The 144,179-nt window shown below is 38.7% G+C and overlaps 4 protein-coding genes across 9 annotated transcripts; 3 read left to right on the top strand and 1 right to left on the bottom strand.

Moving 5' to 3' along the window:
• Window positions 1-9,671: 9,671 nt before the first annotated feature.
• On the top strand, window positions 9,672-15,564 carry mmaa (metabolism of cobalamin associated A). Its single transcript, XM_084392995.1, has 7 exons — window positions 9,672-9,806; window positions 10,621-11,043; window positions 11,145-11,267; window positions 12,358-12,528; window positions 12,633-12,718; window positions 13,016-13,165; window positions 14,972-15,564. The coding sequence occupies exons 2-7, from the start codon at window positions 10,650-10,652 to the stop codon at window positions 15,257-15,259; spliced, it is 1,212 nt and encodes a 403-aa protein (XP_084249121.1). The 5' UTR covers window positions 9,672-9,806; window positions 10,621-10,649; the 3' UTR covers window positions 15,260-15,564.
• Window positions 15,565-19,977: 4,413 nt separating this feature from the next.
• On the top strand, window positions 19,978-35,483 carry LOC311282666 (uncharacterized protein). 2 transcript variants are annotated; one of them, XM_084396592.1, is made up of 16 exons: window positions 19,978-20,358; window positions 26,354-28,137; window positions 28,635-28,724; window positions 28,851-29,061; window positions 29,157-29,374; window positions 29,594-29,734; window positions 29,837-29,951; window positions 30,063-30,134; window positions 30,946-31,086; window positions 31,219-31,332; window positions 31,424-31,497; window positions 31,723-31,827; window positions 31,931-32,046; window positions 32,132-32,270; window positions 32,433-32,553; window positions 32,875-33,281. In XM_084396592.1, exons 1-16 carry the CDS (start codon window positions 20,232-20,234, stop codon window positions 32,964-32,966), a joined length of 3,660 nt encoding a protein of 1,219 aa, XP_084252718.1. In that variant the 5' UTR covers window positions 19,978-20,231; the 3' UTR covers window positions 32,967-33,281. The 2 variants fall into 2 exon arrangements, with proteins under 2 accessions (XP_084252718.1, XP_084252717.1); XM_084396591.1 differs by lacking the exon at window positions 32,875-33,281 and adding an exon at window positions 35,408-35,483 and having other exon boundaries at window positions 19,981-20,358.
• A 10,218-nt stretch (window positions 35,484-45,701) lies between these two features.
• znf827 (zinc finger protein 827) lies at window positions 45,702-115,903 on the bottom strand. Of its 5 annotated transcripts, none has more exons than XM_084393648.1 (14): window positions 115,478-115,903; window positions 94,534-95,745; window positions 91,923-92,095; window positions 90,820-91,309; window positions 80,032-80,259; window positions 68,121-68,360; window positions 66,574-66,628; window positions 66,387-66,487; window positions 59,145-59,282; window positions 57,325-57,663; window positions 54,178-54,375; window positions 52,408-52,585; window positions 47,931-47,981; window positions 47,444-47,583 (listed from the first exon to the last, which is right to left on the bottom strand). In XM_084393648.1, the coding sequence occupies exons 1-13, from the start codon at window positions 115,518-115,520 to the stop codon at window positions 47,933-47,935; spliced, it is 3,444 nt and encodes a 1,147-aa protein (XP_084249774.1). In that variant the 5' UTR covers window positions 115,521-115,903; the 3' UTR covers window positions 47,444-47,583; window positions 47,931-47,932. The 5 variants fall into 5 exon arrangements, with proteins under 5 accessions (XP_084249771.1, XP_084249770.1, XP_084249772.1 ...); XM_084393647.1 differs by having other exon boundaries at window positions 47,474-47,613; XM_084393645.1 differs by lacking the exon at window positions 47,931-47,981 and having other exon boundaries at window positions 45,702-47,583.
• Window positions 115,904-135,026: 19,123 nt separating this feature from the next.
• On the top strand, window positions 135,027-137,149 carry lsm6 (LSM6 homolog, U6 small nuclear RNA and mRNA degradation associated). Its single transcript, XM_084392815.1, has 4 exons — window positions 135,027-135,120; window positions 135,539-135,637; window positions 136,621-136,734; window positions 136,934-137,149. The coding sequence occupies exons 2-4, from the start codon at window positions 135,544-135,546 to the stop codon at window positions 136,966-136,968; spliced, it is 243 nt and encodes an 80-aa protein (XP_084248941.1). The 5' UTR covers window positions 135,027-135,120; window positions 135,539-135,543; the 3' UTR covers window positions 136,969-137,149.
• The last annotated feature ends 7,030 nt before the right edge of the window (window positions 137,150-144,179 follow it).

Raw genomic sequence — 144,179 nt, forward strand, 5'->3', positions numbered from 1 at the left:
AACATAACATTTTTAGTCTGACTTCTCAGAAACCTCACCACTGACTTTCAACATTGTCTTCGCAACTGATCTGACTCATCTGCCCTTTTTTTAAACCTCATTGGTTCTGTAAAAAAAAATTAAATAAAAATAAAACACTGGCCAGCACACATCTATCTGTCTTTTCCACTGTCTAGACATTCTGTAAGATTACTAAAAAGAAACTGTGGATGGTTTTAAATCTTGTGTTCCAACATGTGCTACAATCAGCCAATGTGTATCTAGCAATATTAGCATAATGGTTTGAAATTAGCAGGTTAAAAATGCATATTTTGCCTGAGAAAATGCAATTTAATGTAACATAAGTTATATGATTTTATCTGCAAAAATTAAAGTACTAAATAAAATTTAGTTTTTAGTAATACATATATATATATTCTTACCTAAAAAAAATATGTTTTCTTCATAAAATCTGCATGTACCTATTTACAGCCTAGACAACCACTCATATGGGATCTGGGAGGAAAAATGAAATTAGCTTATCCCCGATTAGTGGTGTTACAGCTCTCCCCTTGCTACAACCATACCCGGTCTTCCCTATATTTAAAGCAGTAAAGATGCATAGCTATTGCATGTCTACCGTATGTGCATCTTTTCCTGGCCTTTTACAACTCTCAACCTGGTTTTATCATAAAATGTCTTTTAAAACTATTGTCTTGTCGATAATTCAAAAAGAACCTACTGTATATTTATTAACTGTAAACCATATGTATCGCTTTATAATAACTTAGCCTATATTAACATTCAACACATTTACAACATCACTTACAAGAAGTTCTAAACCTATAGCCTACTAGACTGTGTGAACAGCTCCCTCTAGTGTCAATGGATTATCAGTTCATACATTTTAAAGGGATACTCCACTTTTTTCGGAAATATGCTCATTTTACATCTCCCCCAGAGTTAAACAGTTGAGTTTTACCGTTTTAGAATCCATTCAGCCGAACTCCGGGTCTGACGGTACCACTTTTAGCATAGCTTAGCACAGATCATTGATTCTGATTAGTCCAGTAGCATTTCTTTCAAAATGACCAAAGAGTTTCAATATTTTTCCTATTTAAAACTTGACTCTTCTGTAGTTAAACCGTGTACTAAGATCGACGGAAAATGAAAAGTTGCGATTTTCTAAGCCTATATGACTAGGAACTACTCTCATTCCAGCGTAATAATCAAGGAACTGTGCGGCTGTACCATGAGTGCAGCAGGCGTAATGATATGACGCAGCGCCTGAAAATAGGTCTAATAGGTTAGACAAACTTAGTCCCGGTCACGTTGGAAGAAGTTACCGAGCTGGGGACTATTTTCAGGCGCTGCGTCATATCATTACGCCTGCTGCACCCATGGTACAGCCGCACAGTTCCTTGATTATTACGCTGGAATGAGAGTAGTTCCTAGCCATATAGGCTTAGAAAATCGCAACTTTTCATTTTTCGTCGATCTTAGTACACGGTTTAACTACAGAAGAGTCAAGTTTTAAATAGGAAAAATATTGAAACTCTTTGGTCATTTTGAAAGAAATGCTACTGGACTAATCAGAATCAATGATCTGTGCTAAGCTATGCTAAAAGTGGTACCGTCAGACCCGGAGTTCGGCTGAATGGATTCTAAAACGGTAAAACTCAACTGTTTAACTCTGGGGGAGATGTAAAATGAGCTTATTTCCGAAAAAAGTGGAGTATCCCTTTAAATATATTTTTCAAAATTATAAACAAGTCAAATCTACAATTAGTATTGAAAAGTTTGTAATTTACTCATTTCTTGCAGCAATAACTGCTTAATGCTCTACACATTGATGCACCATGTGTGTAATGTACTGTATTACAGTGTAATTAAATAGGGAGTTCTACTTTAAACAACCTCCTGTTGGATGCAACCAGGTTCTCTACATGCTGGAATTGTGGGAGTGTCAAAAAATGATTCCAGATGGTCTGTAGGAAAACTGAAGCATTATGTTATTTATCTACAATTTATGAGCAGGAATAACAAATCGTATTACAATAGGCATATGTTTCAGTATAACTTTGTTTAATGTATTAATTGTGTCACATTCTACATTTTTATTGTTGTTTGGATGTTTGTTTCTTTGTTTTTGCACCTGCAGTAAGAAGATCCATTCAAACCCCTAAAATGGTCTAAATTCGCACTGCCTTTGATAGCACAGATAAGATGAGATAGTATAGTTAAGACAGCACAGCTCTTGTAAGTGTGGAAGTTTCATTAACTTGAGATAATGGTTACTGATCTAGTTATACAAATACAGATTTCTGTAACCAGTTTTTCTCTTAAGCACTTGCTCTAATTGTAGTAAATAAATAAATACACCTTGGGATTCTTTTTTAATTTAGTGTTTTTGCTCCTATTTATAATGTTTATTATTATTAATCTTTATTTTGAATGGTTATATATTTTTTTGTGGTCATATATAGTGAGATATGGCAGATGACAGTAGATGTTTGGTCAGAGTTCATGACAGGGAGCTCTGGGGTCACGGCAGCGATGTCAGAGAAATGTACTATGAAACTCTACAAGGGAACAGTGAAATATAAATATGCATTTATTATACATTTTCTTACAAATTCTCTTACAAAATGTCTTACATATTTTCTTACAATATGTCTTGTACATTTTCCTTCAAATGTTCTTATAAATTGTCTTGTAAAATAATATTTATTGTACAAATATTCTTATGAATTTTCTTTAAAAAAAAATCTTTTATACATTTTCTTACAAAATGTCTTTTATACATTTTCTTACACAATGTCTTAATTTATTTTACATTTCGTCCCCTTGGAATTATAAGGTTCTATCTGACATTTTTGTCAAAATTTTGTTATTCACATATTCTTATTCTGTGACCACTTTTGTGATGTTGTTTTTTAAGTTGTGTACATTTTGGAACCTTTTTTTTAGAAAATAAAAAGGTTCTTTCTACACAGTCGAATGGAATGCAAAAACTTTAAAGCTCAATATCTCAAAACTGCTCAGAACGCAGATAGAACCTTATAATTCCAAGGGGACGATTTTGTGTGAAAATGTGTAAGATAATTTGAAATAGTTGCATCTGGTGGTATTGCAAATTTGACTTGCAATACCACCAGACGCAAATACTGCTGCCTCAAGTCAAGGCGCCAGACGCTATACCAGGACAAGACTGATGCCTAAGTGGAGGGATGGAAAGGTCACTCATGTCAGCAGTCAGAGGCAAAGCTGACTAAGAACAACAGGGTGGCCATGACAGGAGTTGTTTGCTGATGTTCTCAGTTTTACTCCATGACCTGAAACAGAAACATAAATCAGTGTTATTTGTCTAAATGCATTACATTTACATGCGCAATGTCGCAACATTCTGTGCAAAAAGACGAGACAGACGTCTGATTATTAACTTCACACTCTCTTTGAAGCGATTGGTCTTTTTCGTATGATTTAGAATTCAAATTGTCCATCTTTGTTGTTTGATGAAGATCTCATCTCTTGTGACAGGCCAGGACTGGTCCAGATGTTCGCACAGATGGTGAACAGGTCGTGGGCTGTGGGATAATCCCCGTACACCATCTCGAGCAGGAGGATCCCTAGTGACCACACTAGGTAGGCTTTGGTAGGTAGGTCAGCTTTGTGTGGTACTTGCCGTCAAATTTGATCTCTGGAGGACTGTACGCTTTTGTGCCTTGAGAAAAGAGTTGTCTGATGATTAATATATTTCCACAGCATGTTGACTATATATAGAATGCGTTTCTGTGATCTAATTAAAGCGGTTCATAACACATACCACTGAAGACTTTGAAGGCAGATTTCTTCATGAGCACACTGCACCCCAAGTCAATCAATTTGACCTACATGGTGTCCTGGTTCACCAGCAGGTTTTCTGGTTTGATGTCCCGGTGGAAGACACCGCGCTCACTCACAGCAAATGTTAGCAGCATGAAGGTCCTGCCGCATAACATGTCGCCCAGTCTTCTCGTCGAGGGTTCCTCCATGGAAGTCCATGAAACTCAACGTGTCCATGCAAGACGAGGGACCCGCAGGTCTGATGGATTCCCAGTAAGACATGTTCTTCCCTCCTTCATTCAAACAGCCTTTAGAAATGTTCTCAGAATTGATATTAGTAAATGTCATATGTCACAATTAGTCAGGTGTGATTTACTGTGGTTTCTAGGTTGCCATCAAGTATGTATCTAAAGGCAGGACACACAAGAGGCTGAAAGTTGTAAGTAGCGGCGTGAATCAGTTCTGTTCCACATCTTATTGGCTTGCACACATGCACACATCGACATTCAGCTGGATGTATTGCAGCATTTGTCATTGCAGGAAGGCCAGGGTCTGCTGACGCTGGAGTTCGCATTGATGACCCGGGTTAATATAGCTCCTGCCTGCCCTAATGTCCCACAGCTCGTGGAGACTGACAGAGAAGAGAAAAAATAGTTGAATAAAGTCGTTATTTTGTTTTGATTTTTGGGCACAAAAAGTATTCTCGTCACTTCATAACACTAAGGTTGAACCACTGTAGTCACATGAGCTATTTTAATGATGATTTTACTACCTTTCTTGGCCTTGAAAGTGGTGATTACATTGCAGTCTATGGGGGGTCAGAATGCTCTTGGATTTCATCAAAAATATCTCCGTTTATATTCCGAAGATGAATGAAAGTCTTACGGGTTTGGAACGACATGGGGGTGAGTAATTAATGACAGACTTTTCATTTTTGGGGGAACTAACCCTTTAATGTGTCCCAAATTGAATGTTAAAATGAGTATTCCAAAGATACACTCTAACTGCTATATCGCGTTGGACGAGGATTAAGTTAGAACTAACACGAATAAAATGTGTTAAAAACTGCTAACATGATGGATGTGCGAGTCCAATGGTTAAGTAGAGAGGTTTAGATCAAGGGGTTTGAGTGATTAATAATCAGTATATAACCTGACGAGAAGATATTTATTCAATGTTATCCACATAATATTTAATCTGTAACAGCATTGTAAACTTTTGTAAAGATATGTTTGGTCATTAACTTTTATGCAAATTACAAACACACGAGGGTTCTGATGAAAGACATGGGTTCTGATTCCCATGAAAGACCCACGAATGGCAGATCAACGTGCTACTACATTTCTCTCCGATACAGTATGAAATTAAATTAAATTGAATGTGGAGGATTTTAACTGTGACAAGATGATTGACAGGGCAGTTTAAATGGTGACAGGATGCACGTAACTAAGCGACAGAGCTTCCATTAAAGACACAGTTATGACAAAGTCGAACCTGCCTAACTCTTCTGCTACACACTCAAAAGTATATACCTTTTCTTCACAAAAAGTGTATACTTTTAGGTCGTAGTAAGTAGGCGAATTGGGACACAGTGCTGGTCTTGCAGTCTCTGCTAATGAGCTGATGAGTTGAATCAGGTGTGTTAGATGAGGGAGACATTCAAAATGTGCAGTGCTGGGGATGCTCCAGGACAGGTTTGAAAAACCGTGTTTGTCGTGGGGATGTTGGAGCTTATATCAGCGTTTCGGGCCAAAGGAGGGGGAAACACCCTGATGGCATGGCAATGATGTTATTATGTCATAAAACATTTATCGTTTCATTATGCTTTATATTAACAGTTTAATACTTTTAAAAAATGTAATTTTTACCTAAATAATTTATCATTATTAAAAGAGTCTTCATTATTGGAGATCTGTCAAAGGTACAAATCTTTTATTTTCAGTAAAACTGCTTCCTTCTGGAGTTTTTCCAGTTATTCTGGGGCCATAACAGTAATCTCTGAGGCCTCCATGACAAGCAGCTCTGTGACCCAGTCTGCTGAAACAGCATCCACTGAATCGACAGGGACCCCCGCGACTGAGGCTGCATAGAGTACCGGCTCTGACTGATACCATAACAGGCACTTCTGGGGCGACCAAGACATGGAGCTCTAGGAACTAATCAGCCTTGATGGGTAGCTTGGGATCCAGGTTGTCCAAGACAGGAACTTTTGTAGAAGGAACATCTAGGGCAACAAGCTCTGCGACCACAACAGGAATATAAGTAGTAGATGACAGAAATTTCTGGAACGGCCAAAGGAGCTCTGGAATCAGGGCGGCCTTGAAAAAGACAGGAACCACTGGGCCCGGAACCACTGGAAAGAAACCACTGTGGTGCCTGTGAAACTGTCGTAGGCCAGTAAAAACTGTGTGTGTAAATCTCACTCCCCTGATCTCAAGAGGCGCTCTAGAGGCTACGGTTTTTAGCCTCCTTGTTAGCACCCGCCTCCCACGCTGGAGACCACGGTTCGAATCCCGCTCGGAGCGGGTCAGGTAGAACCGGTTACACCTGTGCAGCAGTACTCCCTTGTGCCTGGTGGAAAAAGATTTGTAAGTTTGAATTGCTAGAGCGTGTTTTCTCTGTATCCATTAGCAACACGACACTAGTCTTAAAGTCCCAAACTACAGCTTTAAAATGCTTACCACTAAAGATGTTGCACTGTGTTTCATACAGCTGGTCCCCACAGCCAAAATCAACTCTTCATCAAGAGATGCTCCCACAGCTCGCTGAAAAGATGAAGAGATTCTTGCAGATTCTTCCTCAGACTGTTGTCAGGCAGCTTGTCTATTGAAAAAGAATTAGCTGTCTATGATCAACATTAATATAAAATTGAAAACAGAGACTGAGAGGAGACATACTGTAGAAAGCAGTCTACAATATGTTGTCTGTGTTTCCTTGGCAAATTTCAGCGCCACCTAATCGACAAAATAAAACATTTGAATTAATGTCATATCATTCAAGTTATTCATTCTCAACAGACAAGTACATTTTTGTGAATGTATGTAGTTGGTCCCCCCTTTGCATCTAAAACAGGTTTCCAGAAGATTTTTGAACTTCTGTGAGAATTGTTGCCCATTCATCCAGTAAAGCATTTGTTAGGTAAGGCACTGATGTTGGATGAGATGGCCTGGAGAATCTCCGTTCCAGTTCATTCCAAATGTGTTTGATGGGGTTGAGGTCAGGGCTCTGTGTGGGCCAGTCATGTTCTTCCACACCAAACTCATCCAACCATGTCTTTATGGACCTTGCTTTGTACACTGGGGGAACAGTCATGCTGGAATAGAAAAGGGCCTTCCCCAAACTGTTTCCACAAATTTGGAAGCATATCATAATATTAAGTGGAAGTTTGGATCTCTTCAGCTATGGAATCAATTAATCTACTATTGCTGAGGTGTATAAAAGTCACCAATGCTCTGTTGGTGACTTACACACCTCAGCAATAGATTAATTTATGTGGCCTTCCGCTTTGTGGCAACCACTTACAGTTGACCGTGGATATCTAGGGATGAAATTTCACAAACTGACTTGTTGAAAAGGTGGCATCCAATCACCACACTCTGAATTCACTGAGCTCAGACTGCATGCTTAGCTAGGGTTTTGATTTTATACACTTGTAACAATGGGTCTGATTGAAACACCTGAATTCAACAATTAAGATGTGTGTCCAAATACTTTTGTCCATTTAATGTATACTGGAACAAACTCCTGCATATATGGCACCAAATCTTCCTTCTCCCAGTTTATCTGTGATTTTGTAGGGACCAAGGCAGTGAGTAGGAAAAAAACACTAATCCCTGGTTTCACATACAAGGTTTAAGTCTAGTCCCAGACTAAAATGCATTGAGCTGTTTTAACTGACAGCAGCTTGAACTGATATATCTTAAAATATGTCAGTGCCATTGTTTTGTCTCAAGATGCACACCAGTAATGTTTTTTTCTTTTCTTTTTTTTCCCCCCTAATGCACGTTTATAAAAGCTACTTAAAGGGATAGTTCGCCCAAAAATGATATTTAAGCCATGATTTACTCACCCTCAAGCCGTTCGAGATGCATATGTCAATCTTTTTTCAGACGAACACATTTTCAGTTATTTTAGAAAATGTCTTAGATCTTTCAGTGGTTAGAATGTGAAGCAATGGGAGCCGGATGGATTACTTTTGTGAAGGATGCATGCTCATTTGCGGACTTTAACGAGCTGGACCACATTGCTTCACATTCTAACCACTGAAAGATATAAGACATTTTCTAAAATAACTGAAAATGTGTTCGTCTGAAAAAAGATTGACATATGCATCTCGAACGGCTTGAGGGTGAGTAAATCATGGGCTAAATATCATTTTTGGGCGAACTATCCCTTTAAATGTCGTAATTGAACTAAGGTCTTGGCTTAATCTAAACCCTGTCTGTGAAACCAGGCCTTAATGTCTAAATGTCATTGCATAATAAATTACATAAATGGTTATTCTAAAAATAAGGTGTTTCCCAAAAATGTGTGTTAGTAACTCGGTGGTTCAACTGACCTTCAATTTTAGCTCTCTGTTATAGGCTATAAAATATTAATTAAACACAAGAAACCTACATTTCCCTGAATTCCTGAAAAGAGTGTTAAATAGTCTTACATATTCTACAACAGCACTTTGGTGTTTCAAACAAAAACACTGCTTATGAAAACAAAAATTAAAGCAATTTTGTCTATTTAATTAACTATATTTAATTATAGGTGTCAGTTTGAGTCCATGACAATCTGTAATTATAGTATCCTAATCTCTAATAATAATTTATCTTGTACGATGGGTTTCTCAAATGTTAATGCATTTTATTTTTCTAACAGTCCTCAAAAGTACATGATAATGTTACATTATCAGATTATTATTGGTTGCGTTTTTCCTCTCACGGCCACATGAGGGCGGAAGACATCTTATGGACAGGATCCCATAGGATTGCCTGACTTCCTAAAATAATAAAAGCAGTTACAAACTAATTAAACTAAAACTTAAACTATAACAAGACAATGTTGTTCTGTGTGTTGGTATGTGACGAATGATCATGCATTATTATTTATTTTAATATTATTTTATATTATGTTCATTCTTATTAAATAGAAATCATAATGACAATTCAATCACTGGATTTGATGTACATATATGTAGGATTTGTTTTTGAGTAAAATGAATGATTTGGTTATGATTTGGGAAATTATTATTAATATTAGACATAATTAAGAGCCATATGTTCTAATACTAAATACATATAGCCTAAAACATCAGCCCTTCCTGCCTTCACTGCAAAGATAAAGATGTTAATTGTCATTCATGGGCTACTGCTTATTTACCACTTAAGTCTTAGCATAGCCAGAGAATGTCTGGCATAGCCTACACAAACTACAGTGATGGTCCTTCCACTGATGATGTAGTAACTTTCTGGAGCATCTGATGTATTAAAAAAATAAATAAATTATATATAATATATATAAAAAAATTAAAAAAACAACGTCAGATTAAAAACATTATTATAACCTTTTCACAACTCGAAAAAAGGCTTTTACAACCTAGTTGTTTTTTTTCGGGTTGATAAGGTTGATAAAACTCTAACACAGATAATAATAATAATAATAATAATAATAATAAAATATTATTATTATAACATTAACATAATCACACCTTTCCATTACAGAAATCACAGCTGACTACAAATCACAGCTGTCACAAATTATTCAAAGACAACATAATCATTCATTATGTTTATTTAAAGAAAAATATTATTAGGCTCTTTTTTTTTCTTCCCCAAAGCGAATAGGTACTTTTATTTTGAAGAGGGAAACTTTTATTTGAAAGAACATTGACGTCCCTCACTTACGACCTCAGTGTCAACTGGTTTTGGGAATCCATGGGATACATAACTAAAGATTACCTTTTGTAAGCGATCTGTCCAAATGACGATAAACAGACGGTTTCATTAAACTTGGTGAGATTTGATCGATGCTGTTTTCCATTCCAGATGGTCAGTTTTGTCTTGTCTGATTTCTATGATCGGTTTGAAATGTATTATGAAATGATGTGATCTAAGTGGATAACAGAGATCACCTGCTCCGATAAAATACCATTATATGATCTTGGTTACTACAGTTTTTCTTATCATTTTCTTATTTTTATCATTATTTCTTATGTGAAATCATCATGAGCTAATACTGCATTTCCCCATTACCATAAGATTTCAGAATATATCATTTTGTTTAATCTGTATCTGTGGTGGCTACCAAATATAGCAAGCTTACTATAGTAACTATTAAAATGTTAATCAGTTAAAATGACCAAACAAACATTTTTTCTTTAGCTTATGCTGTATAAATTGATCCGTAAACATTGGTCCCAAACTAGCCTAATGAGTGACAGCTTAATTTAGGCTAAATTTGCAACTCTGTTGTTTGCCATAATTGCATTTTTTTTTTATTTTTTTTTTTATTGATAGAGAATAATAATGATAATAGAATATAATTCAATTAAGTATTTTAAACTATTTCCTATATTTGGTTACAATGTTAACGTGTAGGCTAGGCTATAAAAGTAGCTCATATAGGCTAGTTACTTAATTTACTTGAGGTTAAACACCGCCTTTCAATGACCATTTATTGGGGAATTGATTATAAATTATATTTTGCATAGACTATGGTAAATTTTAATAAGGCTGTAATGTTCATCAATTGTAAGAAGGTAACGCTAGGCCTAAGGTTTACAATTGAAAGCTATTCACATATATATTCTTTGCTGTTTTTTTACAGAATGAGTTCTACTCAACAGGAAAAGGAAGATGGGTCCGACTAGAGTTTTTCCTATTCTTCATCATGCTGCTGTTCTTTTTCCTATACACAGTACAATGGCTTTAAGACATTCCCTTTGTAAGCGTACTGCAAAACTGTGCTACGCCTCCCTCTGTACCCTCCAACAGACGAGATCTGTTTCAGCTGAGACTGCCATAAGCCATCACATTTCAAACTTGACTGACAGGGAGAAAAGACTACTGACCAAGCTTTATGATGGACTTATCGGGGGTCAAAGGGCAGCTCTCGCGGAATCGATAACCCTTGTGGAAACCCAGCATCCGAGGAAGAAAGAGTTAGCCCAGGTTCTGCTTCAAAGAGTGCTGGCCTTTCGTCAGGAGGAGGAGAGATGCAATGGTGGAAAGCCATCGGCCTTCAGAGTTGGTCAGTAAGGTGATGTGAACTATAGGAGTGAAAATGAACCGTGTTGCTGTTTGCATGAATGCCCTCAATCCTCAATCACCTCTCTGTATGTGTGACTTCAGGACTGTCTGGTCCCCCTGGTGCTGGAAAATCTTCATTCATTGAGGTTGTTGGGAAGATGCTGACAGGAAGAGAACATAAAGTGTCCGTTCTGGCTGTGGATCCTTCCTCATGCACAACTGGAGGTGAACAGGCGCTCAAATGTCTGAAATAACATTTACCTACGGATGATGGTGCCCATTTTAGATTGGTGCTATAGATATTTGCTTGTTTAATCTGCACAAATTCAGTACGTTCATTTCTAAGTCACTTTAGTAAGGATTTTTTGTGAGTAGTACTGACTACTAATTGTTAGTACTATCATTTCTATCATATTTTTCAGAAGTCATTACAGTCTTCAGTGTCACATGATCCTTTGTATGCTAATTTGGTGCTCAAGAAACATTTCTTATTATTGTTAATGTTGAAAACAGTTGTTATTTATTAATTAATTATTGCATTAAAAGAATTAAAGTCAAAGTAAAGTCAAATGATATATTTCTAAACAAAAGTAGAGTATCTAAACTAAACTCCAGTCTTCAGTGTCACATGATCCATCAGAAATCATTCTAATATGCTGATTTATTTTTATATTAAAATTATATTTATTTTATAACCTATGATACTTTTTTCAGGATTCTTTGAGTAAAAAGTTAAAAAAGAACAGCACTTATTTTAAATAGAAATCTTTTCTAACTATACACTACTGTTCAGAAGTTTGGGGTTCTTTTTTTTATTTTATTTTTTAGGAAATTAATACTTTTATTCTGCAAGGATGTGTTAAATTGCTAAAAAGTGATGGTAAAGATTTCTATTGTTAGGAAAGATTTCTATCATGAATAAACGCTGTTTTTTAAAAACTTTTTATTCATCAATAAATTCTAAAACAAGTATCACAGGTACCACAAAAAGCAGCACAACTGTTTCTAACATTGATAATAACTGAGTATCATATCAGTATATTAGAACGATTTCTGAAGGATCATGTAACTGAAGACTGGAGTAATGCTGATTAAAATTCAGCTTTGCATCACAGAAATAAATTATATTTTAAAATCTATTAATATAGAAAACTATTATTTTAAATTGTAATAATATTTCATAATATTACTGTTTTTTTTTTTTTTTTTATCAAATAAATGCAGGCTCGATGAGCATAAGTGACTTTCTTCAAAAACATTAAAAATAGTAATGTTTCCAAACTTGTATTCTAATCCTTGCTAACCTTTAATGCAGGTTCACTGATGGGAGACAAAACACGAATGACAGAACTCTCCAGAGACATGAGTGCTTACATCCGACCGTCTCCCACATCAGGAACCCTCGGTGGTGTGACGAGAACCACCAACGAAGCCATAGTCCTCTGTGAGGGTGCAGGCTATGACATTGTATTAGTGGAGACTGTAGGTAAGCCTTTGTTCCAGGTTTTCATAGTATTTTCAGTTTTGAGAAAAGCTCATCTTAAAAACAATGGTGTATGCAATGTAACTTAAGTTGAAATGTTTACACAGGTGTTGGTCAGTCTGAGTTTGCTGTGGCTGACATGGTGGATATGTTTGTGCTGCTGATCCCACCAGCAGGGGGCGATGAACTACAGGTATACACACTTCCTTTACTTGATCCCTGTTGCCATAATTTAAAATTTTAATATTTTGTATTTATTTATTTGAATTAAATTAAATTTTAATACATTTTAAGTGTTATTTATAGACCTGGGTAAATATTCTAAAATGTTTTTTCTTGTAAATTAATAAAATCTTAATACTCAATTGGCATTTTATAAAAAGTTAGAACCACTGATTGAACATTATCAGAGTTATCTGAACTGATTGTTTTATATTATAGGCGATTCTTATATTTTAAAGAAATTTGATTACATTCTATTTTCAAAAAGGGAATCAAAAGAGGAATTATTGAGATGGCTGACTTGGTGGTGGTTACAAAATCAGATGGTGAATTGGTTGCTCCCGCACGGAAGATACAGGCAGAATACACAAGTGCCCTGAAGTTACTTCGAAAGAAGTCCAAAGTCTGGAAACCAAAGGTGTGTGACTTTATAATCATTCTTTACGTTCCTATCTTGCACATATACTACAAAAAAACAACAACAAAAAAACAATTGTAATTAATTTATTAAGTATACGATGACCATCATATCTGCAAGTCTTGGTTTTGGTGTATACTAGAATAGTTTTTTTTTTTTTTAATGCTTGAAAGTTCAAACAATTTATTATTTATCACATTACATTGTTGCATCACCCCTCTTCCCAGTCTGTCACGCTCCGTTTATTTCCCATCTCTATGAAGCCCCTCCTTCCGAAAAGCGCAATGTGCTCTTATTGGTCGGCTGGACCAGTGTGTTGTGATTGGTCAACCGCTTCAAGCATGTTTCTGAAATGTCACAGCCCTTACCACATCGTGTTTCAACACACTACTAACATAACTCCACCAGGCCTCTCCACTTTTTTTTTTGCGTATACCTTGGGTGGGAATTATTTAAATAAGGAATTTGATGATGTGTACGTTCCCGGAAGAAAACGTAAGACTACAATTAAGGCATTTCAGGGAGTTTAGAAATGTGCTCACTGGTATAGAGAATAACTCCATTTGAAGTGGACTTTGTGCTTTGTAACTTTACAGACCTTTTTCATGCTCAACAGCAATTATTACACACTAAAATAAAGTAAAAAAAAAAAAAGCATTATAGGTCCTCTTTAAAGAAAATGGCCATTAAAGATTTTTTCGAATGCTTGTTTTAGTTCATTTCAGATAAATCAGGCTTCTTTATATTATTTTTCTTGTTAACTATTGAACTAATTGTATTACTTGTTTATTGTCTGAAAGTTTGTCTGTTTTTGTATCTTACGTTTGTAAAAATTAGCACAAAAAAACAATTATCAGGGTTTCCACAAAAATATTAAGCAACTGTATTAAACTGTTGCCAACAATGAGAAATGTTTCTTGAGCACAAAATCATCATATTAGAAATATTTCTGAAGGATCATGTGACACTGAAGACTGGAGTAATGCATCACAAGAATAAATACAACTTTTAAATATATTAAAATGCAATACATTTATTTTAAAATGTTATAATATTTCACAATTTTAGTGTTTTTACTGTATCTAAATCTAATAAATGCAGATCTGGGTGAACATAAGAGGCTTTTTTCAAAAACATAAAAAGTCTTACAGACCCCAAGCTATTAAATAGTAGTGTATATAGCCCTGCCTTTATTTGATCACTTTTCCTTCTTCATCTCCCTCCCATATAAGAATTACTTGCATGTTAAATGCATTTTATTTATATATCTTCATTCTCTGTTCAAAAGAGCCCGTCCTGGCCAGTGGAGTAGTCTGTGTTGTCATTTCCCATCATGCTCTGCTCTGCGTTGTGAAGTCTTTCCTCTTTGTCCCCTCAGCCCCAGTATTACTTCTACCCAGAGGGCACAGAGCCAGCATAGGCAGCCCTTTGAATGGCCAAATGCTGCCTCATGCATTTGACTGATTAGAGGCCACCCACATGGATGAGAACCGCTAAAGCCTTTGTCTCCTCTCAGCAGCATGATTTCTAAACTTCATCTCTGTACTGGAGGATGCGACAGTCATATTGATTTTTTCCGCCCTCCTAAAGGTCATATATATAGGTCTTTCATTGAAACAAGGATGGAGTGACGTGTGTGGGCGAACACCCTTTACATTTCTGCATTGTGGCTGCTCATATGTAAAGCAACTGCCTGCTTCCATTCTCTTTACTTTCTTCCTCTGCTTGTTATTTTTATCTTTCTATTTAGTCTAAAGTTATCCACACCAACACATTTTATACTCTCTCTTTCCCATGTGTGGTCAGGTGGTCCGCATATCTTCTCAGACAGGGCAGGGTGTGCCTGAGCTGTGGGATACCATGCTACAGTTCCGGGACGCGATGCTGAGCAGCGGGGAGCTTCAAGCCCGACGGCAGACTCAGCAGAAGGTGTGGTTGTGGAATCTGATCCAGGAGAACGCTCTACGCCACTTCCAGCAGCATCCAGCGGTGCGTGCCGAGCTCCCGGAGCTGGAACGAAGGGTCACGCGCGGAGATATCTCACCCGGTCTTGCTGCTGACCTCCTTCTGAAAGTCTTCTCCACCACACTGTGATGGAAGGCCCTTCCGTGGGAAAACTACAAGCCGAGGTGTATTGGAAAGGAAATGATTGAGTCTTGCAACCTTCGATTTCGAATTATTGTGTTTCACCTGGTTTTAAAGGATTTTAATAACTGATGACATTTGATAATTATTGTAGGTGAGATAACCATTGTTCTTTGTCCCTGTATTATCTCGCAAAGGTGGGGAAATTGTATTTAAAGAAAAAGAAATGAAATGATTAAGAATTGTTACACCCTATGACCTGAAATCTGTTACTTTTACAGCACTCAACAATAAAAGAGCATTTTCTTCTGGCCCATTTGCGACATTTGGAAGTGAATTTTTACTTGCCTGCAAACATTTACACTGATCAATAAATACAATTATTAGAAAAAGAATTTGCGTAATACAGTAATAATGATATTATAAAAAATATACAATTATTTTAGCTTTTTTTGTAAAATAAATGTAAATAAAGCTATAATATATAAACACTTGTTGGAAAATGACATTTGGTTAAATACATTAGGCTACTGTTTGGTTAATATATTTTTTTTAAATATAATTCTCACCATTAAAAATCTATTATAGCCATATAGGTAATGTTATCCGGGTCACTAATTTAAATGAGAAGACTTTGCAACAGTCGTGTTCAATACATTCCAAGTCACCATGAAATCAAAATAGATGATTATTATTTTTGTAGAACATTGCAGTATGTATTATAAATTATATATATGTGCACATTATTAATGTTTCCTCGTAATTTTTAAACAAAATAAATTCCGCTGTGTTTACTGGCATGGGGGCGGGGCAACCTGTCACTCACGTGACATCCCAACAATAGCAAACCACAACCATCCAATCAATTCCTGAAGGACAAAATAAAGTCCCAACAAACATTTTTTTTTTTTTTTTTTTGAGAAGCCGTTTCACGGAAGAAAAGTGTTTGACCTTTCCTGCACTAGGCCTAAATTGTTTTATATTCATGTACAAAATGTAAATATAAGTCCTATAAGTTGCTATGTAAACTACTAACACTACTTGTTGAGTAATGCTACTCTTACTGATTGTTAAATGTTTCCCTGTGGAAAAAGAAATCATTCAAAATGTGCTGATGTTCACCTTTTATTAATCTTGGGGTGTTTGTTCTGAATCATCCAGAAGCAGGCCAGAGTTATTTTTACAATTACATTTCTCAGCAAGTCAGCTAGAGATATTGCTGATCTTACATCATAGCTCCAGTACATGAATTTAAATGAGCTCATACAGTAGAATGTTTTCCTGTGGTTGATGTTCTCTTGGGCTGACACTAGATGGACCTGTAGACCTGGAGAGATCTTTGTCCATTATGTAAATAAGCTCCTCTGCATGCCACTGCTGTTTGTCTCAACCTACAATAGTGTGTCGTTGGCCTGCCCCTTACAGACTCAGAATATGCTGACTGTGATTCCAGTCTTGTTGATTCCTGTCCTGATGTTGTACCACAACTGAGATTTACAAACTCTTGCAAGAATTTGCCATGTTGAACAACACTGCCATGTTGTAACCCAGCATTGTTCTGTTCAATAAACCCCAAGTTCATGTGACCTCATCTCATCGCTATTGTCCTGCAAGCTGTGAGTGTTTGCGTACAGACACGTTCTGTCTCCTGTGCACATGCTTTCTAGTCATTATGCCTTGTGCTTCTGTCTTATGACTCAGACTGGAATGCTTTGTGAATACTGATGAACTCCAAAGACCTGAGGGCCGCCCTCTCCATCAATCACGAATAAAAGCTCTTGGCCCTTCTCTGTAAGCGGAGATACTTTAGGTCTGAGCGTCTGCACTGTACCCACAGAGTCCAGAACTGTGGTTTGTCTGGAGGAAACCTTCAGTCTATGATATCATGTTGCAGCCTAAACAGTGCTTACATACACATTTAACATTTAGACAGATTGGTTTTGTGTGAGCACATGCAGGACCCAAAGTCTCTTAAATGTGCTTGGAGGCTCTGCTTGGAAAAGTTCTGCCTTCTGCACAGTTGGTTTGTGTTTGCTTTTTATTTTTATTTTTTTATAAGTCTCTCATGCCCACCAAATATATATATATATACCTTGAAAAACACTACCGAAAATATTATATTTAATTTTAAACACTATTTTATAATATTACTGTATTTTTGATCAAATACATGCAGCATTTGGTGGGCATGAGAGACTTATAAAAAATAAAAATAAAAAACAAACACAAAACAACTGTGCAGAAGGCAGAACTTTTCCAAGCAGAGCCTCCAAGCACATTTAAGAGACTTTGGGTCCTGCATGTGCTCACACAAAACCAATCTGTCTAAATGTTAAATGTGTATGTAAGCACTGTTTAGGCTGCAATATATATATATACACATTCTTCTGTGTTTTTTTCTGTTTGTTAATTGGATCACATGACTTAATTGATCACACTTCATGACTTGATCTTGATCATGACTTCATGAAGTTATCAAATAGTACAAAGCAGTGATTCAGTTTTGTTACAATATTATCTTTTTTATCAATATTACAATATTATCTTAGATTTTAATTCTTTGAGGATTGTGTTCTTCATTGTGATATCAGAACAGTTGTATAGCCATTACTTTGGGTTTTAAGCCCCCTAAAAGAATGTCTATATACATTTTAATAATTTACTTTTAAAAATACTTATGATACAAGAGATAAACAAGTCTGACTTGTGGTTTTAATGTATTTTCGAATAAATTAATAGGGAAAAATAAATGTCATAAAGCCACATTTTGTGAAGGCATTCACAGCCAAGCATGCTGAGATAATGTTTGCATTCAAATTAAAAAGATTAACAAACTCAACAATGGCATGCTATTTCAGCCCCATTTAAAAGAAATGTAACCTTAGCCCACCTATAAAGCAACATTTGTTTGTAGTTTCGCCAGTCGCAGTCTCTGTCTGATGCATTATGCTATTAGCCTCCCTAACATCCTCACACATGTGCACAGCTGGCTGCCTCGTCGTCTCTCTAGTGACTGATGAGAGTATAAGGCATTTCCTTCAGGGCTGTAAGCTCGGTTTCTGCAAAACGATCCTATGAGTGACAAACTAATGGGTTAAGACTGGAAGTGTGGAAGGGGGATAATACAAACTCCTGTTGGCACACTAAGACTAGAGCAGTCCTTTCAACTGCAACTGAAGTGATTTCAGCCCTGCTGCGATAAGCCTTTTGTATTTCCTGTGGCCATATCTGCAAATTACAGTATCATTCTGCAGGGTGCTCTGTATTGTTGTAGAATAAGTATTATATTTACAGTTTACCTCAAAGTGATACAGTAGTTTACCCAAAAATGAAAATTCCTAACCGGTCATTCGAAGCCTGACTTTTGAAGGATGTTTAAACTTACAATGAAAGTCAATGGGGTCCAAAACAACATTGGACAAGAAAAAAAAAAGAAGTTCTTAGCTACTACTGAATGATGGTATCGAGTAGAGATGAATTCCTTTGAATAACTTGGTGAAAGGAGAGCTGACGCCAGTGTTCGCTTAATGAATTCCACCTGGTCTCTGTCCCAAAATCAAGGTTTGATCAGGCTACGGTCCCACTGGTTATAATATAACCTACTATTGCCTCCACCTACTATTGCCTCCACAATGTTGACGTCAAAATCAAGCTCTTTACATTCAAATGTATTTTCTGGCAGTGCCGAGTGGCTTTTTTTCTGCCTACCCTCAAGCAGTACCTCAGCACGGCTTGTGTTCTTGATGGTAATGGAGTGTCTCGAGATGGCAGGAAAATTCTCCTCAGGCCTTTTTTAATCCCAGGTCTAATTGCTCGCTTTGCCAGCCAAAGTGAATTCAGCTGCTGGCTGTCTGTGAGACAAACAGTCCCTCTAGAGCACAATGTAGCCTAATAACATCATAGATTTACAGAAATTTTACATTTAAACAAAAGACAGGAAAGTGGCATCTTGCCTGTCAAAGAGGCCAACAGCCTTCGTACTCGCGTTAAGACAAAGGAAAAAAAGACATCAGGAGCCATGTGCCATACGTCTCCCTTGCTGGATTGAACGTTAGGCTATAGGAAAGAGTGGGTATGAAAATGAGAGGAACAAACACAAAAATAAAAACTCCTTACACCTTTCTTAACTGAACAGCTGGCCCATTTTACATGAATCTTGTGCCGTGGCTCTAGAATGTCTGCTGATACTCTCATAATTTTAAACCAATTATACTTTTTCCACACACACACACACACATATATAGTGACTATAGATCACTATAGTCTATATATAGTCTATAGACTATATATATATATATATATATATATATATATATATATATATATATATATATATATATATATATCTCATGCATAGCTTATTTGATGGTATTATAAGTCATTTAATTGTGGCCCATTTTAGCTGACTTTACAGTCTTTAGTTGGCCTGTTGTGCTGTGGAATTGACTGAAATGTAAATAGACTTAAATTTGAAACCAATTAGCATTTTTGAGCAATGGGCTGCCAAGGGAATTTCGTTGTTGAGTGTTTTGTTTTACAATAAATTTAAATGACATACAGTACAGTCCCACAAACGTACATTATGAGCCAATTTCAGTGAGTAAAAGAGATTAATTGAAATGGATAGGCTAAAAAAAACGGTTCCTTCATCGTCACCAAGCAGACCAATCAGCCCAGCCCCCACACCTGGAGATGAGTTCATTAAAACACTCGCACTACTAGCCGGTGACGTAGCCAGAGTCCTTCCCAATTTCACATGAAGCGTTACATAGGCTACTTTTGTTAAGAGCAGATCGCCTCGTTCTCATACTGACTTTTTACCTTTTCATCTTCTCAAAAAAAAAATCAGAAAAAAATGTTGTCAAATCTTGCTGTGTCACAGATGCTTAACCCCACAAGAGATAGAGAATAAATTGCGTTATACTGACAATTTGTTGTGAACAGATTCTGGTGGGCTGTTCTTTTGCGTGCGGACAGCTGTATGTTTCCTTCCACATCTCTCTTCGATGAAATAGATTGTCCCCTTTTTCGATGGGGACCATGCAAGCGGCCTTATTGTGTGTACAATCACGGCAACGACAATTCGTCTGGCGTGATGACTTCGACAGGTATGATTAATTTTTTTTTAAATTAAGGTCTGGAAACTATAGTATGTAGCCTACTACGCACTGTTGACACGTGGGCTGCGTTAAGTAATAGCAATGTCCTTTAAATGGATCTTTGAATCTGTGGGTCTGGTTCACAAACAAGATCTATCTGAATTGGTGCGGTGCTTGTTGACTCGAGAACCGACTCATTGAAATTTAAACTGTTGAAACGCACATCTCCGATTCGTTTGCATTATCGTGTGTTTGATGAGACTAAAGTTGCTTTAAATATAGTTCGTCCTAAAAGCAGAAGAAAAAAATTCATACAGGTTTGGAACAACTTGAGGATGAGTAAAATGACAGAATTTTCATTTTAGGATGAACTATCCCTTTAAAGCAACTTTAGCCTCATCAAACACACGATAACGCAAACGAATCGGAGATGTGCGTTTCAACAGTTTAAATTTCAATGAGTCGGTTCTCGAGTCAACAAGCACCGCACCAGTGCAGATCGTATAGATCTTGTTTGTGAACCAGTGGGTGAAATATCCCTTTATTAGTGTGGTAGTGTTATGTTTCAGTTTCAGTAATTCACAGCAGAACAGACGAGAGTAATCAGGCAGCTAGCATCAACTTAAAGGGATAGTTCACTTTGAAATTAATTTTTGATATGTTTTAGCTTACCTCAAGGGCATCCAAGATGTAGGTGTCTTTGTTTCCGCAGTAGTTTCAATTTTGATATTTTTAGGTCAAACCGTTCTTGTCTGTCAGTCATATAATGCAGGTCTGTGGTCACTGTCTCAAAACACAAGCACAGAGTCCAAATTAAAACAATTCCCCATCGTCCAAATGAAACAATTCCCCATCATAAGTACACACTGATGGCCTAAGACACGAAACGAGCGGTTTGTGTGAGAAAACGAACAGTATTTATATAGTTTTTAGCTCTTGAAAACAGCACACGTCCAAATTGTCAGACGGCGCGGGCGAGTATAGATGTATACATAGATGTCGCCTTGGCTACGGTTTCGTTCCAATGAACTGCAGTAGCGAAGGCGACATCTAGTGTATACATCTATACCCGCATAGATATATACACTAGATGTCGCTTTGCTACGGTTTCGTTCCAATGAACTGCAGTAGCCAAGGCGACATCTATGTATACATCTATACTCGCCCGCGCCGTCAGACCATTTGGACGTGTGCTGTTTTCAAGAGCTAAAAACTATATAAATACTGTTCGTTTTCTCACACAAACCGCTCGTTTCATGTCTTAGGCCATCAATGTGTACTTATGATGGGGAATTGTTTCATTTGGACGATGGGGAATTGTTTTAATTTGGACTCTGTGCTTGTGTTTTGAGACAGTGACCACAGACCTGCATTATATGACTGACAGACAAGAACGGTTTGACCTAAAAATATCAAAATTGAAACTACTGCGGAAACAAAGACACCTACATCTTGGATGCCCTTGAGGTAAGCTAAAACATATCAAAAATTAATTTCAAAGTGAACTATCCCTTTAACTTCTTTTCTTTTTCTTCTTCTTTACCATGCTTACCAACATCCAGTACAATGTATTGTGATCTGCAGCGCCCTCTACTGGTTAAACCGTAACTCAATCCACAACATATTTCCCCTCTTGTTTAGGAAGCTTACCAGGTAAAATAAAAATTAATACGCCGTCTCTTAAATCACTTAGACCTCGGCTATAATATAATGGAAACTTAAATGTTTCCTTATTCATACTTAACATTAGCATCCTTTTCTTTCCAATAACAGTATCAATTTAACATTTATAGCATGCAACATTGTTGAACACACTTCTAACAGAAGCGTTAAACTTAAGTGGAATTAAACAAACAATTTCACAAGCAAAACAGCATTCCAATTATAGTTTTTTTCCAGTCACATTTTCAATGTCCTCCTTTTAAAAATTTTTTTTTTTTTTATTATTATTTTTTTTTTATATACTTTGTCATTCCCTCTTAGTTTTGTTTAGAGATGACACGGTTGCGCAATTGTTTCTCTGTCAGCAGAGTAGATTTGCTTGCTGGACCGATGTTCACCTTTGTGCGCATTTTCCTGTTGAACATGAGTTCATATGGTGACACTCCTGTTGTACTGTGTGGAGTTGCACGGTACGTGAGCAAGAAGTCCTGTATGAATGGTTTCCATGGTTTCCTCTCCTGCTCGGCAGTAAGAAGTGTCTCTTTGAGAACGCGATTCCAGCGTTCAATGGCTCCGTATGCTTGTGGGTAATACAAAGACACTTTCCTGTGTGTAATGTCCCTCACTGCCAGAAATTCTGCGAACTCGCTCGAGGTAAACTATGTCCCATTATCACTGAGTTCTGTGGGGTTGCCGAAGCGGGCAAACACAGTAGACAGGAAGGTGGTGACAGCCGTGGTTGTGATTGAGTGTGTAAAAGCCACCTCCGGCCACTTTGTATGATAGTCAATCAGTGTCACTGCATAGCGGCAGTCCCAGTTCGCTGACTCGAACGGTCCGACGATGTCAATTCCTACTTCCTGCCATGGACCGTCTGGCAGTGAAACTGGCTGAAGTGGAGCAGCGTGCGTCTTAGCACTTTTATCATTCATCTGGCAGGTCACACATGCACTAATGCTGTCCTGCACCCACATGTCCATGAGCATTGAGCACTGCAGGTAGAGACTTTGCTGTTTTAGGCCACCCCTTTTTCATCTGTGCCCTGATGACAGTAAGCTCTGGGCATGCCTCACATGCCACAGCGAATTCCTTCACTGAGAGAGCTGTCAGTTCTGTGTCCAGCAGAGCTACAAGTTCAGGCTCAGTCACTGGCTCTGCATTCTCTTCTGATGGTAGAGGCAAACGGGAGAGACAGTCAGCAGCATAGTTTTGTGCTCCTGCACGATACACCACGTCATACGTGAAGCAAAGAAGTCTGGCTGACCACCGGGCAATACGCATTCCTGTGCGCCCAAGTCCTTTTGTGTGTAGCAGTGTGGTCAGAGCCTGGTGATCAGTACGCAGTGTAAATCTTGTCCCCCATAAGAAAGTCCTCCACTTTTCCGCTGCCCACACACAGGCTAACGCCTCCTTTTCTACAATGGAGTATTTCCGTTCCGCAGGGGTAAGTGAACGTGAGGCAAAAGCAACTGTGCGCTCCATGTTATCAGAGTGCATTTGTGTCAGTATGGCACCCAGACCATAATCCGAAGCATCTGTAGACACAATTGTAGGGAGGCTAGGGTCAAAGACGGATAGCGCTGAACTAGTTACAATGCAAGTCTTGACCGTGTCAAAGCTTGACTGTGCTGCTGCCGTCCACTGAAATGTGTCGTCAACGCAGGCAGTCTCGCATGGGCTCCACCAGAGATGCATAGTTTTGCACAAATTTTGCATACCATGCTGTGAGCCCCAGGAATGAGCGCAGTGTGGTGGCGTCGCTAGGCGCTGGAGCAGCTGTAATAGCCTTGAGGTGATCTTTGTCTGGCAGCAAACCCTGGGCTGAGATGGTGTGTCCAAGGAACCGTAGGCTGGTCTGGTTGAAGTGGCATTTTTCATTGTTGAGCTGGAGGCCAGCTTCCTTTAGCGCAGCAAGCACCATCTGCAGGTTACGATCATGCTCCTCCTTTTCTGTGCCATAGACTATGACGTCATCCAGATAGTTCTGGACCCCCTTGAGGTCTTTCAGCACCAGAGACATCATCTTGGAGAACGCACTTGGGGCTGAACACAGTCCATATGGAACCCGACGAAACCTGAAGAGCCCTTCGTGAGTTATAAATGCAGTCATATCTCTGCTTTCCTCTGCCAGTAAACACCTGATGATAAGCATTTGCCAAATCAATGGTAGAGAACACAGTGTCTCCACACATTTCAGAGAAGAGATCATCCATATGGGGAAGTGGGTGACTGTCCATCACTACAGCCTTGTTTGGTTCACGTAAGTCCACGCACATTCTCACTGAACCATTCTTTCGTCGTGTGACAACGATGGGTGATACCCATGGGGATGCGTCAATCCTCTCTATCACATCCATTTCTAACAGTCTCTCCAATTCAGCAGAGACAGCTTGTTTAACAGAGAGTGGGAGTCTCCGCAGCTTTTGTTGAACAGGCTGGACGTCTTCCCTGACTTTTACACGGTGAATGACACCTTTAGCAAGACCTAGCTTCTCCCCAGTCACTGATCCGGCTTTGATCTCTCTGATCTCTGTCACTGGGCCTGCAGGTGAGAGCACGATGTTGTTGTCAATAGAAAGTCTCAGTGCCTTGAATAAGTCCATTCCCAGCAGAGCTGTGCCTGTCTTCACGACGTACAGTGTAGCTGGTACTGTAATGGTCGCATACTGCACTGTAGCTGGCAGGCAACCCAGCACTGGAACATCAGATTTGGTGTAAGTCACTAACCTTTTTTCTGGCTCAGCAAGCGGCACACCACTGAAGTGCGCTCTGTAGAGGTGCTCAGGTATGATTGACACAGCCGATCCCGTATCCACCACTAGCTCCACAGTACGGGAAGTTGCCTTTGCATTTATGGCTACTGTGCATGTTGTTTTGTCATCTAGTTGTCCATTTTCTATCATTCGCACCGTATTCATTTCCAGAATAACTACTTCTCCTACCTTGGCCGTGGTTTGCTTGGACTTACATACACGGGCAAAGTGTCTGACCTTATTGCCGTTTCGGGAAGTCACTTTCCTTGCAGGGCAGTCCTGAGCATTTGCCAGGTGAGCTGCTGATCCACATCTAAAACAGCTTTGATCCTGTTTCAGTGCTGCTGCAGGCTCTGCGGAGTAACTGCTCTTTGCTCTGGTTCTGAATGGACGTTTCGGTCTCGCCTTCACCACGTGCACTGGAGCATGCGGCTCCGAAGCTAGAGTTTGGGCATGTCCGATGGCTGCTTCCACTTGACACGCCAACTTTACTGCTGTATCCAGAGTGAGATCTGCCTCAGTTTGTACTAACAGTCTCTCATGTATTTTTACACAGCTAGCATGCTCAATAAGTTGGTCCCGTATCATGTCATCTGTGTTCCCAGCAAACCCGCACGTTGTAGCTAACTCGCGTAGCACAGCCCACATACTCGGCTACAGTCTCATGCGGTCTCTGTACTCTTTGTATAAACTTGTGTTGTTCCACCACGACATTTATTGCTGGACTGAAATGTGCACGCAGTGCATCCACTGCTGAATCATAGGTTGTACCTACATTCGTGAGTGTATAAAATACACGTTGGCCTTCGGTGCCCAGGCAGTGTAGGAGAATTGCACGTTTCCTCGTGTCGGGCCAGTTGTCCCTCTCCGCGTGAATAGCAAGCAGGTAATTCCCGAACATTTTCATCCACATATCGAACGGAATGGTAGGTTGTCCACTGCATGGCAGGAACAACGCAGGAAGAGGCACACCGGCAGTTGCCATCCTCGTCGCCAAATTTGTTATGTTTCAGTAATTCACAGCAGAACAGACGAGAGCAACCAGGTAGCATCAACTTAACTTCTTTTCTTTTTTCTTTTTCTTCTTTACCATGCTTACCAACATCCAGTACAATGTATTGTGATCTGCAGCGCCCTCTACTGGTTAAACCGTAACTCAATACACAACAGATAGTTGGACTGTTAGCTAGCCTGCTTGGTGACGGTTTTATTAACATGGGCAGGAATCAAAGTTGTTTTTGTTAGTTGTAAATCATGTAACATATACAATAATATAACTGCATCATCGTGCACAAGAATTGCTGAATCATTTTAACTGGTTCTTAAAAATGTAAGAAATTAATGGGAGTTACAGGTGATTCTCACTTCATTTTATTAAAATGACATTTTGATAAAATGAGCTTTTTTTTTCTCATTTATTTTCCCCTCTCATTAAAATGTATTTCTTACCTAAATTTCCCAACATGTTTGCTCATTGTTCTGCCATTACGGCAGAGACAATTAGCTGATTGGTGAAAACATCTATGTAACAATTGTGCACTTTTTTTTTTTTTTTTTTTAATCCTCTACTTCACATTTATGTCTTGCAGATCCCAAAGTGACTCTTGCCAATGGAGCTTCTCACAACACTGAGGACAATTATGCTTGTCTTGAGGAACTGGAGAGGATCAACAAAGAAATAGAGGCAGTAAGGAGTGAGGTGGAAAAAGAACAAAAAAGACTGTCACTGTATCAGACATCACAGACCCTCACACAGACAGATAATGCAGGTCTTCGCTCTGAGAAATATTTAAGAACCACCAACAATCAGGCTAAAGACCAGAATGGAAACCATTTGAAATACAAAAAGCCTGTTTCCTCAAACAGTGGTTGTAAGTATGTGGTTGATCGTGCCAGACCCAAGACTGATTTGGAATATGACCCTTGTTCCAATTTCTCTGCAGATTTGCTATCCAGCAGCTCGGTAGACTGTAAGTTAAAGTCAACCGATAAAGTGGATGTTGAACATTGCCTGAAGAATGACCGAACAGGAAAAAATGTTCAGCATATGTCCTCTCATTTTGACAACTCTGATGATGAAGGTACCTTGATCATTGACATTCCACCATCAAATAATCAGGGAAAACGTAGGCCCAAACAGAAAGGCAAGTGTACAATGATTAAACCACTGCATTCACTTGAGGAGAATTGTGCAGTTAATAATGGCCAAACAAAACCCAGACAGCACAAAGAAAAGGTTTCTTCTGATGGAATTCCAAGTCATGAAATTAAACATATTGCGAGTGACCAGGAGAAAGAAAGGACCTCAGCGAAAACTGTGATAACTCAGGAACAAGAGTCTTCTGAGGGGGAACTTGTCATCGATGTGTTACCTATTGAAGATGAACACAAGCTTTCAAAGCAGTGTGGAACTATAACCAAGGAACTACTTGACTCACCCAAATTATGTCCTACTAGCGATGTCCCAGCTGAGGATGGTAATGAGGCTAATGAAGGGCCCTTAAATAAACGGGTAACAATTGCAAAGCACTCTGTAAAAGAAACCAAACCTTTTCTGGAGGATCTAAGAGGAGAACCTGTGACTGAACCAATTAACTTTACAAATCTCAAAATGGAAGCTTTTGTTACACAAAAAGAGCAAAACGTCCTGGATGACATTTCCACATGTCTAGACAATCTGAGAAGTGAGAGTGAGCGGATCAAATGTATTCAAGATGTTAAGATTTTTCCTGTTAGTTCAGTTTATGGAGATGAAGATATTTCCTCACTTTCTCCTGCGAGTGTAGGACAAAATGCATCTTTTAGGGCAGAACCACAAGTTGACTGCATCTCAAGTTATACTCAACAGTCAGAAATTGTATCGTCTAAGATCCTCTCCCAAGAGCAAGCACATCAGCAGTACTTCCCCATGGTCTCGTCTCAGTCCTTTCCTTCATCCTTACATAAGGTAGAAGAGCATGGATGTCCACTCTCTCAAAGCCTGGCTGAAACATCTTGGCCAACTATTCAAAAAAGTCCCGTCAATACATTTGCTCAGAACATACCTGCATATGTTTCAGAGATTGACTCCAGAACTCTTTCAGCACCATCAACTAGTCAACTCAACCTGAAAACACCTGTGGCCTTTGAAAGATTTCCTACATCAGATGCATCATTCCTTGTTCCCTGTGACATGCCTCTACTTCCACAGACCTTTGCATCTGCAGCGATGACAGGAGTTAATAATGAAGCCATTGTAGTTGACTCTAGTTCTGATGAGGAGCTCAGATATTCAGACCTAGATCTTTCAGAAACTGACCCAATGGAAGAGTGCTACAGAATCTTCATGGAAGCCAACCAAAATGAAGCTCCTGTTGTTCATTGTGATCCATCTGTAAGTAAATTCATCCAATATGTAATTTTGTATTTAGATATACTGGTGTGTAGATCATAACAAAGTCTCTCATGCTTACCAAAGCTGCATATGTTTGATAAATGATACTGTAAAAAAGTGTATTGTGAAAATACTGTATATTATGAAATATATAAATAACAAATTATTCCTGTAATGGCAAAGCTGAATTTTCAGCAGTCATCATTACTCCAGTCTTTAGTGCTACATGATCCTGAAACATGATAGTGAAACATTTCTTATCAGTGTTGGAAAAAAAAGTTGTGCTGCTTTATATTCAAAGAATCCAGAAAAATATTAAGTTCAAAAGAACAGCATTTATTTCAAATGTAAATCTAATGTAATGTTGTAAATGTCACTTTTGATTAATTGAATGCATCCTTGCTGAATAAAAATATTAATTTCAAAAAAAAAAAAAAAAAAAAATCCTACTGACACCAAACTTTTAAGCAGTAGTGTACGCACCTCATGTTTTTTAGGAAGAAGTATTAGAAAGCCAAGAAACTGAGATAAAGTCCAATCCAACAGCTGTGCTGAAGAAAAGGGTGGCACATGTGGCGAGGTTTGAGGTATGAGATGATTTATCCTCTTATTTGTAATATGAAAGTACATATTGTATTCCTTTTGAAAAACATTTACTTTAATTTAACAAATTAATATTCCATCAGTAATTATTTGCTCTCCAAATTCAACAGCCATCAAGTACAAGTAAAAGCAAACCACAGATTATTGTCCCTCTTCGAGAGGGAGGCTCCCATTTGACCATTCCCTCCAGAACTCAATTATGCCAAAGAAGAGCAGCCATTTTGACTACTGCCATAAAAGGGTGTCAGTCCCAAGTCATAAGTAGTGCTCCCAAAAAAGTTTATATACCCAATGTCATTCATTCAAGCACCGTGCAAAACCGTAAGCACCATGTACACTTTGTTTTATAAGATTGGTTATTCATATTTTAGGGAATTGTCATTTACTTCTGTTTTTTTGTTTTGTTTTTTTTATAGCCTTTAATAGTCTTGGTATATTTCCGGTTGGTTCTGCTGTACAGCTGGGGACAAATCTGCACTTCATCGTACCTGAAGGAAATTGTGCTTTACCTCTGACACTAATTCCAACCACAATGTCCGTCCAACGGACACCTCCGCCTTCCCCATCTGTTCAGTTTTCGCAAACTCCACATACTCCACATCCTCCACAACCAGCCAACTACACACCAGCTAAGGTTTGCTTTGCACTTTACTCTACTAGTCTGTCCGTGTTTTTTTTTTTTTTTACCCTTTTCTATTGGCTATTTTTCTTTTGTAGTCTATTTGTGGGGTTAAAGTTGGCATGCAGTGATATTTCACCCTATCTGTTTTAATCTACAATCAAAAAGATCTGCCACTACTTTAGTTTTATTAACTTTAAGATGAAGTGATAGGAAATTTCATGAATTTTGTAGGCAATGGGCATCAAAAGAAAGGCAAAAGTACATCACGAGGGTGGGGCAAAGGTACCACATGATGTTCGTCAACGTTATGTGAACCTCTTTGTGGAGGAGTTCCTGAGATCATCTGTGACGGTGCAAGATGCATTTGAGAAGGTCTGTGTTTGAGAGATCAAAATTACACTTCTTATTCATTTAATTCTCTGATTATGTTTTTTTTATGTGTTTCTTTCCCAACATATCTATTTAAATGCTCAGGCTCTGGCAGAAGAAAAAATAGTTTATGACCGCAGTATCAATAAGCTCAAGTATCTAAGCATAGCCGTCAATGCACTTAAGAGACTTAAAAACCAAAACGTCTTGCCTGCCAAAGGTAGGTTTGGTATATTTATACATGATGTGCTTTTGTTCAAATTACTGCAGCCACTTTTGTTTACTGCACCGTACACTCCTATCAGGTCACCCTCCTTATATGTACTTACAGCTCCCAGTGAGAGAGATCAGCATGTGTCTAGAGGCAATGTACCACTAAATACCCAAGCACTTCAGGGATCCGGTAAGAGCTGGCTCTCGTTTCAGGGTCAATGTAGAGTCTTCACCTCTGTCGTTATATTTATTTTATTTATGCATTTATTTATTTCATTATAGGTGTAGTTTATTAAAATGCACAGTAGGCAGTACTCTATCTTCATATGGTAACTTTGTATGTAGTAGTAATTAAAACTAAATTTTTACATTTTCTAAATCCATGCAAAACATGGATAGTCATGGTCAAGTCGTTGTTGTTAGTAGTAGTGCTGTTGTTAATATAATATTTATCAACAGTGGGTCTATATATTATTTCATATATACATATATCTATACACTACCGTTCAAAAGTTTTGGGGTAAGATTTAAAAAAAAAAATCGATAGAAGTCCCTTTTGCATACACATGCATTATGTATTTTTCAAACATACCATCAAAAGAGAAATACTGTTAAATATTTTTACAATTTAAAATAACATATTTATTTATTTATTTTTTATCCTGTGGAACTTAGCAGTCATTACTCAAGTCTTCAGTTTCACATGATTTGTTTTTTCTAATATGCTAATTTGGTGCTCAAGCAACATTTTCTTATTATCAATGTTGAAAATTGTTGTGCTGCTGCTTTTTATGCAAAATTCTATTCATCAAAGAATCCTGGAGAAAAAAAAAGTTGTAAAAGTCTTTACTGTCACTTATGATTACATTAGTGCATCCTTGCTATCAATCAAATGTATTTATTGCTATTCATTTCTGTACAATATGTGCCCAACATATAGGTGTTGTCACTGCAGATGTAGTTATTATGATTATATGTAAATATAAGTTTTACTGATGCAGGCGATTTGACACTTTATGAGCAACTGAAGGAGCATGTTCTGTCTGAAGACATGTTGCAAGTAAACAACTTCCCTCGTAAACATCAGGATAAAGCTGACTTTGCCATCCAGTATGGAGATACCAAGAAGGGCATAAGCGACCGTGAGTAGACTTTCCAGTCACCGTAGGACTTTTAGTGTTACAATCATGTTTAATTGCAACCAATATTTAATATATTGATGAAGCTATTAGGATTTGAAGCCTTTTAAATAATTAGGAATACAATGGTAACAGCTTTAAAGAGAATCTGCTGTCGATGTGGAGCGACGTTCTCTGTTGACAAAAGTGGAAAGCACACCCGAAGAGAGGAGTGTAACTACCATTATGGAAAAGTCATAGAGAATCGAGGTAAGAATGGCTTAGAATGTCTCTAAAACTTTATTTATTTATTTATTTCTATCAATACCAATTAATCTACTCTGTATGTCTTCTCTCATAGTGCCGGGAGGTGTTGAGACACGCTACAGTTGTTGTGAGAATGCAGTTGGGTCACCTGGATGCCAAGTGTTCAATGTATTATGATTCAAGAATTATACTCGTACAACTACGGCCACTCATATACTCGTGCTTTGTTGGAGGGGCTGAAAACATTTTTTTCTCCACTCCTTAATACCATGATATTTCCTTGAACTGAATTTTCAATGGCAATATTGTAGTGTTTCACCAAACATACTAATCCATTTTATTTCAGTTACTAAAGTTGAGACTTCCACTATTTTCTAATGTACATGTTTACAGCTTCATGTCCATGATGCAGTAAGTCTTCAGGGCTTTGTTTGCAGTGTCCCTCAATCTTCGGGGGGCAAAACATGTCCAGGAGTCTTTGCTGTTGACACACAAACAGTAAGGGTTATGCATTAATCATAATTCAAATAAAACGAAACAAAAAAGAACTGAGGGGTACATTAATGTGACCGTTTATTCATTTGAACTTGTGTTTTACCAGTGCTACACGACTCAAGGCCTGGAACTAGCAAGAGTGACTGTAGTCAACAGCAGTTTGCAAGTCATCTTTGACTCCTTTGTCAAGCCTGGTAATGATGTCATTGACTATAACACCAGGTGGGATGTTAATTTTAATATGTTAATTTGTTTCAGTGGAGCGAACTGTGATATGTTGTAAGTCATAACTTTTTATCCTGCTCAGATTCTCAGGCATCAGTGAAGATGATGTGAAGGGTACCAGCTCATCTTTGCACGATGTACAAGCAGTGCTTTTGAGCTTTATTAATGCGGACACGATTCTGATTGGCCATGGCTTGGAGAATGACTTAGCTTCTCTCAAAGTGAGTTCTAACGCCATGCTCTCAAGATTTTTGGGCCATTTTTATAACTGGAATTATGTAACCTTTCAACATTATGAACTAGGCATTGGCTTTTATCCTCAAGTTTGTAGTTTTAATTGGAGCCTCTTAAGAATTACATTTTGGTTGTTCTGCCGTCTTCAGATTATTCACAACAATGTGATTGACACGTCAGTGGTGTTTCCCCATCGTCTGGGTCTGCCACACAAAAGAGAACTTAACAGTCTGACTGCAGACTACCTCCGGAGAATTATCCAAGAGAGTGGTATGTTGGCCTGTTAAACAAATTTGTAAACGATGACCATGATCACACCTCGCCGAATCAGAAACCGTAGCTTTTGCTGGACTCCAGCTGTATATTGTTTCATGGCACATTATCCAAACACTCAGAAGTAGGGATAGTGTACACAGGGATCATTCAGAATTGTTGATAACTCTTCCATGAAATTGCTGCAGAAGTAGTAATTGAGTCAGTACTGAAGGGAAATTGAGCACACCTACAAACATGACTTGCATACAACTCAACAGCACATGCTTGCTGCTTAAAAAGAAAACAAACAAAAAATAAATTTCTCATTTGCCACAGTGGCGGGTCATGATACACGAGAGGATGCCACTGCATGCATGGAGCTCATGCTTTGGAGGGTGAAAGAAGACTCCAAAGTGAAGAGATGGTGACTTTCAATAAAGTTTATTCATTTTTCTTTGTTCATTCAGGTCATGCACTAGTGTATTTGGTGCTTTTGCTTGCATATAAACCCGTGTGGAGTGTTGGGTATTCACTGATTATTTTTGTTTAATTATTATATAAATAGGTATATGATACATTTGTATTTGGCCATAAAACTTTTTTTTAGCTTCACACTATTGATTGTATATTTGTAACAATTAATAGGCAATTCTTATTTTTTTTGTGGACTTATGATGCACTGTTGGAGTACTGTGAATCTTTGAAATCTGGTAAGAGGGAATGAAATTAAAGGCATTGACAAGAAATAACTATTGTTTGATTTTACTTTAATCATATATTCTGAAGTGTTAATTGGCATCCAGGTGTTTGTGTAATCATGTGTAATCGGTCATTTCCCCCCATTTGAGCCAATAAGAGTCTGCTGCTTATCAGCACCACATGCATCAAATCTAGTTAATCAGATAATGAGAAGGTAAGTGTCTCAGGAAGTCTTTTATTTTAAAAGCTTTTAAAAGTAAGATGTGTAAGTTTAATTCGCAGATAATTATATAATGTTTTAATATGCAGAGAATATCAGTAAAAAAAAGGGATGAGAAATTCTGTGCCATACATAGGAAACATTGGTGTTTTTGAAACATTGCTGCTGCTTCATTTGCTTCAGCATCTAGACCAGCCCAATGTAACAATGGCTGTGAGTTTGTACAGCCAATAGCAGGCAGGTGGGCGGGGCATAGTGTTTTAGAAACCTGTTGGGATCAATATAGTCAGGATTTTTCAGTTGGTGACGCTAGTGGAACAGAAATTCTTTTCACACTGAGACAACCACCACCAAAATTATATGTACCCAGGCCAATTAGCATGTTTACATACCCCCAAAAACAGTACAAATCTGAATAGCGTTTGCTATATTTCTACAGCAATACCATATTGATATAAATTGGAAAAAAATGCACTCAAAACAAATAGATATAGGCCTAGCTGAACACCTACTCTGGTGTTAGTCTTTACATTTCATTACCATCTATACAAAAGGGCACAACTTAGAAATAATTTTGTACTGTAATGTAACATACTGAAGTGAATTTTAAACAGTAGAGAGGTGTCATACATGTGTGGTAAAGAAATTTCACAATAAATGAATGCTGCCTGTTGTTAGTGTTTTTAAGTCATTGTTTAATAAGCGATTACGTTTTTTTTGGGGGGTGATGACCTTTGCTAGTGTTATGGAAGAATGAGCTGATTTGAGACATACGTATGAAGTGTTTTGGCAGTTTTAGTGCATTTTGAGTGTGAAATTAACTGCTGTGCCAAGATGAAAGCTGGTTAAGAGAACTGTGTGAAGAGTGAGATTGCAGTGAGATCCAGGCAGATGAGCAATGATTGTCAGAGATCAATTTTTCAATAAGGAACAACACATTTTATTAAATAAAATGTAAAATTATAAGGACAACCAATGAATCAAGTAAATATTAAAATTGTAATGACACATAAGTTTCAAGATATAATTATTTTTCTATCTAGATAATAATCAAACCCAAAGTAGTGTACCTAACAGATGAAGTTTGTGAAGATAAAAGAATAGAGAAAGAAAGGTCCAAAAGAAGTAAGATATTTGCAGAATGAAAAGAGAGAGACAAAATAGAAGCCCAGAGTCTTCTGAAACTAAACATTTTATATGATGTACTTATAACAGGAAGGGACTAGGGAAAGTACTTATTAAAATTATTGGTATTTCTCTTTGTACCTCGATTCCAAGAAAGACAATGAATTATGCAAACACATTTGGCATGAGATGGGATACTAGACCTTGTAGAAGTAGCTAAGAAGGATCAACATAGAAGATGGTATGTCTCAGATTTTGGAGATGTGGTACTAAAAAAAAAAAAAAAAAAAAAACATGCCTTGAATAAATCTTCAGGACAAAGGTTAAATGGATGTCTGAATAGGATATATGAACAATTAGTATATGACATCAAAAGATATATTGAACAAAAAGAACACTCATAAAACCAAAATTTGAATAAATTCAAATATGAAAGATATTACACACTACACCAGTTTTGAAAAAAAGTGACCTTAATATTGAGAAATGTCCAAGAATATGAAATATGTAAACACTTTATTTATAAATCAAAACACTATCCACACTAACTTTTGTTTATACCAATTCAGATAATAATTTGCCAGCTCTAATTCGTAATGCCAGCAATAGTAATTTCAAACCTGAAGGGCTGTTAGACCCGGCCTCAGTCTCTGTGTCACGTCCGCTCAGTCTCTGACCCAAAATCAGATTCCCTTTAATTCATTCTGATGGGACTGAACCCTAGAAAAGAACTGAACTGAACAAGGCTACTGCTCTGAATTGACTTTTAAATGGCTCCTGGTGGAGTTTTACCTGCTTGTTTGACTCTTTCCACTCTTTTGACAGGTGTTTGAGGTCCGTGGCTGCAGTGAAAAGCCAGTGTGAGTGCTGGTGAAACAGTGGGCTGACATGCCCGGGAGCAGTGCCAGGGCGCTGTTGATGCTGCCCGTTTGGGCTCATGCTGTACAAGCTGTGTGAGCGTGGCCCAACTGGCTGCTGGGAATGCCTCCGCGACAGCCCTGGACTACTGTAGCAGCATCCACATGAACACACTGCTTTTGGCACAGAGTGAAAGAAACCAGATGCTCGCCCTTACAGCCGGGAATGTAGGAAAATCTGTTTGTGTGGAGATTAATGATTAGTTTACAGAATATTTTGAAAGATGTATAATCAAAGTAATATTTCTATGATTGGATTTATTTTATTACAGCTTCTAACAAAAAACAAAGATATTTATTATGTTAGGATGATAAACTTATTTGAAAGTATTCACTACCTATAAAAGTAGGCTACAGAGTGGTTCACAGGGGCATAGCATATATTTAGATTTGTACATGTATCTTTTTTTCCCCCAATTTGTTTGACAAGGTCTTCCCTCAAAACAGAATTGATGACTTGCTACCCAGTGTCTTAATTGTATGACAAATGACCATGTGGCACTATGCTAATTGATTGAAGACAGGAATTCAGTTGGGTTAATTGAATGGCACAGGAAAAAATCATTCAATCTAAAGTGTGTTGCGTTCCTAGAAAACTCACCGAAGGTTAATTAGTTTTTACCTTTGAATCAATAAAATCAATATGAAAGAAAATCCAACCTTGTAACCTTTTGGTTGTTTCTATTCACATGGTACGCAAAGTGGAAAGATACATTTTAGATGACCTTTTTTTGGGGGGGTGGCACGATTCAGCGTTCAGTAATAGAGAATGTATCAAACAGAATGTGTGCAGAATCCTTGACTTAACTTTCAGCACAAAGCAACAAAAAATAAGGCAAAATGATTTTTTCCCAATGCTCACCCCCAAACCAGACACTGAAACATCAGACAAATTGGTAGCAATTTCAAGCATTTCTTATTTGCTCTGAACCCAGCATCCAGCTGCTAGCATGCAGCCTGTTGAGTGCATAGGAGATAAACCAGTGTCACAAAGTTAATTGCATTACTTAAAACTGGCGTTATCAACTGGATGGGCAACCTTATGATGGATATGGTTTTTGGACATCATTTCAACATGGTTGGCGTGATAGTAATCTAATATTTATTTGATTCTCATTTGTGTAAAAAAGCATGAAATTGTTCTCCCCTGTATACAAAGACATGTCCTCTTGCTATCATAATATGATAGTGTAGTAAAAAAAAAAAAAAAAAAAATCAAATGTGCATTTTAGAAAAAAGCTCCAAAATAATTACATTTCTTGCAACAAACAAAAGTGCAATATTAATTGTCATTGTAAATGCTTTTCTACTTCTAAGTTTTTTAAGATCTTGAATTTATATTATTGTCAGGGAGGAGATTTTGACATTTTGAGTGTGAGTTGTCATAAGTGATATATATATATATATATATATATATATATATATATATATATATATATATATATATATATATATATATTATAATATTAACATATAATATTGAATATATTTTAAGAAAGAAGATAACCTATGTGGCTTAGATTTTTTTTATTTTTTTTTTATTAAGAAATCAATTGAAACATCAGGTTGAAACAGATTCTGGATAAGACAAGTCAAGATTACTAGTAAAATAATTATCTTCCTTTTTTCCTGAAGTAAACTCAAGGTCCATAATATTTTAGGATGTATAGTAGGGGCATTACATTGTAAACAATTTCTCCATAAAAAGTAAACCAGAAGTTTAATTTGTTTGTTAGTCATTTGTGTTAAGGACCATCAGTGACTCCGTTTCTAGTAAAACTAGGTTACAATATTATTAATAACCCAATCACATTTTAGCCAATGAGGTCATCAAATTGTTTTTGGAAAAGTCAATACCAAAAAGATTAATTAGTAGCCTACCGTAAATGGAATACCTGTTGCAAAATTGTCTGACTTCTCTAATAAAACAGATTTTTTTTTTTATTGTAAACTACAAATATAAATCACTCTGAAATTAAGATTTAATCGAAAACACATTGAAGATTAGTAGACAGGATATCAGTTCATTTAGCGATAAGCTATTTCCTCCACTGACATCCATTCCAAAAAAAAAAAAAAAGAGCCTCTTGTCTCCTTTCCAGTGTACTATCGCACTACGCCTTTTTGGGGTTAAAGGGATAGTTCACCCAAAAATGTAAATCCTGTCATCATTTACTCACCCTCAAGTTGTTCCAAACCTGTATGAGTTTCTTTGTTCTGCTGAACACAAAGGAAGATATTTGGAAGAATGTTTGTAATCAAACAGATCTCGGTCCCCATTGACTTCCATAGTAGGAAAAAAAATATACTATGGTAGTCAATGGGGACCGAGATCTGTTTGGTTACAAACATTCTTCCAAATATCTTCCTTTGTGTTCAGCAGAACAAAGAAACTCATACAGGTTTGGAACAACTTGAGGGTGAGTAAACAATGATAGAATATTCATTTTTGGGTGAACTATCCCTTTAATCTTGGAGGCTCCCCCAGGGAGTTACACTCGTGGCTGCCTGACCATCTGAACAGTAACATCATACAGAAAAATTGCAATCTATACAGTCAGATGGTTGAAGTCTAACTGGGTGCTAGCTACTAGACAAACACTGCCCTTTTAAGACCACCTTGTCTGGAGAGGCCAGCTTGCCAAGGGCTTGTGTATAATCTCTCTTCCCAATGAGCGTCCCCCGTCGCGCCTCCAGATTGTCAGGATTCCCACTGAGCTCCCCTGGTTTTATCTGACATGGGATCATGCTATGGGTGGCTGTGGCCCGTGTGCTCATCGATAGATGGAAAATTCCTGCATACGACAAATGTAAAAAGTATTCAGTCTGTGAGATTGAGAGCTTTTTTTGCAACCCAGACTGATTGGAAAACATGCCTCTAACGACATTTCTGCTAAATATTACGCTACTTCTTGCAGGTTTTGAGACGCATCAAAATAATGTACTACCTACCCTAAACCTAACCAATGGTGTAACAAAAGCAAATCTGAAAAAACTTTTTTATCTTTGAGCTCTTTTATCATGACTTGTGTTTCATGTGACTTGAGTGCTCAGCATTTGCTATGCATGTAGTTTTTCAAAGATGTAGGAAGAGGCAAATTTTTTTTTTTTTTTTGATGAGCCTTTGTTGCTTTTTTAATCTAAAGCTGATTCTAATTTGATGATCATTGATTTTACATCATGCAAAATTAAAGTCAACCAGCAAGTTAATCAACCAGTCGACCAGCCCTGCCTCCACACAGCAATTCTATATCTTTCCGTGCCCCTCCTCTGTTTGTTTTCTCATCCCCGACCTGAACGGGAATCTCTCTTCACTTGGCTTGCTTTGGCTCCCTAACGGCCTCAAATCCAGCCATCTGACAGGGGTGAAGTGAGGGAGCCTGGGAAATATTGATGTTGAGACAACTTGGGAAGAGAATGAGAAGGTAGAAGAGAGCAAGGCAAAGGAATGAGTAAGCAGAGAGAAGGGAGGTGTGTGTGTGTGTGGGGGGGGTGTCTTCCTGCAGACAGGCACTCCTCTAAGCAGCTTTTCCTCTGGAGGCAGGGTTATGTGAGGTCACAGAGGGATTACACTTTTGGCAAACAGGAGGGAGCTCCTCTCACTCAGGCTTTTCCAGCAGCCAAAGACTGCAACTCCCCCATGACTCGAACCCGGCTGTAATAAAGCCAAGGCCGGCTTGAACCTACAAACAAAAAAGCCAACAGCCTATCGATTGCCTGCCGCCAACTTTCACACGCTTGTGTCGAAAGGTCGGCTCGGAGTAGACAGGCTCCAAGCAAGCCTGAGTAAAAAACCCTTTTCTGTTTCAAACTAGACACATCTTGGGTTTGAACACTACATTTTTTAAATAATAATCCCTGACCCTATTATACAATTATTCAAGAGGATTACGGTTACTCTCTGCTTTTCTGTTTTCACTCTCTCAGCTCGCTGGCAGAAATAGATACAGCCTTAAAATAAAAAAATTGGATTTCTGCATTCAAGTGTCTGTATGACTAAATTAGCCGGTATCTGGCAGAGGGATACAGTGTGACCTCATCACCCAGGAGACCCACTTAATCAACTTTCCCTTTCCAGCAGAGGTCAAGCTAAGCAGAGGCTCTCGCTGGCCTCCAGCCCTGCTTTGATGTTAATTAAGATGCGATAGAACATGGAGAGGATTCATTAAAGCCGGAGTCAATCTAGTGGCACAAAGCTCCAACATGGTGGACTTAAACCACCTCGAAGGTGACATCCTCCAGACTCGGACGCACATCAAACCACAGCTTGTCGTTCTTCTCGGTATGGTGACCCGTGGTTCAACACGTGATTGGACGTTTGGAGTTACCTGCAGGGGTGTTGAGAGCATAGCAGCACATGCCCCACTTTGCTCATAGTAGCTATTTAGTAAGTGATAATGTACAGTCAGTCAGCTGGCCATTCTTGTAAAATAAACAAATATATTGTTTGTTGAGTTGACAAATTATTTGACCATTTTATCTGTGTATTACATTTGGCAGACACTTACATTGCATTCAAGATAGGCTCTACTTTAGTTTTTATCAGTTCATCATGCATTCTCAGGAAATCAAACCTATGACCTTGAGTTATTAACGCAATGATCTATTGTTTGAGCTACAGGAAGTCAGCCTTGCAACACGCATTAATACTACAGTAATATTAATACTTAAGACCTCTGCGGCCATTTTCATTATAATCAAATGAGAGTGAAGATGGCGCCAGTTGCGTTTGTATGAGTGCAACAGTCGGGTTCCAGAATTAAAAAATACCTTTCATTTTCTCCATAGGGACATTTTTTTTTAACAAAAAATTATAGACAGACCAACTGTGAGGGACAAAGTTGTTAATGCTATGCGTTTGTTGAAGCTGTCTGCATTATAGCAACCTATTTTTTAATAATTTTAAAATAATGTTAAAATTCCTGGTAATAGCTGGTAAAAACTACCCTGATTCTGAAAAAAAAAAAAAAAACCTGATAATTAAATCATGCCCAATAACTTAGCACTCGTCCTGTTAAACTCCCTACGCTCTCAAACGATAACATATGTAAAATATGTTGTTTCTATATACACAATCAACGTATTTAAACCAATAATACGTTTTATACTAGTTAGTTATCTGTTTTAATCAGTGCCTTCGACACTGTGAACCATCAGATCCTTATGTCCAGCCTCTCATCACTGGGCATCACAGGAACTTCACTCCACTGGTTTGAATCCTATCTCACAGGTAGGTCCTTCAAAGTCGCATGGAGAGGCGAGGTATCCAGAGCACATCAACTGACCACAGGGGTTCCCCAGGGTTCAGTTCTTGGTCCCCTCCTCTTCTCCATCTACACTACATCACTGGGACACATCATACAGGCACACGGTTTTCCCCTACCACTGCTATGCTGATGACACACAACTCTTCCTCTCATTTCGACCAGATGATCCCACAGTAGCTGCACGGGTCTCGAGCTGTCTGGCAGACATCTCCACATGGATGAAGGAACATCACCTGCAGCTCAACCTGGCAAAGACTGAGCTTCTCGTCCTCCCTGCCAATCCATCTCTACAGCACGACTTCACCATCCAGCTTGATTCATCATCAATCCGCCCATCAAGGTCGGTCAGAAATCTGGGAGTAACGTTTGATGACCAGCTGACCTTCACAGATCACATTTCAAAGACAGCTCGATCATGAAGGTTTGCGCTGCACAACATCAGGAAGATCAGGCCTTTCCTAACTGAGTACGCAACACAACTCCTCGTCCAGGCCCTGGTCATTTCTAGGCTTGACTACTGCAATGCTCTTCTGGCCGGACTTCCAGCATGTGCAACCAAACCTCTACAGATGATCCAGAATGCTGCAGCTCGTCTTGTCTTCAACGAGCCCAAGAGGGCCCACGTCACTCCTCTGTTCATCTCTCTGCACTGGCTACCTCTCGCTGCTCGCATCAAGTTCAAGGCATTGACGCTTGCTTACAGATCTATCACAGGCTCAGCTCCCTCCTACTTTCACTCACTCCTACGAGCCTACATCCCTACCAGACGCCTACGATCAATCAACGAGCGACGTCTCGTGGTTCCAATACAGAAAGCCACAAAATCACTTTCCAGAACATTCTCATTCACAGTTCCATGCTGGTGGAACACTCTCCCCACCCTCATCCGGAATGCAGAATCCCTGACAACATTAAAAAAACAGCTGAAAACCCATCTCTTCCGTGAGCACCTAACTTCATAAAAAAAAAAAAACCTTTCCCTTTAAAACCTCACTTATCGGGCTTATGCTACTCTGAATAATGCCTGAACTTCGTATTTTGAGCACTTCTTGCGTTGTTGTTGTCTTTTGCCTCTTCATGATGACTCGCTTAATTTAGTCCTGATTTGTAAGTCGCTTTGGATAAAAGCGTCTGCTAAATGACTAAATGTAAAATGTAAATGTAATTTGGTTGTGTCATTTTCAATGCTTCATGGGATAAAACAATTAAAGCTGTTAAATACACAACCTTGTACCTTTGTCTTTCTTTCCAATTTTCCAATGTGTAAAAAAACTTTTTTCTTTTTTTTCACCTGTTATTGTGATTCACCTCTTAAACAAAGATTTGTAAAATTTTCCCCTATGGGAAAATATGTCCATTGCCAAGTTTGCTGAAAAAGCACTTTATAAGACTCGACCTTTTTACAGTTTATTCTGCAGACCTTTCTTTTTTGAAATTTTTGATATTCATTTGTGAAATGGAATTATATATCTTAACTGAACCTCATGACAGAGTGACTCATAATTAATCAATCAAACCTCTAGCTGTATACATCAATGTAAGGGAGGAAATCTATACAGACTGCTTGCCTCCACCGGCATTATGAAACGAACCTGAAAGGGAGAGATGCCGTCCAAGGTGCTCCATAGCTCCGGGGCTAACAGTGATGAATGGAGCCCTTAATGTCAGCAAACACTTTATCTCTGCTTCATCTGTTTTCATTAGGCAGGACCAACCTTTGGCTTGGACGGAGCGCTCTAGCACTCCTAGGACTGCTGAAGGCAAAGTTAAGGTGGAGAGCGCTTCGTTTTCTTTAGGCACAGTCAACTTCTCTTTTGGATGCAAAGGGTTAAGAGTCATGATCCTGCTGCAATCATGAATTCAGGAAGGCTTTGGGACCAAAGGGTTATTCAAATAGGATATTTATGCAACATAATCAGTGTAGAAACTTAGGTTGACAAGTTTATTTTTGAACTTGAATCTTAACCAATTTAACACACAGCCAAAAGGAATAATGTAACCAAGTATTTTTGTAGTTTTAATGGAAAATTCATTTCCATAAAAAAAGAAAAAAAATCAGGTCCTATTCAAACCAAAATGATCAGATACTAAATCATAATTATTAGGTAAAATTTTTAAATAAGTCATTGATCATTGTGAATTTTATTTAAATTTAAATGATTTTTATATCATAGTTATGTCAATTGACTTTTTGTCATAATTATAATTTACCAAAGCATGCCTTTTTTTTTATGTGGTGAAAAAGGGCTTCCATACAAATCCTTGCTTAGAAACAATTTTACCTTGCACTGATGTCACTTCCTGTGTCCTCATTCTGTGCCACTTTAACTATATCTTTACTCTGTACCTGAACAGAACAATTGCAGGTATATGAAAGTTGGAGACATCAAGGTAAAACATGCGTGCATTGATAAAATGGACAACAAGACCTTTAAGGTAATATGTGATGTAAGCTTTACTTTCAAATCCTGTTACATTTAGAACTGGCAATTTGAACAAAGAATGCAAAAACCAAGAAAACCGAAATACAAAACAAAATAAAAAGTACAAATGATCTAATTACCAGTTATTGTCACAAACAACCCTGTACAGCCTTAATAATGAAGTAATAAAAAAGCTTTATACAGCACATAACAAGTTTACTGGGTGCCAAAAAAGGAACAAAATGATACTTGAGCCTTATTGAGTTGTAGAGTACAGCAAGAGATAAAGCAAACAGATTGTGCAGAATAACCCGCAAAGCTAAATGCAAAACGAGTTGGTCTTTTTTTTTTTTTGACCAAAAAAAAAAAAAAAAAAAAAAGAGTAAGTGCTACAAACTAGAGATCAAGAGCAATTTCATGCATCTTTTGAAGTGCTAAAAAGGTAGTCAGTCTCGTTTGATGCGCAATGACGCTAAAACAAAAAATGCTGCTCCTTGCGATTAGGCAAACAGAACGCCAAGTATTAGGTATTTATAAATACTGGAATTGGAACAGAGAGAGATCCCTCTTGCCCACACAACTTAGCATGAAAGAGCAGCAGGCATGTTCTTCTACGTGATGATTACATGGTGTTCCAAGGCAGACGGACAAAAGGATGTTGTCCAATGGACATTCCATTTGAATTCATTCTATCAAAATGGGTCCTGAGGATCAGTTTCACTTCATCTCAGGCTCTTGGGCCACTCCTTGCCACCAAGTGGCACTAGAGCATAAAAGATAATGGGTTGAGCAGGAGCTTTATTAACAAGCAAAGAAGCTCCACTTAAAGTACAACATACCACTAGACTGCATGCTGGGCATTTACATAAAGAAAATGAAAAGATATTATGAGAGCAAAAAATACAAGTAGGCCTATAAAGTATGGATACTGTGTGGGGCCGAGATACTATACCATATTTTAATGGCTCTATTTCTAGCCTGCATTTCATTTATAAAATGGCCTTAAATATAGATATTTTCACCCAAATTCTCTCAATGGGCAAGTGAGAGGTGAACAAACATAAAACTGGGAGTGAATAATTATGGAAGGTCAGCTTGATCCAAAACCTTTTGTCACCTGATGCACTTTATATCTAAACAGGCCACTTTTTTTATCCATTATCTGCTATCCTTGTATGAGTGTAAGTGGGAGACCATTGTACATCTATGATGGACAACATTGGAATTATTGATCAAATCATGTTTGCTGGACAAAAACAGGGCCACAGTTCAGTCCTAAAGCATCTATAGTCAAAGAATATTTCAAAATATAAACAAAGTATTTTAGGACCTCAAGCTTGAGCTTTGCACATGTTTTTCATGACAGGCTAAGTAGAACGGGTTTATATAGACCGATATATTAACCAGGCTAATTAATCAACCAATATTTGGCCATATTGAGCTTATGGGCATCAGCTTATTGGTGTTTGGTTACTAAACCAAAGTTACTCTTTTAGCACCAATTCAAGTTTCCTATATTCTAAATTCTTAAAATAGATCTGTCTATCCAGTAACTAAGCAAAAGTGCTCATCAAACATCAATCTGTAACTGCAAATGCAACAGTTAATCTATTTAGAACATGAGTTAAACTGTATTTGAACCGAAATTATCTAGGGGATAGATTTATTCAGAGCTCCCTAACATTATGGGCAGTGAATCCTATGAATGTTTTACATTTTAGAGCATTGAATATAATTGCATTTGGATACTTTGTTTAGAAAAGTGCAATTTTTACAGCACTGTGCAAAACCGCTGTTAGAAATTTAGCCTGGCCCTTTGGTGTCCAGGGGGATTTTGAACTCAGCTGTCCGCATTACACATGCCATACGACCCATCAAAATTGAGCAGTCAACCACTGCTGTTTGGCAAATACCTACAGGTTTAGAATTTGTATTTTCAACCATTGTGGCAAACCAAAAAAACAAACAAACAAAAACAATTACTTAAATAGCACTGAGGCTGTCTGAAGAGGCAGAGGAGCTAATTGGCATCAAGAACGTTTTCTGTTGGATGTAAGTGCTTTTGTTTAAAACATTTCAAAAGTTTAAGTGCAATTAAAACTCAAAACATGGAGAGGGGAACACAGAATTATGGTACCATGTTTGCCCGCATATGGAAAGCCATGCTTCCACAAATCCTACTCATAATGGCTGCCTCCACATTGCACTTGAGAGCCATTTTCCAATGGGGTTCTCATAATAGCTTGTTAGTACAGGATATATATATATATATATATATTTATATATATATTTGCATTTTACATTTCAAAGGCTCTTTCAAAATAAAAGTAATAATAAAAAAATAATAAAACAACTAGAAGAACAAAATTTAAGACACAGAAGGCCACTGAGATACCATTGTTTTTCCATGAACTCACTTACCACCGTCCAGCTACCTCTGTATCACTTTAACATTAACCAACAAAAAGTACATTCATTCAAGTCATTTTGGAACATTTTTTTTTTTTTTTTTACACACAAAATTACAAAAAAGCTCCAAAAAGCACCATTGAATCGGCCTTTGTGACAGAATAATCGGTTCTTTCCCAAAAACCTGTCACCTTATACATCTTGTTAATCGTAGGGGTGCGCATTATATACGTTAGCTATGCACAGGGCGCTTGACTGGTCACTTATATCTCATGCCTACTGGATACCGCCAGCCCACCTTGGTCAACTATGGCACAATCTGCAGAGAACAATAGTAGGGTGAGTGATACTGAAGGGCTGCATCATGGGTTGACGACCACTGCGGTAGTGGTAATGATTGCTTTTGCCATTAGCGTGCCCTGAATGGCTTGTATTAAGAAATGCCATCAGCTGTGCCTCCAGGTGTCATAAAGGGCCTGATGCTTGTTGCTGAGGCAAGATTAGCATTTGCCAATGGTCTCACCATTTAGCACAACCAGTCAATGCCAACAGACGTGGGGGATAAGAGAAAAGAAAGACTACAAAACTATGTACAGCTTGATAAATTAACAAGTGCGTGGTCTGAGGCTTCGCTTTGGAAACAAGACTCGAAAGATAGCTATCCGTTTCATTGGTTTTTGTCGTGCCATATACTGTATACCCCAATATATTTCATACTGAGCCCCTAAATGACTTCAAAAAACAATTGCAACACATAGCGAACATGCTGTCGGATTCCTGACAAAATGCACAAAAAAAGCTTAGCGCCTGCAAGCTTATATATTCTTTGTTTCCTTTCGCCCAATAAAACGAATACAAAACTTGTAATAGATAAAGCACTATTATCGGATTCCAGGTCATTCACAATTTGCAGAGGAAAACAACTGTTATAAGACCTCTTAAAAAAGAGCAACGATTGGATTGCGATAGAACAGAAAACGAAATGCCTTGAACGTGAATAGCATTTCCTTTGATAAATGGATGTTTTACTATCATTACTACTTTTCAGGGCAGCACTTCAGCCTGCCTGTGGAACAGTTAGTGATGTTGGTGACCGATGATATGGGGAAACTCAGTGAAGCAGAAGAAGCAGGGACGAGGATGGTCAAATGGTCTTAGCTCTCTCTGTCAGTCCAAGGTATGCCAGGAAGGAGTGTTTAAGTGACGGGGGAGAGGGCGGTGACTGAGGGGATGAGTTGGACCAGAATGCCGAGAAGGGCGGTGAGGAGTTTGAGGGTGAGGGGCTGTGGAATGTGAAGCGCCGGGCCGTAAAGAGCGTGGTGAGGGGGATGAGGTGAGCCAGGTCACAGTTCCTGTACTGTTCCAAGTAGCGAGCCGCCAGTGTGGAGAACGTGCCGTTGGCCGAGAGGTAGCGCGCGGTTGGCGTGCCGTCTTGCTGCTTGCTGGTGATTGACAGGGCGACAGACTGCAAGGCTTGAGAGGCGGACAGGTTCATGAGCGGACTGGTGCTCCCACTGTCCCCGCTCCCGCTGCTGCTCCCACCTCGCTCCAAAAGGCCCGGACGTGGCGTACCTGGCCGAGCCTCACCTTCCTCGGCGCTCCCCTCCCCGCCTTGGTGCTTTTTAACATGGCGGCTGTAGACGAACGGGTGAGTGGTGGTGAACGGGCACTGGGCGCAACCGAAGGTCTGTCTCGGCGCATGCTTGAGCCGCTTGTGGAGGTTGAGATTGTCCTTGCGTTTGCAGCTGTAGCTGCAGCGGTCGCAGTGGAAAGGCCGCTCGCCGGTGTGCACGCGCACATGCTCGATGAGCTTGTTGGCTGTTTTGGAGAGGTAGCCGCACTGCTCGCACTTGTAGTGGTTGCCCAGGCGGTGAGCACGTGTGTGCCTTTCCAGCTCTGCCTGATTGGCCCACACGGCTTGGCAGATGCGGCAGCGATACTCCATCTTGTAGTGCGTCTTCAGGTGGCCCTCCATGGCGGCTGGCCTGTTAGTGGAGTAGATGCAGAGAGGGCACCTGGTCAAAGAGACAGGAGGAGCAGGGTGTAGGACACAGAGGTGGGAGACATTTAATAATGCACCTCCCGAATGAGAAAACACACTCTGTTCTCTTAAATGAAATGAAGAACACACAGAATGGACAAAGGGAAGGGATGAAGGAGGCATTTAGTGTGTCTTACCCTCTGTCGTGTATACAAGCTACAGTCTGTGTGTACACTGCTACGTGTTAGAGGGTGTGTGTGTGTGTGTGTGTGCGTGCGTATGGCAGTGTGGTTGCGGACAGGTTGGAACGGGAATCAGATGAAGGTAAATGAATAAATGAGTGGCACTTACATTTAAATAGCACCTTTCATCTGCTCAGGGCCCCAAAGCGCTTCACAAACCCTGCAGAACAGAATGACCTCAGAAAGCACACTGTGAAGGGCGCCTCTCTACCTCAACACTGAACTAGAGCGCTGTGAAACTCTCTAGCCCTGACTAAAAAAGCAGCTGGGCAGCCAGAATACAGCAAGACTCCCATCAGCTGACAGTGAGCAAAATGTATTTGATCACTACTGGGATTTGTGCTCTTATGTTTTGAATCTCTATTGTGCAATGACTCTGGAGTTTGTCTATACACCAAAAATTAGTTTATAATTTGTGAAAATTTAGTTGAATCAAGAGCAGCTGCATAGTGCATTATTTTGAGGGATAGTAAAAGTTAACAAATTAATAACAAACAGATTATACGGGCAGTAAAGACGAACTGTAAAGATACAGTAAAACAACGAGGAAGCATATTTTCACAGAGTAAGCAGACACTGCACCCAGTCCTGTTTTCCAGTTAAAATATCTAAACATACTTAAACCAAATTAAAATTATTATTATTATTATTTTTAAGCATAAATGTAACAATTTTATGTAAAAGTGTATGCATCTAACAAAGGAATTGGCAGTAGGGTAACCGTAATATAAGATATTCTCCATTAACTTAACTCGTAACTCACAAAAATGTATCTTCTTTAAAGGAATTTGATTTCTTTTTTATAAATTGGAGAACAAAACAAAAATACTTAAATGTGTGCCAGAAGAAAGTATGACATCATACAATGACATCATTACCCACTGGTACACCTCAATTACAGACCAACATCTGGCTCAAAACGTTGAATTTTACCCAGAAAAGGGGTGTAAAAGTGTTGGTTAAAAGAAACTGTTTGTGACCAAAAGCAATTGTATCTGAAAAACAAAATCTTGAATATCATAGCTCTATAATCTTACAGCATGTCTCATTTGGTATATTTTATTCTTTCCTAAGCAATTTTTGGAGAAACATTTGAGACAAGGTTGATACTTCAACAAACCACAACTTTTGAAAAAGCAACCTCTGAGGAATAACATATTCCTATGGGGTGCATTTATTGCTGCTTTTCTTGGATTTTATATAGGATTATGTAAATAGTATAGAATTAGCAGAGAATCCCCAGAGACTACATGTCTAAGATAAGGACACTTAAGTACAGGTATTTATATACAAAAATATACAGTCCAGTTCCAAACTATGACACCTTGTATGGAATATTCATAAGCAGACATTAATCCAGCCAACTGGAACCCTGCTGTGGGAGAAAGATCCCGTGAAAAAAAACATGCAGTGATTTGTAAGCAGTCAGCTGCTATACATATAATATAACATTAATGTCGACCACACACACACACACACACACACACTTAAACTCCAGAGTCATTGAACCATTACAGATTCAAAATGTAATTTTTTAAGATACTGACCAGGAAACACTTTCTGGGGAAATAGAGAACATTTTTTTGCTCAAATACTGGAAATACAAAATATTAAATGGAGGATTTATTTAATAGTTTTTCCAGCCTCTTACATGAGAGCTATCAAATAAAAAGAGAATAATAAACCACAGATTACATGCTGAGTCCCTTTCAAATAAGTTCCCCATTTGATACATTTTTAAATAAAAGTCAGAATATAGAAGGCCTGCCTTTATTCATTGTCATTATTATCTTAAAATCTCAATATTTAAAGGCGTATCATCTTTTCAAACTTTTAAAGGCACATTTGGAATAGAAAATGGTCAAATAACACTTCTTATCATGCGTTTTATCATAAATGCCAAATAAGGCCGCTAGTAAAACACTGTCTGTCCCTCCATGTTAGAGAAGTTTTGCTACTGTTTTAGGTTTATTTTCCTCCTTTACCTGTGGCTTGTAATGGCTAAGCGCTCTAATGAGTGATAACTACAATCTAAAAAATGTGTCTAGCATGGGAAAGCATAGCCATAAATGACAAGATGAGGCAATGAAATCTGAAATACATGACCTTAAGACATGAATTATGTATGTCAAACAACTAGACAAGTACAACAGAAAATATCAAAGACTGGACTTTGTGTTTGTTCAGTTTCATAAAACAGAAAAACCCCAAACAAAACAAGATATCAACTCGGGGGTCAGTTCGTCTTGTAAGTGTTTGGAAATAGGGTGTCTATTTGCCTTCAGATGAGTATTCATTGTGTTTAAATGTGTTGTTGTAACTGTGGTGGCGGTTATGACAGGCTGAGAAAGAACAGTGTGAACTGTAGCCTAATGGTCTTGGCAGTGGAGCTGCTCAACAGATGGACTAGTGCTGACTGGCTTGTTGTGATTTCTTCTGATATATTTTCACATGCGGGCCCAGACCTTTTGCAGTAATGTCTACCACAGGCTTTCCAAAGGAAGGGGCTCGTTCATGAAAGTGCCTGTGATTTGTGTGCTTACCTATGTAGAATTAGCATCCCTGACTGTCAATAACACTTGCAAAGTGGAATTACAAATGATACATATGGGGAGCCCTACTTCCCAAACATTGATTAATAAGGGGAAAAATAACAGGCTTTTATTATTCCTCTTGTAAATTAAAGTATGATTCAATAAATGTAAGGTTTTACACACCATGTTGTTCCAAACCCATGCTTTTATTCCCTTAAATAGAACACGGAAGATACATTTTCGGTAACACTTTCATTTGGAGTCCAATTCTCACTATAAACTAGTTGCTTATTAGCATGCATATTACAAGGATATTGGCTGTTTATTAGCACTTATAAAGCACATATTAATGCCTTATTCTGCATGACTATATTCTACATCCCTTTATCTTACCCAATTCCTAAACTTAACAACTACCTTACTATTAATAAGCAGTAATTATGAGTTTATTAAGGCAAAAGTCATTGTTAATAATTCGTTTATAGCGAAAATTGGACCCTAAACTAAAGTGTGACCGCATTTTCTTCTCTTTGCAACTACAATGAATAGGCCTGGAACTTTCAAGCTTCAAAAAGGATACAAAAGAACCATAAAAGTGGTCCATATGACTAATGTGCTACATTCTTCTATAGTCTTCTAAAGGTAAGTGATGAACAGACAAATTTGTTATTCATGAAGAATCTTTTGATTCAATAGGCTGTTAACTTGAGAACTGCTACAACCAGATCATTGAGTCAGTGAGCTGAAACTGAACTGGATCAGTCAAAGGGCCGTGACACACCAAGTCGGCTGTCGGCCAACGTCAGGCCATTTGCGGTGTGTTCCATTCGGTGAGAGCTGATTGGCTATTCAGTTTAGCAAATAATTTAGTGCAAGAGAATAAAAGGAAAGTGATGCAAGTGAGCAAAGAAGTCAAGACGGCACAGACAGAAGGCTGTTCTAATTTTACATCATCATACATGAGCATTCCAATATGTGAATATTTTCATAACAACATGAGCCACCTGGAATGAAGAAAGTGATCAGCATGATTGATATTCACAATGGCAAGCAAGTGCTGCTTTGATTAAGGTTTGTGTATCTGCAGTATTGTTTTTCGGATAGATTCCGTTATCTGCTAAAATAATCTGTTATTTCCTTACACGCAGGCGTTGAATACACATGCTAGTTGGAAGTCGGCTGTAGTCTTTGCACTGTGTTCAAGCGCAGCTTTTTATCCCAGTCGCAAGCTGACAAAACAGTCGGCTTTCCTCTCCGCTAGCTTTTGACGCAGACTTGGTGTGTCACGGCTTAAAAATTTTAATAAATATTACTGTTTTTTTTTTTTTTTTTTTGATGGACCGATTCATTCACTAGATAAGAACTAGAACTCTCGAACCGGGATTTAGACCACTATTTCTCTCATGAACTCTCGTAATTGAAAGGCTAGGGCATGTATTAAGATCTTCAGTGAATAACCACTGACATTTTGGTCTGTTCCTTAAAAAAGATAACATATGGCTATAAAAGACTTGGAGAGGGAATGGAAAACTTATGATACTTTCATGCTGTTTTAGCATTCTTTTTGAAACCTGAAAGCTCCAGTACCAGTTAATTGCAACTGAATGGAAAAGAGCAAATTGGACTTTCTGCGAAATTTCTGATTTTGCGTTCCATGAAAGAAAATCATACAAGTTTGGAACAACATGAATTAATGGGAGAACTGTTCCTTTAAAAAAAGTATTAGCAGTAAAGTGAGGTTATAAGTAGTACATTGAAATCTCTGATTGTGTACTAATATATGTTTTAGGCACATTCAGGAACTCTGTCTAGAACACGCTTCTACTGTACATGGCTCCATGTAGAGGTTACCCTGAAGCACTGCTCGATGAACTTTGCTCATATCTGGTACAAACTCTGTTGTGAATCCAGCCTGATCCTCGACCAGTGCTTCTGGATAGACTCTGTTTAAAACTGGGCTGTGTCCTGCCTGAGGGGGTAGGGGCTGAGGTAGGGTGGGAGCGGGGTTTTGTGAGGTTGTGGGGAGGGACGTGCTGTACTTGCTTTCCTTACTTGAGCCCTCCAGCGGGGACGGTGTGGCACTTCTTGTGCTCCAGGAGCTGCTCGGGGGTCTTCATGAACTTGTGGCAGACGTCGCACTCAAACATACGCGTGATCAGGTGGATCTGTAGGTGCCGCTCGTACATGGGCCGAGTTTTACACACAAAGTTGCAGAAAACACATTCAAAGCCTGTGGGATAACAGCAAGGAAGAGAGAGAAAAAAGGCATGCCATTATCCTCTCTATACATCATCTTATATTGTGTCAGCATTAGACATTTAATCTATTTTATAGCTCAATGATTCTCTTAAAGGAATAGTTCACCCAAAATTTTTAATTCTGTCATCAATTACTCAACCTCAAGTTGTTTTAAACCGGTATAAATGACTTTCTTCTATTGGACACAAAAGAAGATATTTTGAGGAATATGGGTAATCAAACAGTTGATGAGCCCCATTGACTTCCATAGCAGGAAAACTCAATCAACTGTTTGGTTACTGACATTCTTAAAATTATCTTCTTTTGTGTTCAAAAGAAGAAAGAAATGTATACAGGATTGGAACAACATGAGGATGAGTAAATGATGACAGAATTTTTGGGTGAACTATCCCTTTAAGGCAGGGGTTTTCAACAGTTATAGACCCAGGGACCTCCCAACTCAGAGACTGTCAGTAATAATAATAAAAAAAAAGGTATATTTTCTTATTAACACTTTATAATAACTTTCATTAAAATCCTTAACTTCAATTATAAAAATTGCATAATGCTTATCAAAATGTTAAAAATAATTCATGTTTAAAAAAAATCTATATTTTCTATATCTACAGTACCATTCAAAAGTTCGGGGTCAAACAACTTTTTAAAAATGTTTTTGAAAGAAGTCTCTCTAATGCTCACCAAGGCTGAATTTATTTAATCAAAAGTACAGTGTGGCGAGCAGGACGAATCACGATGGTGGCGTGATTACTGATGAGCGACACCTGCACAACGCACCGGTCTCATATCACTCACGGAGGAGCGGAAGCATAAAAGGAGGAGCGACGACAGTGAAGAGCGAGACAGGAACAGGCCTGGACTTTTGTTTTGTAATTGTTTATTTTATTTGTAAAATTGTTTTGAATGTTCGCTGGTTCCCGCCTCCTTCTTCCCATAACAATGAACTTCATTACATACAGTAAAACAAGTAATACTGTAAAATATTATAACGATTTAAAATAACTGTCTATTTTAATATATTTAAAAATGTATTTTATTCCTGTGATGCAAACTGAATTTTCAGCATCATTACTCCAGTCTTCAGTCACATGATCCTTCAGAAATCATTCTAATATGCCAATTTGGTGCTTAAGACACACTTCGTATTGTTATCAATGTTGAAAACAGTTGTGCTGTTTAATATTTTGAAACCAAGATATATATATATATTTTTTTTAAGATTCTTTGATGAATAGAAAGTTAAAAAGAACAGCATTTATTTGTAACAGTAATGCTTTACTGAAACATTTGATCAATTTATTGTCCTTACTGAAAAAAAGAAAAGAAAACATACTGACCCCAAACTTTTAAACAATATACTGTAAAAAAATTGAGCAATCAGCTGGTCAGGTGATCTCAACATGACCTGCTCCATGTAAATTAAACATCTTTTATAAGGCTATTGATACGACTAGAGTGTACAACATTTTTCAGAAGAGCAATTTTTTTTTTATACCTAACATGCCTGAGATCATCTTTAATTAGTTCTGGAATTAAATTAATTTGTGCAACTGATAAAAGTCTCACCTTTCTCTGCTTTTTCATCTGTTCCAGGGCCTGAGCTTGATTGGCTGCCCACAGAAGAAGGTGGAGCCAAAAGGCTTTTTAGTTCTTCGTTACCTTGGGCAACATCTCCACCTTCAGAGCTATTGAGGGAGTCGCTGAGGGCTGAGAGAGAGGAGGAAGTGCTCTTGGTCTCACTGAGTGGGCTTCTGGAATTGAGACCTGTGTGGGATGAAAAAAAAGAAAGAAGATATCGAGGGTCACTTCCTGAATACAAGACAAACTTGTATTTGAATGACATGATGGTATCAAAGACTCGGCTTAGCTTAAGCCATCAGAGAATTAGGCGGGAACATCTTTTAACGCTCAAGGTTTGATAATGAATTCTGTAATGAGTGAAGCAAAGGGGGAGAAAAATCCCGCAATTGATTGAGAACCACCCAGTGAGCTGGGCTGGAATATGTATGCCTAGAGCAGTGCGGTATTAAGCCTTAAAAGTCAGGGGAGGTGGGCTCTCTTCCCTAAGAGGCACTCTTGTGGGTTTAGCCTGACTTCTGTATCCAAGCAGCCAGAACACTCAAGCCTGCGCTCTTATTGATCTACGCTGTGCCTGAGAGCAGCAGGGGAGGGGGGCTGCCTAGGTCAGGGCCGCCACAGCTAAGATGGCGGGAGCATCTCAGGCCATGGCTCTCCCCTAGGGCTCTCAGAGCTCACGAAATGGCCGATACCAGCTCGTACACGCGCTTCGCTCACATGTTAAGACTTCCGTTCCTTTGAAAGAACACATGCGGAATACAGAGTAGGTGGTCATGTTTAATCTTTTGTCAGCTGCAATGACATCTTTGAATACAGATGCGCTGTGTGACTCGTATGCGTTATGAAGAGCAGGACTTCATCTCCGTGAGTGAACTCAACGGCCTCTATAAGGCTACTGTAAGCGGCAGACATGGCTTGAAATACCACAATGAATTAGAGTATGGGTTTAGCTGAACACCTGCTGTAAAAAGAGAAGCATGTGGATGTGCCAGGCGGGCACCTCAGTGACAGTCGCAACTCTCTGTCACCTTCCTCAGCAGGAGACAAAGAAGTGCAGGCTGGTAGGCGCTGACCTGAGGTCAGCCAATCTGCAGCAAGAGGTGTCTCTGGCAGGGCGCTAAATCACAATTGACAAACCAACTTGTTCTTTTGCTGTCACTCTCAGAGCTCACTGTCTTTACGAAAGTGGACTCGAGCTCCGTGGCGTGAGGGTGAGTGTGGGAGACGTGGCGGAGTTGGGCTACTTGGATGGTTAGTTGTGAGAGACTAGGGCTATCGATTTTTCAGCCTCCAGCCTCTGTGAGGCCTGGAGTCTAATAACAGCCACTCAAATGCGAACCCTCAGTCAGTTCCATGACCGACTAAAAACTAAACCCACGGAAAAACCTGATGATTGAGGTGTTTGTCTGTAATAACCCTTGTGAGTTTCTGTGTCAACAACGTCCACCCAGTGATCACTAGCACCACCAAATGGAACTGAAAAAATAACCATGGTTTTCAAACAGGTTTTCCAGACACTCCATCCACATCGTAACCTGTTCAACGTTCAGTCAAACTGGATTTCCTGCCGCAACCCAACATCTTGCAAGCTGACAAACAGATTTTGAGGTTATGCTAAAAGTCCATAATCTTGTAAAAGAGCAAATGTAAATACTAAAATGTCCCATTTAGTATTAAGATGTCCCATTAAGATGCATTTTGGTTAATCTGATCACAAGTAGATGAGGAAGACACATCCCCGTTTACACCTCTCTTTTGTCCACTTTCGACCACTTTTGTTGTGATTTCTTCGAGGGGAGGGTCTATGGATGGATTTTCAGATCTTTCGATCTAATGGACGAAATAAGCTGGCACAATTTACATATAATGTGAAAGGAGATGGCAGAAAAATTACGGAGAGCAGCAGCTTTCATTTCTGCTCTGACAGCTGCAAGACCACAACGAACACTGTGAGTGCATGTAAGAAATCAGGAATGGTGAGAGAACATTGTGCTTGGTACGTTTTTCATCTTTAAACCAAACTTAGGTCATCTTCAGCCAGCAAAGTTTAAATCTCGTCTGACTAGTGTGCTTCCTATAATGTTTACGCATTAGGTCAGTAGGTGAAGAGTAGCAACACATTCGACAACATGCGTTTACACTACGAAAGCAATCCTACCTCTGGAAGGGGTCGAAAGTATACAAGCTCAAAACATTTTAGACCCCGTTTACATCTGTATTTAGCGCCGTCCACTTTTTATTGGATTGGCGAAAATGCTTCTTAATACCAGGTGTAAACAGGGCCAAAGGTTCACAAAACAGTCTGCAACTTGCTTGTGACTTAAAGTTCACCTGTAGTTAATTTTATCCCTTAAATCTTTGATCACCAAAATGAAAAATCCTGTGAAAAATATTTCTTCATGCCTTAAAATAGCTTGAATAGATACGTATACACGGATCCATAAATATGCAAATTAGTCCCGTCTCCACTCATGACATCATACACCCGCTATATTGCTAAATGTACACGATTTTTTCTATCAGCAGAAAAATATACCAGGATAACCTGGCATCTCTCAAGACTCCCCTGCTAGTTCGCTGTTAATGATATGCTAATGCCCGCCGGCAGCCTGGCACGTTGACGTGATTGGTTATAAGATTGTTTGTGACGTCAGAAACCCCAGCGATTTCAAACTGCGTTTTTGAGACTGTCTTTGGTTCACTGCAGTTTTAAGGAGAAAATACTCAGCAATGGTGTTGACTGATGACTTTGCACATGGTTTGTCTTAAAGTCTGAAGTCCTATACTCAGAACATACCTAGTTACAAAGTCAGCAGAATAATTTTCAGTTTCAAAAGAAAAATGCAAATATTATGATGTACTAGTGCCAAGGTTTAAAACAAGATCAGAGAGTATGTTGGACACCCCGCAGAAAAGAATGGGCTGGTTTATCCTGGTTAGGTCTAGCTGGAGAACCTGCATTGTCAAGATGTTCACTAGCAAAACTGGTTAACCAGCATGGTCTTTCTGGAAAAGATGGTTGAGCAAGATAGTCATGCTAGATGAGCTAGTTGAGAAGCCAGGTGTACACACCAGCATCCAAAACACAAGATTTCTAAAGGTAATGTCTGCAATGTAAGAATAGCGCGATCTTACCTGCGTGCCCTGCACTGATGTGAGCTTTCATCTCGGCCTCGTCCACACCCACATACTCACAGGTGCTACAGCAGAGAGAGAACATCCACTGCTCTTTGTCCACATGAAGAGACATATGACTAACAAACTGAGCGTTAAACTCTGTTTGGAAGCCGCAGACGTGGCAGCTGTAGTAGTAGGGGCAGTTTTTGAGCTCTGGGCCATCGTTGGTCACAGCGGTAACAATCTGCTCAGCATCTGTGTTCACCAGTTTGACTGAGTGGATGGTGAGGTGCTGGTTGAGGTTGGCTCTGCACTTAGCTGCGTATGGACACAAATGACACTTATACTTCCTCTCTTCTGAAAACAAAAGACAAACAGAAGAGCTCTTATAAAGCAAACAAACAGATAAATTGATAGATTGTATTTATGATGTTGATAGATGATGTTTATAAGGTGTTCCTATTCTAAGATCAGAAGATCTCCACTCTTGAGGTTCACCATCCCTACAGGACTTTCTATTTATTTATTTGTTTTGTAGTCCAGACTGATATGTATTTGGATGGACCGTGATCAGACTGCTCATTGATGCTCCTCAGGGACCTGCAGGATGTGATTGTTTAAGGATCAGGCAAGGCTGGTCATGGTTGTGTTGTGCTCCAGGGGAGCTTAGAGCTCAGGGAGACTTCCTTATAGCATAGTAATTACTTGGGTATTTTTCCCACCAGGACTAATCAGTAGCCTAATCTCTTTAAAGGAAGGGTAATCTAGTCCAGTGAACCTTATTTACTTACCTACGGCATTACTTGTTCTAATGACCACATACACTGTCGTTGGACACGTATGTGAAATGTGAAAATATAACATTCAACAAAGCTTGATTTTCAGCAACTCAAGCTAAATGCTGTTGTAAACCAGCAGATGCCCTTAATCTGGTAGTTGTGATTACAAACGTATGTATAAATGGAGTACTAACAATGGTCACTTGCTCACAGTGCAAGTTCTGCTGAAAACACCAGCTCATACCAGCATATGGCGCTTTTCCACTGCATGGTACGGCTCGGTTCGGCTCGGTACGGTCCGACTCGGCGCGGAACGGTTCGTCTCGCTTTGCTTTTCCACTGCGTGGTACGACTCGACTCGGTACGGCACGGTTCGGTTCGCTTTAGCTCGGTTGCTTTTCCACTGCAGTTAGTACTGCTTCAAAGTGGATGGGACTAATCGTTATAGTTGCCGTCTCTACTGCCATGACATCATCATATTAAATGCAAATTTTTCATTCCGTGTTGCCCCATCCGCTCCTCGGCAACCAACGAGAGGAACGTCTGCACCTCGTCCACTGACCACGATTCAGCCATTTAATTTTTTTAAGTTTATACTCTTTTTTTTTAAGCAAATACTTGGTGCTACAGCGTTGGCTGTTGTCTACTGGCTATTTAAATCTAGCGGGTTTAGTGTCTCGTGTCGTAAATACAATGACGCTGGTAGTGATGATTCTGTCTGACCAATCAGTGATCTGCAGTGTTTTCACGTCACATTTTAGTATCGGTACGGTACGCTTGAGTTGGAACCTCAACAGAGGTGGTACCATTTAAAGCGAGCCGAAGCGAGCCGTACCGTACCATGCAGTGGAAATGCGCCATAAGTGAGCCGTACCGAACCGAGCCGTACCATACCATGCAGTGGAAAAGCGCCAAAGCGTGCCGTATCGAGCCGAGCCATACCGTACCATGCAGTGGAAAAGCGCCAATAGATGGTGGACCAGAAAAATGTAGCTGGTATAGTTCGTTAATCGGCTTAGCCAAATTGGTCGAACGTTGTTTGTGAGCATGAATTCTCACCTGTGTGTAGGGAGAGATGCCTGGAGAGAGTCTGTTGGCGACCAAACACTTTGCCACATACAGGGCAGGGAAAGAGCTGTTCATTGAGTCTCCATTGGGTGAGTCCATTTCCTGGCTCACTACCCACCTTGTCTGGATCTGCATACATACAAATAAAAAATAAAAAAATCAGATAAAATCCAACATTTAGTTCTGGTTCTCAAATCTAGTCCAACAGCACTGGGATGTTTCACTGTATCGCTCTGCTTGTCTGCACTCCCTGTGTTCCAGTTTAGACTATTGCTCTGGTGATACTTCTTAAGCGATTTATTTGGTCTCATTCCAGTTTGAAATCTTACAATGTTGTAGATAAAATTGCTCGAGACATTGTAGCAGTGATTGCTCTAGAGATCACAATACACATGCTATACGAGGACACTTACTTCCTTTTGAATTTGTCTGAAATTCTTGAAATATCCTACTCTTGTGAGAAATGGGGACTAGTAATTGCAGATACAACCGAGAAACCAAGAGACAACGAGGTTGGCAAGAGGTCAGTGTGTGTTCTGCCACTGTGTTGGATAATATGTTGATGAGTCTATACATCCAGATCAGGGAGCCAACAAGGTGTTTTTTTTATCTTGACATTGGACTGTGTGCTCCTTTTTCACCTTTCATTAGAAGAGCGAGAGAGGGGGAGAAAGAGAGAGAGAGAGAAAGAGAGAGAGAGAGAGAGAGCATGCCACACAAGTGGAGGAGACCAGCTGTATTAACCTTCTGATGAAGGTGGTTGGCTCGGCGTCAAATTAAAATGCAGCGCCACACCTTTTCTCTCCCTGGAAGGAGGGAGAGAGAGATAAATAAATGAATAGATAAATAAATATATAAACCGAAGAGAAATTCCGTCATCATGCAACACAGCCCCTTCAAATAATGTCTGGTGCAATATGAACGCCTGCCTGGCCATTATTCTGTATGGAATGAGAGGCAGAGAGGATGCCAAATGTTAAGCAATGTTTCTTTACAGTCAAAACAAAACAGAAATATGTATACTTATTTTTTTTAAAAGTCTGCGATTTACAACAAAAAGGGTCTTGAATCATGTCAAGGTATTCAGAGATGCATGTTTTGGGTTTGTAGGTCATATCAATGACTCAAGGGTTTTTAAGTTCTTCATGTACCGCAGCATTCTGATCTCTTCAATAAACATGCAAGGGGCTTTTGGATATGCAGCGGGTGTGTGCCCCGTCCCTTTGGACTTGTGGTTTGCTCATAAATAGGCACATTTTTTACAAATGCTGTCATAAGCAATGCAGCCTCTGGATTGATGGGGGCACGGCGAGGAAAAGGGGGGCAAGTGGTTGGGGAGAAACGGCATTTTTTTGGCATATCAGAGAGGATTTAATGGTGGCAATTAAAGAGCAGATGCACTGGCCTTGGACGCAAGACCTGAAGGACATTTTCATGGGGCTGCTCGTATATGCCAGAAACCAAACCAAAAGTTCTGACGGGAATAGTGTCTCAAAGTGGCCCAATGGGAGGGGTTGTCTGACTTGCTGGCACGTTTCCTCAAGAAGTCACAGGGAACGATGCTAAAAGTGCCCCTTTACTCCTCACACCGATCTTGGTTGAAAGACACGTCTCAGATAAATACGTCTACAGGGCAATCTAATGTCAGGGTGTCAATTTCATTGTTATCATGCACAGAGATGCCAAGGTTTTTATTGGTCCTAGAGAACCCGTTAAAACTAATGTAAGCCATCTATCCTATGTTAAGTTCTGAAATCCATCATTATTTTAAAAGACATAAGGATAAGTGATGTCTTGCTTGCCTGCTCGATTTTACTGCTGATGTATTAATTACCTCTGAAAAAGGAGGCACTTTACTTCAGTTTTAAGCCAACAGAGGAAAAGTAGGAAAATTATGTCACAGAATAAACCTTTATTGCTCAGACGCTACTCTTTCATAGATCAATGGAGTTCTCAGTTATGTTTCAAATAAGTAACAATTTCTAAAATTCCTTAGGTGAAATAAAAAGACACAAATGAGACAATTGTTGATATACAGTAAAAGTATAGCACTTGTATAGCAATGTGAATAGTATAGCTCAGATCATTTGGCCTTGAAAGAATCTGATGAGAAATATTTGAAGAAAAAAGACGACACCATTGCAGTGTGTAGCTACTGCTGCCACAAAGGTGAAAGCGAGACTACCTACATTAGAAAAAAAATATTCCAGATTGGTTATAAGCTCTATCTATGCCTCCCTATACTCGTGTTTTCAGTGTGATTAATAGGCTTTATGACGAACATCACATGAACAAATAGAAAAGCAGGTCTCATTACATCCACTTGTCTGAGAAAGCGTTGACGGCGATATCTATGGACATGTAAGGTAATCAGCTTAACTAGCTAGTTCTTTTTATTGTTGGCCTTTTATTCAATTCAAATATGTTATCGAAAAGAAGAAAAATCAATCAATCTGCATATGCGATGGACATCTTTGCTTGCTCCTTTGAAGGCATCTTGAGTAAAAGTACACAAGACCTGAACCAAAAGCAATGCAACATGTTTTACAGAATACAGAAGTTAGTTGAGAATAGTTCAACTAGTCAACATAGTTAGATTGCTTTATTTAATTAATTTCTATAAATATACCGGTAATTGTGTTATCGTGAATTCTTTTGACCACAATAATCACGTAGTGAAAATCTGATATCCTGATAGCTCTGATAACTCTATAGTGAGAATACATAATACAGGTATATTTTTATATCAGAAGTTAAATCAGAGAAATAGACTTTACATTCACCATTTGCTCTCCATTTAATTTCACTGCTGACTAGAAGAAAACAGATATTTAAGAGATTTATTTTCTTTTCCTCATTTGACTTAAAGGGATAGTTCACCCAAAAGTGGAAAAATTCGGTCATCATTTACTCACTCTCTTGTCGTTCCAAACCTGTATGACTTTCTTTTTCTGTGTGACACAAAAGAAGGTACTTCCAATCAACAGTGGTCACAGATATTTCTCAACATATCTTCTTTTGTGTTCCAAGAAAGGAAGAAAGCCATACAGGTTTGGAACAAAATGAGGGTCCCCCTCGCTGACCTGCACTGCATAAGAGATAAAATAGAAAATTTGATCACAATATTACTTTTTTATTGTCTTTTTAATCAAATAAATGTAGCGTTGCTGAGCATAAGACATTTTCAAACACATTAAAAAAATCTTAACAGATCCCAAACTTTTAAATGGTATAGGGTATATTTTGAAAAACATCAGGGTCCAATTAACGGTGGTCACAGATATTTTTCACAATATCTTCTTTTATGTTCCACAAATGGAAGAAAGTCATACAATAAATTACAAAAGGATTAAAATTTGTGCATAATTTATATTTTCATCTCCTGACACCTTTGAGCACTTGTTGATATCAAACTTAATATTACCGGATGATGTTTTGACCATATTTCAATCTTAAAGATTCAACTTGATTAGTATTGCCACATTACCAGCATGAATTAGCATCGCTAAACTGCATAATTAAATAACGATGCCATGTGTGTGCCGTCTCCCAGCCGTCCCCCGCGCTGACCTGCACTGCATAAGAGCTTTAATTAAAACTACAGTGGGTGTTTTGCCCTCTGCTTCAATCTATGAGCGAGTTTAGAAAAGGCAACACACAATCAGACACAGGGCACTGAATCAGCATCATCACCCCGGGGCCCACGGTTCCACTGAGTCACACCGCTCATATGAACCTGTGCGTCTGACTCAAGTTCCACCAAGCGGCAGTGCGGCGTGATGTGATGCTGACAGCTCTGGTGTGACACAGAGCCTGGGGGCTGCCAGGGAAAAGATGGCACCTTCCCACAATGCCTCAGTGGGGGGACATGAGCGAACGGATGCCTGTGCAATGCTTATGACTCTCACCTAATACCTTCATTTTCTTGTTGTTGATTCATTTCCCTACTTCCCTGTTGAAAATACCAGCATTGCTGGGAGCCAATATATGTGTTTTTGGAACGCAGGTGACAACCGGGTTTCTTAAAAAGCTCAAACCATTAGTTCCCCCAAAAATTAAAAGCGTCATTTATTCACCCTCATGTCTTCACAAACCTGAATGACTTTCTGCAGAAAACAAAGATATCTTACCATTTAAAAGTCTGGGTTCAGTAAGACTAAGTACTGAGTAATATTAATTAACTACATGTACTTACTATAGTACTTACTATAGAGTTACAGTTTGGGTTAGGGTTTGGATTAGGGTTAGTTACTTGTAATTATGCATAATGTAGTACATGTAGTAACGTTTAACTGCGTCACCCTAACATAAAGTGTTACCCTTTTCTTTAAAGAAATTAATATTCTTATTTTGCAAGGATGCATTAAATGGACCAAAAGGTTTTTTTTTCTTTTTTTTTACGTTACAACGATTTCTATTTAAAAGAAATGCTGGTCTTTCTGTTTATCAGTAAATCCTGCAAAAAAATATTTTACTGTTTTTTTACTGCAGCCTTAGTGAACATAATAGACAAATTTCAAAAACATTACAAAAATCATGCAGATACAAAACTTTCGCACAGTAGTGTATTTTGAAACAAGACACTTAATGTATAATATAATTATATAAGATAATAATGTTTCAAATGTTTTTCTCCATATAATGAAATTCAATGGGGTCCAAATTGTTGTTTTGGATCCCACTGACTTTCATAGTATTGACATAGACATTCTTTAAAATATCTGTTCTGGGTGAGTAAATGATAATATAATCAACTATCCAGCTAGCTCCTCGTTCAGCCAGCTGGATGCAGGTTAGCAAAATGTTTGGGGTCAAATGTACAGAATTCACGATCCTGTAACAAAAAAATTAAGGCATTGGCGCTTAATTGAGACACTACAGCATCTACATCAATGCCTTGAAGTGGTTAATGATTTAATTAATGTTATTAGAGAGAGATGAGACAGCCTCCGCAGTGATGCTGAAGATGACTTGGGGCAAGAGGCAAGGATAGAAGAGCATTGTTACGCACAAACACACACACACAATGACACAGACCCACTGAACTTAAGTATACCCATGCAATTAAGTGAAAAATATCAAATTAAGATGTAAAAGCAGACAATGATTTTCATCTGATGCATATAAGTGCAACATAAAGGCCATTTTTATACAAAAATGATTATATTGGCCATACAGACACACACAAACAAACACTGATTAAGTTTATCTTTGGCATAAACACAAAACTATTTTAGAGCAATTCATTATTTTTCGACCACGGATTGTGCTGTTAAAAATAAAAAATTAGAGCTCTTTGTCTTAACTAAGGAGTGGGAGCTACTACCCACACTGGGTCATAAGGTGTTAAGACTCTTAGCAATGAAAACGCCAAAGAAAGATGGAGTAGGCTAACAGAAAGAATTATAAGGAAAAAAGAGAGATGAAAAAAGATGGGCATGGGTCAGAGCCGCTCTTATGTGATTTGTGTACGTCTGCTTTGTGTCTGCGCGCAAGAATGAACGCATGTCTGAGTGTGTAGTGAATTAACTTTCACGCACCCTGGACACGAAAAACCCAATCATTTTTTCATTAACTGGTGTAGGGAATCGGGCCAGGCGAGCGCAAACTAATTACCCTTTGCCAGAGGGGCCAGTAGAGGGAGGCAGGGAGTGCCAGCTGCCCAGTGCAGCGCTCTCAAAGCTGGGTGGGAGCACGAGGGGCCTCTGTAGCCTCGCATTAGATGAGAGGGGCGGCTTGTACATAGATATATGTACATGTGAGCATGGTCCAAAATGAGGACCAAATCCACATAAAAATGACTTGTTAATGGACAGTAGCTTTAAAAATTATATAGGGCCTACATCAAACTGTACAAATCGGTGAAGCCAGACACATACAAATTTTACTAAAAACATGTTGTGATATTGATGTTTTGTTTATTTTGCTTTTACCTGAGTGGAATTATTGAATCAGAATTATTGTCTGGAGTTTTATTCTCCAGAAGTTGTTGAATATTCTTCACACTAAGGCTCCAAAACATATTAGGAATATATGTCATTTGTCATGCAATGTTTGTTATTGTGGCAAGCAGTGAAGGGCCGAGAGCCGCGGCAATGGAGTCGGTCTCGAGTCCCACGGAGGAGCTCCGGAAGGATGAAAAAGGAGTGATGACAGCGGAAGACCAGGCCTGGACTTTATGTCGTTGTTTTGTTTTAGTTTATGCGGAGGTCGTTCGTGAGGGGCTGGCGCTTTACTTTCGTTTTGTTGTCAAGTTTATTTTGTGATTAAAGATTTACGTTGACCGTTTGCTGGTTCCCGCCTTCATCTTCCCTGAACTTGAACATTTTTACAGTCATAAATATGCATAGGAAACACTGAAATTATCCCAACAAACCCTAACAATCCTAACAAATATAAAAACATGGTTCAAAATAATAAAATATACAGTGTCACGAGGGGCTTTCGCACCGGAGGAACCTTTTCATAGTTCCTGGAACTATTTGCAGAAGTACCCGGAGGAACTAGGAACGATTTTAGTTGTAGGACCTCCTTTTGGAGGAACAAAATTAGCTCCTAGCTTCCTACTTCAGAGTAGGGTCTAAACCAGAACTATAGTAACTACCAGTGAAATTAGTGTATGCTGATTGGCGTTTAGAAATTTAAAAAAAGCTGTGTACACCCACAGATTATAGCCTATTTATTTACTCCAGAAACTAATTCTACGAACATGAAAAACAGTGACAGATGGGCCTCTTAACCTTTACGCTAAGGAGAAAATCCAACGCAACTTTGAGGGGACCAAGCCAAACATGATTATGTATTTCTGCTCAGCTAGCGACATATTGGACATCAGCCACACGGCAAACGCTAATACTTTTTCATATTCTGTCTACTTCCTTTGTGTAACAGATCTATCTAATAACGGATTAAACAGATCATAAACTAATGGAGAATCGGAGCGCTGTGTGCTCAGGCACATGCGTTCTCAGCGCCGTCAAAATAAAGGTCCGCCGCGCCGTCAAAATAAAAATCACAACAACAAGCGCGGCTTACGTCACTTCACAGTTCCTACTGGCGGTGCGAATGCAACCAGGAAAATGTTCCTATGGGAACCACCCTGGTGGTTAATTCCTAGAACAAAGCCCTTATGGGCAGTAAGAAATATTTATGACCGGTCACTAGGTGTCAATTATGTATGCTGAATGTGAGTAAGGTAAGGTTCTTGGCTGGTTTTGGAGCAGAGGTTCTTACCTTGCTGGGCAACCCTGCTTGAAGATCCGGCTTCAGCTGGGGAAGAGCTCTTGGAGCGCGCGCTGTAAGGTGATTGTCTAAAGCGGTCGTCTAGGAAAGGGCTGTAAAATCACAAGCTACAATTAGATTCACTAAATGTACAAAGCTAAATTCCGGAAGCATAACACGCGCTCAACAGTAAACCTACCTGTGTATGCCGAATGATGCATTGTCTTTGTTTTCGTTTGCTTTACTTACTTTTTCTGAAAAAGAAAAACACAATGGAATTAAACTCAGAACCAGTTTTGTAATGTTGTACTTAAAAAAATGATTTACCACTAGTAGGTGTGAATATGGTAATTTTCTTTAATAAATGTTTTTTTATTTTTTATTTTAGTAGAACTATTCATTAATAAAGCTGACCAATTATCCATCCCTGATGAAAAAAAATAAAAAAAAATCTATGTTTTTGCTGGCAGACCAACATCCAGTTTCACCAATATTGCTATAAAATATATATATATTTTTTATATATACAATTTATTTGTTAATTTTTTATTTGATAAAAGTCAAAAGCTGCTAATAAATTCAATGATTTCAATACTTTTATAATAAAACAAATTTTATTTTATAGTCACAATTTCAGTTGATTTTATATTGTCAACCAGCTAGACCAGTATAAAATTCCTGTTTTCCAGTAAAAATAGAAACATCTTCAAAACAAGATACATTTACTTGAAACTGCATAAATATATTCAGAACATATATTGAATTCTCATTTCCAACAGTTTTTTTTTTCTTGGTTTAACTTAGTGGGGTGTAATTATTATTATTTATTTTTTTCAGAACTCAATATATTTAAGATTATCTGAAAAGAAGTCTTAGTATATCACACAATTTTACTCAAAACATTTTTTTATTTTGTTTTAAGGATGTTTAGATTTTTTTTTTTGAATATGCATACTGATTTTTTGACAGTCTTTTCAGCAGGGATTGCAGTGGTTAGGTTTTAAAAAGACAAACTGCATTTAAAATATCAAAAGACAGAGGGCAAAAGAGAACAGTATCTCATGTCTGTCTGTCTATCTGCCTGTCTTTCTCTCTTCTGGTGGTCTGGTAATGACCTTGCTCCCTGGGTGGCACTTCCTAAGCCCCCTCTCCCTGACACCCTCTCGGTCACACGGCTCACAGAGGATGGAAGGGCTCTCTGCGTTGCCATGACGATGCTGCACAGGAGCAAGAGGGAGAGAGAGAGAGAGAGAGAGAGAGAGAAAGAGAGAGACAAGGGAAGTGTGTGCAACCGAGTGTGCTTGAGCCAGAATGTTTGAGAACAATCTGAGTGAGTCGAGGGTTGAGGGGTTATACATACACACTGTGCAGCTACACACCACTCCCATGGGGTGGGGGGGGGGGAGGTGGTAGGGTGCGAATGCCGTGCGTGTGAGGTTTGTGCATGTAAATATATATATGAGTTTTTTGTGATCGGCTTCTGAGGTGCTAGATGGCATTTAAAGAGAGCCGTAGCTGGCAGCGAGGAGCGCTGGGGGCAGGTTTGTCTCTGCTAATCCTCAGAACGCTCTTCGAAGAAAAGCTCAATCCTGCCATCATTTAACACCACAAATATCCCTCTACTCTCTAGTGTGTCAGTGCAGCAATCAGAGAAGACGATGAAGAAGAAAACATGAAGACTGTTGCTGCAGAGAGCTCTTTTTAAAACGTACAGTCCACCCTGTTTCTTCTTTCATAGAGACTTACCAGACAATTTGAAAAGCAGCTCAGAGGCCATTTTGACTGATATGTCTTGGGAGAAGAGGTCATTTTGGGGGCGGGGCAAGGGATCTGGGAGGTTGACCATTGGTTCCTTCTTTTCACATGCCCCTGAAGTGCCAAAGCCCAGCAGATGAGAGGAGGGTGGGGCCAATTCTAGGGGCGGGTCCACTTCCATAGGCTCCGCCTTCACTATGACATTCTGGATGCAAGCGTCTTTGTTATTCTCTGAAAACGCAAATTAAAAAGAATGTTATTCCATTTGCAAATGACCATCATAACACTGACCTAATTAGTATTGCATGCTAAGAGATTTCAACAAACAAAATTGTTAAACTTCAGCTTCAGACAAAGAATTCAAGTAATGAAAGCTTTTTGCAGAAGTGGCAGAACAATGAGTAGCCTATATTTGGCAACTGCATCACTGGTGCAGAGTGGTGTCATTTGCGCATGTGATAGTCAGTGGCAGTCCTGAGGCGAGATCGGACATAAGGTGCTTGGATGCCTCTGGATGCTCCTTGCAAAAAGTTACCACTGAGGTCTCAAGTCATTTTGAATGAGACTGAGAAAAACAAAGAGCAACACAATCCCATGAAATTGCAGCCGATCCACCACAGGTGATAATATTTATTTATTTTAGTTTCCGTTTTCTATTGTAGTATATTTGAAGATGTAATTTATTCCAGTGATAGCTGAGTTTTCAGCATCATTACTCTTAATGTCTTAGTCTTCGGTGTCACCTGATCCTTCAAAAATCATTCTAATATGATGACTCGGAACTCAAGAAACATATATTAAAATCAATGTTGAAAACAGATGCACAAAGAATGCATAAAGTGGGTCAAATTGACCCGACATGCAGTGGTTTTTGAAATATTATCAATAATCAATCCTCATCAATGGATGGGACAAAAAAATAAAAAAATAAACAAGAACAAAACACTAAACTTGGTTAAGGTATTTATCTGATAAAATATTTGGCAAAAAAGGAAAACAACAGGTTTGGTAACACTTTAGTTTACGGTCAAATTCTCACTATTAGCTAGTTGCTTATTAGCATGCATATTAATAAGATATGGGCTGATTATTAGTACTTATAAAGCACATATTAATGCCTTATTCTGAATGACCATATTCTACATCCCTTAATCCTACCCAATACCTAAACTTAACAACTACCTTACTAACTATTAATAAGCAGTAATTAGGCAATTATTGAGGTAAATGTCATAGTTAATAGTTCGTTTATAGTGAGAATTGGGCCCTAATCTAAAGTGTGACCACAGGTTTTATTTTACTAAGCTCGCATGAAAAAGCGTACATTGACTACAACATAATCAGTTATTACTATTTAATTGGTTATCTCTTGTTTTTGCATGTGTTCATAATTTCTCTGTCATTGTGTGATGAAATATCCCATAGAAATTCCTATAGACATACAATTAAGGAAGGACCTGTGCCATAACTAGGTTCTCTTTAATTGGGCCAGTAAACACCCTGGCAATAGCATAGCAATGTCCTGGTAATCACCCACATTTTCTGCATTGTGCTAAACCAAGAAGCAAGATTTTGTAACAATTAAGCCCCCTGGCCAAAGGAAGCATATACATCAAACCACTGTCATGTGCAACATATTTAAATTTGAGCCTGGTTGTCCGCTTTGTGACTCATTTGATTTTTAAACTGCTACAGAGACAAGGGCATCATTGAGATAAAGCTTTTACCAAAGGCGGGTCAAGTAGAAGCAGATGTCTATAATTTGGCTTAAAAAAGGGGGTTTAAAATCTGGTCAAAATGACTCAGAATGTTTTTTTCTTACTCACTGCTCAAGGCTAAGCCAAAGCCAAAAAGAAAGAGAACAACAAAACAAAGTATCTCCTTCAAATACAATCAATTCCTTGTCCATCTCTTAAAAAAAAAAAAAAAAAAAGATACGTACTGCCAATCCAAAAAAAACCTGGATACCTGGTGCTTTGTGTTTTGTTTTTGTACATTTGAAGGCATAAAGTGCAGTGGTTTCAAGCAGAACACGACAATGAGGGTTGAACCTGTCAGCATATTTACAAACTTCTAAAGGTTTCAAGAATGTTCTATGGTTAGCCAAAAAAAAAAAAACATGCAAGCACCACGACAGGGCAAACAAGACAGACAGTCAGTGAGCTCATAGGAACTCCACAGTTCTTTTAATCAAAACCAGCTCTTGTAAACTCACTCAGCCTTTCTGATATAGAAAAAACAAAGAGGTCTGCTCCCTGCTTTCGAATCAGAAAAAAGGAGGGTAGAAAAACGTTTAGCCTGTTCTCCTTATCAGATCAGACGTCTGACAGTGTGTACAGCTGAGCGGTAGATGGCATATGCTTCTCAGGGTTGACCACGCTCGATTAGACAGCTGGGGAGGGAGGCCGAGGGGGCATAATCATACGAAATTTGTCTGGCTGGAGACGAGGGAGCAAGAGATTGTGGGTAGGCCGGGTGACCTCCACCCCTCCCGTTAACAGCGAGTGTTATTGGGCAGGGTCTGTCGGAGTGTAGTTGTCTGGCTCTGACCTAGATAGTGAGTGAGTACACTGTATGTTTACTGTGTCTGAGCGTGTGCAAGAGTGTGTATGGGTTTGTGTGTGTGTGTGTGTGGGGGGGATCAGTAGTGTGCCCAGGTGTCAGGAGCTGGAGGAGGCAATGGCACACGGGGACACTGACAACCACTAGCCCGTTAATCCCTTAATAAAGTGCCTGGAGCCAGATTGAGGGCCGGGGTCATTTAGGGGACACGCAGTCTCACAACACACACACATACAGCAATGCACTCTCGAACTGGGTTCAGTGACGTCAGTAACTGCTTTCAAATGCATTTGTACACATGTACTGTACGTAGAAAGAGTGATGTAGAAAGCGGGTCATTAAGAGGGAGAGAGCACAACCCGAATCGGCAGTGTTTTGAAAGCATCTAAAATAGCCAGTGTGTTAGATATGCAAAATTATCATGAGTAAATAAATGTGCAAATCCAGAAAGGAAAATACAAACAAACAAACACACACTGAAAGCGCACTAGTGCAGGGAGGTTAAACCAAGGCTGACCAGTGTCAACTATCTGTTAAGCCATCTGGTCTATCAAAGATTCCCGCCTGATAAATCTCTCCTGTGAGCTCTGACAGTCTTACACCCAGTACAGATTCATGGAAAACAAATAGAGAACACAGACACATCGATTCTGTGGACAAGTGGTTAGCACATGTGCTACAGACCTGTTGAGTTCGGCTGCTCATGTGCTTATTCCCCGGTAGCGACATCACAACGAAATTGGTGTTAAATAGAGCCTTGAAAACCTCCAAAACTCATATTCTCCACGGATGTTTGCAGTTTCAACAACTGTACTCCTCATCTCTTTTGGTTGCGCGGGATGAGAACACATTTTATTTTATTTCTTGGGTCAAGAAAAAGTCGGAGTGTGCAATATGCGCTTGAATCTGAATAAAGGATGCTTTCGTGTTACATATCACAGATGCGCACTTCAATAAGCCAAAAGAGTGCAGGTTAAGGTGTTTACATGCCAGGAGAAATCAGGGTAATGGGCAAAAATCTAGCTGTGTCAATCGGTTTATGCTTAAGCCATTTATGACGCCGATAAAGGAAAATGGTTTAATGCATTTACATGACCACGCGCATTGTAGGCTTACGCATAATAGGTTTAAAGAATGCGTATGTAAATGCATGATTTCCTGTCTCTGACAACGAAAGGTGGGAGAAGGATAAATTAATACAAGCAGCCTAATATATTGTACCTACTGCTGCTGTCTGTGTCCTTAACAACAGAAGACCAAGGGAAAATCAATTACTGCTCTTGACTGAATAACTTTTGTAGCTTTAATAAGAATCATTGTATATTAATTCATGGAGTGAAGACTAGTATTTTATTACATTTCTGTAGTAGTGGAACTGATAGTCCTATTATACCTGAAAAAGTACTTTTTATTTTATTTGCATCTTTGTTTTACTGTATTGTTTGTAATTTGCTTCTTTTTTATTTAAAAAAAAAAAAATAATAATATTGCTATAATGATATACAATTACTCAAATACGAATTTGGTCATATTGCCATATTGGTCACCCCCCTAAAGTCATCAATACATTGCAAAATCTAAACTGTAGTTTCTACTGATGCCGTTCTAAACTGTCTGTAGTTGATGTAAAACCTTCACTGGATTTTTTTTATTTTTAATCAGCATCAAAACGTTAGGTTCAAATTAATATGACTTCACATTTCTGTCACGTTCAAGGCAATGATCGCACGACGCAGGAAATTCAATAACAAAGTCTTTCCTTGGAAACACCCAGGAGAATACAGGAATCAATCTCATATAACATTACCACACAAACACAAACAATACCGTACAAAGTAAATTGGACTAAAGGCCTTAAATACCGGTACACAGTTAACAAAGGAACTAAATGAATCACAGGTGAATGTAATCAGTCACTAAAGAAACTAACTAGCAAACAGAACTCAGGTAGAGCAGAACAGGGAGCAGAACGAAAAAAAAAACAACAACAACAAAACCGAACAAGACTGTTACAATTTCCTTTAAGTCAGCTTTTTGCTATTACTCATTTTAAATAATACTTCATTGTTAATTTTTACATGCAGTTTCTCGGTTAATTTGGGCTCAAGCAAACTGCATGTATAATAAAAGTTATCAATAAAATTAGGAAAAGGAAAATTAGGAAAATGCTGCTAAAAATAGCTTTAGACAGCATTTAGCTGTCACACCACAGGACATGTAAACTAGAAAAAGGATTTCATGTCAACTACCTATAATTATATAATGTGTCTTTTTTCACCCACCAGTATTTCTACATCAAACATTTCAGAGGCGTCATATAAAAAAGCGATGAAGGTTGGTGACAAAGACATGCGGCGCAAACTTCATCACCCTCATTTAGACAATGAAGGCATGAATCAACCATCGTTGGCACCGCATCCATTTGGCATACTAAACAATCTGACAGCCTCAAAGCATTAGTCATTCAACACATGCAAACCCCACTTGTCACATGCACTTTGATGCACTGTACAGTAGCCTGAGAATATGAATTTGGAGATGAGACCGTGAGAGAGAGAAAGGAAATTGATGCACACAGAAGAGATGCAAATAGGGAAAGGGGGTGGAATCGTGATGAAGTAGTTGAAACAAAGATAGAACATCGGGATTGGTTACAATGTTTGACAAGTGAAGTCAATTAGGCATTTTATTCTTGGAAAGATTGCGTCTTTACATTTATTCCATTTTACAGTACCACTGGCCTTTAAGGCAGATTATTTGGCTAGTCGATGAAGCATCAGAGGTGCAAGACACAGAAAAGAAAAGAAAAAACGAGAGTTAAAGAGGAAGAAAGAGACTGAGAGGGTGAGACGGAGGTGGAGGAGGATAGAGAATGAGGTTGTCATTCTGCACTACGTCTCCTCTAGCCCGACGGAAAGGATGACCTGCTTAGACACGAGGTGAAAAGTTCAGTCGCTTCAAAGAGGTCCAGAGCAACCGCAACCCGCAAAGAGACAAGGGAGAGCTGATCCCAGACCAGCGGCCGAACAGCCTCTCAATAATTCAACACATCATGATGCAACAATCACCTCAGCTCAGCCGGAGAGAGAAAGCAAGAGAGAACCAGTGCTCCACATGCCCCTGAAGAGGCTACTGGATGGATGCCGGGTTGTGCGTGATGCAGGAAATGGTCAAATGGTTGTGCAGGCTTCACAGTGGTTTCATTTCATGTGGAGGTGTATCTTCACTCAAGATGGTGACAAGACTGTCTTTTTGCAGTCGTAAAATGTGGGGTAATCTTTTAAGCTGGGGATGGGTAAAAGTGGTCTACCAGTCATGATCCAACAACCAAGTAGTCAATTGTTTGAGGTGTTTTCTTCTTTTTTTGGTATGGAGCATTTAACGGTCATGGTTCAAGTGATGAATTTGGAAATAGTTTGTTATGCTAGTTAGATGTTTGACAATTTGTATGGTAAAAGCCTCTTTAAGACATTGTGTCACTAAATGCATCTTTTTTATATATCCTCAAAGCACAACTTTTGTAACAAAACCAAGAAATTCAACCTTCAACAATAAATGTCATTATAATTACTGTTGGATTTCCAATCACCTGCTGTAAACAATGTTTTATTATTAAGCATAATCCGTAGGTATTCATGTTTTGAGAGGACTATTATGGGCTAAATCTAGCCAAGGTTGAATATTTGTCAGTTACTCTGTTAGAGAGTTATTATATGTTTTTGCATTCCAACCTATGCCATTTCTTAATAATTAATTAACTATACATGCAAACGAAAGTCTTTTTTTTCAGCGTTTCATGCCACAACTTCCTTTAAATCAACTAGTCCAGAGGTTCTGAAACTTTTCAGGTCAAGTACCACCATACAGGTACCACCTAGTCACCATCAATGATCACCCTAAACATATTTCAGCATTGGTCAATTACAAATCTTTTCAGCATTGGTCAATATGAGATCTTTCATAGTGGCATATTCTAACTAATATCAATATTCCTGTATTTCTGACAAAAAATGATCTCATCTTTTGACTGGCTCTTTGTAATGGAAGAGCCCTGAAAAAAACACGTGCACATTTATAAGTTTTGCAATCCAATTCAAACACACTAATACCTAATAATTAAATGTAATCTTTAAACTTTCCCTGTCTATTTAGAAGCAATTGAACTGCTCTGTCTGGTTTCATTATTGATGTCCTGGTCAAAACAGTGCTGCATCCAGAGTTTTTCAGTTATTTCACCTTTTTGTTGATCGTCTCAGTTTTTGTCTGTTTACTATTTTTGCACAATAATAAAATAGACAATATACTGTGCAAATGTGCAGGGTCATCCTGATGGCATTCCACTATTTGAGACCCTATGGACTCATCAATAAGATGTTTTTCAAACTACACTCTTAGATGCTGCATTTTCCAATGCTAAAAAAATGTCGCTGTCAAAATACATTTCTTGAGTAATCAGTTCTAAATTTCAGCTCATTGGATTCCAGCTCAACTAATTCCAATTTTGAGGTTGGATTTGTGAGGTCAAGGCCACTCATCAGCCTTCCGCAGTATCTCTAGATGGCAAGGCTACTGTTGTTTTACTCCTGAGCTCTGTATGATGCCTCTAATTGGCTTTCGGTATAATAACAAAGGCCAAGAACCTGGCAGAAAAGATGAAGAGATGACCAGGTCAAGAAACAATTCCCTTGAGAAAAAGCTGCAATTGTATGTATCTCTACCCGTAGGGACAAATACAGGTTGCGTTGTGGAGGATGAGGATGGCAGTCTTCTCTAAGGTCCTGTGTGCCCCCCCCCGGTGCAGCACCACATCATGGTCCATCTGTTGAAACCCAGGAACCATCAGTGCAGAGGGACTAACACGGCAGTGGTAATTAGCCCCAGGATGCAAACAGCTACCATCAAACAGATGTGGGAGAAGTCGACACATTGTTAACTGGTTTTAATGGGGGGTGGGTGGGGGAGGTGACCTACTTTTTTTTGCGTGTGATGCAACACCTCAAAATGGGAAAGCTGCTATCTACACTGTTACCCCCCTGTTATCACACTGTATAAAAAAATAAAATAAATAATTACTAATGTCTTGTCAGTGCTTCCATTCAAATCCACTTTAACTTTCTCCTCATTTTTTGTTAATCACTACAAGTCAACCAGGGTCCACCTTTCAGATGATGCGACCATGACCTTAACACGTGACCAATCCCCTTGGAGCAACCTGGGAATACGTTTTGTGAAGGTTTTGTGCCTTGAAAATCACATTGCAGCCTTGACATCATTGAATTTCTGTTGTGCGATGTTTGCAGATACCATAAAAGGAATGAGAAGTGCCATAAACTGAATCCTAATGTTGCAAAATTGTCTGTGATTTCTCTTATTAAACAGCATTCCTTTCCAAAGTAAATTTAAAAAATAGATCAATCCAAAATGTATGTTTAATGTTAAACATGTTGAAGATTTGGCAATAGGCTGTTGATTAATTAAATGATAAGCTTTTCCCCCACAAAAGCAGCATAGTTAAGCCTCTATTCCATTGACATTTATTTAAAAATAATTCTGCTTACCAGTGTTATGCTTTTTTTGCTAACCTTGGGAGGCTTGCCTTAAAGCGGCTTTGATTTGGTCCGCCTGTTGTTGTAGCATGGATTAATACATTGGACCCCAGTGGGTAGCCATTTGTAATACAGATAGGTATCAAACAAAAATGAATATGTATAAAAATGTGTCATTGAGTTATGTAGGGTAAAGACTAAGGTAGTAGGCTGATCAGCAGACAGTGTGCTAAGCTAGAATGCAGAGCAGTTAGCTTGCAAAACCTAAGCTAACTAAAAAAAAATCTTCACAAAGAACAAGAAATTTCACAATCAAAACACAGGAGTACGGAGGAAACCATGGAAGAAAAAACAGATATTATGGCCATGAATTTGTTCCCTCGTTTTAGTTAAATCATGGCCATGTTGTCCTAATTCATTCTTTCGCTTGGCATGCTGTTTTCGTTCTCGTTCTCTTGTTTTAGTTGAAGCATGACCACATAGTACTAATTTGTTCTAATTTGTACTCATTTGCTTTCCCCATCACATAACAGATCAGAAAAGCACTTATTTTAAATAAAAATGAAGAAAATATTTGAAATAAAGTGTCTACCGTGTGTCTAATAATTGAAAAAAAAGTGTTTATCGGTTAGGATTAGGTGTAGGGAGGGCTTTATTGTCCCAATCAGGCAGTATCCATTTAATAATTTTAATAAAAATAATAATTTACACTGTTATTATTGCATACCGTTTAATGTACAACAAAACTGAGGTGCAAATAGTATCTACTCCTATTTTTACAGTGTAAATATGATCTATCGCTATTTGCACTTAGTGTAAATACCTGCTGTCTTCTTTTATATTTAGAATGGTTTTTAGAACTACCGGTATATCTTCATCGTTATAATTATAGTCCTTGGTGTGAATGTTAAAATGTAATTTGAATTTAAAAAATATACTTTGTTTAGTTGACCTCTAAAATATTGAAACAGGTTTCATTTGGTAATATCGTGCCAGGGAAGCTAAATGTAAAGTTCTACTTCTCGCTGCAGTTTCAGCTGACATTCTACATTGCCGTCTGTTGTTTTTAGAACAATGCAATGGCGAGCAAGTCAAGTATAAACACTTAGTGAGCGCAGTGAGTTGAATGCGCAGCCTAAGTTTGCGGAGATTTGCACAACAGTGTCAAGTGAAGCTATACACAACCACTACAGTACACAACCCCCATTGCATTTCACGTAAAGCCAAGCTAGATGGCCTTAAGAAGAGTGAGGGGGTTGCTGAGACATCAGCAGAGCAGTGTGCTTAAGAGCAAATGAGCCAGACGGAGATGACCTTCCCCTAAATGACCTCTCAAGACTGCACCACTGCATCACACACACAAGACCACAGACGATGTCATTGTTTCCATGGCATTGATCCCCAGCCTGCAGCTAGCGGAGCGCAGCTATTTAGATCCACTTGGTTGCATGTCTGCATGCCGTTGTGGCTGCGCTGAGAGAGATCTGTGAGGCCATGTCGTGTAAAACCGCTTCAGCTTGACAACAAACAGGCTAATTGGTCCCTGTTCCTGGCCTCTGGAGACGGAGAGAGAGAGAGAGGCTGAGGAAACACATCCTGGAGGTGGGGTGAGCGGGTAAGAGGCTCTCGCTCGTAGTAGTTCTAATGTGGGAAGTCACGGAGACCTCTCAATGAGCTTTTACGCACACACATAATGCTCAAAAACAACGTGAGTGAAGCGTACTCTCTCGCTTTCTCACGTCTTAGTGTTTTCCATACTCGTATATGCCCGGTTCTCTAGTTCCTGTGCACACTTTCACTCACTCTCAGGGGAAACGTGACCTGGGGCTGTGCAGTCAGGAAGCACACGTGTTAAAACCAGCTCTTTCTTGGCACGGCTGAGTCACGCTGAAGTGTAAGGCATCATGGGGAGGGAGCAGCAGCAGCTGGTGTGTGGTGCCCGTCAAAAATACGCTGCTTTAGAGTGAATCACTCCCTATCATCCTCTGTAATGGACTACTCTAGATCTCTCTCTCTCTCTCTCTCTCTCTGGCAAGAGCTTTTCTCACTCAGTTTCTGTTTGTTTCTCTCTTTCTCAAGCCCTTTTATTACCTTGCAATCACATCTAAAACCCCACCTCTGTGATCTCACAATTATTGTTTCTCAAGACCTGATGATAAAGAACTATAGGGTTACACAAAAAAGGAAGATGTGGTTAATTACAAATACTTAAAAATGGTCAGTTTTTATTGAATATTGCACACAATTATATTGTTTATTATAAATGACTCATCATTGCATATTATTATTATTATTTTATTTTTTTCTTTACTTCAGATGGCCTTTATTAACCCCCTGGAGTTGTATGGATTACTTTCATGATGAATGGATGCACTTTTTTGGACATAAAAACAAGGACCGCCATTCACTACCATTATAAAGCTTGGAAGAGCAATGATATTTTTTAATATAACTCCGATTGTGTTCGTCTGAAAGAAGATAGTCATATACACCTAGGATGTCTTAAGGGTGAGTAAATAATGGGGTAATTTTCAATTTTGGGTGAACTATCCATTTAACATCCCTCCCTCCTTGTAAAGACATCTTTTCTCTGATGATGTGTACACTGGCAAGATTTGAGGTTTTACTCAAATTTATGTCACAACAGGGGGAAAAAATCATGTTGATTTTAAGAATATTAGGTGAGGGAATCTCTCATGACTCAATTCTGGATTCTGATTCATGGAGTCACTCATATGATTCCTGAAACATCTACATTTTCTGTTATTGATTACTCTGCGGTACAAAGGCAAAACAGTGGCTACAGAATTTCTCAAAATTGATTTCTGATAGGAATTAGGTCTCCAGTTTTTACCATTTTTTAACCCAGCTCAAAGTAATATAAAAAAATTAAATAGCACTTAACTTTTTGGAGCTGTGGCTTAGTGGTACATATGGTCTGACACAGTACTCATGTGAGTGACGCATGTTTAATTATGGCTGGCAACGCTACCATGTTCTATCACACTACCCTCTCTGTACTTTGTTATCAATAAAGTATTTTTTCCACAAATAATCACTCCAAAATTTCCATCTTCCAGAGTCCATTTCAACCACATTTATACACAAAGTGTATGTGACAACAAACTACTTTTTAGTCCTGAACTTTTTTTTCAATCCCCTTGTATTGTAGAGTTCAAATAAAGATTGGACCAGCGGCCCAAAACAGCAATCAATGGGTTTATTTTGGCAGAGGACTGACCAGGATAAAAAGCACATTGACTGAACAACATGAAAAGGAATTGACCCTCTTCCTTCTGCCCAGAAAACATGAGTGGAATGGACAGCAGCAAGTCAGAGAGGGAGGAAAAGAAAGAAAGAAAGAAAGAAAGAAAGAAAGAAAGAAAGAAAGAAAGAAAGAAAGAAAGAAAGAAAGAAAGAAAGAAAGAAAGAAAGAAAGAAAGAAAGAAAGAAAGAAAGAAATACAAACTAAAGACAAAATTTACCGACAAACAAGAGCAAATTTAAACGAATGCAGGATTTAATGATGACCTGACAGTGTTTTACATAATTTTACATTATTATTCTATAACCTTTGTTGTACTGTTGCATTAAGGTTATTGTAAATATGACCTAAGCAATGTGTCAAAGGAAATATACAGAGAATGTAAAGCACACACATCTCTTACACACACCCACTCACTCAATCCTCTGGCCTTTGAGTTTCCTCAACAGTATTTGTGAATTCAACCACTGATAAAGCATGCCTGAAAATACACACATATGAGCACATGAACCAATATGCATCTGCTGACCTGAGAGCTTCATAAGCAGTTCAGAAGCCACTTTGACGTTGATGTCCTGGCTGAGTAGGATGCTCTTGCCCAACATCGGGCTCCCCTCCTCTTGCTGCTTGATGGCCCCTGGGGGTCCTTCTTGGCAGAAGCTGTAGCTGGGTCCTCTCTGAGAGCTCAGGGGCTCTTCCGCCTGGGGCTCCTCCTTGACATAGAATGAACCCTTTAGGGCCTCCTTCTGGTTCGCTGCTGTGGGGCAAAAAAAAGGGTTTTGAGAACTACGCCCATGTTTTTGTTGATATTTTAATGTGAATGGTTAAAGGATATCATCCAAAAACGTGACTATATTCCATGTCTTCTGATAGCGTTTTGTAAAGAACAGACCCAAAAAGTGTGTTCTGTGGTAGAAATGAAACCATACAGGTTTGGAACAATATGAGGGTAAAAAAAAAAATTATGACAGACATTTCATTTTTTGGGCAACTTACCATTTAAAACAAGTTATCTGACCATTGTCATTTATTAGTTAGTCACGTTTAAGCATCAATGCAGAAGATGATTTTAAGGTTCTTATTTATATTTGCTTGCATTAATAATCCTTTTTAGCAGTCTGTCTTTAGCTTCTCAGAAAGGATACCTTGTGAGAAGACAAGATAAATAGATTAAGAAGCAATAGGATACATTGTCTTTTCGGATTTCATGGACATGATCTAGAATAGGCCCAGCAGAAACAATTTTCCAGGCATTTTTAAAATGAATATGGACTATGAACAGTGGGGGCATCTAACAGTGTGTTTAAGCTGACTGTCTGTAATTGTAAAGAAAATGATTAGTAGTGATATATTTCTTCTAGTTTTCTGGCCAGTTTAGATGAAAGTAAGACACATTTCTTTTCTCACTCAATATGCTATAAAAGTGGGCCATTTCTAATCAGGCTTTAATGAATAATTAATATTAAGACATGGAGCCCACTCTTATCAGTGCCAAGAACAGAACACAGGCCATTGGTTCTTTCTGACTCACTTATTTTTTTGTTAATGAATCCAATGACTTCTTTTGTTTTTATACTCATCTAATGATATTTTCTTTCCCTAACATTATTGCTAACCTTTTTGCAATTTTCTTTTTAACAAAAAAACAAACAAAAGTAATACATTTCTTCCATGCTAAAACCATGCACTACCGTTCAAAAGTCTATAGTCCATAAGAATTTTTAAATGTTTTTAATCTTTATTTTTAATGTTTCTTTTATGCTCACCAAGGCTGCATAATTTGATCAAAAAATGCAGTAAAACAGACTATCAATTAAATGCATCTTTGGTGAAGATCAAAATTTCATTTCATTTCAACAGTTGGGTTTAGGGGGGAAAACAATGAAATCCACACACCTATTATGCAAAATACCTGTACAAGGAACAATCAAACATCAAAGATCCAGGTCAAATGAGTTCAAGTGAAGGGTTACGGTACAAAATGTGCACTGCGATAAACCAGAAAGTGTTCATGGTGCATAGAAAAAGGTGAAAGTGCACAATGGATCAGACTAAAAGCCTTTGAATTTGCAATATGACTAGGTGTGCGCCTGTGCAGACTCCTATTTGTTTCTGATTTCGATTTTAATTCAAACATGATTTAGTAAATTCATTAAACGTTTTCCTTGTGGATATTGTTGGCTGGTACCCACAACGCAGGTGATTTCAGGTTTTAATATCCTTTTAGGGACATTTGTTCCCCACAACACAACACAACCACAAACACGCACATGCTTGTTTTGTATCTTCGTGGGGACTTTCCTTCGACTTCTATTGTTTTTATACTGAGCTGATGATACTTTCTATTTATTAAATATTTTATTTATCCTATAGAAAACAATTGTAGAACTAGTTTGTATACTATAAACGCCAGATGTGTTTTTAGTCCTCATGGTCTATGTGACTGTGACAAAGATCAAGCGTATCTGAGAAGTTCATGTGGCCATTGAGCAGTTTCTGCTTAGTGGGGGATTTTGAGTAAACCACAGGTGGCTGTGAAAGAATAAAACCATTATTATGAGGTGACATAATGTCATGTCATGTGGAGGCGTCTCGCCTCTGGGAGGGAGTAGATTGTCCTTGGAAAATGCTGTATCTTGCTTCTGATAAAGGGTTGACCATCAATTGGCAGGCTTCCACAATTAGTGAAAAAGGCGAGAGATGAAAGACTTAATTGTATGAAACAGGAGGGGTGAATCTTGCCAGAGAATTAAGTCAGTTGGTTACAGTTGGTAACAGATAAGAAAAAGCCATCATCTCGGATATGTTGCTTTGTTCATAAATCTTATTTTGACATCTGGAATTCTGCCTCTTGAGCTTCATTTGCAAGAAAAAGAAGACATTTTTCCACAACACTATTCCCTACTTTAACCGTACCCCAATATCTAACCCTCTCACAAACCATTTAGTATTTTTATGTATAAATTAAAACATTATTTAATTGTTAAAGGTGCAGTATGGAAGGCTGCAAGAATATTGCTTGGGTAATTGTGTGAGTTGGGCTTCTGCTCAGCTCTTTAGCATTGATTAATATGATGGTTTGAGGCACACCAGTGTATCGTGGTTACAGGTGATCATAATCAGAGCAAATGTAACTATTTGTAATGTAAATGAATAATTTACTATTTGGTGGCGTATGCCAGACATCTCAGATTGCTGCTGCGTGACTGTTTCTAATACAACGGCTGAGGGAGTGATGGCAAATTTGACATCTTTGTCTCTTATGACCAATGTAATCCGTCTCTCAATATATTTTCCTCTTTTGGAAAGTCAAAGAAATGCTGTCATGGATTTTATATTTTTATATTCCGCTCACCAAGTTTACCCAAATATGACGACTTCCGCTTTTGAGAACCTTGGAAATGTAAAAAGGGTCGTTGTTGGCTGGTCACCACACTGTAAAAAAATTCTAACCCTCCCAAATCAAAAATTTCAAGTGACCGATAACATCAAAATTTTTCAATTGGCCCAAGTGAAATTCAGAAAATTATAAAATTAAATTTACAGATTTTCACTTGGGCCAATTGAAAAATTTAGATGTTATCGGTCACTTGTATTTTTGATTTGGGAGGGTTAGAAATTTTTTACAGTGCACAATGTAGCTGATTTCATGTACTATACACACACACACACACACACACGTTGGCTTTTCATTCCATAGACACTGATTTTTATAATGTGCAAATAATATATTCTATCCCCTAACCCTTCACCTAAACCTGCCCATCACAGAAGACGTTATGCATTTTTAGATTTTCAAAAAACATCACTTAGTATGAATTATAAGCTGTTTTCCTCTTGGAGACCAAAAAAATTCCCCACAAAGACAAGGATTTCAGATATTACTTGCCATCTTTGTGCCCATAACGTAGGGAATACCAGGACCACACACACACACACACACGCAATCTCCATGTTTTTAAATCTTTCATTAACACACACTCTACATTTACTGTACTGATCTTCATATCACACTATTGTCTCCTGTTCTGTCAGTCTTTTCCACTTAAGGGCCTGCCCCTTCTTTTACCTCCCTCCCTCTCTCACTGTTCCTCCTTTCATCTCCCTTACAGATCAGCAGTGATCACTCACCCCTTCTGTCTCTACCACACTCCCCTCAGCAGTCATCTGATCTCCCCCCACCCCAAATCCGAGTACATACACCATCCACAACAGCGCTGACGCTTCTCATCAATCTACACGCGTTGACCACCGCCTCACTCCGATGACTCTGATTAATGGTGACGTGGATCTGCGACAGCACCGAAGGTAAAGTCAGGTTAGGGGACAGGACACGACTATGAGCTAAAGATCGTCAGGAGCCATTGGGAGAGTTTGTGACCTTCACGTGAAGAGTGCAGGCGGTGAACGAGGTGGTGGCGGGGGTGGTGTATGTGGTGGCACCGGCTGGAAATGTCACCAGTCAGATGTCAGCGGACGGACTTAGCGTGGTCCGGTCAGCACCTGGAAGGGCATCCTCTAATTAAGAGCGTGTCGGGTCGCGTGTCCTATCAGACAGGGACAGTGCGTGCGGCACGCGCACAAGCACCCTCTCTTTCGAAGACATGCAGAAAAGTACAAGCTGGAGACGTGAGCGCGGAGATACAAAGTCACACCACTCCGGTGACCTTTCGGTTTGCAGCTAAAAATAGAGCAAAATTTCCATTCGAATTCATGTTACAGTGAGTGTTGAATAATTTATCAGCTTAATCCGCCAGCCAAGTTTGTTTTTTTCCTCATAAGGCATGAATATCTCCAAAATACCAAAATTAAGCTCAGTAAAAATGAGCACTTTCCGTTTACTGACTGTTTTATTAGACTTCCATAAAGGGGTAATCCCAAGTGCCTATCTTGATATGTCAAATTCTGGTCTGTCATCACATCATCTTTGGCATAATTTCCTCTCATAAAGCTACCTTGGAGATCTTGAGTGGAAGCTGCCATCTCTCTAGATCTATTCACACAGTCAAAGTATTTACAAACAGCTGTGACTCGAATTGTGATCATACAACAGCTTGCAGGAGAGGCTCAAATACTGTCTGTATGAACAAATAACTGAAGTCAAGCCCCTTTTCTATTCTCTTGATTACTGTGAACATGCTTGAACCATAGCGACAGTGACCAAAGGATGTATCAAAGATGTCAACTTCTATAAACCGGAAAGTCTCACAGCTGGGTCCAATCAGACAGCAAACCTTTATGACTTTCTTTATTCTGCGAAACACAAAATGAGATATTTTGAAGAAAGTTAGTATCCAAACAGTTTTGGTTATCATTGTATGGGGGGAAAACACTGTGACTGAGACGGCTATCTTCTTTTGTGTTCCACAGAAGAAAGTCTGCAAAAATCTTGTAGTTTGTGCACCTTATCGGCGTTGCGTTGTGTAGTATAAGACAAGACGATGACAGACAACAATAAAACTTGTGTGAGCACCATGGTGAGTCATGCAGTCTCATAGTTCTGTAGTGTGAGCTTGCCCTCAGTTGACACGTAGTTGCAAAGTTATTTATAGTTAGTAGAATGTCTAAAGTCGGGGACACACTTAACGTCTGTAATGCTAATTATGAATGTAATTAGACACTTACGACTGATCATGCCCAAACGCAGCGAGTCAGAGACAGTTGCGTTCAGTCTGTGTTTAAAATCTTCTCCAGTCGTTGGAAACACTCTGTAAGTGTGTTCAGTTCAGCCTTAGAATGTTTCAGCTAGTCGTTAAGTGTGTCCCTGGCATTAAGTGGACTCGAAATAAAGTGTACCCAGAAAGTCATACAGGTTTGGAAGGACATTTTGGGTGAACTATTCCCTTAAGTATTACAGAGCCATTTTAGACTTAATTCTGCAATGTAACAAAGATTTAAAAAAATGTAAACCAATCAAATTAAATAATAAAAAGGATAAATTCATTAATTAATTAGTGAGGGAAATATAGCTTCAAGCGCTACAATGTGATCAACTGAACCAAATAAATGGCAATTAGAGCAGGATGATAAATGTAAAAAAAAAAAAAAAAAAAAAAAAGATTAGATAGAAAGATTAGAAAAAGATATTTCTGGTCTTTGGGTGACGCTAAATGTTTTTAAATTGATCAATGACACATTGCTCAGGGTGATTTTTTCAGTGGAGCCATAATATTTATGCCAGATTATATAATATAATATAATATACGGTATGATAAAAAAATCCAGTTAAAATAATAAAGGCATGTTTTTAACATTTTTCACTAAATTAGTTCATGGTTAATGTTTTATTTTAATAATTAATGTTTAATTACATCTCAATATTCACTAATAAACCGCAATTTTAAACTAAATAAAATGCCGTACAGGACTTATGTGAACCCATCTGAGTGATGGTGAAAACCAGTTACTGACGTTTCATTCAAATGTGCATACAAAAGAACTTAAGACCTCAACAAATTAAATGTAAGACTTCATTAAGATTTTTTTTGTCTTTGTTATGCCATTCAATTTTGAAAAGTGAATTCCAAGACACTTTTTAACATTTAAGTGAGTCACTTTGGTTATAGAATGGTTTTGTCAATTTCATTTATCGGAAATGAACGTAAACATATTTAGCGCTCTGAACAGCACTGGCAATCATATTCTGCTTCTGTCTGAATACAGCCTCTCTCTCACCATCTCTACTCTCTCTCTCTCTCGCTGTGACTGGAGTGAAGCCCCCGGTCAGTGTTACATCAACACTGGGGCTATCTCTGCTCTCGCCGGTGAGGCTGTCATCTGCCGTTGCTGTCACCTGGCCTCATTTTTTATTTTTTTTGCCTCCTCCTCTCTGCGGGCTGATTCGTTTCTCTGCTGGGCGCTTATCCAGTACCCTGTCACCTCTCACTCTGTTGCGGCGGCCCACTATTGGACCACTTCATTAGCTTTCCACCTCTGTCATGCAGCTCTGCTCCCAGCTCTGACAATTGGTCATCGCCCCTGTCGAGGATGGCTTAACGTGGCAGGTTAAGGGGCCAACAACAGCCAACAGTCTGCTACGGTAGAAAGGCTTTGCTACATGAAGCAGCAAGGGTGCAACTACACATCGCTGGACGCCGGATGCGGCAGGGGTCACTTACGAAAGCAAGTGCCACATGGTGAATGTGAGAAATGGCAGGCAAACCTCCATGATGGGAACAAATGAATGGAGAGCATACAAAAACAATGGGGATTGAAAGCAAACTCCAGTTTGCACTCGTTCTTTGGATTCGCCAATCACAATCAACGCCTCTCACAATTGTTTTAGGCAATTATTCGCCCGTGACCAGAGTCACACCCAGAGTCACTTTCTCTGAGAGAAAGAGACAACGTGTGAACTGTCATTATTGAATTAGGTCCAGCAAGCACGTGCAGGGGCCTGCATTTCAAAGCGCTTCCCCGGCTTTCATCTCCAAATCAAAATGTGTATCGCAACTGGATGGCTGACAGACGTGTCAGCGTGGAGGAAAATCAAAGCGGATTGGTCTGAAACTCAGAGGAGAACCAGGCAGTCCAAAGAAATGATAGGCCAATTATGTCAGAGGTCGATGAGAGTTCACCTCATGTGTGCGTGAGCATGTGCTTCGCCTGGGGAACTCTAAAAGCAGTAGTCTGCTATTTTACACTTCATTCTTTATTTATCTGTAGTTAATTCCCTTCCCATTTGTGTTTCTTTTGTGTCTCCCTCATACACACACACACACACACACACACACACACACACACACACACACACACACACACACACATAATATACACCAGGGGTGCCCAATCCTGCTCCTGCCGATCGACTGTCCTGCACAGTTCATCTCCAACCCTAATCAAACACACCTGAAGCAAGAAATTAATGTCTTCAGGATCACTTGCAAATTAAAGGCAGGTGTGTTTGATTAGGGTTGGAGATGAACTGTGCAGGACAGTCGATCGGCAGGAGCTGGATTGGGCACCCCTGATATACACATATTAGCCTTTTTTTATCCGACACACACAAATCCTGCCCAATACTGCTCCAAATGATGTATAGATGAATGCAGACTAAAGTTTTTATTTTTTTTATTTAAGTCATTAGCCTTTAAATATAAGCCACAGCCTTACATTTGACAAAAAATTGCATATCTATGTTTTAAAGATGGAGCTTAACTGTGAGAAGCAAAAAAAGGATGCATGTCCATTTGCAAAAAGGACATACATTAGTGAGTGAATGAGTAAAGTTTATAGATAAGTATATACTTATCAAATCCAAATTATGCACAGAGGAAAAAAGGCATCAAAGCGAATTAAACAGCACATGCACCTGACCAGGCAACTCACACGAAACTATGTACATATGACAGCTTTGTCTGAGCACATTTCCTGCAGCAGTTCTCTGACCACTGCCATTTTTCCCATAGAAATGCATTTGTTATTACTGTAAAGTAACTTCAATAACAAATCAGACTAATCGATGATAACATTTTGACATGATAAGCAGTCTTAAAAACATGACTGTTGCTCACAGCATCTGATGTTAAGTCCAACTTGTCTTTGAATTGTGTTTTGATAGCTGCATCGGAGATACTTTAGAGGTGATGATGACTTACGCGGCGCAATTTCTCAGAGACATTTTCAGCATCCTGACAGTTTCAGCACAACACATGAGAAGTGTCTCTTAGATAATCCTTGTTAAAGTACCACTGCACAAATTACTACTTAACTGAGGACTATCTGACCCAGAAGTTTTGCTTCTGTAGAGGAGCATCCAGCCAACAAAGTGCAACAGTGAACTTCCAGAAGTGAAAACGCCAATCATTTTCTCCATAGGGAAATTTATTTTTAATGATAACTTACAAATGTTTAAAGTCAGATCAACTGTGAGTTCAGAGGTTGTTAATCGATGGTACATGCTTTTGTTGAAGGCATCTGTTTGCATTATTTCAACTTGTTTGAATAATTGTGTTTAACAGCGGAATTCGTGAGGAAAAACTTCATTACCTGTGATGCTGTACAGAAAATTACACCAATCAGAGTCGCATAAAGCAAACCCCACCAAAAGAGGTTTACTCCCATGAAGCACTGCAAATTACATAATTGAGTTAGTCTCCATATGCTCTCAAAATACTTCAATATATATAAAGGGTGAATTCAGGTTGACTGTGATACTTTTCCCAGTCATCTCAATGGCAAAAAGGGTCTCAATCAACCTGAATTAATGAGATTGTGTAATGTGACCATTTATCCTATCGTACCGAACTTGTATCAAACCGTGACCCCAGAACCGAGGTACGTACCAAACTGTGTAATTATATTTATATGCATGTTTTGTAATAATCTTAAAAATATATTGTTTCTACAGATATAATCAACAACTTTACTAGTTTTAAATTTCTCCATAATTTTTAATTCAATGATGTTGTCTTCAATGCTTCATGGGATTGTAGTTCTTTCCCTCATTAAAGTCTTGTACTTTTGTCTTTTTGTCAGATTTTCAAATACTTTTTTTGCGTCAAATAAATATTTGTAATGTTGTGATTCACCTTGTAGCTAGTTGGCTTGGTTCATGGCTTTTAACACATTAACAAAGACTTAAAAACCAACACCACTGAAAAGGTGGGCAGTATAGAGTGCACTAATGCTCCATCTCCTACATGGAACATCTTGCCCCTTTCTAGCAGGACATGTCCACTATGTTTCAACTCCTAGCTTTGCAATGTTGAGGAGTCTATCTGGTCCTCTGGGTCCAGGAACACAAGTGCCATGGGCGACAAGGGGTCAATGCAATGAACGCAGACTCTGCACGTTCCACCAAGACGGAGATGAAGTTAACTAAGCTGGAACAGTCCCTACGCATCCAGGCAAGAGGTCACGCGATGGAGTTGAGGGCGCTAATCATTTCCAATTACGGATTCCTTTTTAATTATGAATTATGCATGAATTTTTAATTAATCTAATGTTCCGATGGTTTTCATTTTTTTCTGTGCCGAGATCTCAATCTAATTACTCTGCATTAAGCGAGGGAGCAGCGACCCTGTTGCCAACCTTCTGGGTAACCCTTGGTCAGCCCTCTCGGATCAATCTTGCTGCTGTCTCACAATTACCTATACTTTCAGCGACAACAACATGTATTTAATGGTCTAAAGTTTGGAGTTCTATTACTTTAACAAGTGTAATTGTGAGTTTTGCATTTTAACAGCTAGATTTCACCTTTGCCCCCAAACAGCTTATTAATTTATACACTCAGTATTAGCCTGAGCATTAAAAAATTATGATATTGTCTATAACACTCTTCATTTAGGTTTAATTAATTAAAGTTAGTTAGTTAATACATTAGGTAGCATGAAGTAACAATGAACAATACAGCATTGCAACAACAATACAGCAAAGCAACACCAGCATTTATTTATGTATGATGATAATAATAATGATAATAATTTCTGTATATATTAATATATTTTTAACATTTCAGGTTGTATAAATTAACATTAACACACTCTACTGTTCCAAAGTTTGGCATCCTTAAGGTTTTTTAATGTCTTTGAAAGAGGTCTCTGATGCTCACCAAGTGTACATTTACTATTTGATGAAACATACAGTAAACAGTAATTGTAAAATATTATTACAATTTTTATATTGTTTTATATTGTAAACTGTAATGTATTCCTGTGATGGCAAAGGAATTCTAATATTCTAATATTGATTTGACTGATTTGGTGCTCAAGAAACATTCCTAATTATTATCAATGTTGAAAACAGTTGTGCTGCTCAATATTTTTTTGTGGGAACCATGATACATTTTTTTTCAGAATTCTTTGATGAATAGAAAAGTTCAAAAGAAACGCATATGTTTGAAATCATTTGAAAATAATGTAAAAGTCTTTACTGTCAATCTGGAACATATTTGTCTGTTCATTCTTTTCAATCTATAGAGAAGCATCCTCTGTATCAAGAAAAAATGACGCTGAATTAATGTGTAATGCCTTCAACAAGGGCTATAACATCTTTCCTTGGACATTCTTTATGGTATCCTTAAAAAAAACCCACAGGATTAGGAAGCAAGATGGTATAGTACAGCAATAATAAACAGGCTCTCCATGGTAGAGTGGTAACTGGGGTTAAGAATTAATCATGCAGACACAGTCCTGCAGGATCTTGGCTTTGCATTCCCATTGAGCAAGCTGAATTTTACTTCTCGCCTTTGCCAAACCATATTATATTACCAATTCATTAATTCTAAATGCAAGAAATTATATATAAATCAATCATAATCAAGCATCTAATGCCATCACATTTTACATTGTGGTTGTGGTTAACTGTGATGTCTTACCTGAGAGCTTCATGAGGAGGTCCGTAGCCGTTTTGGTGGTGATATCTGGGCTGAAAAGCGAGGCAGCTGTAGGTCCAGGCCCTGGTGGACTGGATTTGAGCCCCGACAGATCCAGAGAACTACTGCTGCTACTGGGTCGCTCCCTACACAGGGCAAAGGGAGACATCACAGACACATCCCTCTCTTGGGGTTCCTCCTTGATCTGGACGTGGTTCGAGGGTTCATTGGGGGAGGCCAGCAAACGACCGTCGGGTTGGCTCACAGTGGGAGACGTGGAAGCATCTGTGCTCATGACCTGGTCGCCACCGTCCCCCATGAGCAAGCCCTCGCCCTCCTCCGTGTCTGTGCCGGGTTCTTCTTTGACTTTGAGGTCGGGACGAGGGAAGTGCTGATGGCAACGCATGTGCAGCTTGAGGCTAAAGTGGCGGGAGGATGTGAAGGGGCAGAGCTCACACTGGAAGGTCTCCCCTCGGTCTTGGTGCTGATGGACCTGAGATGAGCAACAGGAGAAATTAGAAGAAAGTGTGGAAATGATGAGCAGGAAGCATAGCAAACATGAATCCTCATCTTCTCTATCAATTGATTTGAGTGACAGTGAGAATATACATTTGATATATATATATATATATATATATATATATTAATTATTTAAATAAAACATTTTATGTATTAAGCATGATTTATTTTTTTATGAGAAATAATGCAATAACACTTCATAAGCAAAGACTTCTGTCCAGTGTGAATGGCCTCTCGCTGCCTCTGATTACTGTGGGCTATAAGCCAATGATAGGCTTAGATTCAATGATATCACAATCAATCATTTGTTGACTTCTAAAGCCACTTTTTATAACGTCTATTCGATGTTTTCAATCTGCCGCAATAATATATTTCCTTTGAATTACCTTAATTTAGGGACTTTTCTCTGCAAATATTTTTAAATGTGATTAATTTTATTATTTGCCACATCACGTAATTAATTTGATTAAAAATATGAATTGACAGCCCTAATAATTTTGCATCATAAAAATCTGCACCTAGAGACGTTATGATATTTTGTCATGATTTATGGCACAAGCATTTCTGCTCTCAACGATTGAAGTCACCTTCATGTGGGATTTGAGATTGTCTTTACGAGCACAGCGAAAGGGACAGAGGGGACACTGGTGGCTTTTTAAGCCCGTGTGGATCACCATATGTCTCTTCCAGTAGCTCTTTCTCTTGATCACCAGACCGCATACCGGGCACTGAAAGGGCTTTCCTCCATCCTCAGGAGAACCTGCAAAAAAAATATATATATATATAATTTTAATTTATACTAAATGTCTTTATTCAGTCTAGTTGCAAACACAGTAATGGGTATTCTAGTGCAGTATTCTAGTGTTTACATAGAATCATTAGCACATTATTAGATAGCCCTTTGGCATCAAATAGCATGTAGGCTAAATAGCCTTTCACTCTTGTCACCCTTGCATCTATTCGTGTGAATGAGATAAAAATTGTGAGTTATGATTACACCGATCAATGCCAAAGACTTCTCACAAAGGAAGCCAGACACAAGGATGTTTTTAGTAAGCCGATTATTGTTGTTGGCTCCATATCCGGTGTCCATTAGGGCTTAATTGGTCTTATTAGAAGCTGGCATGATTGCATTACAAATTCTATGAGGGCCTGTCAGGATGGCTTCATAAGTATTCCAGTCGTGTTCCTCGAAAAACATCTGGTAATCAGTGTTTGGTGAAATTACCGCGCTCAGGCATTCATTGACCCAGGGTGTAAAACTTCGAGACTGCCTATTTGCAACAATAAACCACCATCTGTGGCTCAACCTCTCCCGGCGAGATCACTGTGGAAACCACTCGTGAGGTAAAATGACTGAAGGTCTTTGGTATCAAGGGAGAGGAATAAGAGCCGTTAGCTGGTGTTACAAATTTTAATGTCCATTTGGTATTGTTTCATTACTGAATAGATCCTCTTCATGTGACTATCTTACAGATTTCACATACAAAAACACAAGCCAGGTGAACCTCAATTATATGATTTTAATTGAGGTGTTCTTATTTCCTATTTAAAATGTGTAATTTGTAATCTGTCATATTATAGCCGTTTTACAACATATTTAACTCTCTTGTGATTGTGACTCTGACATTATTCTCTGCGTCTGCAGCTACTTTCAGTCAATCCTGATTCCAAGCCACATAAGTTCAAAAAAATGTGTAAAAGATCAGCCATATCTCTTAGGCACTCAACCCGGAGCCTGTGCTGAATGGAAACTCTGATGGTCGTGCCGGCTCTGGAGCCTGACCTAAATTCTGGGGGAATCTGCTGAGATGGTCTCCGACTGTTCAGGCTATGGGGAGCACACACACTGCCGGCCTCCGTTTGGCAGGCTGCACATCCGCGGGAGATGAGCTAGGTCTGAGAACGTGCCGCCAACTCCAGCAAACCCCCACTGTGCTAACAGACCTTTCCCAGATTCTCCAGCCAACCTCTTGCAGACGAAGCATGACCTTATGGCACTACTAAATCACTACACAGTGCATTCTTCAGTGGTGTAATAATCAAACATTTAGGCACTGGTACCTTGAAAAATAAATACGGTTAAGGAATTTTTAAATGTAAAAAAATAAGATAGTAGGTTTAAGATGATTAATGATGATTCAGATTTGTCTCATGATACATTTTCACGGTTTACTTTACTGTTACTTATTTTCAGCATTTTGTGCAGTTAATAGAATCTGTAGTAATGTATATATTTTTTTTCTTTTTTCTTTCTTTTTTTTCTTCTTCCCCGTTTCGATGTTCACATGCGATTTGTCTATTGTGCTAGATGCTAGACAGGCTGAATGAAAATGCAAAATCACTCTGTAACAGTAGTTGGTGCTTATAGAAAAGCAGCTGGTTTCTCCGGTTCAGATTTTTGATTCGCTATGGTGTTTATCAAACAACACTAAATACAGAGACCAAGAGAATCGGTTCCAGACTATCCCTCTGCTATTCACTTTCACTTAGCAAAAATTATGTTTGTGAGTGCCACCAATTCTTAGTTTTATGTAACAGCAGCGTCTCTAGGCATGTGACCAAAACGTATTGGTTGTCCAGTTTTCTTCGCAGTACGAAAAGAGATTAGAACACCTCTTCGTAAAAAAATAAAAAAAATAAAAAAAGTGTTGACAGCATGCAAATGTTCATTTCGGTTTGAACTGTCTGATTAACAGATGTATTTAAATAAAAAAAATGAGCGCACCAAATTTTTCCACAGAATATTCACCATGTTGTGAACAGGCCCAAGTAGAGACGTGAGCCCAGCTGTCAGGCGTTCTCCCTTCCCGGTCCGAGGCACGAGGAGTGGTGTTTTGTGGGCACGGTGGCCAATTAGCTGTGACACATGCTTTCTGATATGGTGGGTGCTGGACTTGGTGGGTGAGGACACCATTGCACGTCCATGAGACTGGTCTGATGTGGGAAGGTGAACTCTGCATTTATTAGCTTCAGGTGTGCCTCATCAGGAGAGCCTGGCAGCTGGGTGGCATAAGAGGAGGTAGCGTTCCGTCGTAATGAATAAAGCCTTAACCCTCTTGACAATAACTACAGGAATACAAATTTTAGCTAGTGTGGTTTTTAGTGTGATTTATCCTACAAAAATATCCTGCAAATCCATCTCAAAAACACATACTAGCAAAATGGCGTGTATCTATTTTAGGAACAAACTGTTACCTGCTTGACTGCTGGGCTTGGCCCTTCCCTTGGGGATTGTTGGCAGCAGAAGATCCATGGCCTGGGTTGGGGTGGGCACCTTCTGGTTCCTGTCTAACAGGGGCTTGACATCTTCGGAGGCTCCCAGTACTAGAGCTGACTCTTTCTTATCAGCTAGAAGGTTCCCTGCTGCTCGCGCAGCCACCTCCTTTAGCAGAGCTGCCGAGGAGGTCATGGAAACCAGAGAGAGAAAGGAGCCAGCTGAGGGTTGATGCTCTGATGAGCCCACCTGCTGCTGACTTCTTTCAGACACTTTCTTTGAGAGGGCAGCAAGCGTGGAGCTGGCTGACTGTGGACTGAAGGGTGAAGCAAACGGTTCAAAGCGCACCGCATCATCAGAGCGAGTGCCCAGGGCTGCCATTGAGGAGGAGGTGACCGAAGAGGATGAGGAGGAGGAAGAGGAGGATGAAGACGCAGAAGTGGAGGATGCCACCGTGCTCTTGTCTTGGAGCACGGCGTTGGCGGCTGCCTTTAACTTTTGGATAGCCGAGTCTGGTGATAGGCTGCTGCCGCTGGGTGCCGAGCAACTAGCCGATGGCCATTTATCTGCAACGCCTACCCATACAAAGCCACTGCTGCCTGAGTTAGGGCCGTTGCTGGGGCCGTACGGGTCACAGGGCTCTTGCTTGACAGTTGCTACAGACGCGGGTGATGCAGAGTTCGAGTTGCCGCTGTTGTTGCTGCTGTTAGCCAGCCTCCTCGCCAAGGCACTCAGCTGTTGTGCGTGATGCGAAGATGCAGATAGTACCAAGCTGACCGGAGGTGACTCTGGTCCTCTGCCCGTTCCACGCCCGGTCAGCTCCCCTCCCTCTAGCTTCAGTGAGCCAGCCTCCAGGAGACGCCGCAGGTTGCTGCTGAGGGGCTTGCTCAGGGCCTGGCTGGAGTCTCCGTAAAGAGAGGACACCATTGAGGACAGCGTGTCCTGGGTCGAGAGGACCCCACTGTCCAGCCCCAGAAGCTCCAGGGAGGCCCGCTGAACTGGTGTCGGGCAGCCCAGGGAGCTCTCTGCTGAGGTGTCGTGGTCTGGTCGGGGAACATTATCCGGGGAAACCCGCAGTTCATCTTGCACATCACCGTAGGACGATTCAGAGGGGCTGTCTGAGGTATTTCCAAACCAGCTGTCCTCCTCCACTGACCCACCCTCTGGCCCTCCATCCTCTACCGTGTCCACATCTGTGAAACAGAAATAAACATGATTTATTCAAATGTTTTTTCATCAAGACAACTGATAATATTTCATTATCTTTTTTTTTTATTTTTTTTTTAAACAAGCATAAAAAAATGAATAATAAAAAAATAAATATATATATATATATATATATAAATAATGGCACAATTATTATAAATGCTGGCAGTATTGTCCTTTCAGCTATCAATTGACCTTTTCCAACTGACTTTTCTCATTAGAACCAAAACGGATTGTCTAAAAAATATGTTCTGAAAATATGACCAATATTATACAATCAAGAGTTGTCCTGATGAGTAACTGAGGCATCCCTCACAAGGCATACTGGAATAACTTGCTTTCTAATCGGTTTTCAACCATATTTTTTTTCTAGGGTCTAAAGGAGTCTAGTAAAAGGGTTACCATGGTGACAGGCCCTTCCGGGAGGCTAGACGGCAAAAGATTAGGGTAATGGAGGTTACACAACTGGATTAATATTCATGAGCCTGCAGATACCACAAGGGAGCCAATAAGGATAGGGTTAAGGTCACCAAGGGTCATTAATATACACTTCATGTATCAATATTCATAAGCAAAACATTACAGCTTGCCAGACAAGGGCGAACAAAGAATGTGAATATTCCTGATACATATTAACAAACCCTCCACAAGAGCATGTCAGAAAGCAACAAGCCTAGATGAGGAAGGATGTCAAAACTTATCAAGTGAGGGTTTTTTCTTTCCGTTCACTTGACCAAATTAAATCCTCACACTTCGGTGAGAGTGTGAGAGAACCAGTCCCGGAGACAGCAGAAAAAAGGGCTGGGGGCTTGTGACATCGAAATACGATCTGTAAAAAAATTCATCCGAGCATCTTTTCTTCGCCTTTTGCTAGCACACATAAAGGCTAGTCTCACCTTGCCGACCCCGACATAAGCCTGGCGAGTAAGCTTTCTGTTTACAGGGGAAAGAAAAAGCCGTTGCTTGGCAACGGTATCCCGTCGACCCGTAGGGATCATTACAGTGAACACACATCTGGCCAGCACTGCTTACTTTGGTTCAGAGGGGTGGCAGCCGCCACGACCCTGTGCTACCATGCACCACAATACCAACAATGCAGCAGAGCATGCTTTAAATAAAAATAAAATAAAAAACAGACAAACACACCTTGCTGTGCATGCCAGTGTGTGCAAGTATCCTTCTGACTTCCCGTACCTCATTGCTAAACGTGAGCACATCACTGGGGCGTCTCACTGACTGAGCTCTCAGTCACCTGAGCAAAACAGTGAAGTATGTGAGGCATGACCCATTTCCATGTGACACCAGGGACGACGGGCAGTAATGGCCATAATGTTGTTAGTGTGAAACGACTAGATTGCTGACCAGAGGTCTCTGAGGCAGTGGCAGAAACTCGGACTGAACTCTGCTCTCACCACGCTAGGTTAAGCTAGGCTGTGCTACGCCCCGCCACTTTTGTTCCTAGCAGCACTAGAGCGGCAGACGCAGGCAAGGCACTCCGTGGGCGGCCTGACATTTCCCAAGGTCACGGATCGGGCCCCAGTTCCGCATGGCTTTGTCTGAAACAACCCCCTGCCACTGAAATGCACACACGCACATACGCACTCATATGTGGCTTGAAAAAGCGGAACAAAACCCTGGTAGTTAGCTGCAACAGCAACAATGCTATCGCATAGCAACAAGCCTGACAGTTTGGGACAAGGGACAAGATACTGGCCGTCTGCCTTTGAGAGGTTCGTTTAATGGCATAATGGTGAGCATGAATTTGTGTGGCCAGAAAAACAGCTGCGGGAGGCACTGTGGTCCAGATCTGTTATCAGTCACTCACACTGAGACTTGGTGCTCGTCTCTCTTGAGGCTAAACTGTGCTCATGATTGTTTGCTGCTGCGGACATGACCCTACAACCCTACAACCACAAGTGCTAAATGCAAATCATAACCTCAACAAAACACAGAAAGAAAGAAAATTGTTACATTCAGGCTTGGAAATGAACTTTTTAGCCTTCCAGCCAGTCAGATTTCTCTATAACTATAAATATATATATATATATAAAAAATAATAACGATTGCATGCTCTAGAATAATGGTTTAAAACAAAAATGTCATTAAATAAAGGTTAAGATATACATGCTGCAGTGTAATCTGCATGTAGAGTTATCACATTATAAAAAAAGGAGGGAAAACAGTTTGTTCACCATTTAAAAGCTGCAGGGAGGCTTAAAATCACTAGATTGTAGATGACAAAGAAAACCACAAAGTGTTAACAGGAATGATCTGTAGAAATTCATACAAGTTCTCTCCTTTGGACATAGTAACTGTAGTATAATTATTATTATTGGGGATGCACCGATTTGAAAACTTTGGCCGATACCGATAACCGATAATTCTTTATATTTGAAAGCCGATAACCGATATATTGGCAGATAAATCTAAATCCAAATTACAAAGCCTGATTACAAAAACAAAAGTCTCACCATTAAAATCCATTTCCCAAACACACAATTATAATGATGTTCTCATTATAATTTTATGTAGCCTATATGACAGACTTGCGCTGCCCATTGCACTTAACCATATTTTCAGTTGAAGGAAAAAATCCATTATTTACTGGCTTTAATATATCAGCCAAATTTTCTTATTGGGCCGATAACGATAACATTGAAATGAACATATATCGGCCGATAACGATATGGTAGCCGATATATCATGCATCCCTAATTATTATTATTATTTTCTGTAAATGTAAGAGACTTAATACTTCTATTCAGAAATAATGTATTAAATTCATGCATTAAATTTATTAAAGTGACAATGAAGACTTTTACATTGTTGCATATTTTTTATGTCAAATAAATGCGGTTATTTTGAACTTTCAACAAATTCCACGAAAATATTAAGAAGCACAACTCTATTCAACATTGATAGCAATAAGAAATGTTTCTTGAGCAATCAGCATATTCAGCTTTGCCGTCACAGGAATAAATTACATTTTTAAATATATTTAAATAAAAAAAGTGATTTAAATTCTGAAAAGAAAGTTTACAATTTGAAAACTTTAAAAGAACTTTAAAATTCCAAAAATAAATAAAAAAACAATCCTTTTTAGAATGACATGAGTGTAAATTATCTTTCTCTCTTTAAGAAATGTGTATTTTTTTAACCATATTTCTTCTGTTGTTCAGAATATTACACTTCATTCTCTATAATACAACTAGACTTGGAAAACATCTAAAGGACCTTGTTAATTCTGTTGTGTTCTTTACCACAATACAGAGATCTTGTGTAATTGTAGCCTATATTTTTCGAGATACACTTGAACAAAAGCCGTTGGCAGCTATACAGTTAATTCCAACATATCAGCCGTGAGATGCAAAAAGCCAAAAGGCAGTGGAGGACACTGGGAGTGTTCTCTATTAGGGCCAGCAGCCACATGACTTGCGTAAGGTTGCCTACGAATACACTGAGGCTATTCTGCGACTCAGTCGGGCATAAAAATCAGCCTGCCTGACCCAGAGGTCACAGAAAGGGCACAGAAAGGCTGTGCTGGGTGGGAGGGTGGCTTGCTTCAGCAGAGTGAAGGAGAGAGGGAGAGGCCATTAGTCGATTAAGCCAGGGTGGAGTCATCAATATTCCACTGATGCCAATGAAAAGACACACTCGCGCAGTCTCGCATGAGAGGCTCGGGTCGAATGGCTTTAACTCTATCAGAGATATTGCAGTGCCTCCACAGTGAGCGCTGCTATTGAATGTTACGAGCTAACTAACCACCACTTTGGCATCTATAGTTTCCCAGCATTCTCTGTGGATTGCAGAAGCAAGTGCCAGTGGCGTTCAAGGAGTGGGGGGCTGGGTTTTGGAGGGGAGATAAAAAGTGGTGGCGGTAATTAAGTGTCCGACTGGGCCCTGGCGGGGGTTGCCACGGCCGCAGGCGATGCTAATGAGCCCGTCCGCCGGTCAGTGCTACCTTATTAGCCGCCGGCCGACAATATGGTGGGAAGGACACACTGCTACCGGCACCAGCCACACGTCGTCACGAGTGACTAACACAGAAACCAGAGGTGGGAAGTAATTCTGTTAATTAGGGGGCTCCCATGATGACCAGTCTACGCCTTTAAGAAAATGGGCAATCAGTCAAGGCAAAATTAAGATTCTGCAAATACAATCGTTTATCGATATGTCACAATTCATTTTCTCATGATATAGCATGATGCTCAAGGTTCTCGTATCGATCCTTGTTCATTCATTTCAATTCCTACAGTTCAATTAAGTAAAAAGCAGGAAGTCTAAATAAGCACAAACTGGCAACGTTTCTCGGTGCGGTCTGAGCCACTTCTATGGTAATGGAGAAAAGTGAAGGGAACCGCACGAAAGATTAAAACTGACACCACAGATTTATTCTCTCTGTCACTGAAATGCTGAGTCTCTCTCTCAATTGCAATACAGTTATGATATCATGGAGCATCACAATCTATTGAATCGTGACCAATGTGTCGCATTGTATACCCAACCCTAGTATCTAACTGATCACATAAGACATGAAATTTTAAGACATCAATCCCATCCCATAAAACAAGTGAAAACAACTAAACATTTATATGTATGTGTGAGAGTTTTTATGAAAATACTCTGTATAAAAACAAAGTTTTTATTAACTAGGGCTGAGCATTGGATGTTTCGCGTAAGGGCGAAATATTTACACCGCGGATTTCACAGGTTCTTCACACAAAAATGTACATGTGAACAACAGAACGCTGGTTGGTTTGAAACTGACTTCTGTGTTAGCAGTGTTTGTGCATCACTAAACTATTGACAGTGAACAATGGACCTTTTTTGCCTGCAAAATTTTGCTCAACTGTGCCTTTTACATTACTGCATATCAAATACAAAGTGAAGTTCTCCACACGGCTGACATTATTTGTCCATGGACTGCCTTATATCTGTCATATTTGCTGACTCCTTGGAAATGATATATTGTAATAGCGAAAAGCAGATTACTCAAATTTAGAGTGAAAGCCTTACTTGCAACAGTGGAAATAAAAATGAAACAGATGAAAACACACTACAATGTATTTTAATAGTCCACTTTGGCATGACAGTTACACTACATACAAAAACAAATGATACTTTATCATGTGATTTATAGTGATTTCAATCCCATGTATCCAACACTCGTATTTAACAAATCAGTTGCCTACCTACGGATTTCCACATTAGCACAGGCATTCATCAGCATGTATTAGCAAAGTATACTACATATTACCATCTGTTTTTTTCGCATGGCCTCAGCGGTCTGTGGGCATGATGGGCAGGGTGCCAGAGGTGAAACAGGAAGGAGATGTGTTCTTGGAAGAGACTGAGACAGTGTTGGCTTCCAGACCTCTGAAATTCCTCTTTGTAGATGAAGCGCCCTTTTGCACTCTTGTTTATTTCCCCCAACATCCATTTATAGAGACCGAACAACCGAACACACACGCACAAAAACAAAAAAAACCCAGAGCCTGAACTAGTAATCTCAGAAGTACCATCAAAAAGTTGGAAGATCTAGGCGTTCACAGTCAACCGTGAGATGCTAATTAATGTGATCCACCGTACACTTCGGTGATGTTTCTTTAAGGGCATAAAAGTGGGGCATGGAGCCCAGAGCTAAACGGGCTTGAAGATCTTATATTTACAGCAGGAAAACAAATCGCTGGAATGAAAGGAAAATGGGTGGCTCGCTGTGCCCGCACAGTCACAAAAACATAAGATAATAAGTAAGGTTCTGTGTACGTTCCACGGTGACAGGAAGCAGGGGTGGATTCAACTAGGTGCTATGACGCTTACAACACAATATGCAGTTGCTACAGCATTACTGCCGCCTACTCAGATAGACAGCATGCACACAGGTTAGAGCTGACAGGGAAACTCTCCAACTACTGTAAATCACACTTTGTCCCAGTAGCTCAGGCAAGGGATGCAGCCAAGCTTGACTAGCCAGCCACCCAGAAAGACAGAGAGAGAGAGAGAGAGAGAGAGAGAGAGAATATGAGGGGGTGTGAGAGAGAGTGGAGGAGGTATGTGTGCGGCTGGGGGGGTTGAAGAAAAGAAATGGCTTTTTTACAGTGATACCGGGTTGACAGCAGCTTGGCAGTGGCGCCCACGGCACTGCCTGCTTAGATCCAAGCCTGTCACTCAAGACAAGGGCACTAATCAGGATTGGTCCCGGTTTCTTCCTGAAGAATGGGGGTGGCAGTTTTGCAGCCATTATAGCTGGAGAGGAGAGTGGGGGATAGAGCGATGGCACAGCAGGAGAGGCTAACCTCATTTACATGCAGGTCCTGGAGGAGAGGGAGCTGATTCCTTTTCCAATCTCCATGTTAAACGGTGGCCGGGGCAGCCGATGGTTAGCGTTGCATTGTTCGGTCTTAGTGCTCTTTGTCACAGCGATAGCCATCTCGCTTTTCCGAAGGTAGAGACGTATGAGCGAGATAACGTCGACGACACCCACGTATGACTGAAAACACGCTGTGTCAAAAGACTAAACGGGAACGGGAATAGTTGTTCACCTCTCCCCTTTCATTCACTTCACGTCAGTGTAACCAGGTGCTTCTACTTCAACCCTACAGTATCTAGGTGACAAATGATTGCAAAAAATATGATCACTATGACAACCATAACTGTGCCTTTGGAGAGCACATCGAGCCAACATTTTGTGCCTAACCTTAGTGCTTCATTTAAAGGTCTCTGCATAGAAGACGACTAAATGACGACAAGGGTAAACTGTGCCTGCACGAGTGTAAGCGAGAGAGGAATAGTGAAAACACAGTCCACCGTGCGTGCCAAACGAGAACTTCTTTATAGAGAGTATTTGGGCTAATCTATAAAACCATAATGAAGAAGATGCATAAATATCTGCAGCTGAGCAAACAGCAGATTTATAGTCTGAATCAACACCATCCAGTAAAACAACTCATTCACACTACAGCACAGCCAATCAATAGATTCATAAAATGAGGACTGCACTAATATTGAAATTGTACTACTGATACTGATAGGCAAACAATAACTGATAAAGGGCTGATATAAATATTATATATATAAAAATTATAAATATCAGATGAAAAAAATACTAACTGAAACACAACTTGCTTACAAATAACTGAAATAAAATATGTTTTGACGTTGACGTACTAAAATTACTAAAACAAAAAATAAGAAATAGAATATAGAAATATATATATAAAAAACAATACTAAAAATTAGGCTAAAGCTAAAATAAAAAATTCAATTCAAAATATGAATACATACTATAATAGTATATAATACTAAAATAACACTGAAACACGCTAAAGAAATGTGCAGGGATAATTATTTTAGTGTTATTGCCAATAAATGGCCAATATTTTTACAAATGGGTGGTTGCAATGAGTGTCTACAACACAGTCTTTAAACACAAACTGAACATAAACCTGATAAATATTCTGCCTAAATAAAATAAAGATAAAATTAACCATTTAAAATTAATTCTGGCATAACATCATTAGAGCACTGCAGGGATTCCCAAACTTTCTTGTCAGCTGAACCCCTTTGACCTAAAATATTTATCTGAAGTATTCCCTGAGACTTTAAGGTAATATTTTAATAATTTAACTCCTTCCCTGCCAAGGTTTTTTTTGTTTTGTTTTTTTTGCCAGCCACCGCGAGCGATCATTTTCACAAAAGTTTCATGGCCCCCAGAATATTTTGTTGTACTGATATATGAATATGAAATATATAAAAAGAAAGAACAGACCTTCTGCTTATAAAAAACAAAACTTTTTGAGCAAAAAGCTGAGAAAATCACGTTTTTGTCAAAGACTACGTCTGGATGGGATGCAGAATGATGATCACAACATCTGGAGAAGATCGAGTCCATCAACACCCCTAATGCTTGCACAGTCCTATAACTCGTCCTGGGTCGACATTTCATTCAGTAACATTAGACAGTGTTGATTTAGATGCTGTTTAATGTGTTTGATTGCGTTATTTTCTATATGCATATGATTACATATGATATTGCTTGTTTCTGCTTCGTATTTTGATGTCTGTTAATGGTCACATGCCAAGCAGGTAAACAAATAGAATATTTCATCTTTTTAGTAAGCATTTTTTGTTGTTGATTGTTTTACTTTTAAATGATTTCTTTATTTAAATTGTATTTTATTTTATTTAATTATTAGCTATCTATCAACTCATCAACTCCCTGCAGTTCCCTCACAAACCCCAGTTTAGGAAACCCTGATGTACAGTATGAAAAATGGATAATCTTTATGAGATTTGCTAAAGATTACATTTGCCCATGTTATTACAGAACTAAGTGAGGTAATTTAAGTGTTAAAATAGAGAGATTAGCATGCATCATTAAATATATAATATAGGCCAATATTGATACATTTAAAAAAAGAATTGTTGATATGTTAGGCTACTGATAAATTGTGCATCCCTAATAAAAACTATCATTGCTTGCACACAGCAACTAACTTTGACATGCATTCAAGCACTGTTAATAGGCAGTGCTCTTTAAGGGTTACATAACAAAATTATTGAAACTTAAACTAAAATTAAAATGAATAATAATAAATGCTTTTTGTTACACTTTGTACAAGCTGTATATGAAATGACAAAGCCCCTCTGACTGACTAGTCATGAAGCTGATGCTAATTTACCTTTGTAGGTATTTCCCAGGGACAAGATGTTATACCACTAAAGGTCCGATTCTTTACTTTTTTTTTTTTCAGTGTACAAACTTGCAACCTTTCAGTTGCCAACCCAGATTTTTAGCCACCAGGCTGTACCGCCTGTTCTCTCAAAGCCTTTTAGCATGTAACAAGCTTTAACAGTGAAAGAACGGGTAATACCTTGCTTGCACCCAACATCCAGCTAACGGACGGCTCCCAGACCAATACTAAACAGCTACCGACCTCGTCATAACAACTAAACATGAATACCGGAACTTTGCATCAAGGTCGGGAGTAATCAAACATACTGTGAAGTCATCTACAAATGCGAAGGACATTTTTTACATGAGGGGCTGAGCAGGTCTCAGACACTCACCTACGTTTTAAGCCTTGTAAATCAGCATAAGACATAGTGACAATAGCTTTCACAGAGATGACTTCACATCATGAATATAATATCTCGCCTTTGTAAAGCAGCCAAACACCTCTACACTTGCCGATGATATACCGTTTCCCTTGGAGGCTGTCAATACCTCAGGGTGCCACTACTCTGTGTCTGTTTCCTTCCTGGCACTTTTAATCTTCTCAGCTATAAAACAGTCCAGTCTCCAGAAAAACCCTTGGAGCACAGCTGCAAGTCCGATAGTTAAACTCATTAACATGCTTAAGTTCTCTGTGCTGGACAGTGTAGTCTATCTTAGAGACATGACAGAGGTGAAGTTAGCCTTGTGCTCGGAGAATACCAAAAGTTCAAAGCATCAAGCACACTTTCCTGGGAATGGAGGAAAATGAAATTTGACAGAATTTGGAATATTAACATACTTTTCGCATTTAAAGTTTGCGTACTGAGCTCAACGAAATCCCAACAAGCATATAAATATAACAAGTTCCGTTTCGAAAATACATTGGTATTCCAATGTCTCTCGATGCTAATGATCACAATGATAGTAATTACCATCATTATTTTTGTTGTGTAATTACTATGATTATGATCGCCACATAATTGTGAGTAAATTGTCTAGTTGAGTCAAACTTGGCATTTTTGCCACTTTGGCAATACTTTCTGTGGAATTCGCCTGCCCAATCACAGCAAGAAAAAAAAATCAAGTAGCCCTAATGGTAAAAGAACTGATTGGGATTGGGGGCAATCTATTAAAGCTGAACACACTATATAATAAAGGTGGCGATATTTAGTTCATTTCAAGGTAGAAAAAAAAATGGTCCACTCCATTCTTCTACTTTGCTTGCAGCCAACCAAAGAAACTATGTTAAAAATATTGGCTGCAAAGTTAAAAATAATCAATGACTAAAAACAAAACAAAAGGCTGTTTATAGTCCGTATATGCTGTGTGATTCAAAATGAATAAATTTCACTTTATTCTGTTTCTTCTACTACACATGTAGCACATCCCCCTGTAGTCAATCATTTTATCCCTAAAAAATCTTTGATCACCAAAATTACATATTTAACTAAACATTTTTTCCTTGAAAAAAAAAAATTCTTCATTCCTTAAAATAGCTTGAATGTAACTCTACACCCTCGCCTCATTTAGTATACGCAGTTCTATGAATATGCAAATTAGCCCCGCCTCCACTTACTCACACCAGCTCAGAGATGCACTCACTGACGATCACACTTTAACGTGATTGGTTACAAGGTAGTTTGTGACATCAGAAACACCAGCTATATCAACCCTCGTTTTTGAAACTGCAGTTTTAAGGAGAAAATACTCAACAATGGTGTTGACTTGTGCATTTTCACATGGTTTGTCTTAAAGCATATTAAAAACACCACAAAGACATATTAAAAGCTTGAATTTAACAACAATATTAAAAGCTTGAATTTCATCACGGGGGACTTTAAGATCAGCACAGTTTGCAGTACACTTCACACAAAATAATGACAAATTTAAGCAACGCCAAGTGACAGTGAAGAAATTAACACAGAAATATTGCAGTATTTTAAATTTACTATTATAGTGTAAAATTAAAAATAAAGGTACACTATGTAACTCTTTTTGAGATGAGATGGAGACGGAGATGGCAATTTTATAACTCGACAAGTGATTAAGGTATTTTATTGAACAGATAAGTAGTTGCCATATGTTGCTCTCTAACAGAGTTCATTGAAAAAGCAGTATATTTTGTTAAGGGTTATTTAATTTCTGGATGTTGTAGCGCTTTTCTTGAATTTATTTTCAAGGTGTGTTTATATGGGTATAGCTACAGTAATGTCTTCAGCTAGTCAACTTGATATCCTTTCCATGTAAACATGTTATATCTCTTAAGCCTCGTAGTGAATGTTTATGAGCAGCAGGATAATATCTATAGTAAGAGAAAGAATCATATTCATCTGCAGTCAGTCAGAGCAGAAGCACAACCAAAACAATGTTCTTCCGCAAAAGGCATGCAGTTTTGTTTTTTAACCGCTAGAGGGCCAAAAGTATACAAAATAGTGTACCAAAAGTATACAAAATAGTGTACCTTTAAAACAGGGTTTCTCAAACTCGGTCCTGGAGGGCCACTGTCCTGCACAGTTTAGCTCCAACCCTGATCAAACACACCTGAGCAAGCTAATCAATGTCTTCAGGATCACTAGAAACTCACAGGTGTGTTTGATCAGGGTTGGAGCTAAACTGAGCAGGACAGTGGCCCTCCAGGACCGAGTTTGAGGCTCCGTTTACACGATGGGAAAACGCAGATATTTCCCTGCGTTTTGGCCTGTCATTTACACGAAAACGCCGTTTTTATCCAAGAAAACGATTATTTCTAAAAACTCCGGCCAAAGTGGAGATTTCTGAAAACGCCGGTTATGTGTTGCCGTGTCAACTGGGAGAAACGGGGTTTTAGGTTCTCAAACGTCACATTATGCGCCAGAAAATGCTTACGTCATGTGAGCGCCCTATGTTTAGAGTTTGTTTGGTTTACTATTTGATCATGGAAGCTGTTAAGGTGGTACTCATTTTTACTTTTGTGCAAACGTTTTTGGCCTGTTTGCATTTGCTTCGCTGTCTGTCCAAACAAACGAATCTCGCGCCATGTCTGTTGTTTTGAAAGGAACTGGAAGTCGCTCGTGCTATTCGTTGTTGTCGATTTTGAGGATTCTGATTGGCTTGCATGGCTTTATCCTTCTCCCTACACTGCCGCCCATAGGTTTGGCATAATTATGATGTTGCTCGACGGCGTATTTATGCGGGTTGATGTAAACGACAACTTTTTTGAAAACGATGTTGTGTGCACGATGTTATTTTTGAAAACGGAGGGGGAGAAATATGCGTTTCTCTAAATACCCGGCTATGTGTAAATGTGGCCTGAGAAACCCTGCTTTAAAATATGCAATATAATGATATTATTATTAGGGGTTAAACGGATCATAGTTGATCTGTGATCAATACGAACCAGGCCACGCGGTTCGGTTCGCATTTGATTCGTGGATTAATTGCAAAGTTTAACCATCATTAAGTGAACGTTTATGATTTGCATGTGATTTATAGTTTACACATTCAAGCAATTTGAAACCATTCCAGCGCAAGAAGAGGCGAAAGAGAACTCTGTCCGGTACTCGTGCCCTGTTTTCTGTGTGCATGGCCGCAAACACAGAGGCGTGCGTTTCAGATAACATGCAAACACCGAATTGATTTCTCTTTCGCGTCTCCTTGCACTTGAACGAACAAAATTAAGTCAAAATACCTCTGCAAGTAGTCTCCTAAACACAGTCGGTTATGTCTTAAGTGAACGTAAGAATAAATTGAGAAAGAAACCAGATGTGTATCATTATATTGGATCTGTGCATTCGGTCTTAAAGTGACACCAGCTGTCAGCCTGCTGCTTTCTGTCAATAAAGTTAATCAAACAACAAAACACAGCTTTAACAAAGACTAATCGAAATTGTATTTATATAGTGAACACCATAGTGTTATTTTACATTTAGGCCTAATTATTACATTTTTGTTCATGTATACTAGTTAGACCTTACTTACGTTTGTAACTTTGTATTGTATTTATCTATGCTTGTATTTGTTCTTATTTTTTTACTGACTGTTTTCACTTGCCTTTAATAATGTTTTAAAATATATTAGTTAGGCTAGTAGTTTTTGCTCTGGTACCAAAGTACTTCAAATGTGCTTTAGGTAATAAATGGAAAGCAAAGTTACATTAAATTTAACCCCACCCCCAAATATTTGTTTCTTTTTCCTTGCCGATACGAAAAACGATCCAATCTGTGACTCAAAAAACGTAATATGATCCGAACCGTGAGTTTTGTGATCCGTTGAACCACTAATTATTATGAATATTACTATTATTATTATTATTATTATAATAGTAACATCCATCCATCAATCCATGCTCCAAACCGCTTAACCTCTATAGCAAGGGTATTCGATAAAGTTCCAAGAGGTCCGGTCTCTATATTTCCTTCCCAACGGTCCAGACAATACTTTTTTGGAACAGTTATACATTTCTATCTGGGTAGCCGTAGTACTTTGTAAAAGAAAAAATCCTAAACACTCAAAATACTCATCAAAGATGAGAATCTACGGCCCTGAGAGCCAAAGGGATGTCAAATAATTTTCACCAATAAAAAAAGTAAAGATTTTTTCCAACTACATATAAATATATAAAAAGGTAATATCAGATGTTTTATCAGGCTATTATTATTTTTTATTTATTTATTTATTTTACATTTAGAAACCTACATGAATGGCACATAGAAGGCCATGAAACTGAAAAAACATACTGGGGGTACAGGGTTTACCTCTTAAGAAAAGTATGGACCATTTTTCTATTTTTCTCAAAGTAATAAACTACTAAAAACAAACAACGTGCATCTGTTGTCGATCTAACAATCAAAACTCTTATCATGAGGATAACATGAATGAATTTTGTCTTCCCTTGGCATCTCTAAATAATTTTCCAAACTATAACATTGTTTATTATGAAATGCTCTTAATATTCTGATTAATAATGCTAAATGTATGAAGAAAAAAACGTCTAAAGGCGCCGCACGTTAACTTGTCACAAACCTGGGCTGCATTTCCCAAAATCATCGTGAGCTAAGTTGATCGTAGACAACATTGGTGGCAATGGTTTTCACGATCGAATTGGGCTCACGATGCTTATGGGAAATGCGACCCTGGTTTAGTTAAACGGTCGGAGTCATCTATATAAAGATAAAAATAATTGTATTTGCTGCATTCTTGTTTTCTGCAGCGTTTTAGCAAAATAATATACATTTTGTCTTTTTTTTTTTCATCTGCAGCTCTTAATGTGGCGCTTTACGTCTTCAGTGGGAGAGAGAAGCCATGAACACAGGGCGGAGAGGGCTAGAATGGATCACGTTTGGGTCTAGATAAAAATATTACAGGATGTAGCACCGATGCGCTGCTCTATTGGGTCACGGGATGCTTGAGCCTTAGTAATATCTTTCTCCTAATTTATTAATAGTATAATATAATATGGCCACACTTTATATTAAGTGGCCTTAACTATGCATTTAAACATTTGATACAATACTTATTAAATATATACATGATGGTGCATGATAATTACATTTAGAAAGTTACTTTTGTTGTTACACTGTTAACTTTACCCCTAACTGTAACCCAAAACCAAACCTTAACCCCTAATCCTAACCTTACCCGTACTCCAAAAACCCAACCATATCTCAAATGAATTTTTCAGAAATTTCCAGAATAGCATGTAGTTACAGTACATTTTAAATACATAGTCTTGCAGGTATTTTATGTTATTACATAGTAGTCAAGGCCACCTAACATAAAATGTGACCAATATAATATAATAATAGTATAATAATAGCTGTATTATTATACTATTATAATATAATAATAACAACAGTGAATGTAATGTCTTCATGTTCTTTTTGCCTTGATATCACAACAGCAAATGAGAGGTAACATTTATCATGTTTCAGACTTTTTTTGCAGCAGTAGACAAAACAATCTGAATATGAATTTTTGACTGAATCATACAGCCCTAGTCGTCAGTTTTCTATGGCTCAAGAGTGATAAGGCATGTGGTGTTTACTGCTCAGGGAACTGGCACTGAAAACGAACCACAATGAGCAAAGATGGCGGGGGGGTTACACACGCCAGCCGAGCAGCAGCCATTCAGATGAATGGGAATGCTAACGTATAACTTTCTCCAGGTGTTATTGACCTCCTCGCTTCCAAGGCCTCGTCTAAGTTATGACAATTCAAACCCAGTTTTAAAAAATGACAGCGGCTTGCCTCTTCTCATTCCCTGTCAACTGAACAGACTGCTCTTTGATTCTGCCCAGTAAGCCTCATCTCATCTTAAGACAGACCCAGAGTACTGACTCATAAATCAAATCACAGTTTGGCATAGCTCTGCAGCCCGGGCCTGCATCGGACCTGTCTGTTCGATCCCTTGTGTGGTGTGACCCAGTGTTAGCAGCCTGTTAAAGGTCTGTCCTGGAGGGGATGGATGCACTTGTGTGGTACAACAACACAGGAAAGTGCCTGGAGCTCTCCATCAGCTCCCCCCACCCTTTCCCCAGATGAACCAGCGAGCTGTTCCTTATGAACCACTGCCAACAGAATGCCTGCTATGAGCTGGTTATTACTCAGTGCTGGGCCGCCACTAGCCAAAGGGCTGCTCTCCTAGCTGTAGATCTCCATGTTGTGACTTGTCAACATGCGGAAAATCGTTACCCAGCTCAGGCACTTTTATTCCACACGGGCTTTGATTGAGACTTGGGTGGGTAAAACATTGTGTTCGGAACTTCAGACTTTTTTCATTCACAGTCTATAGTGCTTCATGTAGCATACGGACAAAAGGTGTGTCCCATAGTTACGGGAAAAATATTACCGAGTGAGCATGTTGAATTTACTATGGGCTTAGAAAAAAAGATGGCCAGGTTCAGTTTTTTTCTGCTTACACTGTTTTCAAACACAAAAGAAAATATATTTACAAACTTATACATTTAAAATGTACATTATGAAAGTTTAAACTTACACTAACCATTCCGAAATTTTGGGGTTGGTAAGATTTAAAAATATATATTTTTGAAAAAAGTATCTATAAAAAGTGTTTTGATCAAAAATATAGTAAAAACAGTAAATCTGTGAAATATTATTACAATTTATATACATTTTTTCAATTTTAATATATTTAAATATTTAATTTATTCCTGTGATGGCAAAGCTGAATTTATTTTCTGCAGGCATTACTCCAGTCTTCAGTGTCATAATGATCCTTTAGAAATCATTATAATATGATTATAATGCTCACGAAACATTTCTTATTCTTATCAGTGGTTGTGCTGCTTAATATTTTTGTGGAAACCGTGATACATTTTTTTTCAGGATTCTTTAATGAATATAAAGTTTAAAAGAAAAGCACTGATTTGAAATTGAATTTTTATAACAATGTAAAAGTCTTTTACTATCGCTTTTGATCAATTTAATGCATCCTTGCTGAATAAAAGTATTCATTTCTTTAAAGTCTAAAAAACGGCATGCTATTTAAAGAAAACATTCCAATTGAATATTAGATTTAAGAAATATATTTTTTAAATATTATAAATTTTTCACACATACATAATGAGAAACTGCATTCTGCAATAAAAGCTGGAAATTATACAGTTAATATAATTATAAAAGAAACACCAATGATGAAAAACATTACTGAGTGGCTTCTAATTTTAAACCTATTCTTACTGATGCTACCAAGACTGTCCAAGTCATTCTTGTAATGTCAAAACCTCATCAAAGCATATGAATGATAAAAAAAAAAAAAGTAAGATATAGCTCTGGCCCAATAAAGTGATCCTTCCCATTGAGCTTTGAGCTTGGTTCCAAGACCATTTGTCTGTTGGCTCTCAAAAATATACAATTTTATCACAGGCGATAGCAGGCTACTTTGTGGCTGGTCATTTTAAAGATGCAAATTCTTTAATAATACATTACACTTGAATCTTCCACTTGATGAGCCTAGTCCGTTACAATCATCGAGCCGAGTACAAAAAAATTGTCTTAATTATGTCACCACAGTGCCTTTGACTGAGCACTCACAGCTAGACTACACCTGTGATGAAAGCCAGGCGATCCAGCTAGCCAAATTAATCTAAATGTTCTGGTTCAGCATGCCTGGCTGAAGCCCCTTTCTGTATAAGCACTTGTTCAGGAGAGCATCCACCACCCTTCCCCTGCCCTTTAATTCATTTCTGAGAGGAAAGCCTGTGTATCATTATTCGCTTGAGCTCAAATGGGCAGACACCGGTGAGAGAGCCTGATCAAGTTGGTGGGGCACAGTGAAGAAAGAAGAGGAGGAGGAGAAGGAGGGGGTATTCTTGGCAGTTTTTCCCTACAAATCAGATGCCAAGAGCGAAATGGAAACCTCCCCTCATTTTCCTTTCCCCTTAATCCAATGTTTTCAAGCCCAGGCCCAGCCAAGGTCATTATAATCATAGATGAGTGGAAAGGAGCCAGTGACCCACCATTACGGTAAGGTAGAGAGCCACCCAGTTGCACACACTCTGCCATCGGTCTGTAATGGAGAGCTGAAATCAGTGCAATGCTCCAATTCCTCCATTTGCAAATGCAGATAACCTTAAAGATCATGTGTGTATAATGGAAATGGCCGGCTCCCATAGGGAGACATTTTAGCTGATGGCAAAGGTCAGGGTGAAAGAATGATACGGCTATATACTTGCACAAAATGGAAGCCTGCGAGGAAGACAAAGAACAGCAGAAAAGAAGAAAAAGAGGTAACCTCAGCCGACCTCAACACCTCGGAGTGGAAATCCAACGGAAACTGCTTAACGAGGAAGGAGCGTTTTAACCTAGGCTCCCTCCTCGCGATTCATTTACGGGAAGTTTGGTGAACTGTGACCTGCGGTTTGAACAAAATGTATGAATTCTGGGAAAAGGAGTCTGCATCAGTGTTATAAAGGCCGTGGTTTTGTAATCCCAGTGGTTTTCATTGTAGCACTCAAGCCAAAGGTCACATTTAACTGTCAAGAAGATCATCTGACTGTATCAAGGCCTTAATGCCCTATTGCAAGTCTTGACCCATGCACATTGTGACGCAAGCGCTCCTGAACTCAGAGATGTATCCTTAAGAAAGGGAAGTGAAAGATACACTTGCAAAAGGATATGTCATAGCCTTTTACATTCGCAGAAAAGAAAAACACCAGATGTCAGGCACATTGAAAGAGCAAACAAGCAGTTTCAGCACAACAATTCCACTGTCCTGGACTCATACTTTTTAACTTTTTAAGGAAGTATATAGCCTAGTAATCATGAGCAAATGAGGTAAATTTAGATCAAGAATTGTTCTGGTCATAAGCCTATCTGCTCACAGGTGTTAAATCACAGTGAACGCAAACAGAAAGTAATGAAATGTGACATCACTCCTCCATGGCTGAATGAGAGGGCTGCGTGGGGTGCCGCCAAACTTCACATGAGCTTTTGCTGAGTGGGTGACTTTGATATGACATTAATGGCAGTAGATCATAAACACTGATGATTGAGACATTATAAATGTTATGAAAAGAAAAGCAGCAGTTAGATATAATATATTGTTATTATAGGTTTATATAGCATTTCCTGAGTTTCAATTAATAACTTTTCCTCACTGTTGAATTTTGTGAAAACCCCAAATAATTTCATTATTAATCCAACATAATTGTCAAGTACATTTGGTTACACTGTTAAGTATCCTAATTTAAAAAAAGAAGAAAAAAGTTTAAGTTGTTTTTAAGTAAAATCAAAACAGGTCCAAAGTAACACCTTTGAATTGAATTACTGATGAAGAGAATACAGTTACTCTTAGAACAGAGCAGACATTATTGAAATGCCTAAGATAAATGGTAAACAAACATGTCATGGCATTAAGAAGACAACATTTGCAATGCAATGCAGCTAGAATTCAAGCAGAACATTCCAGAGAGCAAAATAAATTCTCTCTGAATTTCAAAAAAGTCCCAAAAGGCGCCGTTTCGCTGGTGAAACACGCATAAAGATGCATTATGAGCGCTTGCTGTCGTGCACTTAAAGCGCCACCGTGCCACATTTCGCCAATTCCTCTGATCGATGTTTTCCACACTCTACACATCATGTCCCCTCTAGCGGCCGGCACACGCAACTACAGCCGTTATTAGCGAGCTGATAAAAGCACAATGTTAACATCCAGCTACACAGGGTCAAATGAACAAATATCGCGATTAATTCCAAGCGCAACCCGTGCAAAGCAAAGTAAGCCGTAAGGTTTCCGTCACGCGAGCTTCGAAGCGAGAGAAAAACGCGTTTTGCCTTTGTGCGTTATTGATCGCAGATTGTCTGCAATGAATGGCTGCATGAGGAAGGAAAAAACCCTGAACTTCAGGTGACCGACCATGGCTTTGACACAGGCAGCCTGCAGACATGAACCCCACTGAACTGGGAGGGGTGGAAGAAAATACCTCAGCTTAAAAAAATCCCGCTCGACAAACGAAAGAAAAAGTCGCGCACGCACACACACACTCGCATACGACCGGGGAAGGCGGAAAGTTGGACGAACGTGTTTTAGGGCGCATTTTTAAGTTGCGGGCTGCTGCTAGATAGCGCTGGAGCTAAGTGAAGGCAGGGGCACGGATGGAAGGCTGAGTCTGGCTCTCAGTCTGATCCGACTGACCCTTCATTTTATTGCGGCCAGATCCTCAGATCCTCCCCTTTCCCTTCCGCGAGTCTCTGCCTCGCTCGCGCGGACACATATAAGAAAAGACGCGCGACCATAAGCGCCAAATAAGCAGCGATAACGCGAGCTTTACTGGCCGCAACCTTTAGGCGGAACGGGACCTTTATCGATTATCTGCAATTAAAGGCACCGCTAGTGCGCTCGCTCCGCTAGCCCCCTCATCGCCAACATGGCTGCCTAGCACAGACCTAAAAAAGGAGAAATAACCTCCGCCGTGCCTTTGTCTGTTTCACCTCTTTAACCCTAAACTACTGCGCAAAACACACGGAGACGCGCTAAAATCGCACCGAACAAGAAAACGACTTACGTGAAGGCAGGCGCTTGGGTTGCTCCTGTTTCCTCCTTGGCATTTTCCCCCTTTTATCACATTCTCCTTCTTGTTTAGGGATAAGAAGAAAAAAGGTCTTTCCCCATTGAAATTTAGCGAGGGAGCCTGATGGCAGGGACTTGTCGTGCACCTGGCTGTCCTCGGTTAAGTGTATTGTTGGGAACAGGGAAGAGTAGAGGAGGAGGTGCTGTTGTTGTTGCCGTGTCTTGACTATGGCTGCTCTCTGTAAGTGTGTGTCTCCGAGCCCCTAACTAACACTAATGCAGGGATCAAAGGGCAGCAACAGCAGAGCACACACACACACTCACTCACACACACACACTCGCGCGCACACACACACTCACTCACACACACACACACTCACTCTCTCACTCACAGAGAGAGGAGCTCGACCAACACAGCGACGAGAAAAGGGACAAGGTGCCCCCAAGCTTTCAGGGTGTATACTTGAATGACCACGAAGGATTTTTTTATATTAATATATCAAATGGATTCTGACTGATGAATATTTAAATGGCTTGAAAAAAAAAATCACAAAAAAAACGTTTTTTTTTAACATAATGTAATAATATAAATGTAAAATATGATTTAAAATTAATAAACATATTTTTTTATGTTTATCATTTTTTTTCATAAATGCTTTTTTATAAATGTTTGAATGAATCTGAGTGTGCAGAAATCAGAACAATTCGTTTTAAGTTTGATGTAATGCTACAAATAATTTTTTTTAATTTACAGTAACACTTTACAATAGGGGTCAGTTTGTTGACATTAGTATTAGGTAACGTGTCGTGAACTTATGATGAAAAATAATTTTAATGCCTTTATTAATCTGAGTTATTTTTAAATATTTTTTACAATTACATTTGCTAAAAGTTGAATCTGTTTAAATTATTATTTAATGCTCCTGAGCTAACGTAACAAATGTATTGCTCATGTCAGTTAATGCATCAACTAACATTAAATAATAGGAGCTTATTGTAAAGTGTTAGAAAATGTTTAGGTAATTATCATATTTTCTCATTTTAAGATTTTTAAAAATTATTATAATGTCATTATACCTTTATTTATAAATGTTAAATGTCCTGGCTAGCAATGGAATCATATACTGTAACAAATGTTATTGTCCATTGTTAGTTCATGTTAGTTGATGAATTAACTAACATTGAATAATATGACATCATTGTAAAGTATTACCAGATTTACAATTAATAATACTTTCTAATTTAAAGATTAAAAAAATAAATTATATATATATATATATATATATATATATAATATTATTATTATTATTATTATTATGCTATCACCATTATACATTTATTTCTACATTTATAGATGTATTACATTTATAAATGTCCTGGCTAGCAATTGAATGAAAACAAATGTATCAAATGTTATTACCCATTGATAATTAATGCATTACCTAACATAAACTAATGGGATTTTATTGTAATGTGTTACTGAATTTACAATTAATTATTAAGATTTTTATTTAAGATTTATTTTATTTATTTTTATTATTATTATTATTATGTTACCATTATACTTTCATCTATAAATGTTAAATGTCCTGGCTAGCAGTTTAATTATAAACCGAATATGAGTTTCTGTACAATTAATTTAATAAATAGGTTATTCATATTGGAATGTCATTTCATTTCATTCTTGTAAACAAAAATCTATCAAAAATCAAATAATACAAATAAAAGCTTAAATGTATTTTTTTTTTTCCCATTACACCTCATTGTATGGTGACTTGATTAAAAACAAGACCCTCCTCCTTCCCCCATCCCACACACACACACAATACTCAGTTCTATGCATAGCACTGAAGCAGCCGGCTGTTCCCCACTCAGGGCTGGACTCCAGCAGGCTGCATGCTGTTGGACAAGTTCGTTCTTTCACACCTCTTTGGTGTTAGGAGGACTGTATCCTCCCTCATGCCATGCTGCCATCCTCCTCACAACCATCCACACGTGCAGCTCGTTACTGTGGCAATTAGCACAGGCCCAAAATTAGCCCACTTCGCCTCTGCACAGGTGACTGACACACACTTTGTAGCTTGCTCATTAGAATATGGCTGCCTCACCATTCCTCTGCCTCACTGTCACCCCTTTAAAGTCCACGTAGAGGCTGTTGAACTGTAAACTTTTGGACCTCGGTGGTAGCGTTTACATGTCTACCATAGGAAAAAGAGATGAGAGGTCGATTCTTCTCATAGTTTTATGTTTTCACTAATCAGTTCTTTGCGTTTTAGATCACAATATTTGCTGGTCCAACTCGTTCCCATTTTGAACTAACAGTCTATTTGATGTGTAATATAAGGAAACACATTTTCTTACCAAATCTCCCCTGCGTGTGTGTGCGCTGCTTGTTATTGTTTAAGATTAGTTTAGTCTCCATGGCGAGGTCACGGTCTGTTCTGTAACCCCACCGATGCCAGGCAGCTGAGGTAATGCGTGCCCGCAGACAATCTGCTGATAGTAGTCATGGCAACAGCAGCATGACCTCACACTTGGTAGCAACCTAAAGGTCACCGAACAGACATCATGTTTTGATGGGAACTGTATCAACTGAACCTGACAATGACAAACATCTGCCATTTCCATTGATATATCTGTTTCCAGTTGATACTTTTTAACCCTTTCATTCACACTCCAGCGATATTTTACAAATATCCCAGAGACCTCAATTTATTCCCCATGTGGTTATAATGTTACATCCTTTTATATTCATATGCAGTGCAGTTTATGTCATAATATGAAAAATACTAGTTTGCTATTAAACATTCAATTACTTGCAAACAATAGTTAGCCCCATACTGTCCGTCTAATTATATTTCTTGTACTGTATTGATAAGCATGATTGTTCTACTGGAAAGCAACTCATTTTGTCTGTTGGCATTATTACTACTTATTAAAATGGCTCCCCTGCAGCAGTGCAGGCTGTTAGAGAGCTAAATGAATTTCAGGTGCTTCAGTAGCGGATAAAGGAGGTTGGATAAAGAGGTATATCTCTCCCCGAGGCCAAGCATAGTGGTGTGGGTTACCTCTTTTTCAACTCGTTGCTGCCTCTTTCTCTTTGTTAGGATGTTGCAAGATTGTGTTAGGAACACTGAGTGGAGCAGGTCATTAGAGGACTAGTGACATGACAGTTTTGTGTGACGGGTGAGAGAGGAAGCGTGAATGACAGAGCTCGAATATTGTCTTAATCTTAACTGGGTGGTTACTAAAAAATATTTTCTTAGCCCTATGCCCTTCATATTCATAGACTTATGATGCCATAAAATAAGTGTTGCTTTAAATATTTCACCTTATTGTAATCATTGGATGTTTTTGGATGTGATGACCTGTGTTACGAAGTAGGGGCATTTTTTGCGCCATTAGAAGGTGTTATTTTAAACCTTACACAATAAACAGAACCCTTGATTCATTTAAAGATCGCCGTAATGAAACAATACTGGATTTGAACACTCAGTAACAAAAATTTATTTGTGAGTGTTCTCGGAATGGTCAAAGCGTCCAGCTTCTTAAAAAAAAAACGGGTTTTGTGAATGTTATTCATGGTATTATGGGGACGTTACTTTTAAATGTTGTCTGAAACATCTGAAAAATGTAGCAAGTTGTAATGTGTAAAAAACATTAGACTAACTTTCAACTAAAATGTTCTTCATTCAGATTTCATCAAAAATATCTTCATTTGTGTTCCAAAGATGAACAAAAGTCTTACCGGATTGGAACAACATCAGGGTGAGCAGGCTATTTTCATTTTTGATTGAACTAAAACCCTTTAACATTATTAAAGACCAGACTAGTTTGAACTTTGCTCTATTGATGTTACTGGAAGGATGTTTGATCACAACCTCCCTGTTCCCTGTTAGCTGGGGTGGTAAAAAAATACATTTAAAACTCAGCTTTACAGATTTTATTTAGTGAACAAAGAGCAAGTTCAAATAAACTTGATGATTTTTAATATGGAAAAGTGCATTTGATCATATTTTGATCATTTACTATGTGTTCATTAACAGTATTTAATGCAAATAATCTACGTAACGGTCCAGTCACATTAGTGAAATGTGTGCAAAAAGGTACATTTTCCTGAGTGCAGGGCATAAAGCACAGCTTACACAGAAATTGCTTTCAAACCAAACACCTTTCTTTTGGTTAGCGCAATGAATTCATGTGAACCCTTTGCGAAAATTTTCGCCCTCACACGATATTCCTGATCTGAAAGGTCTGGATTTTGCATGAAGAGTTGCCGAACAACGGTAAATGTGAACTCAAAAATGAAAATTTTCCCGTAATTTACTAACCCTCAAGCCATTTATGACTTTCTTCTTTCAGTCAAACACGATTATTAAATTGAGTTATATTAAATAATATCCTGGCTCTTCGAAGCTTTATAATTGGAATGAATAGCTCCTTAGTTTTTGAAGCTCCAAAAAAGAGCATCCATCCATCATAAAAGTAATCCATTTGGCTCCACGGGGTTAATATAGCAAAGTGATGAGTTTTTGTAAGAAAAATATCCATAACTTTTATGAACTATAATCACTGTCTTCCAGTAATGGCCGTAAGCGAGTCTAGTTCCGGCAGAAGAGTGACCTCTGACCCGCTGTATGACGTATTGACGAATGTGGAAGCGCAAAATACCGGTTACGAATTAAAAGTCTAAAAAGAAAAATGTTTGCAGGAGCTTGAGTTTGTTGATCAGCCCTATTTGTTTGAATACGCTATTCCTACATCATATGTCGGGTCAGAGGTCACTCTACTAGACTCACTTACGGCCATTACTGGAAGCCAGTGATTATAGTTTATAAAGTTATAAATATGGATATTTTTCTTACAAAAACTTGTATTTAACTTCAGAAGGCCTTTATTAAAGGAGAACTCCGGTCAATTTTAACATTGAGCTCATTTTTTTTTAAATTTGGAGTGCTGTCAATACAGAGAACAACGACAAAAATCGGAGTTGCCTACACCGTGTTATCCTCTTTTTATTTACATCCTGTTTTCGGTCGAAGTCCACAGTAGTCGATTGTCGAGTTCACGCGCGTGATCATAGGTACTAAACCTATGCGCGTGAACTCGACAATCGATTACTATGGACTTCGACCGAAAACAGGATGTAAATACAGGTATGAGCGCTGGCTGAAACAACATAATTTTTGTTCATATCTTTCACATCTACTGCAGTCAGATTCACCCGTGTTTACTCTGAAGGAATCACTCACATGACCTGTGCACTTGTAATGACACATCAAGGATGTTAAGAGCCTAAAAGCAGGTTTAAAACTTGCCCCATTGAAGTCAACAGGGTGCAAATTTTAAAAAGAGGATAACTCGGTGTAGGCAACCCCGATTTTTGTCGTTGTTCTCTGTACTGACAGCACTCCAAATTTACAAAAAAAAATGAGCTCAATGTTAAAATTGACCGGAGTTCTCCTTTAACCCTGTGGAATGGATTACTTTTATGATGGATGGATGCACTTTTTTGGGGTTTCTATTCATACCCATTATAAAGCTTGGAAGAGCCAGGATATTTTTTTTATATAACTCTGATTGTGTTCGGCTGAAAGAAGAAAGTCATATACACCTGTAAATGGCTTGAGGGTGAGTAGATTATTGTGTGCTGCTAACCCTTTAAGGCATGACTTGTATGGACGCAAACGTTTGAAAATGGGATTCAAAGTGCAAGTTTTTGAAACAATACCGTTATGGTCTCTGTGTAAACTACAAAAACGCAAATTTGTGAAAACGGTGATGTCATGCGCATGTGTATTACGTGTTCAGTCTATAGGCGCATAGTATTTCTTTACAAAAAATGACGTCACCAGCTACTGGCCTGATATGCATAACTGTGTTTTTAATCTGTGAGCAGGGATCGCATTGACAACGTTGTCGTCTGTACGTGAAATACACAAAAAAAACTTTTCCGCCTTTAGTACATTCGTGTAATCGTACCCTTAAACATGTAAATGCGTGATTTCTGTCAGAGTATTTTAAACATTTAAAAATCAACAATCATGCTTTAGTTAATCATGAAACCTAATTATCACAGATTATTTATATATTTTTTTGGCTCTAAAAACTAAGATGGCACGTGCTTCTGGATAGTCTATTATTGCCACATGGGACACGAGGTCTTTCACACATATTTAACACAAGTAAACACTTCTTGTATTAAAGTTATTCCCAATTAGCCTGTGAACACAGTAGATCGTTGACTACAATTTAACATCAGTTATTTGAGTGTAAGGTATGGCATAGCTCTAGGTCACCATGTTAAGTTTCTAGATGAAGAATTGTTGGTCTGTTCTGACTCAAACCGCCTTTGAAATAGAGATTATTACAGCGGAAAGCTGGTGCCAGCGTTGTCCCCGGCATGCCACCTGTCTCCTTTCCCTCTCTTCTCACTCCCTCTTCCAGCTGTGTGACAGAAGCAGGTGGTTGCCCCTGTACTTGCTCTCTGACCTTTTGCACTGGAAAGGAAACCTCACAAAAAAAAAGGCTACTCTTCATCGTCCCGCTGACCATGTTCGAGGACGTTGTTTCGTTTTGACTCAACCATAAACTGTTAATTATCTATACTCAAAAAAAAAAAAAAAAGAGTTGATTCTGTTCCAATTTGGGGGATGTTTACAGGCTTAGTTCACCAAAAAACGAAACTTCTGTCATCATTACTCATCCTCATGTCATTCCAAACCCATAACTTTCAGTTATTTTTGGAACACAAATGAAGATATTTTTTATTTTCTTGCATCATTTTCCCATGCAACCCAGATTTTTAGGCTATAAAAAGGTCATAAAGACATTGTAAAAGTAATCATTTTTATTCCAAGTCTTCTAGAGACATAATCACTTTAGGCTTTAATTTAGGCTTTTATTCCCATATAAACATTGACCAACTCACATACATTGAGCACATCAAATATGGTAAACAACTATTGGTATTATATTTTTTAATGCTTATAGATATATGGAAAGTAGGTTATTTTATATTTGTTATATATTATTGTAGAAATAATGATTCTGCGATTTATTAAATTTGACTGTGGATTCACCAGCACATCTAGGGATGAAACTAAGTTAATATCACAGTGCTGTCCATCTAAAAATGACCTTTTAATTTAGTCTAAGGCCTCTCCTTTGACCTATTCCTGTTGCTCTTTAAAGCTCTGTGACCAAGAATAATTTTATAAAAGACAATTAGTTTGAAGTAATTTATTCTACCTGTGTGTAACCCTCCTAGACTTTAATTGCCTTAATTATTTGATTAGTGTGCCGCATTTCATGCTTCTTTTGTCTTGGAAGCTTTTTTCAGGTGGTTCTTCCCTCGGCTGAAGGCATTATACCTCAGCCCAAAAATCACCACTGATTACATGCTCAAAGGTGGTAGTACACTGATTTAAATCATTGAACTTAAATTTTTTTCAGTATATGTGCATTTAGGGGGCAAAGATTGTTAAAAAGTGATTCTGTCATGACAACTCTCAGAGTGTTTGTATGGTTATGGATATGACAATATTTGGTCCTGGCAGAATAGATCTGCTACGCTGCTGCTGCTGCTGAGCAAGTTCTGGACTACTGCCCATACACGCTGCTGTGAGCAAGTAAGTCATGCTGCTGCTGTACAAATAGCATACATGAATTACTCATAGCAGATGGTGGAGCTGGGGAAGGTGGAGGGTTTCTGAATGCGTTCTGCAACTGCTACGCAAATGCTGACCAAGTATTTGAAGGTACTGCATTGGTTGGTTTGCATGAGAATTTTTTTTTTATTACTTTTTTTTTAAACAGAAAAACTCCTTACTTAACAGAAAAAAAAGAAAAGGAATAATAACAAAGATTGCCATACATTGCATATAAACCTTTAGGAATAACAATTGTTGCCATACATTACATATAAACCTTTTGTTACATTGTCAGTCTGTTATGATTTCTGTCTTTGTCTGTGTTCTGTCTATTAGTTCAGTTTAGTCTTCCTCCGCCCTTGCCTGTTACTTATGTTGTTACTTATTGATTAGTTAGTTCAGTTCAGGTGTGTCTTGTTAATTTGCCTCTTTAGTTCTGTATATTTATACCCAGTGTTCTGTCTTTTTTCTTGCCAGTTATTTTATGTTGCATGTGTAGGTTGTTCTGGTTTTGTTCTGAGTTTATTTCGTTTAGTTTGAGACTGTTTATTAAATATTACTGCTGCTCTTGTTTCTGCCTCTGCTTCAACCTGCAATTGTAACACCTTTAGTCATTTCACCAGTACATTATATCTGTATACATTTATATACATACACTTCCCAATACAATCATCTAAGCATGTGAATGGGAAAAACCCATTTTACTTCAGTCATGTGACATTTTTTCTGAGTGAAAAGGATATTCATACATTAAATAAAATGGGGGGAAGGTATACGAGGGCACAGTGACCTCATTTCAAATGAAAAGACCGTTCAGAGGTGAACAATTACGAGTAGTTTTTTTATATATATATGAATATTTATCATATTTTATCAATATCTTATGAATCATTCACCATATTAATGTGTGTAAAGAAAAGATATAGCTTCTGCTGATTTCTTGTTAAATTGTAATTTAAGCTTATGTCTGTTTAACTCAGTTCTCTCTCTCTTACTGCAATCTTCTGTTCATAAATGTATTATCTTTCTATCAGTCTTTCTATTCAACCAATCTTGTTATTTTTATACATTTTGATTACATTCTTGGATGCTGGAAAGCCTCTCATTATTCTGTGGATCCACTAATACTGTAAGAAGCCCATGAAACACACAACACTGACATTTAGCAGTTGAATGGAGGCTCTCTACAGGTAATTATTTTAGCATTTGCTATCCTTGCATCCCTCTGGCTTTACAGTAAATGTACTGCTGAAATGACATAAAATTAATAGTATTTGCAAAATAATGCTGGCATGACATTCTGAACAACTTAGTGCGCAGTGTTTTAGTAATGCATTGTAGTGCTGTGTGTGAATTATAGACTTTACTCAATTTTTTATCTGACCATTTCTCCAACACTTTTATGGAAGTCGCTGTCTGTTCTCGTTTTGCATATGGGAAATACTATCGGTTGAGCCTATGGTGATTACAGTTCTCTTTTGATCCACACAGTGTAACATGAGCCCTATGTGCTTTTGTGTGGCTATGGCTTTGTCTCTGATGGGATTTCTGCCCTCTCTCCATTTCCCTTTGTTTCTCTCCTTTTCTCTCCCTCTCTTTGAGGCTCCTCCTCCTCTTCATAGGACCCACCAATGAGAGACACTTGAGGTGCTGACCTTATCAGGTGGAGGTCAATGCCAGGTCAGGGATCTGTTGCTAGGCTACCATCAGATAAGTAGCGGGAAGACAGAGCACTGGGTTGCGCTGTCATTCAGTGCTTGTCATGTAATCTCATTCATTTGCTGACAATTGCCTGAACGTCACAGAAGGTTATCGAGCCTATCCTGTCATAATTAAACACATTAAAATATTAAACCAACAAAGCCAAGTGCTGGCAGCTTTTCTTGGCTTATGTGGTATCAAAGATGGCCAGCTGAGCAGCATAAACATGAAGTTCTTAATTTAGATTTGGATGTGCTGGATTTGAAATGAATGCCATCTGAACCATGAAAATGAACTAGGCATGAAAATGAACCAGAAAACATGAGGGAATTGCACATGATATTCCATCAAGCAGGACAAATAGTGCATCAGCATAAAAATGGTTGAAATCAAGATTTAAAGGAATAGTTCACCCCAAAAATGAAAAACTTTTTGACATTTGTTTTTCCCTGGAACACAAAAGGAGAAATTTTGAAAAATTGCACTAGTTGTGCTTTAACTATTAATTACAACCAATGGGGACTGAGACGTTCAAGTTTCCAAAAGGACTCTAAAGCATGTTAAAGTATCATTAAAGTTCATATTACTTATGTTCTATATTACAATTCTGAATTTATATGATTGCTTTGTGTGATGAAACAGACTGAAAATGAGGTGTTGTTTACTGATAATCTTCCCCACAAGTTTAACCGTTGCAATCAGATCACTGTATCAATGGCTGTGTTTGAAATCTCCGCTATACCCTTATAGGGCTTGAGGGGAAAGCCATTTGTAGTGGTGTCCGAAACCATAGCGGATGTTATCGAGTGCACTCATTCAATCCCACAATGCACCGCACTGACAAGTGTACAACCGATGCACACTCAATGGCTAGAGAATACCCATAACGCACCGTGAGAGTCGCATGCCGAGTGAATGCACGTCTGACCAGAAGATGGCGCCTGCAGCTGAATCATCCATCCATCCATTTTCCAAAACCGCTGGTCCAATGTGGCTACAGCGTAATATCATACAGGTACAAATTCCTTTTTAATTGATTATTAAAATGTTGAATTAAGGTTTATACGTAGTTTCCATGACAGAGTTCAAGATTAATCATTTATTACTACTGGAGCTGCTATTTTGCTAAGTTTCAAATTATTAAACAGCAAGCACAAACTATGCACAAGCGGCACCCCATCCATTGTGCTTAGTCTCCGAATTCACTCACTTGTTCTCATTCACTACTTCATGTGGACTATATTATGGAGTAATGTAGTGAATAGTGAAATAGTATACATTTAAGTCTGTTTTTCATGCAAGCTATCGTATGCATTTATTAATTGTATTTTCTCAAATTTGGTTAGTACATTTTTTTTTTTTTTTACAAAAAAAGATAGAATGAGAAAAAAAGAAAGAGTTTGATATGACATGAGAATGAGTAAATAAATAATAACAGAATTTTAGGTGAACTATTCATTTAAAGAGCTCCTAAAAATGTCCATCCTTGTCATTTTCAATGTCAAAACTAATTTTCTTGTGCCATTGTGGCATGTGGTATTGTAGAGATATTTGTTCACATCTGACCCCATGTAAATGATGATGCACTAGGCATTCTAACATCATATCATCTCCGTAGGTCTCAGTAGTCTCTCTGTAGGTCTTCAACATGACAGACTCTTCTGTCACTGTCGCTCTGAGTCCGGCGGGTTAACGGCAGGTCAGAGGATTTGGTGATCAGTGGTTCACTGAGCCATGAGCCCTGCTGGACAAGCGCTTTGATAAGGGGACTGCTGCTTCTGCGCTTGCCCACTTCTGAAGCTTGGGTGAGACTGGCACGTTCTGAAAGGCTAAGTCTCAATGTCTGGGCACTTGCCAGCTGACATTCCACTGAGACAAACTGAGAGAGAGAGAGAGAGAGAGAGAGAGAGAGAGAGAGAGAGAGAGAGAGGGGCAGATTTATTGAGGCATCAGACTTGCCTCAGGAATGTTCTGTAAAACGCCATTCCTGTGAAAAGAATAAAGAAAATAATGTCAGACACTGTGCTGAACCGATTTCTTCTCTTATGTCCTGAAGCATTACAGTATGTATGTGCATATCACCTTGTTGAATATATCGCTATATGACATAATTCAGGATCAAGCACAGCATGTCTTCACCCATTCTGATGAATATTCAGCTGTAAAGACCACTATTTGCCTGCCTCTGAGTCACAACTCCTCTGTGGTTGGGAACACTATGGTCAAAAGGCAGAGTGGGAGTTTGTGTATGTGTGTGTTTATGTGAGAAGGAGAGATAGAGATAGAGAGACAGAGAGAAGAGATCCTCACCCGAGGAGAGAGTGTAGGATTTGAAAGGCTAGCTTCCTGGCAGCCGGGAGTTTTATCTCTTTTTTAGAACAACCACTGAGGTGTTTAGAAAGGAGAAACCAGCATACCATCGCTATGTAAGACTCACGGCTATAAAAGCAGAGATTTGTCTTTCTCCTCAGGGCCTAATGCTGCTAATAATTGTTTTAAAACTGTCACAAGAATAGTATTCACGTATTGCTGCCATTATTTAATCTCTTAAAGGGATAGTTCACCCAAAAATTTAAATTCTTCACCTACCCATGTCGTTTCAAACTTGAATAACACAAAAGAAGACATGTTGAAGAAGGTTTCTGCCCATACAGTGAAAGTCAGCGGGGTCCAAAACAACATTGCAGTTATGGATATTTTTGCACTCAAAATTAAGAGCTCTTTTCCAAAACGCGATAAACGCCAAAAAAAAAAAAAAAAAAAAGTTCGCCATGTAATTTTACTGTGTACTGAACCTATTCACTGCTCCATCAACGTTTCATGCCAAATCGCTATATTTTCTTGTTTAAAATGTAGGCCTACTGCAAGATGCAGTTCCTTTCCAAACCGCGATAAGCGCCGAACCTATTTTTAGCCTAAACGCGATACATCCTCTGGACTAATCAGAATTCTCTCTCTCTCTCACCGACAAATCACTCGCGCGTATCGCGCCAGATGCTCAAATCGCCTCATTCGCGCGTCCGCGCCGCGCTAAACGCCTCATTTATTAAACGCAGGACCTCCAGACGCGCGTAAACGCGACGGCTTTACATTGACTTACAAATGAAAATCACTTGCGCCAGACACTCTGTTCGCGTTTGGTGTGAACGCCACTCATGTCGTGATTTGTTTTATGTAAAGTGGACAATGGTTCTTATTTGTATGGGTTCGACACTTTACTGAATGCCAGTGTATTTATTACTGACTGATTTGCCTTTTTTTTTTTTTTAAGACAAACCTGGATTTATAGCGTTTTGAAGAGGGAAAAAAAAGAATAACTTTTAATTTATCATCAACAATATTGTTGTTTGATTTAATAATCATTGTTCAACATGTTCAGACTGAGCAAAAAAAAACAAAAAAAAAAAAACAACATTTTAACAGGATAAATTGAATATTCACAAAATGTGTGGGTCTACTCTAGGTAAAAAAAATGTAATTTTCCTGAAAACTATTTAAATGGATTTATAGCGTTTCTTCTTTTATGTTCCAGAGGAAGAACAAAAAGCCTTACAGATTTGGAAAAGTGTTATTATTAATATTTTGAATTAGCTTTTATTTTTATATTTGGAGTTTTTTTTTTTTTTTTTTTTTTTTTGTATATCAGTATTTGTTTATTTCCCGTTTTTAATTTTCAGCTTAAACTCATTTCAATTATTTTCAAAGGCACAAGTTTTAATCTATATTGTATTCTACTGCAGCTTCAGTTAGTTTTAGTTTAAGTTGCCAATATTAACCCTGGTTTGAAATGACATGAGGGTTAATATGAACTCTTGCTATAAATACTTCAATTTGTTGTTCTCTGCTTTGCAAATTTGGCAACCCTCTACAATAGGCTCTATACAGTAAACGTACCTTTAAGAAAGAAGATGATACCATATACTGTATATATATATTTTAACAATAAACTTTATTTATTTATTTGCAAAGTGCAAACCTGATGAACTGGCAAGACCGCCTGTGAAACTATATGTTACAGGATGCTAGCTGAACTCATCATGAAAGTAGAATGAGGGAGCTTTGTTCCAAATGTCAAGATGCATATTTATAGATGTGAAGTGCTCCTTTTGTATATGCTCAGCTCCCCTGTCTTCCAGTCGCAAGCACTTCTCCCTACATCACTGTAATGACACACGCAATCAAACCAGAGATACGCTTGTACAGTGACCAAGCCACACTGGCATGGCCTTTTAGAAGAAAACAAAAGAGAGATCTCAAGCAGCAGGGAAACCTGGTCCAGATTGTTAAAAAACAAACAAACCTTGACAAAGATTATGACTTTCTTACATTTAATGACATAAATAAGTAAATTGAATTCACCAACTATGGCAAATGCAGGTGACATGTCGAGTGACAGGCATTGCTCAGCTTATGTCCGAAAGGGGTTTTATTTATTAACTATTAACTAAGGGATATCCTGGATGTGTTGTCTGGCTTTGGTCCCACTCTCCTAATGGAGCCATGCCTTTTGGGTGGGTTGTGAAAAGTTAGTTCCGTGGTCAGTTGAGGAGTTGGGTGCTGAAGGTGGGCGTATGTAGTGGTCTGAATGTGCTGAACCACTGCTAGGCATCAGTCTTGAACATGAAATACTTTCTCTCCCTCTTCCTCTAACATTCACACAGATGAATACGCATTGCCCGCACAAACAGTTCACCAGGAGTTCAGAGGTAATGTGTTACCATTTCATAGCCTAGATATACAGCGCATCTCATTGTATAGAATTACATCGAACTATAACACAACAAAATTATGTTTCTACTATTAAATGTGCTCTTGTTTATCTTAAAACCTATTTGTAAAATAAAAAAAGAAATATAATGTTGGATAAATATTTATCCTTTACATTTTAACATATACCAGAGTCATCTGTAGCAATATAAACAGTAAAAATGTTCACACTATTATTTAGGTTATAAAACTGAAGGACAGCTATGGAAATTCAGGTCAGAGATACAGTAAAGTTAAACAAATGGATAAATTAGGAAAAGCACCCTGCTAAAAATTAAGCATTGCCGGTCATCACAGTCTCAGAAATAAAGGTGCAAAAGCTGTCACTGGGGCGGTACCGTTTCAAAAGGTGTCTTTAGAGTGCAAATTAGTCCCTCAAAGGTACATATTAGCAAAAGTGTACATATTAGATTCATATGTTTGCTGGTTTGCTGGATCCCCAGCATGGGATGCTGGTGTGCTGGTGGATCAGCATATGTTGTCTTTGGGTGCTGGTATGATCCCAGTAAGACCAGAACAAAACTTGCTTATGTGTTACATATCACTTTTCACACAGTGTGTGTTCGTAGTTAAATAAAGACCAGGACAATTTTCCAATTTAATTGGAATAATTCCAATTTAATAATCGTGCACAGCTGGATTTTGACATGTGAGTTCCCAAATGAACATGAAAGTCTTTAAAAACAGTAACTTTCAGTTTTGAACTTTCATTATCAAGTTGAAACGTTTTACCAGTTTACCAGTGACATTAATAATGTTTACCAATCATAACTAAAACAATTCAGATTTTCAGTTAAACTTTCAGCAGAGGGAGCAAAAGAAACTACAAAGTTATAATTATATAATTAAATAAATTATATGTTTTAACCTTATATTGTTTTTCCTTTACATTTCATTAAATATAGAGATATGCAAGCAAAAACAATGCTTGCCCCCAAAACACTGCTTGCATATACAGACAGCTGGCCAACTCACATTCAACCCTTCAAGACCATGCGTGAACCAACTTCACCAGCTCCAGTTTGATTGAGAACAGCATTAATTTGCTGGTCCACCAGATAGACCAGTACTATACATGCATAAACCAGCCTGGACCACCACAAGCACTAACCAGCATAAACCAGCATGGAATCAATGCTGGTTTATGCTGGATTTTTTCAGCAGGGCATACAGAACAATATCCAGTATTACAGTGGATCCTGTTAAATTAAAAAGGTATGTTATAAAGCTTAGAATGGAATAAAGGTGCACCTGTCAGCCATAATAAAGGGATAGTTCAATCCCCCCCCCCCCCCCCCCCCCCAAAATGAAAATTATCTCATAATTTGCTCACCCTCGTACTGTCCCATATGTATATGTATTTCTTTCTTCTGTGGAACACAAACAGAGATTTTTAGGAAAATAATCCATCACATAATGCGTGAACTCATGAACCTGTGTTTGACCGCTGGCTGGAAGAGATGGTATCGTTTCACTTTAGAAGACATTGATTCATCAGCTGGGGTTAATTGGATTCCTGTTGTGTTTGTTTTGCATGCATGGTTTTTGAAGTGTCAACTTTAAGGGACCCACCTAATTGATTTATATGGATTATAGATGGTTTTTTTTTTTTTTTTATCTCCATTTGTGTTCCACAGAAGAAAGTAGGCATACATCTGGGATGGCATGAGGGTGAGCATGAGATACATTTATTTTTTTATTTTTGGGTGAAGCATCCCATTAAGAGCAATAAAACTTCAGTGTAGAACATGTAGTTCAATAAAATGAGAACATTGGTTAAGGGTCTGAATACTTATGCAAGGCACTGTATATTAACCACGCTCAAAATGGCGGAGCGCACATAGAAGCTAGATCTCATTAGCTTTAATTAGCAATTAGCTGTTTAATCAGCAATAAGCACTTATACAGCAAAGGCAGATATTGCTAGTTCACTGTGAACACTTGAGGACTGTTTGTCACTCAAGGTTAAAATATTCTCAGGTAAAAATTACTTTTTCTTTATATCTCAAATGTTGTGAGATTATTTTTATTATTTTTTTCAAAAGGTCAGCAGATATATTTTCTTTTTTTTTGGAGAAACATGATAAGATTGAACCACTGTCAAACATGTCAAAGCAAATACATCTAACAAATTCTTAAATCTCATACATTCGCTTCAGCTCATTTCAAGAACTGTATATAAAAATGCGAATATAAGGCAGCTCTCCTAAATCATTTCAGCTAGGTATTTGACAAAGGTCTAAAGGCTGCAGCCAGAGCCTGGAATCGCATTGGATAACCTGGCCTGCAGCGGCTACATGCACAGATATATATAGTGGGCATGAATCTGGGTGTTAGAAGAGGTGACTAGGTTCCACTGCTCATTTTTGATCAAGGCGACACTCCCCCCATCATTTCCACACTATTACCCCCATGCAGTGTGGGGATTAGGGAGCGGGAAGGGGAGGAGAAAAACGACATGCCGGCAGCCAATCTGGATTTCATTTGAAAACTCCCTTGAGGTTTTTCCATTATCCCCCCTCCATATCCAACTTGACCCCGTAGAGAAAGCCCTGGTCCACAAAGGTCAGCCTAGTCTAGACTCTCCTCTCTTCGCCCCTCCATCCTCTTTCTCGAAAAAGCCTGCGGCAACCGAGGGATCCCCCCTCCTCCCCTCGCATCTGACACCCCTCGGTCTGACCCACCCCCCAACCCTGTTGAAGCTGCCTCTGTAATCTTTTCATTTTTCCTCCACTCCCTCTCAGGTCTTTGGAGGCTTAGAAAGGTGAGGCGGGTTGTACCAGCAAATCAACTGTGCCACTGTCCATCTGAGCTCACCAGCGTCTTGAAGGCAGGGTGAAAACAGTCCCATCTGGCATAGCTGGGCAGCTATTACCAACGCGTTACTGTTTTCGGAGGAGCTGTGGGGTTATTCTAAGGCTCTTGGTGAGAGTGGATTGCCTGCGCTGAGTAAACAGGAAAGATTTTGTGTCCCTATATCCAGTCAGCGCTATACAATTAATGCACATTCACGTCAATGAACAAAATATTTAGACGAACACTTTTGAAAGGTCGGTAAGGTTCAATTTTCCTCTTTTGTGATGTAGAGTTGGACAGAAACATTATTCGTCCTTTGCCAAGCAACAGGCAGAACTGTGAAGAAAAAAGCTTGTGAAATGCTTTCTGTATCTGTACCGCTTGTTTTTATTCAGTATCACTTAACAAGCCAAGCAATTCGCACTTTTCCACTAAAGTCAAGTGTGTGTGCGTATGTCAGCTCTTTGTCATATCATTCTGTATTTATTTACCACAGAATAGGCATGTATTGTGTGCTACTACTGGGAAATCTGGTAACCTGTTCAATCTTTTTTTCTTAAATGAATGATTGCTTTGATAGAAAAACACATTAGATCACATTTTTTCCCTCTTAACCCTCCTTAAGGATGTGAACTCAGGCAACAAGGGAAAAAAAATACTCATTGAATATTCATTAACTTGTGCCTAGGTGTGTACACGGCTCTTAACCACACTTGTTTATGACTTAAGGACTTGTAGCACTGACCTTAGTTTAACACGGCACCAGATACCAAATTAACCTCTAGCCTCCTCAGGGCTACCAATGCCCTGCTAACAAGCAAACTGTCTGGATGCGCCAGAAGTGCTTTATGATTCTGTCTCTCAGGTGCATGGCCTCTTCCGCCTGTGAACAAAAGACAGGTTTTTCTTCCCCCATCTTTCTTTTTGGCTACTCAAGATATATATTTTTTCCTATGTGTTATAGTCACACCCCAACTAACAGGGAACGTTCTCGCAACATTTTGACAAGGTTTTCTCAAAGTCATGAACAAATATTCTTCCAATGGTCTTTAATAATATTCTCAAAACGTCAGCACAAAAAAACATTTATATATCATTCATGGAATGCTTTTTTTTCTGAAACATTTTAGTTGGACAGTCGTCATTTAAAAAATGTTATTGTTTTATGATAAAATGGAATGTTCCCTTAAAGGGTTAGTTCACCCAAAAATCCTTCCATTGATAGCTACGCAACTGACATTTTGATGCTTCAGAAAGTTCAGATTGTAAAAACTAATCCATATGTATTGAGCAGTTTAGTCCAAATTTTCTGAAGAGACTCGATCGCTTTATATGATGAACAGATTGAATTTAGGCTTTTATTCATATCAGTGGCGTAGCCAGAATGTTATTTTTGAGCGGTCCCATCTAAAAATGAGGGGGCCACAATATTATATGTATATATATTAGGGATTGTCAGACACCACTTTTTCCAGAACAGGTCCAATTCCGACACTTTTATTTTTAGCACGATACCTGTATTTTCATTGCATTTTTATGACATAATTTGATTATTGTACCGCCTTCCTGTAATAATGTAGGCAACCACTCGTTATGCATAAATCATGTAACAGTTCATGTTTTTGAACAGACATGACAATGTAAATGAGGGGGCTTAGGCCCACACGGGCCCCCTCGTGGCTATGCTGCTGATTCACATAAACATTGATCAGCGAACATAAACAGAAGCTCAACCAAACCTGCTTGACGCACGAGACCAAAACTCATTGGTTCTTGCGGAAGCTCAAACGTGCTGCGTAACACACGAGAACGAACACCATTGGATCTCGCACGTCAAGCAAACATGCTTCCGTTTACCAAAACTGTTGATGAGATGAGTTGATGAATGTTTATATGCGAATAAATAAATAAATAATAAATAAATTATATCTGCTTATCATATAAAGCCATCGTGTCTCTTTAGAAATTTTGGACTAAACCGCTCGATTCATATGTGGATTAGTTTTACGATCTCTCTATTAACCCTTTGAAGCGTCAAAGTGGTAGTTGCATAGACTGTCAAAGGACGGACAGAAATCGCTCAGATTTCATCAGAAAGATCTTCATTTGTGTTCATAAGAAAGGACTGAAATGATATGAGGTTGAGTAATTAATGACAGAAATTTCAATTCGGGTGAACAATCCCTTTGACATTCGCATAAAAAAAATAAAAAAAATGTTTTACACCATTTAAAAAACTGGATGTTTTGAACATTCAAGAAACATTTAGAAATAACGTATACATAATAAGATGGGAACATTAGCAAAACATTCTTCCATATTTTGGGATCTCAGCTATCTCTACATGATTGGCTTACATTCTATCTATCTATCTATCTATCTATCTATCTATCTATCTATCTATCTATCTATCTATCTATCTATCTATCTATCTATCTATCTATCTATCTATCTATCTGTCTGTCTGTCTGTCTGTCTGTCTAATACAACAAAATCGAAGCTTTCCAGTCTTCACTACCCCTGCCTCTGGATCGTTTTCCCCTTACGCATTCTTTATCAAAGGAGATAATGGTTCCTCGGCGGCTTCCGTACGCTGGATTTTTTATCGAAGCATCTGATTGGCTGCGCGGTGTAAACACCGTGGATATAGAAAAAGCGTTTCAGTTCATTGGTCAACAGTCACTCAGTCGAAACGTGTGGCAAACGTTGTAAAACGAATTAGGTGAGTGACTAGTTTATCTTCTTTAAATAGACCATTGTACTTGACCTTTGCGGGGGTTTAAATTATTTGCAGTACTGTAGCGCGTGACCTGCACTATGAGTTCATTGTGTACCACATTGGATTGTAATGCTAGCAGGCTAAGTTAGCCGCTCATGCTAAATGTACACCGGTAATGCCTAGATATTCTAAACAGCCCAAACCTCAGCACACTACAGCGGTTTAAATCATTTGTTGACTGGTTCATTAAAAACATGTGTTTAGTATAGTCAGTAAGCGACAAACTGATGTTACGATGCTCTTATTTGTACGGTGTTACACTCATATTTGCTAACAATGCAGGCAGCGTACAATTTCTTGCATCGATGATAATGTAATGTCAGTTGGTGATTTTTAATCTACAATTTCTCTATGTTTTCAGTGAAAATGAGTCTCCGGAAGCAGACACCAAGTGATTTCCTCAAGCAGATCATTGGGAGACCAGTGGTGGTGAAGCTGAACTCTGGTGTTGATTACAGAGGTACAAGTAGAAACATGTCTTTGTTTTATCAGTTATATTTCTTTAATCAAGGCTGTATGTTTGGTTTAAAGTCGGTGGGGACATCATGCAAGAAGGCAGGGGCAACTCCTAGATTAAAAAAGTTAAACAGACCTTGATTTTATTCAGAATGTTGTAGAGAATAAAATGGCATTGGGTGCTGGTTAATCTAGCAATATGGGGGAGAAAACAACATAATGACCTCATATCAGTGTAATTTCTTGTATATTTTCTGTTGCATCATATTAAATATGACTGCTGACATATCTTGTTCTTGATCTGAAGCTTTCAGTCTGAATTCTCCCGTTACTAGTTGTACAAACCTTTATTTTTTTTTCTCTTTATTACAGTAGTTTAAACCATTTTGACTCGACAATATACGAATGCCCCATGATGTTTCCATTTGTTTCCTAATGATTATAAGGGTTTACTTCACATGACTTTTACAAGTTTAGAAATCACTTTTAAAAGAAGGGTACCTCATATATCCAGTGGAAACTCTGTTGAAGGGGTTTAACATCAAATGTTTTAGTTGTTTTAGCTTATTGTAATGCTTCATTTGTCTTATTTTAAGTCATCTTGAGCCCCCATGGACGTTTTCTGAGAACAATTGCTCTAGTAAGTGGCGGTCATAAATGAGAAAAATCAAGGAAGTGCTACTCTACAAATAGCTGCTTTCAGACACTGCTTGACTTTTAACAGTCTGTTACCGATATACATCCACTGAATAACAGACTCAACTTTAATATCTGTAAAAATGTATGTGTGGTCAAATAAGTTTGACTTCGAGCTCATGACTTCTGGCACCTTAAATTTTTTTTTTTTCAGAGCCACATCAACTCAGTTTAAACCTTTTCTAAACTGGAGCAGGTGCACAAGTGCACCAAGTCCTGCCTGCGCCCCTGATCTACTGCCAAAATTCTCTAAAAATGCACATTTGAAGTGACCTCATGTCTTGTCCACAGGAGTCCTGGCCTGCCTTGATGGCTACATGAATATCGCTGTGGAACAGACAGAGGAATATGTCAATGGCCAGCTGAAGAACAAGTACGGAGATGCGTTTCTCAGAGGAAACAATGGTATGTAATGTCTGTGTGTTTTTCTCGTGTTAGTGCTGTTTCCTTATTTGTTTTTATAGTGTTTCTGTTATTGAGAGCTACCTAACCAGGCCCAGTAATGCACTTTCCAAATCTGTCTGTGAGCACGTTCTCAAAACTTTCACTTTTATAGATGTTTTGTGTATATATACCAAAGTTCATTGTTTTCTTTGTCTTCTAGTGTTATACATCAGCACCCAGAAGAGGAAGATGTGAAGCCATTTTACTTGTTTCTTTATTCATTGTTAGATAAGTGACTTGTTTGATATTCATAGTTCTTTGTTGGCTAACAATAATGTCTAAGTTTGTTTCATGTTTTGTAACACACAATGTGGTGTGCTGCAGACTGGTGCAGTAAATCATTTGTTTTTCAACAATAAATTTTGTGTTTTCCTGATTTATCTGTTCCTGAGATGCTTCTTTGTATATTTAGATAGTGATAATTCAGTTGTAAGGTATTGCTGATTAGCTCTTTCAAGACTGGAGGTTGATCAAGGCACATTTATCTACATATTTCATATTCACTGCTTAAATGGTTAGTTCACCCAAAAATGAAAATTCTGTCAGTAATTACTCACCCTCATGTTAAGAAATAAATTAACAAATTAAGATATTTTTGTATTATTTTAATACAAAAATATCGCAGCGCTTCTGGGTTGTACGTCGGAATGTAGGCTCACTATTGGCCAGCATCACACACATGACCAGCGACAGCCAATAGTGAGCCTACGTTCCGACGTACAACCCAGAAGCGCTGCGCTGTTACACTACGTGAACTCACTTAGAGGCCCACACAGAAGAAAATGAATAGTTGAAGAAAGTTGTTATTTTTGTTTGTTTTTTGCGCACAAAAAGTATTCTCGTCGCTTGATAAACTTATGGTTGAGCCACTGTAGTCACTTGGACTATATTAAACAATTATTACTAACTTTCTGGTCTGGCAAGTTTCAATAACATAGTAGCCTATAGAAGTCTTACGGGGTTGGAACAACATGAGGGTGAGTAATTACTGACAGAATTTTCATTTTTGGGTGAACTAACCCTTTAAATATATCTGCTATTTCACATTTGGTCTACTATAGCCCTCTGTTGCATGGTAATGTTTTTTTGTTTTCAAATGAATCGATTGTTTTTGAACCCTGATCTGCTACTGCTGGTGTCGTCTGCCCCTTTCTAACCTTCCCGTCTACATTAGGATGCCCCGATAAATTTACAAACAATCCTGGCACTGTGATACTTCATTAGGCGAAGGTAAAATAATGATAAACGTATGATGATTCATTAGGTTCCAAATGAGCTGATTGGATTCACTAGTGCTTTATTTTCATGTGGGAGCTGTGTGCTTGGAACCGTATTTCTTTTCTCTGTGTATCCACATGTATGCTCTTTGCCCTCGTTTAGGAGACAAAAGGCTGCCAAGGTCGGCCCTGAATGCAGGATGAAGGACACCGTATTGATTAAACCTTGTCCGTAACCGGAGTGAGCGGGGGCTTTCTAGCAGGAGCTTGGTATCATTATGGCGACCGCAGCAAATGCTTTCCTATTGTAATCAAAAACCAGAACCCCTCTCGCGACGCTACTTTGCGCTCAGAGATTAATTAGCTCTGTTCACGGTAATGACCCAATGACTAAAGAGTCTCTGTTTTATGAGAGCTGCTCTAATGACCTAGAGCAACAGCCTGCAACATTATAACTGGCAACAAATGCTGGCTTCAAAATCTGTGTTCAGGTTATCACCGTCATGTTGCAGTTATTGTATGGATGCACAATACTCATATAGATTTAATTGCGGAATTATGGGTCATACGGGGAGCTCAGACATTAGAGGTTTTCTATACTTGCACTTTCACATAATGCTATTTTGCTTGTGAAAGGGTAGGCATGTTTGTACTTTTAGGCTTTAGCTTTTATTAGACTGGATTGTTGCATTTGTTTATGTGAGTTTAAGGTCTGTAGCTCCACCAGCAGTTGGACCCTTACATTGCAATGGAACAGAGATTTGCCTCAATTCCTAAATACTTCAGTGTACAGTAAAACATATCTATTGTCTTTGACTTATGATGTTATTGACTGTCAAAAAAAAAAGACAAGCTGATTTATCAAAATCTTTTGTAATGCTGGTAATACAAACCTGTTATTTTAAATTGTAATATTTCACAATAGTACTGTTTTTACTGTTGTTTTGATCAAATAAATGCTGCATAATCTTATATCAAATGTATCTTTATATGGATATAGTTGCATATAGATTGTGGCTTTAAATATTTAGATTTTGTTTGGTAAACAAACGTACACCTTGACTGTAATACAAGTGGTTCCATCTGAGGAGGAATAAACCATTTCTCTCTAACCCCTAGAAATAATACAGAGGTTTCCAGTATTTACACAGCTATGCCAACAGAGTGTATGTGTCTGAGGCAATGCCATACAGCCATCCTACAGTGTGTGAACCTGATCTGGAGAGACTCTGCTCTGCCAGAGAAGATAGAAATGAAGGGATCAGCTTTCAGTCAATTCTTGCACACCATTTCAGACAACATACGGTTGGAGCTGTGTTACATGGGTTATCATTGTATGCAGTTTTTATTTTATTTTTATAATAACTTAATTTCTCAGAGTTTCTCTGAAACTTTTTACTTACCATGATAGAAACTCATGTGGATGATGTACAGTTGTCTATATTTAAGCTTATGTATATTTATAAACCCCCCCCCCCCCTTTAAATAATGAAAAATAAGGTCCAGTGGCTTTATCCTTACACTGTGAAAAAATACGTGAGTCATTTAAGCTCATAGGTTGTTGTTCACTAGCGTTCTACCACATGCAGACTCTTAATTTAGACTCCAATACTGTCAACCTTGGCCTGGAATGTGCTCCCTGACCTTATTATCTGAAAGGAACTGTTGTGGATGTTTGCAAGAGGGGGTTGAATGATTTATCCGGACTAACCTACAAATGGCAAAGTGAAGCTGCTTGGCTGGAAGAAGTGGCGTTCATTTTGGGGGGAAAAATGCCCTGGGGGTATGTTGACCCTGACAGCAGCGCTTGCTAGTGTGTGTATATCGACATCTTGTGGCTGTAAATTATACCTCTCTGATGAAAACTGATTACTTCAACGTATGGGATTAAGTGTGCTGAAGCAATGGGAGTCTGTTCATTGATTTTGGGAAAGACATTTTCTTGAATCGCTTAATGGTACAATATGTATGATTTTTGCATTAAAATATCCAAAAACCACTAGAACAATGTTGTATATTTTATTGACTTGCATTATACCAAATGTTTCCAACAATGTTTAAATCCAGAGAAATCCGCAATTTTAACCAGTGACTGCCCATGTCGGTAAAAAAACTGCGCTTTCTGAAACAATGTGGTAGTAGTAGTTGTAGAGTCAAATCCAACGGTCTCTGGTAACGTCTAGCAAGCCTCAGTTGTTTGTTTTGCACATTCGTGATGGACCACAATTATTCATTATCGTTTGCTGTGGGTTCTGTCGCCAAAGATAACCCCATAAAACGAAAATGAGGACAACATAAGTAATTCAAATTATTGACAACAGGACAACTCCCATGATCCCACGTTCTGTCACTGTTGTTTTGAATAAGTGGCCTCTAGCGGTGAAACTTACATACTGTGCCTTTAAGAGAATATGGCCTCCATTTTTGCCAATTAAAGAAACATTCACGCTATGGTACCTATACTTACACAGTTTGCAGTACATTCCATTATTCAAATAACATACAGTAGGCTATTCAAATTATGTTCTTCAGATGTGTTTGTGTGTTTAATAGACCTGTGGTTTTCGAAACCTTTTCAGGTGGTGATACAGGCCCTTTATACATTTACAAGCTGCTTTTGTTCTTATTTCATTAAAATGAATTAAACTGATACTTTTAACCAATTAATCTAAATGAGCCATTAAGTCCAACTACTGAATCAAGTGGTTTCCAACCAACCTTCAAAATTGGTTCATGATGTACGTCATCTGTATTTCATATTATGTATTTTGAAATATGTTAGACATAATATAATCAAAACTATAGATTATGAAATAAAACATTTCTCATTGTTTGTGTTTTTTATGTTATGTGTTTTGCAAAGTGTAGAACACAGTGTAGTTATTAGCATACCGTTAACTAATTAGCCTGCTAGCTTAGCATATACCCTATGCAAATGCTTGTTTACTGTATAAGTTTCTAAATGTATTATGTTTTTTTAGCAGATATCTTGTTTTGCTTTAATTTGCATTGCAGCAGGAACATGATTTACTACTTGCAATTGCGTCTGTTTTCCTGTAACTACACAGTTTCAAATGTCTATATCTAATTTGTCAATGTTTTGAATGTGAAAGGCTTCCGGTGTCGTCCGATACCAGATATTTAAATATTACAAAAACAGTCCATAATGCTGCTTGATATTTCAAACTGGTATTTGTTATTGTATTACTTTAATTATCATAATCATAACACACTGATTTGTAGTAATGTTTTACAGCTGTGCAAATAGTTTTACGGCAGTGCACTTTGTTATTCTTGTAGTTATTTAACTATAGTGGCTCATGAAAAATTGTCACTGAAAATAGCTTGCTTCCGTGTTGCAAAATAAGATGGATGGATGATCTCAGAGCTAACAGTCTATTTCACTGGGTCTTTAAGCTTTTGGCTCATAAGCAAAAAGCTAATGAATAACATTCTCCTGCTCAAGAAATGTCAGCTCACAACAGCAGACATCACCAGAGGTGTTCTGGCATTACGTTCATTGCCGCATCTTAGGACACGATAGGCAGTTGGGCCAGCCCATCTCCCTGTGCATTTCGAGTCTCGCATGAAATACAGACTAACCCTGCACTCAAGCAATTAGCCCCCTTCACAACACCATTTTGACTGCCAATTTGTCTACCATGGAACATAATGCAGAGTTGTTGGCAAGCGCCCAGCATGCTAATGGAATTGCCAGAGTGTTTTGTTTCTCTGCGAGTAACCACGGTGGCTTTGTGCTGTCAAGCCTCGGAGATAGCCAATGGTAATTGAGTGTGTCCTGTAGCTGTCACGTTTAGGAATCACTGAGCACCTTTGGTCTCGCACATTATGACATCAAGGGCACAACTGGGATTCAAAGGAGAACGTGTGCAGATGGGACAGACAAAGGGGTGGATAGAGAGAAATAATAGTTAATTAAAATCACCTTTAACAGCTGGCATTTTCCTTAATCTTTGTTTGATCTGAAATATTCAAGGGTTTCATTGGTACGAATTGTGACTAGAACAGAGGAGCACAGGATAGCTCCATCAATTTCTCTGCAAATCCATGCACTTTTATTTTATTTGTCCTGGAGTTAATTAGAGTCAAAGGGTACTTAAAGTGCTATAATAGTTCAGTCTGAAGCTGCTGCCACAAATATGTGCAAATGCCAAGTTGCATGCACTCTCGCTGCTGTCAATTACCGTCTCATAAATGTTTGGTTGACATTTTAAATTCACGCTCTTGTGCAGCACCACTTAGCCATTGTATGTTCATAGTTAATAGGGAGATACTTTATTGATCCCTCAGAGTAAGTTTAGTGCAAATCAGCAGCAAAAGCTAACAGAAACATCACAGCTATAGGCCTATTTATGGATGTTTCAACCAATGCTGCTCATACACTAAATGACTTTCAAAGTTGTCAGGTTGACGTTATTGTCACTTTTTTTTTCAACTGTCCGTAGTCGTTTCAGGTCAAAACCCCTTTCACTCTGCAGGGCTCGGATTACAGGCATGTCTAGATATTTAACCTGCTATATATTTTAAAAAAATTCAAATAGTGGTTGTCACTCATCTGAACAAGCAGAGCCTCTGAATTTAGGCTTTTGTTGGCTGTCAACGAGTGGGAAAATCAGGGCTAAAACTGTGTTGTGTGTGGGAGGCATAAGGACACTTTTGGCCCTGTAGCGTTTTAGAAGAAAAAAAAAGTCTCTAAAACACACTTTTCACACTCACGCTAGTATTTTTGTTTGTCCACTAACAATCTTCAACAGTTAAAATTCATGCATTCATTCATGCAGGTTTTTTTTATTTCTTTTTTTTTTTTTATCATGAAAACCCAGTGTCATTTCTAAAATGTAGTATTTTCTATTTTGGGGTGGAAATGACGGCGGTGGAAATTACAGTCTTGCTAAGGATAATTAGAATGAAATGAAATGAAATGCCACACAATAAACATATTCTGTCCACAAGTGATAATTACCTGACTATTCTTGTTTTTGTTTTTTTTGTCCATAAATCTCATATTTCATCTCAAGGTCTGCACTGACACGGTTGCCTCCTCGTACACTTCAGAAGAAGTGGGCAGATTTGTTTGGTTTAAATTACGCCAGCTGTAAGTCATCCCTCATTTTTTGAAGAATGGAGAATTTGCAATTGTTTTCACTATCGATTATGACAGTTTTAAACGTGAAAATTCATTATGAATGATGAATTGTCATAGTTTGAGTTTAAACGGCTGGGACAAGGATGCAACTTTTTAAAAAGTAGCATACATTATTTATGAAGGCATGGTAAAACCATTTAAATGTGATCTTCATATAACAAAAATAAGTAAAATGATAAGAAATAAACCCCTAAGTGCCAAAGTTGAAGAAACACCTATAGGCTATATATACACAAAGTAACTGTTACAGGAAAATGACAAGAAAATAGTAGTGTGGCATGAGTGGCTGAAAACAAGATTGCCTAACCATTCAGACTCTCTCTCTATATTTTTTAAATCATTGATTCCAAAACAGACATTTTTCTGTTTACCAATTATTCCCTATAGCCAATACTGCTCAAGGGTATAGTGAAGTCAGAGAGCAGAGTTATGACTGGGGAGTGTCACACACACACACACACAATCTCAATCTTGCCATCCCAGGAGACCAGCCAGGGTATTTTCATAAACATAATTAGGCTGAATCAGTAAAGCATCGTCTTGCATGCCAATCGCAGCGTGTTTGCATCATGGCAGAGACACAAAGGCTCTACCGAGATGAGATTGTACAGTTAGGAGCTGTTAGACTCAAAGTGACATGGCAGGTTGAGCACTTACGTCTGCTCTGCAGTGTCACTTTGAGAATTTTATCGACCGGGATGTCAGAGGAGAAGATAGCTGCTCGCTGCTCTTACTAAAATGGATGCTGTTAGCGAGCTACCAAAACTATGTCGCCATGGCATGCACACTTGGGAGGGGAGGACACTGATAAATTGCATCAATGAGAAATACATAGTGCTTTTAATGTGTCAATACACATACTCCATTACACTGTATCATAGCCTTTTATCCATTAGATATTTATATAAGAATGTCAGGTGCATTTGTTTGCATTTACCCTGGGCTCAATGGCAATGAAAAACCTAAAAACTGGATAACTATTTGGCAGGTTCCCGCTTTAAAATCCAGTCAGGTTCAGAGAT

This window comes from Rutilus rutilus (genome assembly GCF_951802725.1).
Source record: "Rutilus rutilus genome assembly, chromosome: 2".
NCBI classification, from domain to species: domain Eukaryota; kingdom Metazoa; phylum Chordata; class Actinopteri; order Cypriniformes; family Leuciscidae; genus Rutilus; species Rutilus rutilus.

What these genes read in the sequence shown, in the direction of transcription:
- LOC311282666 (XM_084396592.1), top strand. Translation starts at nt 20,232, where the DNA reads ATGTTTCCTTCCACATCTCTCTTCGATGAAATAGATTGTCCCCTTTTT. An exon ending in CTGGATGCCAAGTGTTCAAT is followed by an intron (nt 31,498 to 31,722) that starts GTATTATGATTC and finishes ACATGTTTACAG; the next exon opens with CTTCATGTCCATGATGCAGT. An exon ending in GTCATTGACTATAACACCAG is followed by an intron (nt 32,047 to 32,131) that starts GTGGGATGTTAA and finishes TATCCTGCTCAG; the next exon opens with ATTCTCAGGCATCAGTGAAG.
- mmaa (XM_084392995.1), top strand. Translation starts at nt 10,650, where the DNA reads ATGGGTCCGACTAGAGTTTTTCCTATTCTTCATCATGCTGCTGTTCTT. An exon ending in GCCATCGGCCTTCAGAGTTG is followed by an intron (nt 11,044 to 11,144) that starts GTCAGTAAGGTG and finishes GTGTGACTTCAG; the next exon opens with GACTGTCTGGTCCCCCTGGT. An exon ending in TTCCTCATGCACAACTGGAG is followed by an intron (nt 11,268 to 12,357) that starts GTGAACAGGCGC and finishes CCTTTAATGCAG; the next exon opens with GTTCACTGATGGGAGACAAA.
- lsm6 (XM_084392815.1), top strand. Translation starts at nt 135,544, where the DNA reads ATGAGTCTCCGGAAGCAGACACCAAGTGATTTCCTCAAGCAGATCATT. An exon ending in CTCTGGTGTTGATTACAGAG is followed by an intron (nt 135,638 to 136,620) that starts GTACAAGTAGAA and finishes TCTTGTCCACAG; the next exon opens with GAGTCCTGGCCTGCCTTGAT. An exon ending in GTTTCTCAGAGGAAACAATG is followed by an intron (nt 136,735 to 136,933) that starts GTATGTAATGTC and finishes TTTGTCTTCTAG; the next exon opens with TGTTATACATCAGCACCCAG.
- znf827 (XM_084393644.1), bottom strand. Translation starts at nt 115,520, where the DNA reads ATGCCAAGGAGGAAACAGGAGCAACCCAAGCGCCTGCCTTCAC. An exon ending in CAAGCCCAGCAGTCAAGCAG is followed by an intron (nt 92,096 to 94,533) that starts GTAACAGTTTGT and finishes TTTTTTTTGCAG; the next exon opens with GTTCTCCTGAGGATGGAGGA. An exon ending in ACTGCTTATGAAGCTCTCAG is followed by an intron (nt 68,361 to 80,031) that starts GTCAGCAGATGC and finishes TTGCGTTTTCAG; the next exon opens with AGAATAACAAAGACGCTTGC.